The following is a 144,179-nucleotide window of genomic DNA, read 5'->3' as shown; positions in this document are numbered from 1 at the left end:
GTTGAAGTAATATTTTCCAATTATATTACGGAAACGTAAATGCAAATTTGGGGCTGCATCTGTCTTGTGCTAAAATATGGGAGGCAAATCTATATTATAAAAAACGTCTATAGCTTCAAAATTTAATTCTGTAATTATCACTGAAGTTGATGGAAAGCTTTAAAAATTAAACAAGGAGTGTGATTAGTGTATGTATTTGGGAGACAAGGAGAACAACAAACTTGATTGAACTAAAAACTCTTCTCATGTTGCCAATTTTAAAAAGTCGTGGACTTCTAATATGAATAATATGTAGATGTGAAAACAGAAACATGAAGTTCAGAAAGGTAAAATCAATACTTACAAAGTAGTTAGTTGATAAGGAAAATAATGAAAATACTGTAGTCTCCCTTATCCCAGGAGGATACATATTCCAAGACCCCCAGTGCATGCCTGAGACCGGGGATAGTACAAAACCATATTTATACACTGTTTTTTCCCTTACATACATATCTATGCTAAAGTTTAATTCATAAATTAGACACAGTAAGAGATTAACAATAGATTAACAATTAAAATAGAACAGTTATAACAATATACTGTAATAAAAATTACTGTAGATCTTAGCAACCTTAGCATATGAATTTCTTTCTTTCCTTATTAAGTTGAGAACTTTCACCTTTTCATGTAAAGGAAGCATTTTATGGCTTTTCTTTGGCGTATCCAAATTGCCAATATCACTACTCTTGTGATTTGGGCCATTACTAAGTGAAATAAGGATGCCTTGAACACAAGCACTGTGGTACTGAGACAGTTGATCTGATAACCTAGACAGGGTACTAGCTGACAAACAGGTGGGGAGCCTGTCCAGCATGGATCCAGTGGACAAAGGGATGAGTCATCTCCTGGGTGAGATGGAGCCGGACTGCGTGAGGTTTCATCACACTATTCAGAACTGTGCACAGTTTAAAATTTACAAAGTTTACTTAAGGAATTTTCCATTTAACATTTTCGAATGGCAGTGGACCTCAGGTAACTGAAACTGCGGAAAGTGAAACCAAAGACAAGGGGGATACTGTGCCTTAGATTCCAGTCGCATCGCAATCATTGCAGAACACGTGAGTAATCTAACCTTAGATTATGATTGGTGATGGTTTCCAGTATAACCATCATCTCTGTTTGGAAGGTGGTGGTTGCATCATTACCTGGGCCATTGCCGAGGGGAAAACCTTCAGAGGAGTGTAAACTAGAGAATTACCTGTTATGTGAAAAGATGATCTTTCTCATACATTTTAATAATTGTCCTTGAAATTTAATTTTGTTTGAGAAATTAGAAGAAACATAAAAAACAAAGTGCTCATGTAAAAAACAAATCTTTTTTTCTTTAAAATCTATTTTTTGCTGCAAATTCTTAGATTCCGTTGTATTCAAAAGGCCAAAGTATTGCTACCTGAAAGAGATGGCATTTCAGTCCCCGCAGGACGCCTCATAGAGTCATCTTTCCTGCCTTTGTGGCCTATTTGATGGCAAAGATAGTTTATTCCGGACTGATGATAAGTCACTCAATAGAGTTATTTCATCAGTTAAGAACCAAAAAGGAGAAAGAGGAAGAGAACGCAGGGTAGAATTCCGAAGTTTGGCACTAAAAAAATTACTAGTTAGATTAACACATTGTGACATCACACAGGATGACCTGTCTTCAGACTTATCTCAAACACAGGGCTTGGGTACTGGCACACGGGAGGAGGGGAGAGTAAGAATCACCTAATATTGCTGGTTGGTCTGGTCTGAGGTTCCGGGAGAACTGGAGCAGACTCACAGCCGGCCCCGAGAGAAGGCGGAATTCAGACTGCACCCAGCGTTCTCAGTGCTTCTTTCCATTGTGAGGTCCCTGCATGCTGATGTGGGCTAGAGTTTCTGAAGTGCAGCTTCAGTTTCCAAAGTGCTCATTGTTTTTTCTGACTGCAGGCTTCTGCTTGCTCATGGCTGAGTAAATGGAGGACAACATTGCTATGAAAGGAAATTCACCGGAACCTAAGAATCTTTCTTGTCAATGACTATTTTAAAACCATAGGCAAAGTTGCAAAACTTTATTATAGGATAAAGTATGGGTTTGGATAAAAAGATAACACTTAAAAAACGTTTAAACTCAGTATTTCCCTTTTATTTTCCTTTACGATGAGACAAAATTTTATTGTTACAAATATTGGTCTAAAGGATCAGTATTAATATTTCGAGATTTGTTTGATGATGAATAAAAGTGAAACAGGAAGTATTCACCCTTCTTTAAAAAGAAAATTTAGAAGTTTGTTAGTTTATCCCTTTATGAAATTGTTGTCCATTTCTCAGTGAAGGGTCTATGGCTTGTTTGATGTAAGCAACCTTTGTCATTGTTCAGGCAGATGTAAAACAAAGGGTTTTTTTTGCTTTTCATTTATCTTAATAGAAAATAAAATAAATGCTTTTGAAATAATTTTTTTAAAGAAAAAGGATTGATAGAAGAAATGGGTTTTTTTGGACACAAAGTTGCTGTCAATCTTTTATTTTTTATCTTAAAGTGCAAGTTCCAAATTCATTCTTTCTGTAGATGAAAAATGAATCTTGCTGGAAGACTAAGAAAAGATTTTAAATATGCAGGCTAAGTAATGACATTTCTATTAAGTTGGGTCTCTCCTTATTGGGAGCGATTGCCCATTGTCTTGACTCAGGAACAGCCGTTTCCTGAGTCCTCAATTCTTCCTCTCAGCTCTACTCCTCCTCTTGGAAATGTGCCTTCCAGTGTCTTGTAATGTAAAATAGACACTTTCAAAAGTTCTGAACTACACCACTAGTTTTTCCCCCCTTTTCTTTCTGATTTTTTACTCTGATTAAAGTAAAACAGACCAAAAAAACAACTAAAAGCAACTAAACAAACCGTATTAACAACTGAACTTTTGCACTATTCAAGAAGCCTTCCATTGGTGAATGGCTTGGAATGACCTATTTGCATTAGAATAATCCCTCTTTGGTTTTCTTGTATAACGTTAAAATCACAGTATTTCCTTAACGGAAGCCCAGACAGTGTATAGTTTGTAAAATTACCACAGTTTGTACAACTGAGTCTTTTCTTCTATGTGAATTGGTCTCTTAGAATAGCTTCTTAGAATAGGCAAAGAAAGGAGTCCCCCTCCCTTGCTCTGTGTCTTTGTGTGTGTGTGTGTGTGTGTGTGTGTGATTTTGTTTTGTTAACAGGCAAGTAAAGGCAGTCTGCCTGCTGCACGGTAGCATTGTTAGTGGAGCTCCGGAATTTACAGTGTGAGCGATGAATGCCTGGACCTGCTGTACATTTCATTAGCAGGGGATGGCAATTTAAGAAATCCTATAAAGGTGAGGCCAAACCCTTGAACACAGGGAATCTTCTTGATGCAAATTACATCAAGAAGAAACATTGAGGTAATATTATGTAAATATTGCTTGCAAGTATTTGTTGCAAAAATAAGTATTGAAGCAAATATTTGTTGTGTGCGTCAGCAGTTTATTTTCTTTAATTGTGGTAAAATATGAATAACATAATGTTTATTATTTTAACCGTTTGTCACCGTGCAATTGAATGGCATGAGATACATTTGTAATGTTGTGTATCCATCATCACTATCTATACCCAAAACTTTTCATTGTCTCGAATAGACACTCTGCACCCATCAAACAATTAAAATCTCCCCACCCAGCTTCTCATAACCTCGATTCTACTCTCTGTCTTTATAAATTTGCCTGTTCTAGGTACCTCATATAAGTAGAATCATATACTATTTGTCCTTCTGTGTCTAGCTAATTTTACTAAGCATAGCATTGTCAAGATCTACCCATGTTGTAGCAGATATCAAAATTTCATTTCCTTTATGGCTGAATAATATTCTACTGTATGTATATACCCCATTTTGTTTATCTCTTCATCTGTTGATGGGCCCTTGGACTGTTTCCCCTTTTTGGCTATTGTGAATAATGCTGCCGTGAACAGGAGTGCACAAATATCTGTTAGAGTCCCTGCTTTCAATTCTTTTGGATATGTACCTGGGAGTCCAATTGCTAGGTCATATGGTAGTTCTATGTCTAACATTTGGAGTAACTGCCAAGCTGTTTTCCACAGTGGCTGCACCATTGTTTAGAGTGAAAATATAGATTCTGAGTCAGGTCAAGTTCTAAAGTGCATTTTGCAATTTCCAAGAGTGCAATCATTTTAGTTCCTCAAAATATTTCTTATTCATCATGCTAATGGTAATGGAAATGTTCTGATTGTAGCTGAATCTCTGCTATTCAGGGAGATTCACTTAAATTTTTGTCCAGAAAAAAGTGATTTTAACCGGATTGTGCTATGGAGAACATTAGACAGAAATGCAGTGGTCCCTATCTAGGCAGTTTCCCTGGGCAGATTCTCTCCGTTTTTTCTGCTTTTGACATCTTGCTTCTCTCCTTGTCTCTGCTTCACTGGCAGATTAGTAACTTTTGGCAATTCTTCATTTTCTACAAAATCAAACTGGAACCCTGAGCGCAGTGTTTATTGCCCTGCTCAAATTCTCTGAACGATATTTCCTATTCTTATTTGTATCTCCACCCTTACATGTCTTCAAAGCTGACGGCAATCCCGAATTCTTGTTCGCACTTTTCAGTGTTCGGTCTTCCTATGACTTCTACCTGGAAGAGCCACCTATTCTCTGCTGACTCATTTCTCGAATCTCAGGTCTCACACTACCTCCTTGATAAAATCTTTTGTTCCAGTTATCTTCCATTTTCTCTCCCCATTCCCCCTTCCCTGAGTCTCAGGCTGCTGTGGCGGCTGCGTGGACAGCTCCCCAGGCCTGTGGGGAACCCTGGTGGAGGTCAGAGGTAGGAGGAGAGAGCATTTCGTGAGAGAATCTCGTCCCTGGCTCCCACCGTGAGTCACTTCTGGCCAGTTACATCCTCTGAGGGCAGCTCCCTGCGCCTCTGCAGGAGCCCCTCCATCCCTGTTTGCGTCTCAGCAGCACTTGTCCCTTTGAGCTCCTGTGGTAACAGCTCCTGCTGTGACGGCCCCAGGGGTCTGGGTTGTGGTTTCCCAACACCCACACTCTGTTTACAGAGCTCCCTCTGTCAATAAACCCTCTCGGAGTTCCTCTGTTTCCTCCTGGGACATTCACGACCACATCTTCCTTCATCACACTGGGGGAGGGAGCTCTCCTTCTCCAAGTCCCTAGAGTGGCTCGTCCCTCTTTTATGCAACTTAACATAGCACATATTTTCGTGATTTATGCATATATTTTATCTCCTATTCTCAGATTATAAATTTCCTATGAGAAGATATTGTGTTTTACTTGTTTTTACTTTTCTTGTGCTCTTTCTCTGAGAGAGTGGTTGTTTTTTATGACTATTGTAAAAGCCACACTAAGATGAATACCTTTGGTTTTAGGTAAAGGATTTTCACAGCCATTGCGGATCCCTCATGCCCACGGCGTACATTGGAGGATATACTTTAAAAGGTCATCTAATTTCAAAGAAAGAAAAATGTTGAAATATATTAAAAGCAAATTAAAATTATATTATTGAAATTAGCTGGAATGACCTTAATTAAATTGAGAACTTGAAAATTAATAGCTGCTTCTGTACGGAATCATTAATTTTGAAAGAGCTTGAAGTTGTGCTGTTTTAGGCCATAACAAATAGGCAATTAAACCCAAAGCAGCGTATTTCTTTTATGAAATATATTGGGTACACATAAATTGCAGATGGAAGTTTATGAAGCAACGTCTTGGAAACAACTCTGTTCAAACTGGGAATTTCAGGTTGTTTGTAAACTCTTATCCCTCCCCACTGTGTCATTCCTGTCAGTGCAGACATGTGGTGACATCAATCAGACAAACAACTCTTTCTTAAGCTAATATATCCCTTCACAGAGACTACTCTGTGTTGTCTACTCACTGTCACCAATCCCCACCTCCCATCTTCCCCTTAATGAAGTCGTTCCAATCAAGTGTTGTCCTCACCCCCTTCTCTGAGACAGCGCTCGTCAGAATCACCAGTGAGCATCATGGGAAATCTAGCCACCCATTCTCAGTCCTCCTCTGCTTTGACATCTCAAATGCATCTGACACGGCAGACCAGCCTTTCCTTCTTAAGATCTCTCCATGGTCTTCACTTGACCCTGGACACCCCTCTCCCTGCATTGTCCCCTGACATCACCAGTCACATCCGTGACCCCTTTGGGGCTGCCTTTCCTCTTCGTGCATGCTTTGTACAAGACTGCCTCAGGACTCCCCTTCCTCCTCTACAGCCTCTGCCTGTAAGACTTCATCTTGTCCAGAGGCTTAAAATACCAACTATACGCTGATGACATATATCTCCAGGCTGGGGCTTGTGTCTAAACCTGAGGCTAGTACAGACCTCAGCCTGTTCATCAGCTCTATCTGGAAGTCTAATAGGCATCCAAAACTGACTGTATTAGTCAGGGTTCTCCAGAGAAACAGACCCAATGGGATAGAAATAGATAGATATAAGAGGAGATTTATTTTAGGAATTGGCTCACATGATTGTGGAGGCGGAGAAGTCCCATAGTCTGCTGACTACAGTCTGGAGAGGCAGGAATGCTGGTGGTGTAACTCAGTCCAGGTCTGAAGGCTTGAGAACCAAGAGTGTTGATGGCCAAAGGCGGGAGAAGGTGGACATTTCAGCTTAAGCACAGAGCAAATTCACCCTTCCTTCATCTTGTTGTTCTATTCAAGCCCTCAGTGGATTGGATGATGCCCACCCACATTGGTGAGGGTGACCTTTACTCAGTCTATCAATTCTAGCGCTAATCTCTTCTGTAAACGTTCTCACAGACACACCTAGAAATAATGTTTTCCCAGCTTTCTGGGTATCCCTCAGCCCCGTCAAGTTGACACATAAAATTAACCACCATATTCATCAAGTACAACATGGCTCTCTTACTTTTTACTCCCTCCCACCCTACACTTACAACTCGCTGCGGGCAACCCCATCACCACTAATAGTATCATGATTATTCACCCAGTGGTTAGTCTAAATCTTAGCTTTCTTCCATGAGTCCTTCCTCTCTCTTTTCTTTATAAATATAAAAGAATTTTATATATTTACTTTAAATTTATTTTGTGTATAGGTAAATAGTAGATAACTTTCCTTCATACCTTTCTTTTATGCACTCGGTTCCATCCCCTAACAGATAACCACTGTTATTCATTTATGTGTACTTCCAGAGTTTTATATAATTATACAAGAAAATGCAAATATACTTAACTTTCTCCTTTTTTACCCAAAAGATAGCATATTAAACACACTCTTCTGAGTCTTGTTTTTTTAAAGTCAGGTTTATTGAAGTATAGTTTATATTCAGTAAAATGGACCATGAATATGTATGTAGTTCTATAAGTTTTGACAAATGCATACAATCATAAAAGCACTACCAAAATCAAGCTATAGAAGGGGCCATCACCGGTTATAAAAGTTCCTGCATGCCTTTTTGAAGTCAGTCCTCTCCCCTGGCAACCTGTCATCTGAGTTGTGTCTCGACGGTTTGCTCGCCTTGTTTGGAAGGGGAAGAAAGTGCGGTCACACGGTGTGCGGCCTCTGCGTCTGGCCTCTTTCACTTCGCAAATGCTGTAGCTCTTCATCCAGGTTGACCATGTATTGGCAGTTTGTTCTTGTTTACTGCTGAATAGCATTCCATCATATGGATGTTATGCCTTGTTTTTCTCACTTAATAAGTCTTTCCTTGTCAGTCTGTGGAAAGCTTTCTCATTGTTTCCACTGCTGTGAAGTAGTCTATTGGATGGATATGCCATAATTTTATCTATCTCCTGGAGTCGCACCCCAAGCCCTGTCTTCTCCCTGTCTCTCGTGGGTGCTGGCCCTGACCACTGCTCCCAGGCGGCCCTGAGTGTGCATCTCCCAGACTTCTTGCTAGAGGGAGTGTAGCTGAACAGGGACCCCAGCCGGCCTTTGAAATCCATTGCTGTGTTTGAGCAAGGCCAGGCCTCTTTAGGGCTGCTCTGTGCTAAGGACTATGTGAGGCAGAGATACTTAAGCGGTTGTTTCTGGGAGACATGAGATTCATTTTCAGCTGACTTTGGCTTAAGCCTGCCTTGAAGGCTTCGCCCAGCCCTCCTTAGACCGCTTGGCTGTCTAGGAGGCTTCCGCTCAGCCCGTTGCTGGGGTTGGCCTTGCATCGCCCTCTGACTGCTCTCCCAGCCTGTCCGACTTCCTCTGTATTGCCTTCCACATAGGCATTTCCACAGAAAAATCCTTGCCCGGTGTATCCCATCTTGGCATCTGCTTCTATAGACCCAGATCAACACAGCTCCCATTTCCACTGTAACTGCTCTATTCCGGGCTGTCATCGTCTCTCTCCTGGACCACTGCAATAGCATTTACCTAGTCTTCTGGCACGCACCCTGCTTTCTTGGGCAATCTATTTGTCACACAGATCATGATCTTCCAAAAATGTAAAATAGATTATGCCGTTTCCTGTATACAACTTCTAAAGTGTTGTCATTATATTTAAATTAAAATCCAAGCCTTAATGCCCCTACAGGATGGAATCTTGAACTTCCCTGCTACCTCATCCCTTCCCTGCATCATCCTGCTCGCCTCTCCGTGGGGCTCCAGCCATTCCTGACAGTGGACTTCTTCCTTCAGGTCTCTGAACGATCTGCTCCTTCTCACCATTCAGGTTGCCACTTAAATGTCACCTCCTTAGGGAAGACTTTCTTGATAAACCCCTCAGCCCCACCAGACATTCCATATCCTCTGACCATATTTTAATTCTTTCATAAATGATGCAACTCTCTGATTTATATTATTGATTATTTGTTTATTTGGTAATGATTCGTGCCCCCCTCCAGGAGGGTAGCCACATGTTCTGTATTATTTCTGCAACACCTAGAACATTGCCTGCACCTCACAGATGCTCAATAGTTATTTGTGTAATGAATGAATGGATGTGTTTTAAGGGCTAATAAAAATGACAAATTTGATGTGTCTGGTGTATACTGAGCAAGTTTTGATGAACATATGACTATTCTTTATACTGGCCGTGGTCCAAGATGAGAGCTGTGAGAACCTGAAGCAGCGCTTCTATATCCTGGAGGAGGCAACGTTTCACTGAACTACTGGACGTGCGGGATAGAAACATGCGCATTCGAATCTGAGCGACTTAGGAATTACATGTGAAATTTCATCCATGTTCTAAAATGTCAGCATTGATTTGCTCATGATCCTTTGGGTAGTAACAAATTTGGTGGTACATCCGTAAGCAGACGTGTAACTAAACACTTATAGATTGGGTATCCTGGTTGGGGGAACAAAGAGCAGTTATTTCTGAAATAAGACAGGAGACCAATAGGGCTGGGGGCAAATGTGTTAAAAATAAAATATCCTTCCAGAACTTTCCACACGTATTAAATATGAAGATAAAAATAAATCTATTTTTTAGTGGCCGTGTTGGTCTAATAGAATACCATATACAAATACATGCTTGTGAAATGCGTTTTTTCCCTTTTTAAAAAATGATCATGATGAGTAACATTTCTTTACAAGTGTCAGAGCACATCTGCTACAAAGCTGAGTGGGAACTCTGACTCCCACTGATGTAAACTTTAGGTGAATGAACTTACCCTCCTCAGTTCTTCTGTCTTGTTTTTTCTGTTTTGTTTTTTTTTGTGTGTTTTTGAGTCAGTAGAGTAGAAGCCTCAGGAATGATTGAGATTAAATAACTCATTGTAGCTTAACTCCTTTTTCCTGGGATTGCAAACATTTGTATTAGAACATTTCCGATCTGTTATATTATTACTCCAAAGTTTTTCTTCACTATTTAGCAATTTCCACAAATGATTTGCATTTAAATATGTTCACTAAAATTTATGGTTTTTGCAGAAGAATGTTCATCTCTAAAAAGCATCAGAAACTGCTAATCGTCCCAGGGTTCCTTTGGGGTTTTGAGGATGGGGAGCATTCGTGGCCTTATAATAAATAAAGTTAATTTGGTAAAATACAGCATATTTTATATTTTTCTAACAGATTAATGCATCCCAACGATGATGTAAAGAAAGTAATGATGAATTTGACTTTTTTGGAAAATTGTGTAATTTAATTGTATTCTTTCTTCAAATGATATGAAAAATCCATTTGTTGCCTTTCTTTTAGAAATGGAATGAAATTAAATCCAAAAAGCCATAAAAAATTAGATCTAGGAGTATCAAACATTATCTTTAAGGGCAGAGACCTGAATATTTTAGGGTTTCTTACCCCTTAAAAAGTATGAACAGTTTTGTTTTCTTATACGTCAGCAGCCGTGCTCATTGCGTTCTCACGGAACCTAGAATTATGTGTAGGTGCATACTTACTCTAAAATTGATAATATGAAAAAATATAAAATTATTTTTTAAAATGAACAAGTTGAAATTAAAGAGTTAAGAAGTGTGCTGTGATATGGATGCAGAATGCATTACTTTTTGAACTCTTTCTGAGGTCAATTATCTTATGATGCCTCAGAGTCTAAGATGGCTTTGACTGGGTTGAGTCAATGAAATATTTATGGATCAAAGGGTCCTGGGGATGCTTCCTATGGGAACGTGTGTAATAATGTAGTATTTATACAGAGCCGTCTTTGATGTACTCAAAGACTTTTACAGACATTATATACTTCTTCTGCACTGCCCGTGAAGCAGGTTGGGGGTAAGAAGGAATCTTGTTTACAAATGAGTAAAAGGAATACAGAGCAGGACTCCACTGAGCTTCACAGTGGGTTAATGACAGAGCAGGAACCCCCTGTCTGTTCAAAGGTGCAAGGAAAAAGATTCATTTCATCATGTCTACAGGGATTTTCCCCTCCAAACTTCTGATTTCCTTGGACACCCAATACCTTGTGCTTGACGATCTTCCAGTTCTAAAATTCCACCACTGAATCTAGAATTACAGGTTGCACGATTGAGGGAGGAAGGTCAGGCATGGGAGCAAGATAATCCTGGTTTTGAACCTTGGCCTTGTTGCTTACTTAGGGAGAGGAATCTGGGCAAATAAGTTAATTCACTTGAGCTTCAGTTTCTTTATCTATGAGACGAAAATTTAGTCTCTGCCTCATGCATTTGTATTGAGGACCAAGGAGATGATGTGACAAAGTTCTTGTTGCAGGGCCTGGCATATAGTAGGTCCTAAACAAACGATAGCGGTTAGAGTAATTCTTTGAAGGTGGCAGAGATAGAAAGCTTCTTCTTTCCTGCCTACCCTCCTTCACCAAGTTGGAATGACCTAGCCATTTGGTAGGTTTCTAATACAAATAGAGTTGGAAACTGTTCTTTCTTGTTTAAGTCAGATGTTTCAGATCGGTTTTCCTTTTCAGGCATAGTTATTATAGGGATGGCTTAATTAAATGCGATAACTTTGAATCCAGTGTGTGTTAATGAAATTTGCATGCAGATTGGAGGACCTCTGGACTCTTCAGTGTGGGGCTGGTAGCAGTAGCAACTTAGAGGTTAGTTTGCACGGCATCAGTGGCTGGAGTGAGGAGCCGTCCTAGGCCAGGCCATCCTGAGCAGCTTCGTCTCCCCTGGTGGAATAAGAGCTGGAGAAGCCCATGGAACACGGGGTGAGAGAGGAGTGGGGACTAGGTATGCTGACAAGATAATGAGGCACTCTCGATCTAAAAATATAATAAAAATCTTAGACTAATAATGCTGAAAGGGAAATCTGAGGTCCTGTCTTCCAGTGCCCTCCTGGAATACATCCATTGAGGGACATGTGTGATTTCTTTCTCTGGTCATGCACATTTACCCCAAAGACTGCCAGTGATATTTACATGCCACTTCATTAACAGAGGAATCAACGTATATGATCAAAGACTGAAGGAATACAGTCACATCCAGTATTTGTGATATAGAATTCATATCAACAATTCTAACTGATCACTGATTTAGAGTTATAGTCAGCGATGTAACTTTACAATAAGTAAACATTGTTAATTGAATTTGGTGTTTCTCGTGTCTTTGTACTTATGTTCACGTATATATTTAACAAGTAAATTTTTATATGAAAAATTTGTAATATCAATGACATTTTGGTTATCCCTTGTGTAATGAAGGATAGTTAAACAACACTTAATAAACACACATTGTAACATTTTATAATCAGCACCATGAATATTTACATATTTTACTAACAGATGAGTAAGAAAAAGTGATCTCTAAAGAGAAAATTAAAAAGTTGTCACAAAGTTCATGCACTAAATAGCTATCTTTTCAAGGTAAGAATTCATAATAGGGATCTTCTTAGAGATCATCATATTTCTTATGAGCAAATTACAGGGGAAGCAGTCCAGGACTCAGGTACAGGCAAATATGTGCTGAAAGACTGGCTCTCAAAAAAAAAAAATCCTGATTTGTATTCTAGCAAAAAAAATAAATAACTCCAACTTGTTGTGTTTGCCAATTTCCATTGTGTACATACTCCCCCCATGGCCCATTTCAGGTTGCCAATGTGACGTCACTGAAGGTGGAGAATGGAAGAGACGTGCACAGTCAGCTTTCAGGAGATCACACAGCAGCTCTCGCACACAACAGCAAGAATGGACCACATTGAGGGAGGAGCCAGAAACTCAATAAACACTGGCGAAAGGCCACAAATAGCTCAGCATTCTGGAGTTGTTTAACATGGGAGCAAATAGAGTTGTTCTCCTCAACACAGACACAGCGCGATCATTTATAAACATGCTGATACTCTGAACAAAAAACAAAGTCGGCATGATTGAGAACGCAACTCCAGAACAGGCTTCTGGCCAGGCCCATTATGGGTTAGTTGTGTGTCTTTGTGCTGGGCTTCATTTCTGTAAGGTGGGCGCACTCACTCTGTCTGCCTCAAATGGCTGTTGAGAAGTTAAATCAGTTCCTACAAGGGAAGCGTGGGGAAAGTGGGGGAGCTTTGTCCCTCGGGATGCACTGGTTGAAGTGCCAACCCCCAGCACCTCAGAATGTAGCCGTATTTGGAGATAAGGTCTTGAAGGAGGTGATTAAGTTAAAACCAGGCCGATGGGTAGGCCCTAATCTACTATGACTAGTGTCCTTACAAGCAGAGGAAGACAACAGGGGTGGGGCTGCACAGGGAGACCACCATGTGAAGAGGCAGCGAAGGGAGGCTCTCTGCATGCCAAGGAGAAGCCACAGGAGAAATCCCCTGCCGGCACCTGATCTTGGACTTCCAGCCTCCAGAACTGCGAGAAAATACGTTTCTGTTGTTTTCAGCACCCCGTCTGTGGTGTTTAGTTTATGGTAGCCCCAGCCGACTACTACACATAGCAAATGCGGGGCTTGGTGTTACTACTAGCACATTGTGTTTTGTTTACTTCAAGCATTGAAAGGAGTAAAGAAAGCAAAAGCGAGGAGAATAAAAACCAAAACAAAGCGGTTTAGGATGTAACTGGGGATAAAATTTAGCCGTGTCCCTTGACTTGTTTTTTGAGGATTTCTTATGAAAAATGTTCTGGTGTTATGCTTACTTTTTCGGAATAATTTAACTACTTTGTAGGTATCAGAGAAAAAAGTAGTGTACCCTAGCAATAAAAATGCCTTCTTAGAAGAAGGGGCCCGGGAATACTGTTGGAGATGGTATTACTGGCATATATCACGTGTGTAGATTGAAGGAGTTTGAGAGCAGATGTGCTGTGTTATAACAGCGATGTGTGTACACCGAAGGTTGGTTCCTTGGGAGGTTTTACGTTTTCAAGCAAACCTGTGCACTTAAAATGTCCTGAGAGGTCCCGGGTTAAAATATCACGTCTAATCCTGTCTTGCTTTGCAAAGTGTATTTATTGTGGATGGTTTTTGCTTCTATTTCCTTGCTTCGATATTAAGTAAACTATCACAGACTAAAAAGACTTCTGACCTCTTACGGGGTGAACTCCCGGGTCGAAGGCCATTTCTTCAAAGTCGAGATAAATAAGTCTAGTAACTCATGGGAAGAAAAAAAGAAAATCTGTCTCTCTCTTAGGTCTAGACGGGTCTTGCTGTGGTTCCCTTAAGCAAGTACTGACAGTGTCTGTGATGAAGAATGGAATTTCTCCCTTTGCAGTATCCTTCCCCACAGGGCATCCTCAAAGGAACACTGAAGTGTGAACTCTGCATGCAGACTGCAGAGAAACATATACGTGCAATCAAATCCAGCTATAAAAATGCACCACAGTCCACGCATAACATATTGGGCTTGTAGCCGTTTTGGTACTTTTTACGAGGGTCATTAAAAAGTGTCCATGAACTCTGACAAATGATGTAGATTTAAGATCAAACATTTGTGGTACAACTTTGGTACTTTTTAAGAGCTACCTTCCAGATAAACAAACAAACATAGATACAGAGAATAGATTGGTGGTTACCTGAGGGGAAGGGGATGCGGCAGAGTGAAAGGGGTAAAGGGGCACACGTGTAGGGTGACGCATGGAAACTAGACTATTGGTGGTGATCATGATGCAGTCTGCACAGAAGTGGAAACATAATGATGTACGCCTGAAATTTATATAATATGTAAAGCAAAGTGACATCAAGAAAAAAAGAAGAATAACTACCTTCAAAACAGGAAAAGAATTATGTAGATAAAGACCACCAGCTCCAGAGGTATCTAGGTGCTTCATGGCTCTTAAGAAAAATACCTCATTAAAATATAGATATTGGAAGCACGTCACTTTAGAGAAGTCAAATATTCAGTTCGGCGGGTGCTAAGACTTCTCAATATTTAAGGCGCAAAAGAATTACTGAGAGATCTTGTTGAAATGCAGATTCTGAGTCAGTAGGTCTGGGGGTCTAAGAGCCCTGGAGTCTGCATTTCTGAAGGCTCCTTGGTGCTGCTGCTACTGGTCTGAGGACCACACTCTAAGTGGCAGCATCTAGGCCAGTGAGTTTCTTAGGGCCAGGAGCTATTTTACTCCTCTTTGTATGTCCAGTGTATAGTCCAGCAAATATCGCTGATTAACTCACCAACAAAAGTTTGCAGGATGGATGGTGGATACACGTAAAGACGAAATGCAAAGCAGAGACAAATGCATTTGGTTTTTGCCCTATCCCTGAATCTCTTAGGATGCTAGATTTATAGAAACCTGAAGAGCTTCTACCATTCTCAAATTTTCTATGGGTAGAACAAGAACCAATGGTTAGAGGCAAAGGGGAGTTTTCTATCCAAAACAAGGAAGCACTTTCTAAGAATAACAACTTTCAAACTATGAATGGTCTGAGGTCGTAAATTTTCTGTCACTGGAAGTATTCAAGCACAGGCAGGACAACCATTTTTGAGTTTATTATAATGCAGATCTGCGACATTGGCTGATAAAACTAGAAGAAATTTAAGATTTCTTCCAATCCTAAAATCCCATGGGAATAAAGGGTGAAGCAGATGGAAGTTAGTGAGACAAAGGACAACTAGTTTAGACTATATAACCCTTCAGGCAGTAGTTTAAATTCTGGCAAGCTCCTTCTCTGAGCTTCAATTTGCTTCTTTGAAAAAAGAAGTGGCAGTAGCAACACCTGTTTTATAGTGCTGATTTGAGAATTAAGTGCAATTATTTATTTTTTTATTGAAGTATAATTGACATACAATATTATGTTAGTTTCAGATCTATAACATAGTGATTCGACATTTATATACATTACAAAATGATCACCACGATAAGTTTAGCTCCCATCTGTCACTGTAGAAAGTTATTACAATAGGGAATATAGTCAACAATATTGTAAGTGCAATTATTTTTTATGAAAGTGGCACATAATATAGGAGACACTCAATAAATCTCTGTTTCTTCAAGAGTTTTGTGCTGGTAAATGTTTAACGACTGGTTCCCCTTTCCTCGCCTAAGCCCTGGTTGTAGCGTTTGCTCCGATTTCCATGTAGAAAATATTCTAAATATTCCCATCGTGGTCAATTTCAAGCTGGCAAAGGTTTAATGGCCTGCTTGCAAAATTCCTGCAGGTGTACCAATTCACGCTTGTGAGCCACTGCAATGAGGCAGCTACGGCCCACCACTGCTTCCTTAGCTGGGACCTTTTGGGGTCCTGAAGCATGAAAGAAATGAGCATCTACTCCCATCCCATTACATACAACAGATAGACTCAGCATTTTAATAAGCTCTGCACATACTGGATGCGGAAGGAAGCCCAGGAGGAAGAAGACCTTGAATTGGAGACACGCTTACCTGTCGGCTGACCTAATAATGAGAAACGGCAGAAGGCGGACAGGACAAAGTTCCTAAAGTGAACTCATGAGCTCACAGATTGCTCCTGGGGAAAAAGAGGATTGAAAGACACTGTGAAACAGTAGGGCAATGGGGATTGAAACCAAGCAAAAAGTGGGCAGGTATATTAAAACAGATGGCTTTTTTTGTGTGTGTTTGCTCCTAAAATTTTCAAGGTTTAAAACTCTCATGTGTTTCTCAGATTAAAGTGCTATGTTCATGAACATAATTACTCAATAGTTCTTTGTTAAATGAATTTTGAATTTTAAAACCTCATTCTTCCAAATTAGCCATTAAATATATGAGCATTTCTATTTGAATTTAATTCCATTACCTGACAAGTCTTAGTTCTTCATAATAATGACAAAAGTGTGATTAGATCATTAAGTTCAATGCATCAGAACAATTTTCAAATGATAGGCTCTTCATGCATTTGTATTAAGAAATGGCCTCGTGCAAGACCAGGAATCAAATACATCTCCATCTTTGTTAAAAGAGTGGCATTTTCTGGCCAGGTCTGACTTGACATTCTCAAGTCGCGTGGATAGTTTCGTTCCTGCGTTTATAAAATAAGACAGTAACAGTTAGCAGGAGTATTGAGAAGTCCGTTGTTTAACAGCGAAAATAAAACAAAAAAAAGAAAGAAAAAGAAAAAAAATCTTATGATAAAAAACAGCACTCACCTGGCCTTAACATTTCAGCTCTAGTTTTTCAGATTAGTGACCTACTTTTACATGAAATAAGCATATACAACTATCAAGTCTCTCAGACTGATTTATTCAGAAGTTGGTTAAGAGCAATTGTTTTGCCCAATTTCTAACCACACACAAATGATAATACAGCTGTGAATTATATTTCAGTTTTCTCCACTTTGGGGTTATTTGTGAATCAGAACTTTTTGAAAGTACTGGCTGAATTAAATAATTGAAAGAAATTAATGACTTGTGTGGTAGCATTAATGCCTTGGATATTCATTACAGCATCTTTAAAAACATATACATAAGTTTAAGTTTCTTCTTCCCTGAAATTCTACATGCTGGTAAAAGAAGTGACATTCACAAATGGCAGTCTCAAATTGAGCCCCATTCTCTGTGGGCTGAGTCCTGCTTTGTCCTTTTAATCTGGACTGTCGGATGTCGCCAGAAGTTGAGGTAACTTTTTACTGTAATACCCAAGTAGGTTCTTTCAACTTGGGGTTTATAAGAAAAACAGAAGGATTAGTTGAGAAGAACTGAATTTATGCTCTAGGATAAACCACATAGAACTCCAGAGAGGTTTTTAAAAGCTAAATGATGTACAAATACTTGAAGAAAATTATACATAATTTATGGCGTAATTGCCTGGAGAATCTTGGGTTAACTAAAAACCTCTCTTCTCATCGCATGGGTATCGATGCAGCTCTTAAGAGAGAACTGGCCGGATTGTGCCCTCCATTGCTTCATTTCATTCATCCTCCTGGTATGTTTTCAGTTTGCATTGTCCATTTTTGAGATATCTCTGTGAGTGCCTCGCTGTCAAGGAAGGAACAGATAGATACTCTTGGTATTTGAGAAGTATCTTTCCTTCTGGACCGTGTGCCTCCAGGAACGGAGTTCTGTGGCTGTGAAGCAGCGTGACTTCCAGGGGTAAGGTTAGCAAAGACCACACAGCTCCTGCCACTTTGTCTTGGGACCCTCACTCCAGGAGGAAGTCGAGGCTTTTGAGGCCCTCTTGTGAATAGAACATGAAGTTTGCAAGGAAGTGACACTCATTGAGCTGCCCCAACCCCTAGCTGTTTGAGTCTTCCCTCCAACCTTGTGAAGAAAGACCCTAAGGATATCCAAGCCCGGGCTCCTTCGGACTGTCACCAGAGGAGACGTTAAGCCAGAACTGCCTTGCTGAGCCCCGCTGACTCCCAGATTAGAGGGCAAAATAAAGGACTGTTATTCTTTTAAGCAACTGTTGTTGTGTGGTTTGTTTTACTGCGATAGACAACCAAAAAGCCTGTGTCCTAGATGAGATGATGGGTCTGTTATATTTCAGCATCCAGCCTCTACCAAGAAGGGTCATTTGGAAGCTGATGTTTCAACAGTGAGGTTATGTTCCGGCCCACAGACCCCAACCCCGACAATCCACATGATCCTATTATCTGAGGCTGCTGTGGTGTATTTACAGAAATGGAAGGCAGTCTTTCACAGTGAAACTGCCAAAACTCCATCGATAGTTCACCTTGATAAAATAGGTCCTTGGTTTCTAGCAAGTAAGAGGGATTTGGGAAGATCACGTACTGAGGGCACTGAGGGGATTTCTGGAATTGGATGCTGCCACTTGATGACTGTTTGGCATCAAGGAGACGTAAGTTTGAAGATTATCAAAGCTTTTAGAGTTTGGACAAATAGTATCCCAGGTCCATGCTTCTCTTTTTTCTGGCTTCACACTGGTTTCTTCTGTGTGTCAAAGCAACACTACTTTCTGTCTTGTTTTCAATGATTAAAGTTCAGTCTTGAGATTCAGAAACTCTTTGCTACAACTATAAAACTTAATAAACTTAATTGCTTTGCTCTGTTATTCTATTCCTATTCCCTGATGCATAAAACGATCTAGACAAGTGGAGAGACGTGGACCTCAGGCTCCCTTTGAATGGAAATGCTTTCAAGAGTGGCTGTGAATATACTCTGCAGGATGCCTCTGAGGCTGTGTGTTCAAAGGCTACAAACTCATCTCATTTCAAGCTTCCACAAAGTGTCTTGCAATGATGTTCGGTCTCTGGGGCTTTGTTGTCTAACTTTTTTATATCTGCAAAGTATTGGTAATTCTTGTCGGTTTATGGCTGCTCTGTCAATATAAAACACCACACAAACCTTAGCTGGGATAGCTGTGCAAATATCACTGATGGCTACGTAAATGGAATTGTAATTTTACAAGGCTTACAAGGCTCTTGTTTGCACCTTCTTCTCATGTCTTGATTGATCACAACAAAACATATACTTCATCCCATGTGAGGATGAGCTTCTTATGTCTTGTATCTCACTGCCCTCCATCCCATGGTTGAGGGGATTCTCAAGATTCATAATTGCCACCAGAACGTTTTAAATTCAGATGCTGTGCTTTGCTTGGATATATAATGGTGGTAATATTTAAAGATCATTTAGTGAGCTCTTCTCTTTTGCCAGAGTGAATATAAGACCTGGGTCTACATCAGTCTAGACATCCTCTGCTTAGATGGAGGCGGGGATTTGTTACCAAAGGGATGGAGAGGGAAAGACTAAGGAGATACTTGGCTCTTGACGTTCAAAACTGAAGTATTTTGGGAAACAAGAGCCTTGTAAGTCTGGCTATTATCTTGAGAATGGATTTTCCGAAATCATTTATTTCCACATTTGCTGTATCAACAATTGGGCTTGGAGACCTTGGCTGCGAGCTTTTGGCTGTTTAGAAAAGCCAAGAAGGCTTTTTTTGGAGACAAGAAGGAAGGCATGATGTAAAAGAAAGAAAAGAAAGGCCTTTCTCCTCTTGCAGAAGGAGAGGAAGGAGAAGACGGGAGGCAAGCTGAGAGAGCAGATGTGGCCCCAATTTCTTCCCCTTCTCTTGGCTTTGGCCTGGAGTGGGGTGATGCATTGAAAAACAACCACCAAACCCTGCCATCCCTGGACTAACAGACCTCAAATCCCCCGGCCCTATTTCTTAATTTATTTTATGATTCTAATTATTTGTGCCTCCCACGGGTGCCTCATGAATGCATTTTGGTAATGATGATCTCATGATTAAGTATCGTATTTAAGCAGAAAGCTAATTAGGATCATTTCATAATGTAGTAACCATGATACAGTGATGACATATTAGGGAGTCTTCCAGAATAAATAAAATAGAGCTACTTCAGGTTCAACCTCTTCTGTACATTGGCACCTCAACTTCTGCCTTATTTATCCTGTAACCTGTTGTCCTATCTAAAAGAAACTTTATGCCAAAAAAAGGAGAGTAGTGTGAATTTTGTAAGTGGTTGTTACAAACTCCCCAGGCCACAGCAGGACGTAGGATTAAACTCAGAACAAACAATGAGGCCTTGCGGAAGAACAGTAACAGAGATGGGATAAGGGAGCAGACAGCAATGTTGAGGCACCGAGAGACCAGCAATTGTGGGAGGCCCCCAATCTCTAGTGTCCTGGAGGCGAGGTGAGGAGATGTTATCAAGGCTTGGTGACCTGGAGCTGGCGAGGAGGGCCCTGAGAGAGCTCCGGTGGCAGAGATGCAGGGGTTGCTAGGGACCTACAATCTTGAGCTTTACCCAGGCCCTGTGATCCTGGGAAACAGTGAAGGTTGAGGCATCTCCTATCCTTTCTGTTCTGGGGAATCGGCTTTCTGGAGGGAACCACCTTCCCCAGGTGACTAGGTAAGACTCAGGGATGTCTCCTTTGTCTGCCTAGGTTGAGGCCAGATGCAGAGCCTCCAAATTCCCATTCTTTGCCTCATAAATGAACCATTTGGTCCCCACTGATAAACGGGAACAAAATGCATGTTAATCAAACTTTGGTTAAGCTTCCCTCCTGCCCCAGGTGCCTGAACTTCGGGCCACCCTCAGCCTGAGCCAGCAGGCGGCCCCTCCTGAGAACAGGCTGGCCTGGAGTGAAACGTTCTCTGCTCTACATCAGATCGTGCCCCCTCTCACCCCACTCCCCACACCTGGGTCCTTCTAGCCTTGTTTAATCCTCTCCAGAAAAGGAAACCCCTTTTTGCCTATCTCTGGAGACACTTGCAGATCTTACCATCATGACATTGCCCCTTTCGCAATAGTCCCCTTACCCCCTCCTGCAGAAAGCCTTTTGAATAAAGGCTCTCCTTACTTAGTCTGAATTTTATTTTTATTTGATAAGACACAGCATCAAACAGGAAGGAAGTAGGGAAGAAATACTCTGATCTCTTTGCATTCCAGTTTCCCACGAGTGCCTCCCATTGCCTGCAGCCCACAGGAGGTCCCCAGGCCAAGCCTTTCAGAGACTTAGGACAGAGAATCAGAAGAAGGTGGTGGTGGGGGTGGCATGAGGGCTGGGGGTCACACCGGGAGAGGGAGGAACAGGTTGCTGACTTAGGGCTCCTTATTTTTATTTGGTTATACTAGAGCTGTGCCTCTGTCCTAGTCTATTCTCTTTTTCCATCCCTAGATCACTTGTTCTAGTTCACTCTCGATTTCTACACCCTGCGTTTGTCCTGACTGTCTTTCACAATTTTAACATTCGGAAATCACTGTTGTTAAGTTTGATGTATTTTATTTCAGATTCATATATATTTTTGTTGCATCTACACATATATTCAAACATATAACTTCTTAAGACAAATGGTTTCGTAGAGTGTATCTAATTTGACAGCTATCTTTTTTATACTTTACAATATGTCTTGGGTGTCATTCCATGTCAGCATATTTAATTATCCTTTATTGATAAAAATTTAGATAGTTCCTAATTTTTTCACCATTATAAAGCATGTTGCAAAGAACGACCATATTTTTCCATATATTTGTGTGAGTTTTTCAATTGGATAAATTCTTAGAAGTGAAATTGTTAGTTAAAGAATATGAACGTTAAACATTTTAATAGATGTTGCAATTTTTCCTCCCCAAAAATTAGCAAATTTTTGTACTCCCACTAGCAGCATATGACAGAACTTGTTTTCCCATATTCTTGCCAACACCGGGAATTATTAATCTTTTAACCACTGCCAATTTGATAGTTGAAAAATGGTATCTTATTGTTATTTGAAATTAATTATTTGTGAGTTTCATTAGGTTCTCAAATGATTAATGGCCACTTCTGTTTTGTCCTCTGTGAAATGACTCTTATATCCCTTGCCCACTGAAAAATAGATCGGGCATCCTTTCCCTATTGACTTGTAAGAAGGTTTCATAATATGAAGAAAATTAGCTGTTGTCAGATGTGTTGCAAACATTTTTCTCAGTTTTTGCCTTCACTTTTTAAAGTTCACTCATTTTTTGGTACAGAATTAATTTCCATTTTTAGATATAAATTTACGTAAGTTATATATAGTTATATAAATTATATACATATCTTTTAGTTTATAACCTTTGCATTGGGCTTAGAAAACTTTTACCATGCCAAAATTATAAAAATATTCAGACTTTTTTCCTTCCATCATCTTAATGGTTTACCTTTAAGTATTTGTTCCATGTGGATTTTATTTCGGTGTTAGAAAGTGAGCTAAAAATGCAGATTTATTCATTTATTTTTCAAATGACTAGTGAGCTCTGCAGCCAACATTGTAAAGAATAAATGTATTTCCTTGCATTCCTTTGCAATACCATTTTCATCGGATGCTATATTCGCATATGTAGTTATTTCTAGTCTAGAGTCTATTTTCTCCCATCACCATTTCTCTGCATCATAATTATCACACCATTTTAATTATTTTCTAGAATTCTGCTATTTTCTTTGTTCCTTAGAATTTTTCAAATTATTTGAATACATACCCTTCCAAATATCCTTTGGAATAATTTTATTAAATTCTTAAAAAATTATTTTAGAAATTTGATTATAATCATGCTTAATCCAAATATTAATTAATGGAGAACGTCTTTACAATACTGAGGACGTTCATTCATAAACAAATTATAACCTTTACATGGTACTCAGCGGAATTGTATCATGTGCTTCATATAGTCCCTTTTGCTTCCATGATACATTAGATTGGGGCTCTTTATACAAAACACTCAGACATGGCAGCAGAATTGAACTGGACTTGAAGATTTTGCTTCTACCAGTTTGAAATATTCTCCTTGTACTAGGCAGTTCCAAGATGATTTGGAAATGTTGACAATCCTCATACATGGGTCCACTCTTTGGTTCGACATATGTTTTGGTTTGTCTATGAGTGGTCCTTAGTACACTGCATGCCAAATCAAGCAGCACTTCTGGCCCAGATTCAGTCACATGGTTAACTATGTATATCTGGAAACATGAGTTTACCCTTTCTACCCACTCACAAAGGGAGGGTCTTGGAGGGACAAGCGGCTCTCTCGGCAGCTGGTGCCTCATGTCAATCTGACAGATTTGCTAGTTCTTCCCAATATAGACTGGAAAGTGGAGAGAAGTTGAAAATACAGGAAAGCGGAGAAAGGTGGGCATTTTCCTAGCGACCCAAGACTTAGCTGTTCTTTAATGTTCTTTAAATGTGGATTTGTAATTTTGTTTAAGTGCTGTGAATTACAGGAACATCAGACACATGTACATTAAAATGTAAGAGCGAATTTGCATTCCAAATTCAACTACATTTTGGATTATCCACTGTCTTTAAATATTTCCACGACTTCACTACACTTCCAGCTCCCTTCATTCCCAATTCCCTACCTATAATTCTACTTCATACACAAACAGATTAAAATATGTGCTCTTTCTTTGAAAAAAAAAATTGGCTGAAAAAAGGGTGAGTGGATAATTTTCCTTTTCAAGCTGCTCCTAAATTTCTACTGGATCACTCTTGTACATCTGTGCCAACCATTTACTAGTATACCGACATTGCACAATCCAGTGCCATTAAAAAAGGAAATTAATTTGAAAATTCATTATAAATTAGACATATTCTGTTCTGTCTTCCTTTAGTATGTGATGATATAACAGTTCATCTGCTCTTGCTAGGTTATTAAATTCCAAGCCAAAATATCTTGTGATGGGGGAAAAAAAGCTCATACAAAAAATGATAGATCACTTAAAGGGGTTTCCATACTTTCCTGAACCATAATTTTTATTTCATGCCAATATCTTTCTTTGCCAAAATACGCTCTGATTATGGAAGTAAATTTAGATAACCTTATGTTATAATTTTTGGAGGAGAGGAAATTCACAGAAAATTCAGTTTATGAATTAAGAATGACTTGCAACCCACAATATTAAAAAAATCAGCAAGCATACAAATGCCATTTTTCATATCACATGGGTACAATTGATTCTATAAAGATTAGCTCCAGATATTAGATCACTTCACCATTAAATATTCAAAATGTTTCTCTGAAAGATAAGGACTCGAAGAAAACAAAAGCCATACAAAATACCATTATTCAGCTAAAGCAAAGAAAAATTTCTTATTGTCATCAGACAGCGAAGGCGCCCATTTCCATTTTTCTGATATATGCCAATTTTTAGGTTTTTAAAATTTAAATCAGGATCCAAATAAAGTCTATCCATTGCTATTAGTTGATATGTCTTCCCATCTCTTTCTCTCTTTTTTAACTGAGGAATAATTTATATCCAGTGAAATGTACAAATCTTGAGCATGTGATTTGATCAGTTTTGACAAATATATTCCACCCACCTAATCAATAACCAACCAAGATATATAACATTTCCGTCCCTCCAGAAATTTCTCTCATACCCCCTTCCCATCCATCTCCATTCTTCCTAGGCACCATGGAAGAAAATGGGAAAAGGAAAGATTTTTCTTTCCCAAACAAAAAAGACTGGACAGAGTTCAGAGACGTATAGAAAAAAAGGACCTCAACTCTTACCTGACACAAACTTTCTACGCTTGGTGTTTGCATGGGGTATTTTCCCATCATTTTACTGTGTCTTTATGTTAAGGTGCCTCTTGCAGACAGCAAGTAGTTGGTTCTTGTTTGTGCGCCCCTCTCTCCAGTCTGAGAATTTCTGACTCAATTGAACTACTCAGTTCATTTACATTTCGTGTAATTATTGATATGGTTGGGTTTACGTCTATGTTGTGATTTATTTTCTAATTTTCCCCTCTGTTTTTGGTTTCCCTTTATTTCTCCCTGTCTTTTTATGGGCTAACTCGTTAACACCTCTACTGCTTTTTAAGCTATGTTTCTTTACCTTTATGGTAGTGGTTGCTCTGGGAATTGCAACATTCACTCTTAATTTATCACAATCTGCTTAGAATTAATATTGTAACATTTTTACAAAAAAAGTAAAATTCTTATAACTACAGAATTTCATTTACCCCTTCATCCTTTGCTCTGTTGTTGTCATATACCTTGCATTCAAATACATTAAAAAATCCCACAATACAATGTTAATATTTTTGCTTTCATATTCAATTATCTTTAGAATCAATAAGAGAAAAAAAGCAGTCTTTTATATTGATCCAAATATCTATCAGTTCTTGGTGCTTTTCATTCTTTTGTGTAGATTCAAATCTCTCTTTGGCCTGGAGAACTCCCTTTAGCACTTCAAGTCTGCTGTTGATAAATTTTTTCAGATTATGTTTATTTGAAAATATGTTTATTTTATCCTCATTTTTACAGATATTTCTGCAGGATATAGATTCTGAGGTGATAATTTTTCCCCAATACTTTGAAGATGTCATTCGATTATCCCAAGCTTCTATTTTTTTTTTTTTATGAAAAGTCAGCGGCCGTTTCTATCATTGCTCTTGTATAAGTTATGTGTCTTTTTTCCTCTGAGTGCTTTCAATATTTTCTCCCTATCTTTGGCATTCATCACTTTGATTATAATATGATTGGATGTGTATTGTGAGCTGAATTGTGTCCTCCCCAAATTCCTGTATTGAAGCCCTCAGCCCCAGTACCTCAGAATGTGCGTGTATTTGGAGATAGGGCATTTTAAGATGTGATTTAGTTAAAATGAGGGCATTGGGGTGGCCCTAATCCCATCTGACTAGTGTCCTTATAAGAAGAGGAAATTGGGACACAGAGAGACACCGTGCATGCACATGCCCAGAGGGGAGGCTGTGTGAGGACACAGTGGGAAGATGGCCCTCTGCAAAGGAAGGAGCGAGGCCTCAGAAGAAGCCAAACCTGCCGACGCCTCGGTCTCAGACTTCTCGCTTCCAGAACTGAGAAAGCAGATGTCTGTTATTTAAGCCACCAGTAGTGATGCCTTGCTATGGTAGCCCTCGCAGACCAATACACTGTGGCTTTCTTTATGTTCATTCTGCCTGGAGTTCACCAAGATTCTTGGATCTATAAATTGATGTTTTCCACTCACTCTGGGAGATTTGGCCTTTGAGTCTTCAGATCCTTTTCCTTCTCCGTTCTCTTTTCTCTTCCTGTTTGGGATCCAATTATGAATATGTTAGACTGCTTGATATTATGGCATATGTCACTGAGGCTCTGTTCATTTTTTCTTAGCCTATTTTTCTCTCTTTTTCCATTTAAATAATTTTTATTTATCTGTCTTCAAATTCACTAGCCATTTCTTCTGTCATCTCCAATCTGTTGCTAAACCCAACTCATGAGCCTGGGTATATTTACAAAGTGTGTTTTTGCAGCCTTTACTCTATGCTGTTTTACTAAAATATTGCATAAGTCTTTCTGTGCAGTAAAAAACCCTCCATTTTTATACAGTACTTTTTTTTAAGGAACTCTACCAGCTTCAACAAAATTCTAACGATTACAAATTCAAGTTTGGATTTGTTGTTTGCCTTTGTCACAGCATAGAGGAAAATATGTAATTTTTAATTACAGGCACGAAATAAATAAAATCAACAATATTTTTACAATCAGAATTGAAAAATATCTTTAGCAATCCCAAAGACACTGATTAACATCTAGACTAGCAACTTCTTCAGTCAATAAAAGTTGTTGAAGAAATGAATAATCTATCTGCATTTTCTGTATTCTAGTTATTTAATTAATATACATGTAATGTTATTAAAATATTATTTAACACCATTAAGCATTTCATTTGACCTCTCAAGCACATGTAAATTGAAGGACTCTTTGGAATGCAGCAAAATCATGCCAATAAGAAATGCTTATAAAACTTCTAAAAGAATCAGGCGCACAAATGTTCTTTGGTTAGGTTTATATGCAATGTCAATGCAATAGGGATTAAGGGTGAATAATTTATTGATTCACCTCAATCCAGTTAGCTTGTATAACACTAAACATCATATTTTCTAAAATTTATTTTCCTCCTCATTCTCTCTCCCCTTTCATACTTATATGTAGACCAAACATCAGACTGAAAGAATATATTCATTTATTTTCCTTCGAGATGTTTTGATAATGAATATAAACATCTCTCAAATAAGCTCGAATACTAACAAGAGCTGTTTTTCGCATTGCTGTGGTCACGTTCAGCAATGGTATCAAAGAGTAGGTAAACTTCTAAGTGTCCAGAAGTTTGACCATGTTTTTCAGAGGTTTGCGGTCTTATAGAATGGGTACTATGTTAGAGAATCTTGTTCTTCTGCATACCAGATAGGGCCAGGAATAGGAAAAGAATATCGGAAGTTTGTCCCCTGTGCATTACACAGTAGACATTCAGCTGGGTTTATAAATTCTCTTTTTAAAATGCAACAGTCCTAGGAAAGGTTAACCCTATTAGTCATTTACATCTTAAAATAGCTACTCTTAAAAAGTCTGTTTTCCTCCAAAATACCTTACTGCGTGCAATTTCCCTGAGCACAAAGGCAAACGGTTGAGGGGAGGGTCTTGCCAAGAATTGAGTTACTTGGAGCTTCTTGGAAGAGAAGCAAATCTGTGAGCTACAATGTTAGCCTCCATATAACCAGATAGAAATATGAAGACCTTGAGTATTTGGAGAAGAAGCAAAGACCTTGTGTAATGGGACAGGAGAAGTTTTTGCCCAGGGTCCTACTCTTTGTGAAAAATCATATTTTGTGTGCTTTTGAGACACACCGAAGATCTAAATAATTGAATGAATGTTGGAGTTTCCACTGATGTGTTTAGCTGTTTGGAGTTACCTATTCTTCAGAAAGCACTATGGAAAGATAGCTAGCAAAGAAAATGTTTGATTCCTACTCTGCAGGAACTTCTGTTATGCTGAAAAACTGAACTTGAGAGGTTTGCAGAAAGGTTTAACAAATTCAAAAATTTTTGATTTAGTTCCTTTTATGTGTAGGCACTGTTTTAGACTCTGGAGATGCATTGGCAAATAAAATAGACAAAAATTCCTACCTTTGTGGAACTCACATTCTAGTGGGTAAAGACAGACTATACATATAATAAACAGGTAAAGTGCAGAGTGTGATAGAAATTGTTATTTCTACATAGTGTGTTAGAAGCTATAGTATGTTAGGAATTGTTAAGTGCTATTAGAGAAAGAGCAGAGCAGGAATAACAGGAACAGGAGGTAGAAGTGGGGTTGTGTTATTACACGGGAGAAATGGGGGCTCACTGAGAAAGCGTCACGTAAGCTAAGACTTGAAGGAGGTAGGGAAACTGGTTATGTAGGTTTTGGGGATAAAGATGATTTCAGGCAAAGGGAACAGGCAACAAGAATGCTCCGAGGTAGAAGCAAGCCTGACCATTTTAGGAATAACAAGTTAGCTGATGGAGTGGAGAGGGATGAGTGGGAGAAGAATTAAAGAGATGTGTTTGAGGAATAATAAGGGGCTAGATTGGGTAGGGCCTTGTAGGTCGTGAAAGAGAATTTGCGGTTCACTCTGAATGAAATGGGAAACCCTAGGATGGTTGTAAGCAGAGGAGTCATGTGATCTGACATGTTTTAACAGAATCTCTCTGGCTGCTGCCTGGAGAACAGATTGTGAGAAGACAATGATTGGAAGCAGGGAGACGTGCTGTTGGGGGCCACTGCATAATCCCAATTAGAGATTATGGTACCCAAGGATTGTAGCAATGAAAGTAAAGAGAAGTGGTCACAGTTGGATATACTTTGAAGGTGAACCAACAGAATTTCATTTTGGATTAGATACAAGGTGTGAGAGGAATTGTGTAGTCCAGGATAATGCCAAGGTAGCTGGAGGGTGGAGTTGCCATGAACTGAGAGGGGAGGAGCAGGGGAGCAGGTTTGGAGGCCAATGTCAATATAAAATTAGGTTTTGTTTTTAATCATACATATGAGAAATCATTTGGAAACCATCTCATGAGAACCAAAAGTAAGGAAAATCTTGCCCTGTTTGGACAAGCAAATGCATCTTTGTTTAGGATATTATACCGTAATAAGCTTTCTTCTGATGTGTCATTGTGGTACAAGATCTTTTTAATGTGGTGTTCTATGAAACCTAAGAGTGACAGTGAGGTCTGTGTGGTAGGTTGAAGAAATGTTTATACGTCTTGGATTTATTTATTCTGAGAAAGTACTAAAACATATTGAAGGTTATTCACTTAGTGGTAATAATTTGGGAACTGAAAATTTAAGTTTCATTATTTCAACACTATTAATTTATAATCCCCATGAGGTCATAGGAATCTTTTGAGTTATATAATATCTGATAGAATTTTAAAACTCTATCAAATACTCTATTCTTATTTCTGTTTCCATGCTGGAAACAGAGCCTCAGAGCCCTAGATTTTCTGCCCAATTCCTATGACTCTCCTTACTCTTAATTTTTTTTGTTATCTTCCATCTCTTCCTACTCCATGATTTCTAATCTTCTATCCTTACCACTGAGAAGATTATATAGGCAGCTTTGGCTGTAAGCCATTTTTAATCTTCTGGAAAATGTAGGTTAATTTGAATAGGAAACGTATCTAACATCAAATGAATAGCAGGTTATTTTGGATTTATATATTCTTCTTATTTTTTTATGATTAAATTTCATTCTAAAATCAAGGAAACAGTGTCTAAACTATACATTTAAATAAATCTCTAACTGTGAAAATTTCACATTCCAAAAGATACTTAGGACATGGTACTGGATGGGGCAAAGGAGCTCAGCTATGAAGAGAAAGCAAGAGGGGGGTGTATTAGTTGTTTGCTACCAGTGCCATAACAAATGCCACAAACAAGGTGGCTTTAACGGTGGAAATTCATTTTCTTACAACTTTGGAGGCTAGAAGTCTAAGATCAAGACATCAACAGGGTTGGTTTCTTCCGAGACTTCTCTACTTGCCTTGTAGTTGTGCATCTTCTCCCTGTGTCTTCACATGGTCTTCCTTATGCGTGTATCTGTGTCCTAATCTCTTCTTAAAAGGACACCAGCCATATTGCTTTAGGGCCCACCCATATGCCCTCGTTTTACCTTAATTTTCTCCTTAAAGGCTCTATCTCCAATACAGTCACATTCTGAGATACTGGGCATTGGGACATCAACACATGAATTTTGAGGGGGGAAAAAACTCAATCCATAACAGGGGGAATGGACTTAAAACATTTTACCTGCCAAGAAAAAGAGCACTCTAAAAGGAAAACCCAAGGCTCCAAGGAGAAGCACAAGGTATTAGGGTGGTTAGGACATCCCCCCACCCCTCTCACACCTTGCAGTGAGATTCAAGAACCAGCAAATCAGGGCAATTAAGTCCATTCTTGAGGGACTTTTGCTGTGTTTAGAGATCAGAAAGCGTGAAAAGAAAGTTGTTAATAAATGAAACTAAGAGCTCAATAGTCCTTTGTTGTTGACAGTAACAAAAATTCATAATCAGTGAAAAACTCGTTTTCTGTTGGCAGTTTGGCATTACTCATGTAATACTTCCTTCAACATTATCCATTTACACATTGCCATTGTTTTTACTTTCCTGATGATTGAAGTATTTTGAGATTTTTAGGGTATAATGACACTATTTTAAGGAAAAATGGCTATTTTCTAAAACAAAAACTAAGAAGGATGACATTTTTACATTTCCGCACATCTCTTTAATGTCAAGATTTAATCAAAGACTACTGAGTTCTCATATCTGCTTCTCCTTCATTGATTGCAACCTGTTGTCTTGGTTGAAGGATATGAAGAAAATCCAGCCTCACACAGATCTGTTGTGGGAAAAGAAAATTACGGTTAGTGTACTTGGATGCTACACGAAAACTCAACAAGTGGTCATTACATAAAGATTAGTTACAATATTGACTATGACTCTGTATAAATAAACTTCCTGAGAAGTTATATCAAAATCTGTTGGTCTAGCTAGCACTTTGAATGTTTTTTTACCCATTTTTCAAGTAGCAGTTGTCTTCCATGAAAGAATACTGACTAGTTGAGTGCTTTTCTTGAGACGACCATCGTACCTGGGTAAGCAACAGAGGTGCTGTGTGCATATTTCTCATTTCGCTGCAGGGAATGTTAAAAAAGATGTGTAAGGAAAAGTTGAGACGAATCAAGTTAGTAGTTTGGACTGTTTGATGATGGACATCTTAAATGAAACAGGTAATTTCTTTTATTGTGAGTGCATGATGGTGAAGAACACATGTCTACTAGCTCACTTGGGTCCCACTGGCTTGATTCAAGCTAAGGTGACAGTATTTTTACCCACTGTTGATTTTGGTCCCTCAGCGCAAACATCAACACAATGTAAAAGGGAAGTAATATCTTTTTCTTTTTAATTACTTTTTCTCCCCAAATCCAGTACATAGTTGTATATTTTAGTTGTGGGTCCCTCTAGTTGTGACATGTGGGACGCTGCCTCAACATGGCCTGATGAGTGGTGCCATGTCCCTGCCCAGGATCCAAACTGGCGAAACCCTGGGCTGCCAAAGGAGGTAATATCTTAACATCATTACAAAAACAGTTTTGACCTCCTGGGTCCTCTGAAAGGATCTCCTGAAAGATGTCCATGAACTAAACTATTTAGTTACTGTTGACTTAAGGAACTCTTCTAAGTCCTGGAACATATATTGCATTATTGAATCCTCTAGACAAATCGAAGAGTCTTCTGCTCTTATGATTTCGTAGATGAGTAATCTGAGGCATGGAGAAGTTGATTCACTTCTCCAAGGTTGCACAACCAGTAACTGGTGCAGGAAGGATGGGACCCAGCCTGTCTAGCTCTAGCATATGTGGCTTTAGCTATTAACTGGCCTCATCTGCCTATCACTAATCCCCCATTACCTGATATTTAACTGTGTTTAATTATGATGATGCATTCTTCTTAACAAATATTATTCAGAATGATACCTATTCTTAAAGAAATGAGAAAGATATATTCACAGGTAGCCCTTAAATTGTACTTAGGTTTTCTATGCACGATTATTAAGTTTTTCTCTTTTAAACAGTTAACCATATTCTTCGTATTAATATATTTAGAGAGAACATGTGTTGAGCCATTTGCTTTGTGGTAAAACTACTTTTTGAATGTATTTGTAAGCAGATTCACACAAAGCCATGAAGAAAAGTTAAAATTGATGCCATATGATGATTTAGAATTCCTTAGTTCACATGGAATGAGAGCTTTTCACTAGGATGTGAAAGAAGAATACAGAAAATAAGAATACTGATGGAAAGGCCCCCTTCAGAGCATCCTTTCGGCAGCGAGTCAAGCAGACATCTCAGCAGTCAAGGTGACAACCAGACACACAGTCTCTTAATTACACATTTCTTTCTTTTTAAGGCTTAAAGTGTCTTTTTTCTTGGCAGTGGATAGTTCCTGAAATCAGAGCGCTCAAGCCCAGATCAAGAGTGTTAGCGGCTGTTCCTCCTGAATCATGGGCTCCGGGAGGATGGCTGGCGGCGGAGGTTCCGCTGCCGCCTTCATCGGAGGAGCTCCAGTGAGGTGCCCGCTAAGCCGCCAGCCCTGCAACCTAACGCATCAGCAACTGGGGGAGCTCCGAGGACTGAATGTGAGGCTTAGGCTGCCCACACTCTGGGAATAATAGCTGAAAATCCTTGTGAGTTGAATCAGCTCTCAGCCTACTTTAGGAAGCTCACTTGCCGCTTGATTGCCATGGAGGAGTCCTGTGCTGAGAGGGACCTTCACTTTGAAGATGCGAGTCATCCCTTTAAGTCAGTCACTAAGTTCTGGCAGCACTGAGCTTCTCAGCTCCCAGTGAGGACGTCCCCTACAGCTGCTTTCCCCCAGGTGCGGGTTCAGCTGCCACCTTATGCTGGGTAGGCAGCACAGAAGCAGGTGAATGCATGGCCTGCTTCCCTGGGTCTCCTCCTGTGTATTCCACTCACTGTGCTGTGCCCTTCAACAGTCTGACTGCTCCTCTTGGGGTCTGCACTGTCCTGGATGCCTGGGCTCTGGCTGCTGGGTCTTCTGCTTGCAGCGCCTACCATCATCCTTCAACTCCTTGGTTCGTGACTGCGTCACCCACTCTGCCCATTCGGATTATAATGCTGATGTGCGCTTAGCTTTTGTCCTGTCCCAGCCCTTCACTTGCCCATCTTGTCTTGCTGCGAACCAGACACTGATGTGACACTTAGCAAAGTACAATGTGGCAGCATTTCCTGTTAAAAAGCCCGAGGGTATAACGCCAGTGATTCTCATGTCATTAACATTGCTTTTGGTAGGGACAGAAAACAGTTTTACCCTTTTCGATTCTCCTGAGATAAGCATATATCAAGATGTGTCTGTTCTCAATCCAGCACACAGCACGCACGCACGCACACGACCACTTGTTCTGTCATTATAGGTAATTGCAACTCATCACATCCAATAGAATTCTGACGCGGTAATAATGTAGTTCCTTATATCTCCCCTTCCACAATTAAAGGATAAAAATAAAATGCATACAGGGGGCTTGCCCGGTGGCCGAGTGGTTAAGTTCACGCGCTCCACTGCAGGTGGCCCAGTGTTTCGTCAGTTCTAATCCTGGGCGCGGACATGGCACTGCTCATCAAACCACACTGAGGCAACGTCCCACATGCCATAACTAGAAGGACCCACAACGAAGAATATACAACTATGCACTTGGGGTCTTTGGGGAGAAAATGGAAAAAAATAAAATCTTTAAAAAAAATAATATAAAATGCATACAGTAGAAAAGAAAAGGACCTCTGATCAAAAAGATTTTATCCACGTTAGCCTTCTAAATAAGCCAAAGGACATAGTGTTGAAACACGATGGATCTTTCTTCATTGAATCAGGAGTCCTTTCAGTCTCTCTTTTTCTTTATGAAACAAATTCATTTTTGAATTTTATGGGATGTCAAACTTTCTCGAGTGGCGTGAGGAACAGCTAGAAGGTTTTGAGTAAGAGGTTTCAGGCCATGATTGACACAGCCCGGGCAGGGCAAGGCTTTCCTGACAAGCTGTAAATGTGGTGGTGAATTACAGTATACAGGTGCTTCTGAGGAAGGCTTGACTAGATAATTTGTGAACATCAGCCTATACATCAACTGCTTGCAAATGGCTCCAGGATTGGATGCAGAAGCATCTTTCCTCTGTGAGATGGGCTCCTTCCCTGAGCTCGGGAGAGGGTGTGTGTGTGGCTGTGACATGAATCATGGCGGCCAATGGGAGGGGGGATTATGGATTATGCTGATGAAAAGTGCAGCCATCACTCAAAGTAGCTTTGACAGAACCTTCCAATCAAGATTCCACTTCCTGGCCCTGGTGGATTAAGTTAAAAAAAAGGTGCTTGAATTCCATTGAGGAGCAAGCCACATCTTCATAAATAAACCTTGACAACAAAGGTGCTGGAAAATATATGCTCTTCAAATTTAACGAGTGTGAATCATGAACGAAATGTCTCTCTGTGAACTGCAGTGTCCTACTGACTGCTGGTTTTCTTTCTGTTAATAAGAGCTTATTTATTTTTACTCTCTCAAATTCAGGCATTTCTTGCCTCATCAAGACTTGAAATTAGACTGGGTTTCATATAAAAAAAGGGGAGAAAGTAACTTTATTAATAATATCAATCCATAATTATTTGTAAGAACTTCTTGTTTTAATCATTCACGTGACAATATAGGCAAAATTCCTTGTCCCTCCCTCCCACCACGTACTTAACTGTATTGGTTATTTCTGTCAATCCTTTGAAATTTGGGTCAGAACCTTTAAAGATACTTTTTATTTTTCTATTTCCACTGATGTTCAGCTTTAAATTAATCTTCTGTTATAGGTAAAAACTTATAATTATTTCTTTGTGATTTTCTTTTCATAATTGCTTTTCTTTTCCTGAAACCATACCTAGTGGGCTTTATAATAAGCAAAGGAATGTTTAATGTTATTAAAAAAATTCCAAAGGCATCCTATTAGCTGAACTTCGCTTCCTGCTCTCTTGAGACATACAATACTACATTTGTTCCTGGCAATATGTACGTTCCCTTATGATACATTAACATACAATACACGTGCAACTAATATTTTGTTTTCTTCTAAATAAAAGGACAAATCGTTACGTATTTTTACTTGGGTTACTTTTAAAAAGTTAACAAAAAACAAAAAAAACCCAACAAATTAAGTAGAAGTTTCTGCTGTGACAGAAAGTCAGGAAAATATGGTAAAACTGTTAATATATTAGAAAAAGTCATGTTTATATTGCTGATTATTTGCACAAGTTTTGAGTAAAATCTTAAGGAAAGAAAAAAAGAAATAAACAGTATATGGTAAAATCAAACTGCTAGACATATATGTAGTAATTTTTACTTCTTAGATTTTTATATTAAGAAAATGAAATAAGGTTCATAAATTTATTTGCTCTCTCTGCATGCATTATGCTTGATATGAAACAAGTCTGGAAAATAAACAATGAATATTTAAAATGAAACTTTACATATATCAGGGAACATCATTTATGAGGTTAGTATTGCTCCGTTATCAATTTTCTCTGAGCATTTATTAAAGAATATCTTTTGTTTTAATTTATCTGAGACAAAGCAGATTAGAGACATTTACAATGATGAGGAGGGAGCTTCAATTAACCTTCGGAGCTGAGATATTTCATGTGCACGAATTACAATGTAACAGGGTAATTACCTCATACCTTTTGTGAAGGAATTCTAATAAAGAAAGAAATTGATTTATACATAATGAAATGCAAGCTCTTCATTTCTTATCAAATTTTTATTATTAAAATGACTATAAACTCTTATTTTGAGACCAATGGAAAAAGTTTCCAACTTACACGTAATATGAAAAAATTCCATTATTGTAATTTATTGTAAAGTAAATTAATAGCCAAAATACAGTTGTAAAATAATGCTGTCTTAAAAGTCAGTATGTGCAGTGTGGTGCTGAACTCTACTTTATTTTCTGGAGAAGTTAGACATAAGGTCTAAAGTTTATTCAGATATATCTAATTCTAAACGTTATTTAATCAGTAGGAAGATATTTTCTCTACTTTTCCATTTAATAGATATAAATTTTTAATCTGTCATCCAAAATGATAATCCATAAGCTATTTTTAGTTTAGTAGGAAATATAGTTTAGTAGGAAAGTAGGAAATTCTTTCTTTCTGAAAGCAACTGATGAGAAAATAAAATGAATACTTTTAAGATTACTTGAAAGTTTGAAAACCTCAGAAGTTGTTTTGAATTTATGAAAAATATAACTTATCTATAATAGTTAAAATTACTCTCGTGTTTCTTTCCTTTTCTTCTTAAGCTCAGTGAAGAGCCAATTAATGTCAGTAGTGATAGCTGTGTTTGCAACATGGCCTCTTGTCTTCTTGGAGCCAATGTGGAATGAACGCTGCTCTAAATCAGGGCTGTGAAAGAAAAGAGGTTTGCACATCTTTGCTCTCTCCTCATAGATTTCTTTCTACCTCCACAAGCTGCAAGAAAGGTGTGAAGAGAAAGGATATTGTTTATACCAGATAACTTCAGAGCAAGCAGGAGAAGCTGAAAATAGCAGCTGAAAAAAATTGTGACAGGTTTCCCTTAATAAAAGATATTTAAAAATAAAATTTGTTCATCAGATCTTTATCCTACACATATTAATTAAAGCAGAACTTTTCTTTGTGTTTACTTAATGCTAACAAAGCATAGTGTGCGCACACACATGTATGTGTTCTGCATCTAAAATATGTAATAATCTAAAGATATAGCAATCTATTTTAATAATTGTAACAATGGAAATATATTGTTTTTCAGCTCAACTTCTGTTTTCCAAGGGCTATCGTGCACCATATAGTTCATACATACAATGCTGAGTATTAAAATAACTGAAAAAGTCAGTAAGATTTTTTTCCTTCCAGTTTTCATTTGGCAATTTGGCATTGTATGAGTACAGCCTCAATGTGAGATTCTGAAAATAATGCTAGGGGTAAAATTCTATCTGGTGAAGGTTTTCCACACTGTCTCTTCAAGTTTGCACTGCAATTCAGACTTTGCATGGACTTGAGCAAAAGAACAAAATGCAGTAAGACATGTCATGTGATGATCAACGGCATCTGCAAAGGCGTGAAGGGGGATTCCTCCTTCACTGCTCCACTGGGAAACCCAGCAGGCCATGCTCACCAAACACCTCCTTCTCACTAAATCCACTCATGTTTTCAGGTCTGAAGTTGCTGATATTCACAGTAACATTTGAAGATGCTGATTCTCTCTCTCTCTCTGCCTCTGTCTCTTGGATGCCAAGATTCTGTTTTTCTTCTTTCCTCTCTGGGCACTCTTTTTCAGTCACCTTTGTTCATTTCTCTTCCGTTGCACATCTCTTGAATGCTGGGAGTTATCTGAGGTTTCCTCCATTCTCCAGCCACCTTTTCCCCCTAGACAATTTATTTGCCTCATTGAGCATATTTATACAAACACCTCCCAACTCTAAGCCTTTGGTTTAGACTTCTTTTTTGACTTCCAGGCTATTATGTTCAAGCATTAACTGAACATCTTCACTTGGATGCATTCCTCAACGTGGCATTCTTGATACTTCCTCCTCTCCCTCTGCTCACACATTGTTGGTCACTTCTTCATGTTGGTTCTCTCTCCTAAACAATTCTTGAATTAGTCCTTGGCTTTCCACTCCTCTAGACCACCTGTTAGCAAACTATGACCTGCAGGTCAAATCTGGCCCACTCTTGTTCTTGTGAATAAAGTTTTATTGGAGCACAGACATACCCATTTGTTATGTGTTGTCTATGGCTGTTTTGATGCTACAGCTGTCAAGTTGAGTTTTGGTGATGGAGATCATATGGTCCACAGAGCTTAAAATACTTGCTATCTGGGCTTTTATAGAAAATGTTTGCTGAACCCTGCCACGGGGAATCTAACACACAGGTCACCATAGCAATTCATCCTAACTATCCCAACTTACTCCTAAAGGGCCTTCCTGCTTGCTACCCTAAATCGAATTCTCCAAATACAATGAAAATCTTTACGTATAATACAATTATCATATTGCTTATTAGCTCTTCAGTGACTCCCCCTTGCCTTTGGGAAAAAATCTCACTCCTTGACCTGGTTAATAGAACCTTTCAGGGGCTGGCCTTATCTCCCTCCTTAGCTCCTTTTCTCATGACTCCCATCATTCTGAAAATACAAACTTTCAAGTCTTCGCATGTGCCATGTGATCATCCGTGCCACGTGACTTCTTCCTCTGGACTGCAGCACATGTTCTCCCTTATGTCTGAGCGCAGCCCCTGGACCAGCTGTTAACCCTCCGGGAACCTCCTGCGGCCCCTGGAGGCTGAGCTGGCCTCTCGTTTTGTTTGGACAGCACCTGCGTTTCTCCTGTAGGCTTCTTCACTCCGAATGGAAGATGCCTATTTACCACCTGTGATGGCGAATTTTGTGTGTCAACTTAGCTAGGCCACAAAACTCACATATTTGGTCAAATGGTGGTCTAGATATGCTGTGAAGATAAATTTTAGATGAGATTAACATTTAAATCAACAGACTTTGAGTAAAGCAAATTATCTTCCATAACGCGAATGGACCTCATCTAATTAGTTGAAGTCCTTAAGAGAAAAGACCGAGATTCCCCTGCGGAGGAAAGAATTCCGCCTTCACGTTGTCTTCACACTCAAACTGCAGCCTCGACTCTTCCCTGGGTCTCCAGCTTGCTGGTCTGCCCTGCAGACTTTGGACCGGCCAGCTTCCACAATTGCATGAGCCAGTTCCTTAAAATCAATCTCTATCTACGTGTCCACTATCTCTTCATCCATCTATCCATCTACCCACACCCTATTGGCTCTGTTTCTCTGCAGAACCCTGACTAATACACCACTCCATATATTTCATACAGGAGACAGGGAATATCCATTGTCCATGATTATTGCATCAGAGGCTAGCATGGTGCCTGGAATATAGTAAATATATTTTAAATCAGAATAAAGAACTGGCAGATTACCTCGTGTAGAAATGTAATAAAACAGGAAACAGACAGGAGAGGAAAAAGTGGATGCAGTGAGAGAAAAATGGGTTTGCATATAATCTCAGGGAGACTCAAGACACGTCTCTGCTTAGGCAAACAGAGGTCCCTGAGTGGTCTACAGATTCTTGGTGACACAGGAGCCCCACCAATGCCATTTTTCTGAGACACAGTATGAGTGCTGGTAGCATAGCAGTGAGAAAGCATGGATGAAAATCTTTCTACCTCTCAAAATATCATAAATCAGAGAAACAGACCCATAAGATGCGGGTTCTGCTCGCTGCTCACACCAATCCCTGGTGGAGTGTTTTGTTGTTGTAGTTATTGTTGTTAATGAAAATTATCCATCTAACCCTGCAGGAGGAACACTTGTTTTGTAGGTCACCTGTTCCCAGGAGCACTGGCAGGGGACTGTGCCGACAGTGGCAGTATTCCACGGAACTAACCACCTGGGGGACTTGGTGTGAAATCACTGACACGAATGTTGACAAACCTTCCACTCCATGATGGGAATTCCAATCACCAATGGTCTCTAAAAACATGCTCATAATTTATAAACATTTTTTTCCTTTTTTTTCCAACGTCTGCTAAAATCTGAGCTGGATGGATACCATTAACCGCTATTTTCCACTCAAGATTTAGCCAGGGGCTTCCCCATAAGAGTTGTGTTCTCTGGGGCACCACACCCTGGACATTATTCTTTCAGATTCTTTACTAATCTTATTTATTCACTTAATTTATTTAATAAACCCTTATACATAGTATCATGTACAAGCACTGTGCCAAGTACTTTAGTAATAATTAATTAAGCGATAGTACTTACTACTCAACAACACCATGAGGTAAGCAGGACTATTATCCACATGGTGCAAAAGATGAAACTGAGGCATGCAAAACTCAGGTAAGTTGTCCAGGTTCATGCAGTGGTAAGAAGGAGAAACAGTATTCATCCCACGGTGAGGACCAAGAGTCCATGCTCTAAGTGACTTTTTATGCCGTCCGTTCTTTGTTCCATGTTGCTCTATGCCTTCATTTTAGCCAGAATGTGACTGATTGTCCTCCTAGGCTTTTCCCAGGTGGACTTCATAACCCTCTGCTCCACGCCCAGGAGCCTCAAGCCTAGCCATCTCATTTCTAGGTTTTCTCATTTAGACCTTGTCCTGGTTTGCTAGCTAGCTGGCCATACTCCAAGACAGAAAGGATGGTTAAGCTGAAAGTACTCAGCCATATCAAAAAAAAAGAAGTTATTTTTAAGAGAGAGGAAAAAATAAACAGAACTTATTTTTCGTATCTGAGCCAAATTGTTGGATGAAATGGGATTCATTTAGAAGTGTAACCGCTTGACAAGTCTCATGGAGTTAGTTGTTTTCAGCTTCAAGGAAGAGAGACACAACCTGGGTAGCTCAGTGAATGAGTGTTTAGTGTAATAAAGACAGAAAAGAGACCTCAGCAGCCTCAGGGCCCGCCTGCGGAAAACCAGACGATGGTTCACCGCTCTCCCGGGCAGTGCCCTGACCCCTGGCAGTGGCTGTGGTGCCCCAGTGACCACCGGTGTCCTGCCAGGCTCATGCCTCAGACCCTCCAACCACATGCTTTCCCTGCTCCACCAGCAGGCCCTCCACTGACTCCTGGGTCCTCTCCATTCTCTCTGCCTCCTGCTTTCTCTTTCCTGATGACTTTTACTCCCCCAGGTTTCAAACTGAATGTTAAATTTGCTTCTATTAGTAGAATGGGACTATGAGTCATTCTTTTTTTTCTACTTCTCTTAATATTCTAAATTTTATCAGGGGAGCATATATTGTCATGTATTATACTTAAAAATAATTGTTGGAACACACCAGAGATTATTCCTTATACTATATGGTCCTTTTTTTTTTACATCAGACCCCATCTATATGACAGTCCCCAAGTATTTTAAAAACTGATAATAGATTATAGATTTCGTGGTTACGTTTTTAACACTTGTAACTGAAAACAGGGGAATCTGGCTAGCTTCACGCAGTCAAGCCTTACTTACCTCTCTTGTCCCTAGAGTTAATTGTTTTCCTTCCAAGTTCCTATGCCTCCCAGGAGGCAAGCCAGAGGAAGAACAGACTGACTGAGGCAGGCCCCTCTGTGACAGTGACGGGGCCCACAGGTGGTCACGAGTTTGAGCTTTGCAAACCCAGAGCTCTGGGGCACTGAAGGTGCTCTGAAGAGCTGTGCTGTTGGTGTCAGCCTCTGCCACTGCCTTCAAGGACCCATGATTTCCTTACCCATTATAGCAAGGGAGTGCTGCAGGCAATGCAGTTTTTAAATTTTAATTATAAAACAAATTACCCACAGAAACATTTTCTTGCTCCTGACATTTTCTTAATGTCAGTATTGGGATGCATTGTGTATTTGTTGGTGTGCATGCTCTGTCTGACTTACTAAAATGAGGATGGGGTTTGTTTACTGTCGTGTGCCTGGCACAGGTAAGCACCCAAGAAACCTTTGTGGGGTGAACCGACCAGTGAATGGAGGCAGGGATCACATCCACGTGCATTCTCTACGACGTGATTTCAGTTCTGGTATCACAGCGGGGTGTGTGTGTGGTGGGGGGCGGGGAGGTGAAAATAGCTCGCTCTTTTTCTGTGTAAAGGCCGTACATAAGCAGATCCATAGTGTGCCTGGGGCAGCACAGTTTCACAGTGAGGGGCAGTTAGGGGAAAAAGGGATCTGAAAAGTCTCCTGAGATGGCGGGGGCAATAATGAAGAAAAAACACTGAACCTGAGATGAAAGTATTTCAGTGGCTTTCGTTTTTATTCATCCATAGAAACATTCATACTGTATATGGCATTGCTGTGGGGCAAAGAACTTAACTGCAGTTTTTACCACAGTTCAGTACTCTACTCTTGCGGTAAATGTGAAGAAATAATTTTCATTTCAAGGACAAATTGATCATGGACCTAAGATCATTTGAGGGAGCAGCTGTATTTTTCTGGTAAAGGCCTGTTACTAATTATACATGGTAACATGATTTTTTAAGTGTAATTTAAAAAGATGAAAGAGAGGTGTTCTGATGGCTTTTCTTTCTCTCTCATATCCCCCTCACCCATCATTGCCCTATTAAGCAAAGTGTTCTGAAGACCACGTACAACCAACTGTGTTTTATTTTGCAACCTACAATTTGGGAGTTAATTAAGAAGATATACTGTTAATTAATTTTCTGAGCACTTCTTATTCAGTACACAGGCAAACTGTCAAGTTCATTTTAAGGAAATATTTTTATTTCACCTATTCGTATTTATTAGGCACTTCATTGATTTCATACTGTATTTTGGGGAATGGTGAAATATGATAACTAGTTCTGCAAGATTTCTTGAAGGCAGCAAAGTGGATTAAGCCAAACTGATGAAAAAAAAAAAGACAAGTTGTATGATACTAATTTTAATATGTGTACATAGAAAGAATAGACTTTCAAAAGAGAAATTTAATGCCAGTTAAGTAATGTCATAGAAAATAGGTGCTAGCAACTTTCTATAGTCTAAAATTTATTTAGAGTACAGTGTCCAAACCTTGTATGAGTGAGCACACATGCATGTGTGCAATAAGAAGGCTTCTCAAATATTGATAACTCTTAAATAAGTGATCTGGCCATGGTGAATTGGTTCCTGCAATATGGATGGCTTGTTTATGGTTTCTGCTTTTCACTAATGTGGTAGGAGGAATAATGGCTCCTAAAAGATGTTCATGTCATACTCCCTGGAGTGTGCATGTTGGGTTACATGGCAAAGGAGAATTAAGGTGGCAGATGGAATTAAGGTTGCTAATCAGCTGATCTGGAGATGGAGAGATTATTCTAGATTATCCTGGATTATCCAATTGGGTCCAATGTAATCACAAGGGTCCTTCTAAGCAGAAGAGGGAGTCAGAAGAGAGAGAGAGTCAGTGTAATGTATTGTGAAGATTTTATTGGCCATGCTGGCTTAAAGATGGAAGGGAGCCTCGAACCAAGGCATGTGGGCAGCTGCTACACACTGGAAAGGCAAGAAAACAAATTTTCCCTTAGACCTTCCAGAAAGGAACACAGTCAGTCCTGTCCAGTGAGACGTGTGTCAGACAACTGACCTACAGACACAGGTTTTCTCTTTCAACAAGTATATGAGGTACGGATCATGATTTTTATTGTACAAATGAAGAACTCAAGACTCAGAGATTTTATGTTGCTTGTCTGAGTACTCAGAGCTAGCGTCAGAGCCACACTTGAACTCAGGTTTGTCTGACTTGCAAAGTCTGTCCTCTCTTCTCTGGACTACGATACAGAGCAGCATTCTTAGTCTACCAGGTTCATAAAACACCACTGGAAGTATTTGACACACTTGGGTCTTTCTTTGAGACCAGTAAGCAGGTTTATTTTCTTATTGTTATTTATTTTTTAAGTTCTCTGTTCATACAGTACTTAAATAAACTAGTTCTATTGCTGCTCCAAACAAAGAGGTATGATATTTCAGTGGAGGATCCTCATATATTAAGGAGAGCAAGATGGTTGCACTCTATTAACCACCAGGGTTTCTCTGTGAACTTTCTCTGAAGTTTCCTAAGTAGAATTAGTTGTTCATTCATTTATGGTGGATAATATATTTTCATACTCCTGAGAGAGCTTTGACTAGACACATGTGTCTCTCTCCATCTGGAGTCCTAATTCTTTGAGGAGCTGGAGCAAGTCTTTCTTATTATTATGTACTAGTACCTGGTACATGTATTACGAAGCATAATTATGATAGAGCCTCTGGGAGGTATCCTTTGCTTGCAAGCACCAGAAACCTACCCTGAAGGACACAGGAAAAAGAATTTGAAGGAAAGATCTTGAGTGGCTGCTGGAATCAAAGGAAGAGGTAGACGACCAGGCTCTGGGAAGACAACAACCAGAGCAATTTGTTGATCTTCATGCAAAGGCTCTTTGTCCCTCTTGGTTTGGCCCCTTGATAACTAAGCTCCAGCTCCCTTCTTGCCCCGGGGTCTTTGCTCAATCTTCAAATGCTCAGGAGAATATGACTAGTCCAGCCTAGGTCACAAGCCACCTCTGGGACTATTGGCTCTACCATGTGGAAGGCAGAAGAGACAGTTTCCCAAAAGAAAGTGGGGGGCACCGGAAGAAATGGCCAGAAATTCTGGATAGGCCAAAGTTACACATGTGCTTTGCAAAAATGCTTTGAGGTACGAGAAACATGGGTTCAAATCCTACGCAGCCCATGTACTAGTCTTGTGACTTTAATCTATTTGAAGCCAGCCCTGGTGGTCCAGTAGTGAAGATTCAGCATTCTCACTGCCAAGGCTAAGGTTTGTTTTTCTGTCAGGGAACCATGCTACCCATCTGTCAGTTGTCGTACTGCGGCGGCTGTGTGTTGCTGTGATGCTGAAAGATGTGCTATCGGGATTTCAAATAACAGCAGGATCACCTGTGGTGGATAGGGTTCAGAGGAGCTTCCAGACTAAGACAGTCTAGGAAGAAGGACCTGGCCACCCACTTCTGAAAAAATCGGCCATGAAAACCCTGTGAGTACTAGCAGAGCAGTGTCCGATATAGTGCCGGAAGGTGGGAGGATGCAGCAAAAAGACCAGCCAGGGTTCCGCTCTGCTGTACACAGGCTTCTTCAGAGTTGGAATCGATTCAATTGTCCTAATAATAAAATCTATATGAAATTACATCTTCACCTCTAAAATTATAATAGTTTCTTTCTTATAGAGTTGTGAGGATTAAATAAGATAATACATACATATGTCTTTTTTTTGTAAGAGAGAAGTGTCATACGTCAAAACTTGGGGAATCATGTCCTCGATGATGAATTGAGACAGATGATTTCTCTTCATTCCCTTCACTGCAGTGAGTGGCCAGAGGAGAAAGTTTTCAGTTGGTGTAAATAGCCAGGGTAGCCCAGTGGGGACTGGGAAGAGGTTTTCTAGTAGCCTCAGGTGGCCTGGGATTTCAGAAGGACACAAAGGTCTGTTGGTGGGCAAAAGATCGGATAGCATTGCTAACTTGAGGGCTGGTAAATCTGCCCACAGATAAAATTGAGTTTGATGGTATTTGCCTTTCATCAGTCTCTTTAGTCACTCAAATTTGCTAGCTAAACACTGACCGGTTTCAACCTGCTTAATTTATGAAAATTGATAAGATCACACACCATTATTCAATGGCTTCAGTAGTATAATTTTCTTTTCCCATATTCATTCGAGTTGTTTGAATACCATGTTATTCTTGTCCTCCTCTTCCTTTTCATTTTTTTCTATTGCATTGTCGAAAAACCAAAGCCAAAGCTTTTAGTTAGCTGATCTTATTCTGTAGCGTTGACAGTCTCATAAGGTTAGAATTGTTTTCTTACAAAAGCAAACATTTGAAACCACAGATATAGAGCTAAGAATGTTCGACTGAGCAGGTGACTTCAAAGATGAATAACTACATACACTTCTAGAGTTTGTCAGGTTTTATGAAGTGAAGTGGAAGCTTTTCATAAAAAAGAGTTCTTTAAAATGTTTTTTCTTTTCCTTGATAGGATCGGTTTTGCATATCAAAGAGCTTGATTTCAAATAAGCACAAATACACATGTACACAATCACTTGTGTTTTATTTCCTTCATTCTTTTTGAAGGCACAAATATTTTATGAATCACAAAAGATCAATTCTCTGTGCTCCTGAACTGGACCAAGGCATTTCAATGAAGGGCTCATGTAAAGAGGCAGAGGTGTTCAGCTCAACACCTCACCTCATTCACTATCTTCATTCTGTCGAAGCTTTTGCACCCAGGCAACAAACTGAACATGTTTTAAAATCTATCTTCTTAATTACAGGAATGTCAGAGTGGGTACTTACTACAAAAGAAATAAAGCATTATTATCATTATAATTTTGCTAAAATATATAGATGTCTTTGCTGAGCTACAAGGATGAGACTCATTATCTCCATCATGAAAACAAACACCCAGGCCAGCCCCAGTGGCCTAACGGTTGACTTCTGAGTGCTTCACTTTGGTGGCCTGAGTTCAGTTCCCAGGTGTGGACCTACACCATGCTGTGGCAGTGGCTCACATACAAAATAGAGGAAGATTGGCAATGGATGTTAGCTTAGGGTGAATCTTCCTCAGCAGAAAAAAACCCCAAGAAAACAAAAACCTCCACTTGAATGACAGAGGCAGTGAGAAGATATTGTTGATGATCTCTCTGCTGCTGATGGCAGCCTCCATTTGTCCCATACCAATTATTAGGAACAGTGTGATATCCTGAGACTTATAATAAATATGGTAAAGGTGATACTTCTGTAGTTAATACGCATCTCACAGGGCTCCTCCAGCCACATGCTAGGCAAATATAAAGAAATCTTTGTTCCATGACAGAGTTAACTTTTTCCTCTGACAACTTCAACTAACAGAAGCAACAGGAATGTGGCAGCAGAAAATTTATAGTTGAGACATGAAAGCAAAGTTAAGACATACTTGGGTACGGCAAGAATCTGCTCTGCTTCAGTAAAGGAAACAGCAGTTCTAGGAGTACCAGCAGGGTTTGTCTCGAGAATCAAAAAATGATTTTGCTACGGGTACAGTTGTGATATTTGCATCCATCACTATGAAAAGGTCACTCAGATTCAATGCAGTTTCCATCTCTCCTTAGAATGTATGATGCTCAAGGTTGGCAGTTGCCTGGTCAGTGTCTGAAAAAAGTTGGCACATTGCTACAAATTGCATATTTCTTACCAAAGTACTTAAATAGAGCTAAGGAAAGTTTAATTGTAAGTAAAGAGAAAAAGCCACATTGGGAACATCTTTTTCCAAGAAAATGTCAAAAGCTAATTCGCTTAATTAAAAGTCTGAATTACAGCACCTAACTTTTTTAATTGAATGAGAATATTATAATAATTAAAGACAAACAATGTTTCTGAGCAATTTAGGATTAACATTAAACTTAGAAATTCAATATCCCACAGTGGAGTTGATCTATGTTTCTATATGTTTAGAATCTATGTCCTATCTTTTTCGGGGTCTTTTCATTAGCAGATTTTATAGGCTGTGGCTATGTGTGTAGCAAATGACCTGAACTCCATTCTCACAGTTTATAGTTATGTGCTGTCATCCTAAAAGCAATTCTGTATGGTGTTCTGTAGGACATGTTAGGAATCTCTTAAATTCTTATTTAGGAGAGGAAACTTCGAGGTGATATGGCTATTCCCATTAACAGTCTAGATTCTCTGTTACTTAAAATTCTTTCTGGGAAGTCATTTAGTAGAATGATAGGCATTTAAAAGGAAATATATATATATTTAAAACTAATTAATAGAATGGCCAGGATTTGCTTGCAAGGGGAGTTCTATCCCACGTGCTACCATTAGCTGTGTGAAGATAGGCGGGGGAGGGCTTATCCACCACCACCAGTTTCTTTCTAGTTGACTTTGGAAACTAAAGTGCTAAATGCCATCCATTTGGATGGTGAATATGACAGACTTTACGATTCTCTCATGCCCTTGCCATTGAGACATTGTGTAAATTGATCACGTTCACAATTTTAAAGGAAAAGCCTTTCAGATAAGCTCCAGCATAGAGATGTGGTGATGGCAAGTGGGACGAACCCTCACTTGCAAATCACCTGGCTCTTGCAGCCCCATGTTTTTCCAATTGTAAATGGGGAAAATGACCCCCATTTTGCTTCATGGGGTTGCCAGGTAGATGTACGTATACTCATGAAAGGAAAATGCTAGGTCAATAAAAGGGGCATGCATTCAGCCCCCAAGTGTACCAACACAGCCAGTTTCTCCTGTTGGCCTGGATGAGAGGTGTATTAAACTGCAGTCTCTCAGCCAGATTTCAGCTGTCTGACAACATCCTCATTAAGAGTGACAAGTCAAGCTGGTGAGGCCCAACTTCTACACTTGGTGGAGAGGTGCAGGAAGAACAGGTCCAAATGAAGCTTTCCAAGCAGGAAAGCACAAAACATGGGGCGGGAAGGAATTGGTTTCTCAGGGACTTTTAGGGGTAATCTTGTTAAGAAACACAGGCAGATTATTTAAATGCCTCTTAAGCAGCAGTTCCCCCCTCTTGATATTTTCAAGGCCAGTAATCTGGTCTTTGTTTTATTTCGGGCCTGCCAGCCTGACTAGTGATAGGGTTGGCATGCAGCTGATACTGGCAACGTGCTCACTGTCATCAGATGCCAGCTTAACTGGATGCTGGACAGAAAAGCCAGAATCCTGTGCTTTGAATGCCAGCTCTGATTTGTATGAAACCAGCAGGTAATTTTCTTTGTTTGGAGGGATAATTTTTTTTTTTTCCTTTTCATGATTCACAATTAATTTCCTGGTTGGAAATAATCTCTGGAAATACTGTGTCTATTATACACTGGTACATAAGATACCAGGTACATAGGAGGCATTCAATAAAAAATGCATTTCATCCAGATTATTTTTGTGTGTGTATGTGAGATATCACTCATGTGGCTTCTGGCCAATTTATTTCCCGAAAAATTGAGGCTGGAAGGCCTTATTGCAAGGGTTAACACTTTTCTTAGTACGCCAGTGAAATCAGAAAAGCTGTCGAGATGTTCAGTTATGACCTGAAAGTTTTTTTCTAGATGTACTCTAATTTAGTGCCTAACCCCCATGATGCATGGCAATGAGCATAAACTTGTATAATAAATTGCAAATAATACTCTCTTTTCAGATAGGAATGATAATCAAAGGCATGGATTTGGCGTTAAACAGGTTGACATGATTCACTGAGGTTTTGGCTTATGACTGCTTGCTTCTTAAGTAGCTAGTTAGCTGAAAAACCTCAAATTATTCATCTTTTTTTCTTTTTTTTCACCCTTCCAGAGAAACCTCAGGCTGTAAGACCTGCTGAGTGTATAAAGCCATTCTCGAGATACACGGTCCTTTCCTCCGAAGAAGCCATGGTATTGGGGTGGTGATTGTGGAATGTGGATTGCAGTCGGTTATGCTAACATTTCATCTAATCCCTTCAAAATTAAATAAATTAAATGCTAATAAAACTCTTTTACTGAGGTGTCTACCAACCCCGTGAAGGTCTCAGGGGGGTACCTCCAGCTGCCTTTGGGGCTCCAATAGAGTGCAAGATTATTTTCTCAAGTTTCAAGCTTAAATAAACTGAAGATTTTGTTGGTTCTGGGTTGACGTCGGGGGTGGTTGTGTGAGGATTAACGGAGCCATTTTGAAAACCATTGCTAATCAGGCTAAAATGAATCACGCATTTATAGGAATGTTGACCATCACGGGTACCTCACTGTGTTTGTACGTGTAGCATACGCAGCCTACTTAGCGTCTTTTGCGAACTTATTTAAGTCAGTAGTAATTCCTTGTTAAATATCCAAATCTTTGGGGAATGAAGCTATAATCCAAAATAAACTAACTTTGGAAGGTCATGTGTATCTGACTATTATGGACTCTCATGAAATGGGTAGCAAGGTGATTCGAATTTCTATTTGACAACAGCTCACTATAAAGTAATGGTTCCCTAGTGACCAAGCTTATTTTAAACAAAAGCATCTGCGTTATTTTCTGACTGTTTGAAGGATTCTTTTCTTTGAAATATTGGAAGCAAAATTGGTTTGGAGAAAACATGAGTGTTTACTAAATAATAAAAAGAGGATATTAGAAAAGATTTGTGTATTTACGAATTTGTTACTTGTTTGTTATATTTTTCAAGGCACCATCAAAATTTTGTAAATGTTGTTACATGCAAAAAACTAACCCCAGTAATAAAATTGTGTAGAAACAGCTCCTTTATATAAGTGCTTCTTTAAGAATACAGTTTTGGACAGTACTTTCTAGAAAATTATATTTCTGTGGCCAGAAATGGATATAAATGTCCAGAAAATGAAATCCTTTGCTTGCCAATACTTCTGATCACTTGACAGTATGATAGGTTGGTTGATCACAGAAAATGTGTAATACATTTAGTTGCACAGGCTGCGTCTGTATTTTTACCATAATATGTGATTTTGTAAGAAAGTTGGGGCTAAGTGGACGGGGTAATTACACCCACCAGCTCTGTCCCACTCTGACTAAGGTTGTCTTCCTTACGGAAAGCATGTGTTACAGACTACCCTGAGTCTTCATTATGGCAGCTGTTACCCTGGTAAATAGTCAAATATGTTATCTTTGTCCATGATTCTGTGTATTTGAAAGACAATTTTTGTTAATGGCTGAAGTAGTCGGATTCTACACAATTCTTAGGTTATTGGTAGTTTTACACTGAACAGATTTGACTGTAGCAGAAACTGCTATTCAGCATTCTGGGTTAGAAGCAAGAAGGGGCTGACATAGTCAATCCTATTTAAAAAGGGTAAGAGCAATACAAATAAACTCTAGAGCAGTTTCATCAGTTGGCTGCCTATAAATGGTTCGTATGCCTTATGTTTTCAGTTGGAGATTCATGGATAAACCGCACACGTTTGTTTAAAACTTTGGGGGTAAGGCAGAGTGGAATTTTGCTCAAGATAAAACTTGTACTTTGATCTGTGGGATAGGAATATGTAAAGTCTTCTCCCCGATAATCTGCTTTTGTAGACATTCAGGAATTTGATGGGGAAAATCAAATGAATCTTTGTTCATTGAAGAGACATGGTAACATGCAGCCAAACATAGCAGAAAGCCCTAGGTGAGAGATGTTTCACGGCTTTGGTATGTATCATGACAACCTTGGTATTTTTGAAAACGTGAGTCGTGGTGCAGAAGTACCTCTGGAGAACCTTAAAGAAAACAAAACTATATGGAAAAAACATCCTCTAGTCACATAGCTGTTGAGTTGCTATTGTGACTTCAAATTATCTGTTGGGTGTAGAGTTCTTGATAATATTGTTAATTTCAACGTGTTATTTCCACGTGACCAAACAGGAGGCACCCTTAATTTTAAAATTACTTTTGTAGTTATTCATAAATGTTTGGGCAAGATTTAAATTGAACAGCATTTTAGTCATTTATGGCCATTTTCATGTTTCCAAGAATAAGGGAATCCAATCTCTCAAATTGTATAGAAGCATTGACGTGGGATAAGGAATTAAATAAATCTCATCCTCCCTAGGACTCTATAACGCAAAACGGGTATTGACCACGTTTAGTGTTTTCACTCATGTTCAGAGAGGACAATGATGACAGAGCTTATCTCTGGATTTACCACAAATGTGATTTTGACACCTGGCTTTTCATTCTGGTTTCCAGGCACACCTGATCCTTTAGTGAACGACTTTGGCTGTGCTTTTTCACGGAACATTCCTATTCAGTTCTTTGCCACTTTATGAGGATTGGTGCCTGAACACAGTCTGTTCATATCACTGACAGTTGAATGGGTTTAATCTTGACTATTCATGAATTCAGAGGGTCATAAAAATCTTAGTTTTTAAAGGGTGGTTGAAGGTAATTTTAGACCAAACTCCCTCAGCAGGAGCTCTCAGATGAGGGTGAGATGGAGCAGGTCTGAACGCAAGCATGCTCCGGAGAAGTGCTGCTGAATACCAGCAAAACACCACGGTTGAGTAAAAGGCCTCACAATACAAGCTGTTGAGAGGTGAGCAGCCCAATAACAAAGATGGCCAATGGGACCTCAATGAGGGGCCAGAAAGAGCAGCCTTGATTTCAGCATTTTGGGGACAGCACATGAAATAGGATCAGTTTGCCTTTAAGTCCAGCATCTTTGGTCCTGGATGGCTTTGAAAGAGTGAGACCAATGTCTTTCTGATCACACATTGGAATATTTAAAAAATATCACCTTGCATCTGACAGTAAATGCTAGAGCATTTCCAGTGATGGAGAACTTAACTACCTTAAAGGTTAATATTTTGATTATTTTTTTAAAAATACAATGACAAGCATGTCTTTTAATAATATTCATTTTGAGCCACTTATTATTTTTGTCAAATTATTATAGCCTGATGAGAAAGTCCTGTTGCTTCAGAAAGTACCAACTTATCCAATAGTGTTACATCCACACATGTGATTTATTAATATGTGTATGTTTAAATTTATGACGATAATTAAGAATTCTTGAATTTAAAAAATCACGTCTTCTCTATTTGGCCTGAAAATGTTTGCTGTTTGAAACTGTTTTGAAGGATTTCAAGATCTAGAGAAAAAAAGGGCCCAAATAGCTGAGAATGAAGGAATCCAAATGACTGTTTTAAATAGAAACTTTCTAAGTGGATGTGGAAGAAACTGTGATGTTTAAACATTCCACACACAGACTATTATTTGTGTTTTAATGATAAGCAACAGGTGAAAGTAGGAAACCAATCAGGAAAGATTTGATAGTAATCACAGTCTGTGAATGGGGGTGTGGCTGGAAAGAACAAAATGCTTAATAGCTGACAAAAACGACCAAGCCATGTGGAGCTACAGCCGCTATCTGTAAGATCTACTATTTACAAATTTGCTATCACCAGGAAAAAAATAATTCAAAGACAGCTAAAGAGAAACAAACAAAACACTTCTCTTTTTCAGTTGTCTTTTTTCCCCCTTCAATTGCCTAATTTGTTAATCTTTACACTTGTCACAAGATTTCTATTGATATTTAATCTTTGGATACCCCAGCTCACGAGGTTGAGTCAGTGCCCTTTAAGCTATGTGGAGCAGGTGTAGACTTGAGAGTCCCAAGTTGCTTATTTGGCCGCACTTTGGTGAAGGGAAAGGCCATCATTACTTCCCTAGATGTCCCAGTTCTTTGGCTTCCACGAGTCCATCAGACAGAAGGTCAGTGTGAGAACTCAGCGTGATGTGTTATGGTGGGTGTCGTTGGGAGGAGTCCTTGTGGCACTGACAAAGGTTACTCCCAACTGGGCTTCCCTTTGTGTCTCTGTGGGAGCTGGGGTCTCCTGAGTGGAAGCAGGAGTGCAGTGAGCTCTGTAGGGCATCTGGTCCCATGTTCCAGCCAGACCTCCTTGAGGGACTTCTCCCTGCCAGCTTCAAGGTGTTCCCACTGCCTCCTGTCTGGCTCCATATTTCTCCTTTTCTCCTCTCTCCCTGGGCCACTATCAATTATCTAGTCTTAGAAACTGGAGAAAAAGGCTCTTCAAGTGTGTCTCTGAATCTTTCTATCTGGAGCATCTTTCGCAGACCTAGTATCTGCTTCCACAGTGGATGACCCGCCTGTCAGTGAGAAGGGGTGAGGAGAGGGAAGAGTCCTTCAGAATATTGCTGAGAGCGTTGGTGTGTGGGTGTGAGGGGGAGAATGAGCAGTGAGGCCTGTCACATAGGACCCCGTCACATACGCTTTTATAGAAAATCTCTCTCTCTCAAATATGAACCCACACTCACATATCCAAATGATTGCCATTTTTTATGTCAAGATGACAGTATGTCTACTAATGTGTGGAAATGCATCCGGAAAAACTGAAGTGTGTCAGGCATCTCTTTTAACAGTATACGTTTGCAGATGGCTAGTTGGTGTGTGCCTGTAACCATTCTGTTTGGTGGAACTTCGTAGTGTCAACACTTCCTTTGAATTGTTAGGCTGTTTTGGAAGCTGTATTAACTCATTCACACGCGTGATCAGTAAAAATAATACAATTAAACAAGCTGAGCACTTACTATATGCCAGACTCTACAGAAAGTTCTTTTCATGGATAAATCCTCACAATGGCCCTGTGCTGTTTTCATTTTATAGAGGAAAAACTCAGGCACAGAGAGGAAAAGAATCTAGTCCCAGATCATACAGGTTTTTAGGTGGTATGGTTGGGATTTGTAGCCCAGAAGTTTGACTGTGAAGTTTACAGTTCTCTCACTGAACGTTGTGCGGCCTGTCACTAGTTTGTCGTTGGGCATCCCAAACGGCCTCATGTAATTGATACTACCCAATTAGAGTGGAAATTGATGGTTTAGTCTGCTCAGCATCTCTCTTTTCTTGAGAATTATCTCCCTTTTTTTGAAGAACTCCCATTTTTTTCTTACTAAACCTGCATGGCTACTGAGAAACTTTCATGATAGTTTTACATAGAGCCCCATCTTATCGCCCTCCCCTCTTCCACTATGGTGGGGAACCTGGCATAGCTGGGTCAGACGGAGTGCTTCCCTGGAGATTTTGGAGCTGGGAATGAGAATGAGTATTCATTCTTTCTCCCCTAGGCTGAAAGGAGAACAGGTACAACTTCAAAGGTAATTGGTGTCACGTTTTCTGCCTTGTGGACCAGAGGAGTGAGGTAGGCCAATGTGATGTGAGAGAAAGATTGGGAACTGCAGCAGAGGAACAGAACGGCAGAAAGGGAGAGACTAGACTTGCATTTCACACTGTTATTCCCATTGTTCTGAAGACCTGAGTGTGCTCCTCTCCTGGATTTCTGTGAGACAGTCTTATATGCTTTAACAAATGTTCTGTTTGACTAAATTAGATTGAGACGGCTTCTGTTACTTTCAATCAAAAGAGTTCTAGCTAACGGAAGAAATATAAAATTATGGCAATATATTTATTCACTCACTGAATGTATATTCAGAGATGTCCACTCTTCAGTACCAGGTGCTATTTGGTGTTGGGTATACTGTGGTGAACAAATGGACAAGGTCTCTGCTCTCATGGACTTTACATTCATGCCCAGAGAGCCCAAACAAACAAATAAATAAATAAAAAGAGAACATTCCAGAGGAACAATAAATAAATCAAACAGAGTGCGATGACGAACCATGGATGGGTAAGACTGGGGATGGTTGCGTGGTCTGGGATGGTTTCTCTGAGGAGAGGAATTGGGGACTGAGGTTTGCATGACCAGAAGGGAGTGAGTGGCACTGCAAGGTCAGGGTTCTAGAATGTTCTGTGCAAAGGAACATAAAATGCAAAGTGTCCGAGTGGGAATGAGTTTGCCACATCCGAGGGACAGATGGGTCTGGAGAGTCACGGATAAGGGATTGTAGTGGTAGGCTGATGTCAAGCCCTGGTGTCCCTTGTGTCTGCAAAGGAAGGTAAACCGAGAAGGCCAATTCTTCCTCAGAGAGAAAGACAGGCTAAATTAAACCAACCAAGCAACCCTTAGAAGCTTTCTCAGCGCTGGCTTATGTGACGGGATCATGGAGTGAAAAAGATAAATAGCATGTGGCCCTGAAAAGGCCTCTTTTCTACATGCGAAAGAAAAATTAAGGGCAAAGTAAGGCGACATAGATCATGGGAATACCAACTGGTATTCTACTTCTTTTCTATAAAGAGAAGAATGGCCTTTAAACAGTTGTTACCACCTTGAAACCATGTCGTATTTTTTAATGGAACGGAAGCTGCCTCCTGGAGCCCATCCTCCTCATCCTAACTTCATCTTCAGGACCCACATAGGTTGTTACACGACATAGAGAAGAAGGTCTCAAATTTTAGTGCAGCAGAATCAGGTTAAAACACAGATTACTGGGCCCCATCTCCAAAGTTTTTGCTTCAGTAGGTCTGGGGTGGGGACTGAGACTCTGCATGTCTCCCAAGTTGCTAAGTCATGCAGCTACTGCTGGTCCAGGGACCACTGATGTTGATCACGCTTGATGAGACTCATGTCGGAATCACCTGGGGGACCTGGCCTGGATGAAAGAGTGCCTGATGATGTATTACTTGCTAGTAACTGAACTATTCCAAATGCAACTCCTGATAGATTTAGTAATGCCAGCCAGTGTTACGTTCAATAGCATCTTGAGTGGAAATGAATTATGACGAGCTCAAAAGCTCTGTTCTTTGGAGAGTAGCTGTGTAGTGGGAGAAGGCAGTGATGGGAATTTCTCCAATATTGTTCTTTGGAGAAAATGAGTCAAATTTTAAGGAGCATCAATTTGACACAATTCAAAGCTTCGACTTCACTAAATCATAACTATATTTTCCTTTTTAGGTCTGGAAATTATATACATTCTGATCTTAACCAAACAACTAAACTTATAAACGTATTTTTCTTTTCCCTCCACAACGGCAGTCTTTTGATCACTTTGTTTCTGTAAGAAGCTGTGTGAAGTATTTTTCATGAATAGTTATAATTATGTAGACACCACTGAGAATTTTTTGTACTAAGTAAAATAAATTTTACTCTAAGGACTTAAAAAATACTTGGCAAGCATACTAAATACTTTCATGTGTCATACTATAATAGCATATAGTTTTAAATTTGCAATTAATTCATAGGTGACAAGAAAGCTATTCAGATTGCGTATTTCCCATTTTAATGGATTTATATTTAATATGAGTAAGTGACATGCACTGTGAATGAAAAAGCAAGTTTTCCTTATATATGATAATAGATGCATCTTGCGCTGAAGAAGCATTAAGAAAAAAGGAAACAAAGGCCTAAACAGTATATCTGACATTCTCTATTCGGATTAAGAGTACAGGATCACTTTCCAGTGTATGTTATATTTTTATTAGGCAATATATGAATATATGCATAATTTACTAAAAGGATATATTTAGCTGCTCACCTAGTTATTCTACTAAATAGTCTACTAAATTCTTAGATAGTGTTTCATCTCCAGGCTCTAGTTTCGCCATCTCATGTACATTGTTGAATTAAATAACTTACTTACTGAATTAAATTAGAGAAGGAAACGACTCACCTTAGGGGATGTCTCTTTCTGAGTTGCCTCAGCCTCCCGTGGAGGTCCCACATGTCTATGCTTATGTGTCGTCTGCTGCCACTGACCTGTGCCATCCGCTTGGTGTTACACACGTGGGGGTCACCTTTCTATTCCATAGTTGAGGCAGCTGGGCATAGTGTTTTGGGTGTTTGTTTTATAAATAGTTTTGGCGTGGGTTCAGCCTGATTCTTCCACCTGTCCCATTGCTCGTGTCATGTATAGATGCAGCCCTGGCGCTTCTGGTCTGTTGGTGGCCGACTTCCTGCGGTGGTCCGTTTTTCACAAAGTGGACTAATCAGTGGACTTCACATTTTTTTCCTTATTGGTTAATTAATACACATCAGGACATTTTCTTTATTCATTATTATCATATCCTCAGGCAGCTTTCGTTACAACGTGGGCAACTTGTTAATAAAGGGTACACTTTTTAATTTTTTGTTGGGCATGAACAAGCTCCTTATTTTCATATGGTGTCTTGTAGTCTTATTGCTTAAAAGAGTTGCCCAATTCTCCTTTCTCAAGAGCCAGTATCTTCATGTCTCACCCCAATCTTAATCTAGGTATGTCTTGTTTTATGTCAATATAGGATGAAAAAGCTAATTTTGATTTACAAGTTAGAGGCCAGAGAAATCTATCCTGTTAAATTCATTTTTTACCAAAACTTATAACTATCTTTCCACTCTCTTACTTTCTCAGCACTGTTAAAGCCCCATCTTCTCTTACGCTTGGCTAGTTGTTGCTCTTTGCCTTATTTTAGTTAAAAAATAAGTAGAGTGAAAGAAAGAAAGAAAACCAAGGAAAGCAAATTGACTGAGTGTCATATTACTTGGGCCTATTTAAAGATCTGGTGCTAAATTTCCCTTGAAAAGCTTTTCCGGATTGAATTCTAATTTCAGCTCATATTTCTTACCTAAAACTCCACAATGATACAATGTCGATGTTGCTCTTTTGCTTTATTTCTACATGAACTTATCTAATACAGGGAATAACATTAGCAAAACTTTCAAATCAATAGACCTTTATGTACATGCAATAGTTCATGTTTCTTATAATGCATTATTGTAAATAAAAATTTATTTTTGACAGACGTAAAATCCTAAACATAAGCTAAGTGTTGCCTGGATAGGGAATATTGAGGTTTAATTGAAGTCTATTTTCTGGTTTATAGACTTAAACTCTTTCCTTCGTTCTGGGCGAGGCTTTGAAAGCATCTAAATAAAATCCTAGTTTGCAACTTATTTATATTTTTGTATTTGTCGTAAATCTCCAAGCAGGGAAGTAAGCAGGTTTGAATTCATTTAGTTGAATTTTTAGTTCTATGAGAAGCATTTAGTTAAAAAATAATTTTTTTCTGAGTATTAAAGATTGATTTGATTCTCTCATATTGGTCCAAAGCACATGGTGAAAATGGGGGACTCATATCTGAGATAGTGCCCTGTAGGTTAGAGATTATTCTGTCGCATTCTTGACATTGAAAGTTTGAGACTTTCCCAACTTTGAATATATGTTACCACGGAATTCTTCACTATAGCAAGTTTTATTCATCATATTTATTAGCAGCTGGTTATAGTTGGAGAAAAACAAATAAAATTTGGTTTTTATCAAAAGTAATTAGAAAAATAAAGTTACAAAGGGAAATAATTTTAACTTTTCACTTCTAATAATGTAATTTTTAGGCTTATGAAAGATCTATAGTTATTTTCCCCTAAATAATTCTCATTTGTTGAATCTACTCATTCAAAATAGGAAAAGGAGATCTTGCTTTTTCCTTCTCTTCTCTTCTCTTGAGACAGAAGATCTTTATAGGATTCCTCAACGTGGCATTTCAGAATATATAAGATCTATAACGTTCCTTTGTAATGTACTGTGAGTCATTGCAGAGCTTAAGCCACACAACGTAGCTGGCACCTTGGATGGTTCACTGTCACCAGCAAAGTCATTAATATGCCTCTAGACCATGCTTAAAGACTGATTTTCTACTACAATTGACTTAGTTTCTAGATTTTAATCAAATATGCTATCCTTTTAGAGTCCATTGTTTAAAAAAAAAAATCAATGCATACTGTTCAATTCTATAGAATTGCTTCCCACTGAAATCGAAATCTATTTTGAGGTACAGAAATATTTGCTAAACCTTGATATCATAGCCCTGACCACTGCCTCCCCTTTCATACATAACAATAATAACTATACAGTAAACATAATTTAATGCAAAGGCCAAACTTTAAGTTATAATGAACTCATGGAAAATTTTCTATGTCTTTGTGTAGTAAAACATATTGATAATGATTAATATATTATGATATCAAAAGGTTGAAACATCCTCCCGGATAACTAATCAGATGAAACAAATTTTTGAGTGCTTACTGTCCCTTTAAATGAAATGGGACTTTGACAGAGCACATGTTCTGTAAGTTCTGTGGTCACACTATTAAAGACAATTGGGGGCAAACTGTGTGGAATGCATTGTGTACAGTGGAAAGTAGAATAGCACCTCTTTTAAATTGCAGAGCAGTTAGAACATGTTATTCCAGTCAAATCATCTCATTTTACTTGGCAGCTTCTTAGAAGTTGAAATACGTTTCTGTAGTTTATTAAACCAAATGAGTTGCTAGAATGTTAGACTCAGAGATGGTGGACAGATAGCAAGTCCCAAGGTGTGTACTTTTCTCGTTCCTGTGGACGTGTCATGTCAGAATCTTAATACTGTCTATCATATGGGGGAGTGGTCAAATGATTTTCCTCCCCATCAAATGTAATTTCTGTAAAACTGTGTTAATTGAAGCATACAGCTGAAAACGTAGGTTTTTCCCACCCTCTCCCTGCCACGCTAAATTCCTAGATACATATTAACTTTGCACTTGGTGCCAACACTGTCGAAAACAAATGCATCAGCAAAGTTAGCTGATGGAGCGCTATGTGGGTGGTATTTTTTTTTTTCCTTTTAAGAAGTTTCTTGAATTCTGGGACAAATGTATACTTTTCCCCAGCTCAATTCTTGGCTTCACTTTATAATTTTCCTCAGGTTTGCATATCACTCTGTTTAACGGTGGGCTTTTCTTGGTCTCTTATGCGGTAAGTTCAGCGCTTTAGGGCAAGGTGGAGCAGCGCTCAGTTTGTATGAATCTTCATGATTTTTAATGGGCTAGACTGGTGAATAGTCATAAGACTTAGTAAAACAACTGGCAGGAAAAATTGGGATTTCTCAGGGAGATTAATGACCATTAGGACTTTTCTTGGGATAGTCTTGCCACTGTGCCTCTGGTCTTAATCAAAACCAAGTGAAAACTTTGAGCCCAAGTCTAGAATCAGTGTTGGTGCCTTTATAATGTGGTTGGAAAAATTTTTCTGTAGTTTTGCTTCTCTGCTACTTCTAAAGATTGATTTGTTAGTTCATTCATTCATTTAATAGACATACTTACAATGTGTCAGGCATAGGGATACAATGCAAAACACAACCCAGAATTGTCCTCTAGCATCTCACAGCTCAAAAGGAGTGACAGAAGTGTAAACACATAGCCATCACAGTGGTGGTTCCAGTGGGGAAGATCAGCTTTGCTTGGAGAGAAGAGAGGTCTTTAGAGAGTGGGAGGTTTTTAAAGGATCAATAGGAGTTTCCTATGTTGATTGAGCAGGAGAGTGCATTTCAAACAGAGAGCAGTCTTTGAAAATGGATAAAAGCAGGACACAGCCTGATGTGCTCACAGACTGTTCACTGCCTGATGTGGAGTGAGTGTGGCTTGCAGGGGTCAGGGAGCATGTGAGGTGGACAGTGGGAGATGAAGCCAGAGTTAGATAGAGAGGCCTGATCATCACAAGCCTGCACACTAGGCTAAGCTGTTGGAGTGGTGGAACCACTGACAGGTATTAAAACAGATTGCGACGTGGTGATATTTACAGTTTTGAAAAATCACTCAAGTAGCAGAGAGGAGAGTGAACAAGAGGAGGCTGGAGGCAGGGAGGGAAGTTGAGGGGAAAATGAAATGACCCAAGAGAAAGATGAGGCTACAGCACAGCTGCCTGTACAACTTGCTGCTCCGGTGGCATAGCATCCTTGCTTGAAAAGTGGAAGTCGGAACCATGACTCACAGGAGGTAGTGAGCCTGGAATGTTTGGAGCCCTAGGAAGGCTGAGAAGAAGCCCTTCTCTTCTCTGGAGTGGACACAACCTTGGGCAAAGCAAGATTGAAAAGGCCGTGTTGAATTATTAACACCATTTGGATTGGTCAGTCAAGCTTAGCCATATCGTGCATCAAGTTTCTGACAGGGGAGATCTTAGAAAGAAGAACAGTGATCTGGAATGCACAAAGGGTAATGAATAATTAGGGGAACATGACATTAATAAGTTTCATTAGGTTAGTGGATTTGAAAGGACATTGTGAACTGTAAAGCGGCATACATATATGAGAGGTTGCCGTTGTCTTCCATAGGCCAGTAGAATCCAGGCGTTAGCCTCAGTCACACGAGGGACAGATATACAGCCATAGAACTGAAACCCGAACAAAGTCATAAGCTCATAAATGCATCATTGCAAAGCATCTGTCTCACCAACAATAAGGCGTAAGCTTTACTTCCAAGTATGAAGAACGTCATACAAGCATCCTTGAAGAGTTTGGTAAATTTTCAGTAAACTCAACCAGCTTTTCTGGAACCCCTGCTATGTCTTACGTGGAGAATCAGTAGTCAATAAGACCCAGTCCTTGTCTGCCCTGAGCCTTACTCTATTGGAGGAAACTGCAAGTTAGTGGGAATTTCAACTACTACATAATCCAAGGGGAAAGCATGGTGTGGGCTGAGTGCAGGGTACCTGAGGAGCACGTAGCCAGTCTTAAGCGTCAAGGAAGGAAGTCACATCTAAGCTGATACCTGAGGAGAGGCAAGAATTAGCCAAGTAAAAGGTGTTGTCCATTTGGAGCAGAGGAGAGATCTGTGTAAGACTTGGAGGAGCAAGAGAATGTTTCCGTGTTGGGAGTGCTGCACTCGAGGATGAGACTATCAGAAGGAGCTGAAGAGGTAAAGGGAGGACCAGTACCTGGAGGTCTTGCAGGACTTGTTAGAAAGGTTTTGAAAGGTCACTCTGCAATGCAGAACACTGTTTGGAGGAAGCCCAGACTGCACAAAGAAAAAGTGACTTAAGAGCTGACACTATCTTGTGCAAGTGACAGTGGAAACGGATACAAGGTGGTTGAATGGAGAGATATTTAGGAGGTAGCACTGGCAAGACTTGGTGACTGATTGGACGTGGGCGCTGAGAGTGAGGGAGGGGCCAAGGGAGATATGCTAGTTTGGGCTGTGCAGCTGGGTGCAACAATACACAAGTAACCAGAGCGCATCTGTTAATTTACTAAAAAGCCACTGTTTTTATTACATTTTGTTTTACACTTTCATAGGAGATTATTTATTTGTGTTATACAGATGATAACATAAAATACCCTAACTTGTTCTTGAGGAAGAAAGAAAAATATGTATGAGCAGTGGCACAGGACGACAGAAACACAGCAGTCCCATTCACAGGGGGGAATGCACGGGAGGAAGAGCAGGTTTGGCAGAGAGGATGAAGGGGTCGATTGTTGAGTTGGAGGTGCCAGGGAGACAGAGGAATGGTCTCTGGTACGTAGTGTGTGGAATCGGGGACCAGGGAGAGAGAGAGAAGTGGGACGGAGGGAGAGATCCAGACTGAATCTATAATGGGGGATTATTGAGCCCATCTGATCAGAAAAGTTTGATCTCATGTTCAGATCATCAAAACAATACTGATGGTTAATATAGGAAATTCCAAACCAAAAGGGGATAGTATAAAGACTTTAGGGAGTTAAGGCATGCATTTTGAAGACTGAAACTTATATGACTAAACTTCAGGCTGTTTGGATCCTCTGATGCTATAAAACTAACCATTTGAAGCTCTTAAAGAATTGACTCATTGGATGCCATTAGCTTATGTTATTTGACTTTCCCATTAGACCTTGTCTCCCTGGCAAACCTTTATTTCTTTTTAAGTTTCTGTAGCATTGTGATGCCATGGTGATAAATCGCAAATGTCTGTAAGGGGTCGATATTTGCTTTTGCATTAGAAAAAAATATTTGAGTGTTTTAAACTTGCTGATCTTGCGAAAGGAGTTTTCTCATATTGCCCCATAAATGGTCCATTGTCAGTGGAAGGTTTCCTTTTTCTGATGGAAAAAATCTCAATATATTCGAAAATACACTATTTTCTCTGTACACTTGATTTTTTTTACGCCTGAAAAATATTATGCAATTACACTAAAATGGTGCCAAAACTTTTCACAATTGTATATTTTAATTATCATTTTATAATCTAAAATGTATTTCAGTCATTTGAATTACAAAATAATATATGCTTATTTAGTGACTTCACAAGGTATAAGGTTGAAGGCATACAATGAAGCAAATAGTCTCTCCTCTTCCAGCATTAACCCTTTGTGGTAACAAGGTAAACAATTGTTGTTGTGCACTCTTCCATCCTTTGTGTCTTAAATTATGTATGAATATGTCCAAATATATGTTTTTGTCTGTTTTACAAAACAGGATCATTTTGTATATGATATTTTAAAATTTGCTATTTCTCCCTGAACAATTTTATCATGGATTCCTTCCAAGTAAGTGTGTATAGATCTTTCTTAATCTTTGAGTGCTCAAACAGCATGCCAGAAATACGCATCATAATTTAAACAATAAAACCCTATTGGTGGATCCACAGGTTGTTTCTCATTTGCAGTCATTACCGATAATACTGGAGCAAGCAAAATTATTCATGTAAATTCACGAGCTGATACTTCTGTTTTTGTAGCATAAAATAAGCGAATGAATAAGAAAAAGATGAACGATGTAACATACGTATAGGAACAAGATAGGATAGGATTGGTTCTGCAAAGGAAATGCAAATGACCACTATGTATGTGAAGACACTGGAGTCAGTAGTCAGGGAAATGTAAACACACACACAAACAAAAACCAGAACAACAAAAAACCAAAACACAAGTTTTCACCAATTGTATTGGCAAAGGCTAAAAATATTCATAGCATCCAGTGGCGGCAAAAGTGTGGGAAAAAGGTGTTTTTACTCATTATAGTAGGACTGTAAATTATCTTACATTTCTGAGAAAGTATTTGTCAGTATTTAATAAAATTAAATATGCACAAACACTTTGACTCAACAATCCTACTCCTGGAAATGAAATGGGATATTTTGAGAGAATACCTAGAAATATTTGGGAAATGGGAGATATGGTGAAATATTCCCAACTATTTTTATTGACAAAAGAAAAAATCAAATCTACGTTGTAATTGCAGGGCAAGGGAAGAAGAGCAAAGAGCAGCTAGTCTGTATGTTAACGTGGGTCGTGCCCTGCTAACATTTCTTCATGATATTTAATGACTCCTTTTGGAAAAAAAAAAAGATATGTACTGGTGTTTTCTAATCTGCTCCAAATGCATGCATGGAGGGCGTAAATAATTTTTAAACCAACCAATTAAGTCTTCCTTCAGGTTAAGAGACAAGTGAATACTGTTCAGTTGCTCATGAAAATGCTGCATATGAGGCTTCATTGTGATGGTGGGGAGCCATGGGGACTGAAGAAAGGGCTGGTCTTTTATGCCCTGTGGCTCTGAATTTATTTGTAACTTGAGACTTAAATGAGATTTTAAATACACCAGAGGATACTGCTTGATGTTATCGAGAAGTGGCAAGTTGGTGGTGGGTTGGGAGCTCAGAGCATCGTGGGCATTTGGAAAGGCCTGGCTGGGAGGGGTCCTCACTTAGGGATGTGCTCAAGCAGACACACCAGTGCTTGGGGGCTGCAGGCTGCAGGGAATAAAATGAAGTCCAGTCAGGAAGGCTGAATACCCTCTTAGGACAGTACATGAGTGGCACAGGAGGTGGTCTTGGCAGACATCAGTTTGAGAAAGGACCAGGAAAAGTGAGCATCAAAGCAGGTGTTCTGGACAGAACCATCGGTAACGTGTGTGCCAAGATTCAGGCAGAGTTGAGTGGTCAATCTCTGGAGAGTCCCTCTAGGTCTCTGTTTCAGCCCCTTCCAGCTGATTACTCACTTTTTTGTGGACTGGGTCCAGTTCTCTCAATTTTACAACCTCAGGACTCCTCCACCTCCCATTTTCTCTTGGAGCTCTAAACCAGCAAATCCCCAAATGGGGAAGTTAGACATGAAAGGAAGAGGTTTTTTGTGTTTGTTTTGTTTTGTTTTTTCCTGAGGAAGATTCACCCTGAGCTAACACCTGTGCCAATCTTCCTCTATATTGTATGTGGGTTGCCACCAGAGCATGCCAACTGATGAATGGTGTAGGTCTGTGCCCGGGAACAGAACCCGGACCTTGGAAGCAGAGCTTGACAAGCTTAACCATTAGGACACTGGGCCTACCTCCAGGAAGAGGTTTTTAAGGTTAGAATTTCTCCCACAAAGTTTGAAATGAGGTCCATTTGCATTCCAAAGTACTTAGGATTTAAAAATTTAATTACCTCAATTTTTTTAGATCATGGTCTCATAGAGGCCAACAGGAGAGCGAGACAGCCTCTCAATTTCCAGGACATAAGCAGATTCAGTGGGGTGTGCCCTTGTCTCTCTTTCTCTGTTTTTTCCTCTGGACGTTAGCCCTACCACGGAACTTAGAAGTGGAACTCCAAAGTTGTGCCATATTCATGTAATTTCTATAGTAAGAGCAAGAGGTGTTTGGTGTAGATTTAGTGTCAGCAATAACACAAATCTCTCCCATAGCACCCGTGAGCAGAACTAGTTGATGATATAGAGAATTTATGACCTGGGAGATCATTTAGTTCACATAAAATTAGAAAACCCAAGCATTGCTTTGGGATTTTGGAAAACTCTACTGTTCAATTCCCAAAGTTGAAATATTTGAAATATAGAAAGTGTCGCTTCACAAAAAAACAATGGATTAATTTATACCCTTGAGTTAGAGCCAGGAGAAAGAATACTGAAAACAGAGAAGTCACTCTTGGAGGATATGCAAACTTGGTTTCTTGCTTCTGGAATATTCACATGCCCACCTGAATTTATAAGGCAACTTAGTCATCTTTAGATGTCACCATTGTTTAGCCTGCAATAGTGATATGTAATAATGGTAGATATCATTAACTGAGGGTTTACCACCCTATGCTGGTGGATATACCTTGAAGCCACTTTGATTTTCTCTAGTCTCACTATAATATTATCAGGTGGTATAATTCCTCTGTTCCAGAGGAGAATACAGAGAGGTTATATAACTTGTTCAAGGTCATACAGCTGGTAGGTAGAAGGACTGGATTCAGACCCAGGAGTCTGTATGGTTTCAAAGCCTGAGCTCTTTCCAGAATACTATGACATCTCCCCAGAAATTGTTAGCAGAGTGAAGCTTTGATGAGTGGCTTACTTGGAGAAGGTTTACTAACTAAAACATGTCCAAACAAGAGTGAACAAGATGGTAGTCATCTGGAAACCAGGACATAAGAGGAAAAGTTGAAATTACTGAAGTTAATTAAGTCAGTGATAGAGCCACTTAATAAAATAGTTTGGGGCTGGCCGCATGGCTGAGTGGTTCTTTGTGTGCTCCGCTTTGGCGGTCTGGGGTTTTGCTGGTTCTGATCCTGGGCACAGACATGGGCACAGCTGATCAGGCCATGCTGAGGCAGCGTTCCACATGCCACAACCAGAGGCACTCACAACTAGAATATACAACTATGTACTACCGGGGGGGGGGGGCGGTTTGCGGGGAGAAGAAAAAGAATTTAAAAAAAAGAATAAAATAGTTTTCTTCAAATACCTTGAGAGCTGTGCATAAGGGTGGACAGAGTCTGGGAGTCAAAGGGTAATAGATGAAGGTTGAACCTCCTTTGACCCACGGAGGTCAGAGCTTTCTGAGAGTGCTTGCCCAGCAAGGGCATGGGGAGTAAGTTGATCCTTGGGAGTGACAGAGATGTTTGCTTTTCAAGGTTATTGAAGAGTAAAATGCTGTATTAGGTAGAAGGTTCGGCTGGATGATCTCTGATATGTATTTCAATTCTGAGATTACATAAGTGTCAGTTTAAAACACTTTGTTGTAAGTTTACCAATTCCCTCTCTGTGATGGGGGAAGACCAGATAATGTGAAAACACCGAGTGCCCGACAATAGAAAAGTCTTCAAGACACTGTGCCTATTTGACAATTTCAGTCAAGATTGGCTTATATTTACATTTTCCATCATAGAAGAAAGTGAAAATTCCAGTAATTGATTTTCCTAGAAATTCTGTTTCTGAATTTGAAGAAAACTATAGCTCAGTTTTTGTAGATCTAATGTTATTTTTAATGATTTGAGAGCTCTTCTGAGTATACGTTTAACAGGTTACAAAGAATCTGATGGTAGGTCGTCCAGAATGGTAATGGGTACAATTGGATTGAGACGGGATATCAGAAAGGACTCAAAATATGGGTAGTTTATGGCAGACAAGAAGAATTTTCTCCATCAACTCTGAATGCCAGTAAAGTATACATGAATCAGTAGCGTTGGTATATTAAGATACTGTGTTTGGATATATGTTAGAAAACTGCATTATAACTATTTTTTGAATGAACGTATGCTCACAACATTTTAAAAGGCTAAAAGAATGATGCCCTGGAAAATATTTAAAAAGTCTTGGCAAGAAATCAGGTTTAATTAAACAGCGGGGACTCCATAATTTCGAGGCATAATTTTATTAGGCTAAGAAAACTAGCCAGGGCCCTTCTCTGGGAGAGCTGGTGACGGTGGGGACATGTTAGCTCTCATAACACTTACCTTTCATTCATTAACTTAACAACTACTTTTAGCTGATATGACTTGATTCATCAACTCTAGGTACACATGTAGTCACTTACCCTTTTTATGGCTACTCTCTTGAGCGCCCAGTGCCTCCCCGGTACTGAAGTTTCCAGAGAAAAGGATCATTCTTGTTTCCAGATGTCAGTGACTACCATTTCTCTTTTTCTGACATAGAGTGTCCTTTTGGGGGTTGGCCTGTCCCCCAGGGCACTCCTGTCCATCACTGCAGGGAAACCATTGCTGGTCCAGGTTCCTGCACCGGCAAGGTGAGATCCCTCGGTGAGACTCCAAAGATAACTATGCGATGCTGACCTTTTGTGTTGAATCAGAGCCACTATCATAGAGAAACATGGGGATTTTACTCTACACTCTCATTGCCTTTCTCTGCTAATGAATCATGATTGAGGCCATCCTGGTCCACCTTAGCTCACACTAACTTCAGTTATCAAAGAGTAGGTGTAGAGATGGCCCTGGACCCATTCTGTAAAGTGATCACTCTTCCCTGGTCAGTTTTGTCACCAAATGATGTATAGCTTGATTAGTTAATGAGAGATCTGCTATGCCCTATTCCTTTGCCTATACTTAAATACATAATACAAAAAATATACATACTTGCATATGATGTTCATATAGGATGGTATCTTTCAAGTGTACTTTTAGGAAATAAAAAGATATTCTTCAAGATAACTGTATGTCTCTATACATAGAACATAGAAGAGATTGGCATAAATTTAAGCAGCTCCTTCAAAGGGTATCCCACTTAATTTTAGTCTTAAATATTGTACTCGTCTGGAGGCAATAATAATGTCATTGAACATTTATTACGTCCTCTTATCTTATAGGCTCTATAGTAAGTATTTCACATATGTTAAAGCTTTACAACTATCTGCTGTAGATACTACTATCCCTACTTTACAGATGGGAAACTAGGTTAAAAGCCACAGCTAGTTTCAGGGTCTGGAATTGAAACAAGGCTGTGAGACTTCCTTTCTGTGCCTTTAACCACTGTGCGGGATAGACCGTTAGTCCCTTTCATGCCCCCATTACCCCACCGGTGAGCTTTTAATGTGGATGGTCTCACAGATAGTTTTAATTTGATGAAAGGACATACAGAGACCTTTGAGAGTCCTCATGTTTCTGGAAGTGCCTTTCTGTTGATTCCACACATGGAAGACAACATGGCCATGTAAAACATTGACGGGTCACAGCCTCTTTCCAGAACTTCAGCTATTGTCTCGGGCATTTGTTGTCAAGAAGTCCAAGAAGACTTTGGTACTTTTTGCTTTGCAGGTGTGTTCCCTCTGCCTCATGCTTGCAGGAAACTTTTTTGCTTTTGTCCTTAATTAGTTTGGGATTTTTGACGAGATGCGGTTAGGCGCAATGAGGCCCTTCCCGGTGCGTGCCTGCAGCGCGCTGAACTTCCAACCTGTTGTTGCAGATCTTTTTAGCTCACGGAATCTTTCCTCTGGATTCTCCTTTCCTTTTCATTTTTTTAAGACTCTGGAATACTAATTGTCTCTATGTTATATCTCTGTTCTTGCTCTTGCAGGGCTATTTTCCTCTCTCTGGTGTGTTCATGTCTTTGTCACTTTCCTCTTCATCCTGAGCAAGCTTTTCAAGTTTGTCTTCCATGACACTGACTTAATTTTCTTCGGTGTGAATTCTGCTCTTCTCCTATATGGATTTTTTTTTTAAAGATTTTATTCTTTTCCTTTTTCTCCCCAAAGCCCCCCAGTACATAGTTGTATATTCTTCGTTGTGGGTCCTTCTAGTTGTGGCATGTGGGACGCTGCCTCAGCGTGGCTTGATGAGCAGTGCCATGTCCGCGCCCAGGATTCCAACCAACGAAACACTGGGCCGCCTGCAGCGGAGCGTGTGAACTTAACCACTCGGCCACGGGGCCAGCCCCTCCTATATGGAGTTTTAATCTAATATGTTACTCTTAATTTGCTTGAAGTTTTCTCTTTTCTCATTTACTTTTCTCTTCTCTTCCTCCTGTTGTTTTAACCTCACTTTGTTCCCTCTGTATAATTTTCTGCGCTGTATTCTACCGGCAGCCACTGGCAGACTGCTGTGAAAAGACAGTGATGGTGGAGATAGGGAGCGGTGCTCAGTCCCTTCAAAAATACCCCGTCTCGACGAGAGGGAGAGCCACATCACATACCTACCCTTAATATTTTGGGGGTTCAGGAGGAGACAAAAAAATGGAAGCCCACATATCACATGTCTAAATTTTTAAGAGTTATAATTCAGACTTAACAAAATGTTAAATAAAAGATGTTTTTTTCTCCTATCTTGACAAATACACCTCCATAATGCCCAAACTGAAAAACAGGTCTAAAGTTGTGGTTTTCATATGACTCAATTCTGGAAAAATGTGACTGAATTTCATGATTATTACACATCTGGCTATTCCACGGATAGGTGTTCCAGAGCTATTGGATGAGTATAATATGAAGGTATATGTAATTCATAAATTTATTAAGTATTCCATAAAATTTTTCTTGCCTTAAATTAATCAAAATCACTAGTTGTTTTTGTAATAAATATTTTCACAAAATTTTTCATCTTCTGAGAGTAATGACATAAAGGATTAAAACATAATTGCACACAGAATGTTCAATATCTGTGTATATTGAGTAAAATATAAACATTGCAAAATAAGAAAAACTTCAATTTAGATTTTTGAAAGTCATTCTTTCTAAAAATTCAAAATTATCCATTAAATACAAAGCATAAATTACATGATGAATATAAAAATTGTTAATACAATTATTTAAATAAAAATGAACTTTTAAAATTTGATTTTTGGAAAACTTACATTTAATTTTTCAAAAATCTACACCTATATACCACAACTCATAAACTGTTGAATATTGTGTGATATTCTTCAGCCACTGTGTTCAAGCGTAGTGAGCAGAAGATGAACAAGCAAGCGGATGCCTGTCTCCATCAGAACACAACACTTCGTTATATGAGAATCTATTGCATTCAGCCACCATTGCAGAGGAAGAAATCCGCATGTTATTCATTTGCGTTTTCTTTATCTAAGTGCTCTGCTGCCCCGTTCCTCCTGGTACCTCCAAGCTTTGCCCATCTTGGATGAGAACAGAGGCATACCTTGCAAACACCACAGCATTCAAACCACGTTGACTTCTGTTTCAAGGACATAGGGCAAGAGCTGTTTCTAGGCAGCTGGAATGATGAGGTTCATGGGCAAATTCCCAGTAAGGAGCCGCCCCTGTGTTAACGCGTGAAGTATTTTAGTGTGTGTGTTTGTGAAATGCGGGCCCAGGGCAGGCTCCCAGGGAGACGCCACTCCTGTTCTCCTTGACTGCTGGATAACTGGGTCTCTGAATTAGGCAGCAGCCATCAGCGGAGTGAGGAGGCATCTTGCCCCCTTTTGGGAGGGTTTCTGTGCTCCCGCTATCATCACCATGCTCAAGGAAGGAGATTATAACCCTGCAGAAGAAACAAACATTTGACAGAAACACAGGGAATAGGCCTTGAACATTTGTTACATTGTTAATTTAGGAACAGAAATTCTTTAAAAGCACAATGCTGTGTTTTTTCCATCAAAAATATGAAAACTAATTTGTAACATCTTCAGCGATGATGGCTACAGATCTAATGTCTCATATATACTCTTCCAGAATGAAGATTCACAAAAGCTTCCCATTCTGACTGTCTCATATTTAAATAACTTTATTATTGCCAGTCACCGACCTTCAGACGTTGCTTTAACTATGAGCAATAGCCGTAAGTTACTCTGTGGATGTATTAAATAGCGGTCAGGGAACTAAAAGAGTCAGCCTGCCAAGCTTGTTAGCCTCCAACATGAGCCGGTGTAAGTTTGGGGAGAATATTTCTATTTCGAGGATGGTGACTAATGTGAAATGATCACAACTTCTAACTGGTGTTGGTTTTAAGTGTGGTTTTATTTTGCAGTTTACAGGTTCTTACCCATATATGGTATATGCTTAAGTCACTTTTAATTCATTTCTGATGGAAGTGTTGTTTCCCGCAAATAATTTCAGACAATTATTTTCTTAAGCGATAACCTTCACTGTGCAGAATATGCCATCTTATCATTGACTATGGCCCAAACATCCACTGCAAAGAGAAAACAAGGATAGCACAGTCAGGGGCCGGCCCGGTGGCACAGTGGTTAAGTTCAAAAGCTCCACTCAGGCGGCCTGGGGTTTGCCAGTTCGGATCCCAGGTGTGGAACTACGCACCACTTATCAAGCCATGCTGTGGCAGGCATCCCACATATAAAGTGAGGGAAGATGGACACAGATGTTAGCTCAGCAGCAATCTTCCTCAAGCAAAAGGAGGAAGATTGGCTACAGATGTTAGCTCAGGGCCAGTCTTCCTCACCACAAAAGAGAATAGCGTGGTCAATTATCAGTCAATTGCAAGGTTTTATTAATAAGGAAGCAGTCAGCAAAACGCTTAAAAATTCGAGAACATCATTTTATAAACCATCCATATTAGATCTTCAAAAATAAAGTACTTAATATTCTTTTTTCATAGCAAGAAAATGCCTCAGAACTTTGTTAAGTGATCAATACTATTCAACTTTATTCCTCCTCATTTTTTTTCCTCTACTTATTAAACATCTTAGAATTTGAAAAAGATACTTGTGATTTTAATAGTGAGAGAAAGAAGACTGAGATAGATGTGATCAGACTAATAAATATTAAAAAACCTTCATTTTGAAGTAAAGCAAATTCTGCTATTTTCCTTGAGCACTTAATGGATGAAATGATTTGACGGTCGAATTAGGCTTGCATAATTCATGAAATGGACTCTGATTGGTTTTCATTTGGGGAAATTGATCTAATTTTTATTGTTTTCACTTAGATTATGATTTAGGACTTTTCTGAGATAAATCATCCTCATGTTTAATTCTTTCTGCTTGAGATGACTACTTCACACAGTTTTTTTTTGTTTTTTGGTATCACTTTCTTTTTCAAGGAGTGTGCTGTATAATCACCGAACTCCTCTATAATTACATGGCAAAGACTATGTAAATACATAATTATGTTCATGCAGATTACTTGATAATTATACTTCCAGTTACCAAGTAATGAACAGAATAATCATCGTGCAACTTGCAGCTCTTAGATTTTCAGCTTGGTCTTTGTTTTAAAATGGGAGAGAACTAGATAATTACTCTATGGTTACATGGCACTTACATTGTCAACAGTCACGTATTTACGTAGCTATTAAATGGTTATTTTTTACCTTGCAAAATAAAGTGGTACTGCCTTTTAAAGAAGTCCTTTCCTCCTCTTTTCAATAGGAATTCCGTGTCTCATGCTGCTGAATTGCAACGTTGAGCTCCTCTTTTGTGTGTGCTTTAAGACGTGGGGCGGCGCAGAACCAGAACTGGAAAACTCTCTGAACTTACCTTTGCAGGGATGAAAGTAAAAAGAGAAAAAAAAACCCATGTGTCAAGTTTTATCAGTGAAACACATAGTTATTAATCCTAAATCTAGACGACTCATTCCCTAGACAACGATGCTGTGTTCTTTGCTTGTTTAGCTTGTTCACATGGCCATCTGTCCATGGTTCCCTCCGTCTGGAGCGTGCGTCCTTCATTATCTCAAGAACCTGCTCTGTCGCCGCTCTTCGGGCGCGTCATTCCTACACCCTTTGTATACGTCCGATGCTTCTTCCTCTAACCCTGCGTACATACTTTTAGGGTAGCACTGCTTTCCTTTTATTGTACTAAGTCTTTACTTCATGATCTGAATTAAAAAAACCTGCGAAAGCTCCTGAGGCCAACCGCTCTTCATCTTATCTCCAGATCTAGCACAGAGCATAGGTACAAATAGTTTATGAATACGTTTTTAATGAATAAATTAATTAAAGGATAGATGTATAGATGGATAGAAAAAAAGAGATGTATAATATAGTAGTTATACATAACTCATTCATTAATGAATTCCTAAATCATTATCTTTTGCTATTCCATTGGTCTAGCCCTGCATGCATTCAATGATGAACATTTTTGACACTTTCAGTATAGTTTCCTTAAAAGGTTTTTGCTTTTCTCATAGTATGCTTTGTCTTTGACTTGGGGAGATTAATGAAGTTTCGGATAAAAACATATGGCATTGGATCCATGCATTCATATCGTTGATCTAACATTTACTTAACATACGTTACATCCAGTCCACTGTGATCAGCTCAGGGATGATCCAAACATAAATAAGCTACTCTTCCATCTTCAGTAACTGAACTCCCCATTCATGGGGAAGGGAGAACATCCATTTTAAAATGCACCATAATATAAAGTAGAAGAACTATAATTCACCAGCTATAATACAAAGCAACACAACCATGAATACTGCTGTCCTTACGATTTCAAGTAACTGTACGTTTCACTGGTTACTTTTATTTTTCCAGAGTAAATTGGTCCGTGTCTGCTCAAATAAATTAGCTTTTCATTTTGCACGACCCATAAGTTGAGAATTTATAATTAATTTTTACTAATTCCAAAAATTATAAAACATACTATTGTATTTCTGTGCTAGCAAGCATTAAGTGAAAATAGCCATTTCTTTTTCATTCTTCAGGGAATGTGAACTTCTTTTAAGAAAAGCACTCTACAGTTTTTAAAGTATAATTTTATAATATGCTAATTTGATGACCATTTGGGATTTGTATGAACCTTACTAGAATCTTTTCACTGAAATTTTAAACATAAATTCATTAATGGCATCTATAGATGTCAAATGGTTTATTATTTCATACTTAACGTTATCAAACTGAAAATAAACTAAAGCCCAGAATTTGGGCATGAATCAAAAGATAGAAGAAAAATTGCAAATAGACATAAGAATTTGGTATATAAAGGTTGCATTTAAATAATTAGGTAAAAATAGTCACTTGGAAAAGACTACAACTAGACCTCCTCATCACTTATTGTAGCAATGTAAGTGAAATATATCCCAGATATTGAATGTAAAAAGGGAAATATAAAAGGGCTGAAAGAAAACATGTGAAGAAACTAATTTGAGTGAAAAAGTCCTATTAACTATGACCATAAGAGAAACATGGATACACTTGATAATATGAATATTAAAAATTTATTCATAACATAAAAGGAATTAATTTTGCAATATGCAAAAGCCTTATAACTTAATAAAAAGATTATCAATATGGAGGGCAAAATAAGTTAACAGATAGTTCACAGAGAAAAAAACCACACACTCCAAAAACCTATCAAAGCTGCAAAAAGATGCTTTAGAGCCAGCCACAGTGAAAGAAATATGAACTGAACCAACTGGATAGGATAACACACTTTATTGACAAGGGTGTGCAGAATCCAGTCATTCCTGAGCGCTGTTTTTGGAGTAGATTACGATTGGAATGATTCTCACAGCATGCCAGGCTCAGGTAGAGAGACTTTGTACATGGCATCTAATTTCCAAGGAGAGGAAGCAGCTAGTTCCCTCAAAAGCTTCAGTCGGGAACAGTAACTGGTGTTGTCCCACCATAGTCAATTGGTTAAAGCAGTGAGAGCACTAGCTCGGGTTCAAGAGGATGGAGAAACAGACTCCATCTGTGCGTGGGACAGTCGTGAACAATTTGCAGCCATCTTTGGTCGTCTTTCTCTCTCTCTTGACATACGTATGTGTGTTTATATTAGTTCTATTTAACAACTTTACCAGTGACTGCCTCTGAGCGAAGACACTGTGAGACTAGAGATTTGGAATTAGAGGGACACCACTTTCACTATATATATATATGTATATATTTTATAATATGCATGGTTTATATTGTTAATTTTTTTAAAAGTTCAATCTATATGTGCTGATACGGAAAGATCTCCAAGATGTACTATGAAGTTAAAAAAAAAGTAAAATGCAGAACAGTGTGTATAGAATTCTTGTATTTATTAAGATATGGATGCTGACACCTCATCTGTGTGTGTGAGCTGCATAACTGTGTAACACTCTGTGAACACACACACTGACAAGCAAAGGGCTAAGCAAAGTTGTGTGGGGAAATAGGTAGAAGACAGCGCAAAGCATTCTCAGTTGAAAGTATCTTGGACATGTAGGCAGTGGGTCAAGTCCTCACCATGTGGATTTTTACTATCTTCATCAAAACTCTTGTCACGCTGTAAAAGATCAGTGACCCTTTATCTTTTCGCGGTATGTTGCTATGCGCACTCCATGGAGGTTGATAAGAGCTCAGAACCCGGGCTGCCTCAGAGCCACAGCTCATTTAGAACACAGGATATAACTCACAGATACGCTTGGCCACTTGCTACAAAAATGATAAGCCTCTTATCTCCATTGCTGGGAATTTAAACTTCTGTCTTAAAGTTAATTCTACTGTCTGCTTCTGGTTTAAGAAGTGAATTCAGGTCTTTAAGAGATTCTTGAGAAATCCAGGTTGTAAAATCCAATAATGAGTAGGGCATTCTCATCCCGGTGAATCTATGTCTGCAGACTACAAAGCGGCCACGAGGACAATCTGATTTGCTGAATGAATTTTCAGCTCCTCTTTGCCTTCACCGCTGGTGGTCCCAGATGCTGAGGTGGTATCTTTGAGAGGTACTTTGTTTTAGATCAAAGGCTAAAGATGGGTGTGTTATTCGTACCTTTAGTCATAAAGCTCTGGTGCTTCTGCAGGACCAGTGGGAATCCTCTAAGCGCTTAGGTTCAGCCTAAGGAAAGAACAAAAAATCTCAAAATTTGGCACCTGTTCCTTGCATTTTCTTCCACTGAGTGACCCAGCAGTTCTGTGGTGACTTAGAGATTCCAAGATGCAGTCCCTGTCCCTCACACTGTCGTTTAGCACCACTTTTGTCTCTTCCTCTTCCGTTGTGGCTCTTGCCTACGGTAGCTCTAAAATTATCGCTCATGTGGAACCTCCCAGTCCTGGGGAAGGAGAGGACCAGCTCATTCCTCTGAAGAGCTAAGGGCAGAAGACACAGGGATTGTTAGAGCTTCTCCCACACAAATCGCATGAGATGGAATATATATTTGATAGTTCCAGGAAATTCTTTCTTTTGCCTATTCAGATGCTTTGAACCGCTGAACTGTCCAATAAATACTGATGGGTGAGATATGAAATATTCTAATATGCTGCAGAACTATAGTAAGGTGGGACGATCCTACAATGTCAATGCCAAAATTCTTAGCCAGGGCTCTATCACAGGCCACAGTGAGCCCGTAAGTCTCCTACGAGTATGTTCAAAGTGTGTGTTTGTGACTACGTGCAATTTTTTTACAGAGAGGATCTCTAACTCTCATTAATTTTGTAAAGGGGACAGTTGCCCCACAATAGGTTAAGAGCATTCTGCTGAAGAATTTAATGCTTTATGATTATTTTTGATCAAATGAAATAAACACAGTGTCCTCTACACATATAAATTACTAGTACTTAGCTAGAAAGTGCTGTGTGTGTGTGTGCATGCACGCTGCTGGTACAAAAGCATTATTTTCTTTTTGTGTGAAATTCAGTTTTGTGCAGTGAGTGCAATGACTTGTTGTAGGAACTATTTAGTGCTGGTGCTTAACTGACCAACCACATCTAATGGAACTCGGACAGGAGAAAATTTGTTCTGTCACTTCTAGGAGCAGCTTGAATATAAAACACAGGATTCTTCTTAGCTGGGCACATTACTTATGGCCGTTGTCTCCATTTGTTTTTTTATATTTTTCAAGCTTTTCAAGTATTTGTTTCAGAAATGTATGCCTTCAAGCTTAAGAATAACAAAGTCTTTCCCTGGTACTTGAACTAGTTGACACTATTGTATTGAGTGCTCTTGGAGAAAAGAAGTGACCACTCTACACACAACGATTTTAATGCCAGAAGAATCTCAAAGGTGAATCAGTCAGGTTAGACTAGGTTATGGTGTGCTAACAAATAAACACCAGTGCATAGTGGCTTAAAGCAACAGCGATGTTTCTCTTCTTTTTATCACTCATTCTACACGTCCATTCTGAGTCCTCAGGGACCCTACTCCACATCATTTCCCTTCAGGGACGCAGGGTGATGGAGGCTCCTGGAACCACCCAGAACATTGCTCATCTCTGCAGTAGTGGAACGAGAACCAGCAAATTGCACGCTGGCTCTTAAAGATTTCTTCCTCAAAATGACACAGGTCACATGTGCTCACACTGTTGGCATAAGTTAGCCATGTGGCCATTACCTAACTGTAGGAGACTGGGAAGTACACGTGTGTCCTGAGGGGGACAACTGGAATATTGCTGAGCAGTGCAGGGACTGCCACAGCAGAGGAAGCATTATTTTGTTTATTCTACAAATGGGATCAGAGAATTTGAGTAACATGAGAAAGATTAATAGCTGGAATTTGGGCAACATTCTGCATAATGAAGATGTTGCTATTGAGAAATGATCATTGGAAAATATGACAATACTATCAAACATTGATTTAATAACTTAGAGCATATTTGTTTGGTCATTAAATGGTTCAGATTTCCAGTGTAGCAATGAGTTCATGGGTTCCAGAGTATGTTGTAAGGTGCCTCAGGACAGATGAACGATGACTTTTTTTCCTCTTTGGTCCCCCGCTAGCCCTGCCATCTTCGGCAGTCACTCAACCTCACCGAGTCTGAGTCTGCTGTCTTCTCTCAGGTGAGGTTGCTGGGTTTGCAAAGGTCTCTTTCTACACTGACAATCTCTGTACTAAGTTGAATGCTTGGCTGCCACTCAGCTCTGACTTCTAATTCTCCTTTTTCTGTTTTGATAGAGAAACCTGATAACCAGTGAGTACATTAGTAATTTAAGTTTATTTGCAATTCTAGCATCCCTCTTTAGAACTGCAGTTTTTATAGCCCTATAATATCTCAAATAACCTAAAGTAGTCTCAAAAGTTTTTCCACTCCTCACAATAATCCTCCCTGTGATTTTTATATATGCGATCCAAAATTAAGCTGCTGTTTTTGGAAAGTATTTAAGGTCCTTATTGAAAAGTTGTCTTCTGTTCAAGAGGCACTTTCTGAAAGTCTTTTTACGTGGAGGCACCATGCAGGGAGTCACAGGGCTGCAAAGACACAGAGGCCACTTTCGCCTCTTAAGGGCCTTAGTTTATCCTAGAGAAACTAAGAAAAAGTTTTAGAGTTATTGATTACATAGGAGAATAAAATATTGCCAAAATATTGAGCTTTTTGACCAAATGTTTATAGATTTAATATAGAACGAAAGTAAATCTGAAATAAACTTAGATGTATATATATCTTCAGTTTTCACGGAAAATGCTTTCAAGGAATAGTTTAAACAGCTATATTATAGAAGCAAAATAAACTAGAGATAACACATCAGATCAAAAATTGTTATGCATTTGGATTATATTTAAGTAAAAATCTAAGAGGAGTGCGATACAGAATTATTTTTGTCTTTCCCACATTCCTCTCCACCAAGAAGTTCTATTAAGTGAGTACTGCCTGCTGGTTGATTTCCTATTTCATTTGGAGTAAACAGTGAGGCTCTTCTGCTGTTCCATTTCCCTGCACTAAAGTGTCCACAGAAGAGCCCCATCCTCAGCCCTCGTTGCTCAGAGAGGGGTCAAGTGATCAAGAGCCTCACGATGGCCTGCCGGACGGTCCTGACGCAGTGTGACCCATTTTATCTCAGAGGAAAGAGCCTTCATGAGCAATGGTATGCAGCCAAGGGGGAGCTCTGCATGTCCTGGGGAAATGCAACGGGAATAACACTGCATCGGACAGGCTGTCTTCAAAACGTGGTGGGCCTGGATGTGCAAGTTCCTAAAAGCTGATCGGAATTTTTATTTTCAAGATCATATTGGAAGGAATTTGGGGACGTTTTTTGCATTTTACATTTCTAAACAATTGTTCAAAGAAATTACATAATAAAATGATTCATCCAGACAAGCACATTCAGATCAGAATTAAATAAGGCTAAAGGGGGTAAAGAAGTAAAAGTCCTTTGTGTACTTTTAAACACTACACAGCGGGGTATTATCTTATTACGGTTTGATATACAGTTTTGGTTTCATATCTCTTTAGAGGAGATACTATTTGGCTAGAAGCAAAATGAATCTTCTTCTATGTATACAAAGGGCTCTTCAAGAGACTCACATCCCCCAGAGCAAGAAAGTGTAATGTCCAAGCCAGAAATGTCTTTTCAGAGCTGGCTCACAAAGGAATTTTGTCCGGATTGTGATGAGCACATTTAGGTTCTGCACATGTCTTGTCATCCTATTACTACTGTCTGTCTTTGCAGAGAACACCACTGTTCATTAAGTAGTTTCCTGTTTGCGGTTTGTTTCATTTGAGCTTCATGACTATATCTAAAGATAGATGGGGCTGGCAGTATTATCCCCATTTTACAGATGAGTAAATCAAGACTCCGAGAAGCTAAATGATCAACCAAATCTCACTGATATTACCTGGCTGGTAAGCAGGTCACATCCCATTTTTCTAAATTCACAGCTCGCACTCTCTCTAGTAAATAATTGCCAGACTGTAAGCTTCATGAGGGCAAAGATCAGGTCCGTGTTGTTCTCCTGTTTTTCTGTGACTTAGCATTGCAATCACCCAGAGGGCATGCCGTGTAAATGTTCATTGACTGATTGCTTATGTCTGATTGTCACTTCCCTTAATTCCATAGAATTAACTATCTGGGGGAAGAAGAAGCATCATTGTTAGGGAAGTCCTTATCTTTAGGGTAACTTGTAACTTCTCTAAAAAGGTGCTGGCACTTGAATAAAGGGCACAGTCTTTCACTCCGTCGTTTTTTTATCATCAAGTTATTCAGTTGAAAGTGGTCTTTTATACTCCAAAGGCCAGGAAATAAAAGTATCTCATCTGTCAATGAGACATATGAAACTGAGCATGAGGTTCAGTTAACATTTACCACTTCAAAACGTTTCTGAAAAAAATAAATCAACAATTATATTTAAAGATGGGAAACAGCTTAACTTTAAGAAAAAAAAATTACAAGCATCTGGCAGGAGTTTGGATTCATTCTCCCTCTCTCGACCTGTCTGTTTCAGCCCTCCCTGGAGGCCACCGTACTGCCCCAGCCGGAGCACTTGATCCTTTACGAACTATGGCAGGTATTGTCTACACTTTACAGTGAGCCGGAATTGAGACTAGGTGTGGCTGGGATAAGCTAAGCCTTTCCTGTGAACAGGAAGGAAGAAGAACCTCAGTGGCTGAGAATATGGGGAAACGATCTCACGGGGGCCTGGTTCCTGACTCTGGAAAGTGAAATGAGGGTTTATCAGAGAGACCAACAGCCCAGACTGTTGAGGGGAAGCAGAACAGATGGCCTGCCTTCTAACTGGAGTTTACTCACTGAGGTCCTGCACTGGGGTTTCCCGACGTCCTTGAGAGAGAAGTGAATGTTCTGAGGGCTGGGAGGCGGCAGGGGGGTGTTAGATGCAGGCGCATGAAGCTAACATCTCTGAGGGCCAGGGAGAAGGCTAAAAGTGGAGCTCTGTCCATATTCAGTTTGGGACTCCGTGCCTATCAGAATAAAATTGGCTGTTTGGTAGTGAGGAAGAGAGGGAGGGCTTGAGCCGAGCTCCGTCAGTGCTCATGCAGGTGGCTCGTATCCAGGAGGCCCATGGTCCTCGGGGAAATTGTGGAGAGTAGCTGATGATGCTGGCGGAGAGCTTTCTGGGGACATTGCTATGGTCACGGTGTATGGGCTGGCCAGGCCAGTGATAGAATGACGTTCTCAAGCACACTTGAGTCTCTCAACAGTGCCAGTGAGCCTCAGCGGGGCTGAGTCAGTGGGTGCTCCATCTGGTTCTGGTCCAGCCCACAAAAAGCCTGACCAGGAGCTCACCAGCTGCTGGGGTCCTCAGCACACGAGGGCAGGCTGAGCACGTCGGACACTAGCGACATTGCTGTTGCAGTGGCTAGAGAGATCCAGAGAAGGTCATGCATGGCATCTTTCACGGTGGCCACAAACAGCTGCCTTGTTGGGAGCAGCAGAGGGGTGACACTTTAAAGAATTGACCTTCTGCTTGAAAGGGACTGTGTGAACCACGAGGAGCTGGAACTGGAAGCAGATAAGATGCTGTTAATTGGCAGGTTTGTTCTCTGCCCCTCGGTGGAGTGGGAGAGTGCAAGGAAGATGAGGTGAATTATGGAAAAACACGAAAATCTCACTTTCTTTGTACATTTGAGTGTGTTAAATACGTTTGCGTCGCACTATGTGTTCCCTTTTGAAACTGGAAATTTAGGTGGAGGATTTTGTTTTAAACCTTGAAAATATTCACCTTACTCCTGTAAGATCTCAGAGAATTATTAACCCGTTTTATAGATTGTACAAATGGATGAAAGAGCAATTGGAGTTTGGAGGTTCACTCACTTTTCTAAGGTTTCTGAAGAAAACATGGTTCAAACATGAATTACCTATGCTGAATGTATGGGAGCCAACGTACATACTATATGCGGTTATACTTTTGTCTGCATATCTATAAGTTAACATATATGTTAAAAGTATTAGATAGGAAGATACAGCCCTAGAGCAGGACCGAGGGAGTTTCTCACCAAGTGTACAGCTTTGCTGCCCCGACTCTGTTCCCAGAATGCCCCCTGTGACTGAAGGTTACATACATGACTGTTTTGTTCTTTGCCTCTTCTCTGCAGTACATGCTGGATGATTAAGAAATGAATGAATTCCAATTAAGTTAATCAAGACACATCTGCTAAAAGAATTACAATTCCCAAGACAAAAGAAACATTATTGATTTGCAATGTCTTCTTAAAACACTACGACACATTAGATGAAAAACAAATAAATATCCAGTACTTGTGAGGAAGGAATTATGTGTTTGAGGGATTTTCAATTGATAGCAATAAATAATATCACCTTCTTGAACCAATAGTTACAGTTTGCGAATGGAACTTTGTTGATACCAGCTTAATGTAAGTTTAGCATTGCTAAGAAGGTCACAGCTTAAAATAGGGAATAATTCTGCTTCTACCAATCAAGCTGGTTCTTAGGTTGATGTATCCTGATCAACAAGGTTAGATGAATTCATACTATTCCATTGATTTAGGCTTCCTGTTAAAAGTAGTCAAATTCCATCAAATGCCTTTCATCAGAAGCCCACTTTATTCATATGGGCGTGACCTTTCTTTTCACTATACCTTCCAGGAGAAGGAGAAATAAAGAAATATGAGTTGCCTTATCTATTTTGCCCTGGTGTGATTGCTCCCCATTGCGGTGAGCTGGAGTGCTCCCCTCCCCCCTACACGCCAGTGTACACTTCCCGTTACACAGAAGTTCGGCCAGGCAGGGGCGGTGAAAGTGAAAGTGTGCAGATTAGTAAAGGATTTTTAAAAGCACAAGAGAGGAGTTATTAATCCTTTGAAAGTGTGAGCCTTTCTGATACGGCAGCCCGACTCCTGGGGGAGATCGCACGGGTTCTGTGTACTTGATAAAGAGAGTGTAAAGTAAAAGGCAATGAACTTAATGACTCAGAAATTATTATTAGAGGAAATTAATACCATCTTTAGGAGATTTGTGTCACTTAGCATAGCATTTGAAAGAAGTCAAGATTCCTTTATATCAAGCTGCCTTTCATTTTAAGTATAAACACGTGCGTTTGCATTCTATCACATGAAGATTAAAGATTTGGCTTTGAATTAGAAAGGCTATTTAGTGTTGGAACAGGAGTTGATGAGGCAATTGTGGGCTGGGTTTCCAAGAGGTGTGTGCATTCTTTAGTTCTCTTCTCACCAACTATTTTACATTTTGGGTATAATTTTTAATATTTTCAAAGATCGTTTCAGTATTGGACTCGTTTAGCAGAGAAAAAGTTTCACTTTACATGGCTCCTCCAACACAGCACAACACGACACAAGTAAATCATTGTGCAGAAAGCTCACCTATCCCCTCCACTCATTGTCATCTCCTCTGTTGGGAGAGGATGGTGAGAAGGCAGGACGTGCAGGAGTTGAGATATGATTTCCCTCAGCAAGTCTTCCACTCGTAAATTCCGTTCTTCGCGGGTCCTATGGATGGCCACTTCCACTTTTATCGGGAGCTAAGAAATAGAGAGTAACTGCTTCAAGTTCATCTATGCTAGAGATGGAGGCCACAGTCCTGCTGTGATTTTCCAACAAGTGCTCATCAGCCATGGCTGGTAAGTCCTTCTCAGCAAACAACCTTCCTTACGCATAGAATCATAGAATTTTAGAGCTAGAAGAACCTAAAAATTACTTAGTTGAAACCCTTCATTGTATAAAGGAGACTCAACCAAGAGAGATTAAGTGAGTTAATCAAAGCCACACAGCTGTTTAGTGAGAAACCAGGTTTTTCTCATTATAACATCAAGGTTTGGAGTTTTTTTTTTTTTTTGGAAACATATCCTTACTCAAGTTTTAATTAACCTTTTCCAACAGGGTAATTGAAATTATTTTTAAAAGGTAAAGTTATATTGGGTAACATTTTTCTATTCTGGAAAATGACCTTGCCTTCTTTCTTTTGGAAGAGACATTGGGAATCTGGGGAAAGGAGTCGATGAGAAGCAGAGTCGGTCAGAGTTCTGACAGTCTTTCCAGGAGACCTGAAAGACCCAAGGGCTTTGAAATCCACAACCTCCTCCATTTCCCGGAGGCCCTATTCTGAAGGGAGATTAATAAACCCCCAGCGATTCTTCATCCTCTTTTTATTCTCAGATGGAGGAGACCCGAAAGACCAGTGAGAGGATATTGGGTCTGTGTGTTATACAAATTAATTTCTTCTTCATGGAATTTTGTAGATTCTAGGAGCGAACCCACGTGGAATAGAACCAAGTTTCTTGCTAAGGGATCTGAAGAGTGTCTTTGTCATAACAAAATTAAGCCAACATATAATTGTCATTTGCTTTATTCTTATGGAAATTGAACATTAGCATGTGTATAATTGATCTGAAGTCCAGACACATCAAAGACATGAATCTATGTATCTATGGGCTTTTAATCTAATTATAAGGAGCTACATATGTTCTTACTCAAAACTTGTTTTTGCATTTTAAATTTTTTTTAAAGGAAAGGAAATGTCTTTTATTCCATGCCCCCGCCCCTGGCTTTTAAAAATCTCCTTCCTTTTTCCCTCAAATGACCGGAGCTGCAGTCATCAGACTCTCTAGGGCCCTTGAACTGAACACTTATTCTTTTAAAAATCATCAACACAGGATCTGTTGCCAAGTGGAGAAGCCAATTCTTCTCTCCATGCTCGAGGAAGTGTTTTCTTTGTAGCCCTGTTGGCATGGAGGTGACGGGCCTGGAACTCGATATTGAAATGGCAGCGAGAGAGCTGCCATTAGATACAGTTTACTGCAGAATTAAAACAAACAGATCCAGAAATTGCCTTCAGGATATTCAAACATAAGCACATGAAAAACTGTATATGTGATTACGTGGGTATCTCTTACTCGAGATCAATAGAAACTAAGTCTATTTGTTTTATTATCACAAAGTACACGTAAATTTGCTATTATACCAATAATTTTACCAAAGTAGGAAAGTAAAAGAAATTAGAACAAAAATTCATTGTAAATGATCTGTAAAAAGTGCATGTATTTATCAGACCTGTATCTATAGCTAGATATTTGGCTCCTAATTCTTATGACAATTACAGAATAAATAAGAATCTTTATTTAAAGAAACCTGATCATAGAGGCAGGTGTAAATGTATAAAAAAGGGGCTACAGAGATTTCAAAGTCACCGTGAAATTTTTGGGATCCTTTCACGCATTTGATACTTGTGTGTAATTCTGTGTCTTATGTATAATATAGAGAAGGTATATGTTTTTAATATTACATATTAGTATTTGAAAAAATTAATATACTATAAAGTACAGCAAAATGTTCTTGCATGGGTATAATTCTGTGAAAGGTGGACACATTTGGTTTTTCTAACCTGGTTTTACTAGATATTGCTAAGGATTTCTAAGAGGAATGAGTTAGTATCCTCTCTTTCGATATTGATGCTGAAAGCCATTGTCATTTGAAAAGGGAGGGCTCATCAAGTTAAGATGGGTTGCTGGAATTACAGATGTAAGTGTTTTAGGTTGTGATACATGGACATCACAAAGTGCTTATTGCTCTGGCATCTGGGTAGTTTTGTGTATGTATACTTGTGTGCGTGTGTGTGTGTGCCTGTGAATGTGTGGTTGAAGAAAAAAATCTTTCCTTCTGGGACCATATGCCAAAACAATTTAAATAATAGCTTATATAAGAAAACTTTGCATATTTAAGACCCAATTTTAAAAAATCTATCTTTGATCCCAGACTGGATCACACTGTATATAGATATTTTAAGGTTTTTTTTTTTTTTTTAGCAAACTATCTATTAAATTTTAAAGCAATTGCTAAAAAATAAAGTCTGTATATCCAACTGTCTCTTGACAGTTCTTTCATGACAAACATAAAATGTCTAAAATAGAGCACTTGATTTTCGCCTCAAATCTGCCCCTCCTCTAATCTTCCTCATCTCAGCAAATGACATCAAAATTCACTGATTTGGGGGCCAGCCTGGTGACATAGCGGTTAAGTTCGTGTGCTTGCTTTAACAGCTGGGGTTCGCCAGTTTAGATCCTGAGCACGGACCTATGCCTTGCTTATCTAGCCATGCTGTGGCAGGCATCCCACATATAAAGTAGAGGAAGATGGGCACAGATGTTAGCTCAGGGCCAATCTTCCTTGGCACAAAGAGGAGGATTGGCAGTGGATGTTAGCTCAGGGCTAATCTTCCACCCACACACACACAAATTCACTGAGTTGTTCCTATGCGTTTTTAATTTAAATTTGGTATTTGCGTGTGAAGAGGAGTTGCCTGATGCACAGTCACTGGAAGGTCGCCATACATGGTCCCAGCTGTAAGTTGGGATTTCTTTTAAGCACTAGGACTGCATCGTGAATTGAAGTACCCTAGCTCTGAAGAAACAAAACTAAACGGATGAATCATACGATCTGATTAGAGTCAACCCCACTGCTATAGTTTCCTATTGAGAACACACACAAAAACTGCATTCATTAAGAATGTCTTATTTTTGGTAGAATCAATTTAAAAGTTTAAAAATAAAATGAGTAGAAAATAATCCAAGCAATCTATAAGTCTATGAGCAGGTATGGCTTATACAATATATATGTATATACATACATGAGGAATTCAGAGGAAATGAAAGAATATGGTGAACTGAGAGTCATTCTTTAAAGATTGGCATCTGAGCTAACATCTGTTGCCAATCCTTTCTTTTTTCATTTTTCTTCTTCTTCTTCTCCTCCTCACAGCCCCCCAGTAGGTACATAGCTGTATATTCTAGTTGTAGGTCCCTCTTGTTGTGCCACGTGGGATGCCACCTCAGCATGACCTGACTAGTCGTGCCATGTCGGCGCTCAGGATCTGAACCAGTGAAACCCTGGGCCACCAAAGCAGAGCACATGAACTTAACCACTCAGCCACAGGGCCAGCCCCTCATTCTTTAAAAAGCATGTTGAGAACTGGTTAACAAGTTGCGTGCATTTGGTATGCTTACCTATTGGGCACAGTTGTGACTATTTCTTGATTCTTTCCCTCGACACATGTTTATTGAGTGCCCAGTGTATGGTCGGCACTGGGCTAGGTGCTGAGAATAAAGGTTGGATCAGGCACATCCTTGCCCTCCTAGACTTCATGCAGGTCTTGTGATACGACCATTTTCTGAATCATTTCCTGCTTTCCAGAAGTAACTATTTCTTGTTGCTCCCAGGAAGACCACCTCATATGTGTGGTTGCAATTTCATATCACCATCTGCCAAACTCAGAGCGGCCACACTGGAATCCGGCTCCATCCTAGCAGCAGTTGTACAAGCCCTTGTCTTGTAAATTAGCTGCCTCTTGTGCAAGATCTCTGGGCCTGATCTTGTGTTGTGACCTGACTGGTAGGTGTCTAGGTGTTCTACTTTTCTTTGCTACCCACCAGGGCTTCTTAGAATTTGGGTTTATTGTTGTTCTCAATTCTTCCTGCATGAGCCTTCAAGCCATGGAGTGGGGAGGAACAAGCTTTCACCCCAAGGCCAGAAAACCAAGCCTTGAGCTAAGTGGTGACGGTGAGCTGTGTGGCCCTGAGGCCTCAGCCCTCACCTTGACAGGTTTCGGTTTTCATTTCTGTACAAAAAATTTAAGGAATTTTAGGGATCCCTAGTTTTCTTTTGGCTCTCATTTCTCTTCTCTCTCCAAACAACAACAAATGGAGTTAGAACCCTATGAATCTCAGATGGTCTGTGGAGCCCAGAAGCTTGATGTTTGTTCTCATGGCTGCCTGGCAGGTAGGAACACATGTCACACACCCATGATGAGGATAGTGTTGATATTTTCACCAGAATCCTTCCCCACCTCACACTTTTTGGGCAATGAGATGTCCTGCTTGAGTTCATCATGGAAAGTTGGAGTAAGAAGGGACCTTAGCAATGAACCATTCACTCCATTGTTTGATAGATGAGGAGCTGGAGGTCTGGAGGGATTGAGGCAGGAGCAGCTCACTCTCCTGACTGCCAATGCAGCTATGATGCTGCCCCTCTCAATTTAAACTGATAGCCTAGGATTGTTAAAAAGTAAAGTTATTGATGAAAATACTTTAAAAAATGGTATTGCTCTCTGTTTTGTTTCTTAGATTACAAAGTAAACCTTGCCTATTTTTGAAAACTCAGGGATATGTCATTATGAACTGGATGCAATAGTTAATTGCACAGTCTCTGGAGACAGAGCTGGGTTCAAGTCATGGCTGATTAGCTTTGTGATGTGGGGCACATCTGTTAACCTCTCTCTTCCTTAGCATCCTTGCCTACAAAATGGAGGTGATGATCATTGGTACCAACTCATTGGGAGTGTGTGAGAATTCAATGAGATAACGTGTGTGTAAAACACTCAGCAGGCTGTTTGACATGTAGTAAGTGTAGGATCACTTCAGATATTAATATTATGGTTACTTCTATTTTAATTTGGCTATGATTTGGAACTTCTCTGCCTCTTGAGAACTTAGTTAGAATTTTTAACAGCCAGTGTAAGCTCAAGGGTTTTCCCATAATTTCTGTTAAATTCCAACTGCACGTTCCCTCCTCAGGTTCCTCTGTTTCCATTCCCCTGTTGACGTATCCCATCCTGTTTGGCTTGAATTTACCTTCTGTGCGTTCACAGTGCGCCAAGCGTTTTGTAAAGGTGTCCCTTTGCTGAAGGCGTGGCGGCTCCCGAGGGAGGGGTTACATCACACTCTGCAGGGCTCCTGACTTCTTAGTCCTTCCCTACTCGTGTTCTGCTGCTTCCTAACCCAGTGCCGGCGTGTACCTTACCTGCTTCACCTAGCTCTTGGATGGGTAATTTATTCCCTCTGAACTGACAGTTTTTCTGTTGAAGAATAGACCAAACTGGCAGGACTTCCTTCCTTAGTCCCCCTGGGACGTTGGTGAATAAATGTTCCCTACTGTTCCTTCAGCCCTGTTATTGACCTACACGAAGGTACTAATAGCATGATGCCTTCAGTATCTGCCTCTGCTCCAAAGGAAGTCACCTTGTTTCTGTTTCAGGAGTTTTCTTTGTGCTCTGCCGTTATCAGGCCAGATTACTTCTTGTGGATGTGAGTGTGCCCTCCCTAGGTATCACATCCCTCTGTCTAACATGACGCTTTCAACCTTTGGTGCGCTAACAGCCCAAAGCCAAAGGCATTGGACGTGTGTGTGAAGCCGCCGCGTGGGGCCTTCCGCGCTCTCCTGCAGAAGAAAGTGAGCAAGCTGCTGCGCGTGGGCTTCAGGCAGCTCTTGGTCCCCGACAGAGTGTTTTCCTTTAATTCCTCTTTTTCCATATCACTCTAGATAGTCAGGATTGACAGGTTGATGTGGTGTTAAATGTATGTAGCATTCTTTGTCTGGCATTGTTGGAAAATGAGGTATTCTCCATAAATGCATTTTCCAGATAATGGAAGCTTATCACTCTAGATAATGAAACTTTTAAACATTTTAGTAATATTTGGTGGAATGCTAAAACATAATATGCTTCGAAATCTGAAAAGTATGATTAATTCGTACATGAGAAGGTGGAATAACAATGATTAAGAGCACAGACTGGAGTCCAGCTGTCTGGGTTTTCATCCTGCTCTCCGCTGAGGGGAGATCCCACCCTTTGCCTGGCCATACCTCCTATTTTGCGTTTGGTGATGAATGTGTCCCTCCATGGAAGCACTTAGCACAGTGCCAGGCACATTGTAAGAGCACAATGACTACCAGCTCTTGTTACTCTTATTGCTACAGTTAAGATTTTCATTTTTATAAATCAATGAGAAAAAAATAAAGGCCACTGGGCAGAACGAAAGAGCAAGTAATTCAGAAAAGAAAGAAAAAGTGATAATCCTTTGAAAATATATCCAAACCTCACAATAATCAAATATTCACCTTAAACAAAGAAGCTATGTAATGTTCTACCATTACACTAAGAGCTTCTGAAGGAGCTGAGCACAGACAAGCTCTCAGCTGCACAGGCGCAGGCAGGCAACTAGTGCAATATTACCAGGGGTGAATTTGGCAGCATTTACAAATTCTGCATTTCAACCTGCAGTTCAAACTCTAGAAAATTATTCTAAAAGTGTTCCTGTACAACTATCAAAGGTATGTGTAAAATATTCTAACTGCCAGATTGTTTGTAATAACAAAATACTTGACGTTGTTAGAATATTCTGAGAAAGGCATTGGTTAAATCCATTTAGGCATAACTATGCATTGGAGTATTATGCAACAACACAAAGCAGTAAATGTGCATAGACAGAATGTGTATTTGTCCATAATATATTAAATGAAAAAAAGCAAACTGGAGGAAAAGCAATTTTATGTACAAAAGAGAAGTCTGGGAGGATTTGACCCAGCTGTTAGCAGGGGTCACGCTTGGCCCTGGGCTTCAGCGCTGAGAAGGAGGGTGCTGCATTTCACTGTATGTAGCTTTGTATTTGATTTTTTAAAAAATACATGTGTTTATTCATTTTCTAATTATAAAATTTATATTTTATTAGAAATAAACCTCCATGCTTTATTGACTTTAAAGAGCTTATATATTTTAAGAATTGGTCATTCCTGGTATGAAGTGATTGATACTGTAAAGTATAGAACTCTTTATGATTTTTTAAATTTTTTTATGAGGAAGATTGGCCCTGAGCTAACATCTGTGTCCATCTTCCTCTATTTTATGAGTAGGACATCTGCCACAGCGTGGCCTGATAAGTGGTATGTATGTCCATGCCCAGGACCCGAACTGTGAACCCTGGGCTGCCGAAGTGGAGAGTGCGAATGTTACCACTATCCACCAGGCCGACCCCTAGAACTCTCTGTTTTTCACCTGAGGTTGGTGCTTTCTCAAAGCTTCAGCATCCTACAAGCTAGTTACTGTGGTGAGATAAACTTGGGGATACCACATTTATCTAAGTATTTGGGAAAGTATCTATCACAATTAAATGAAGTGTTCAAAAATCAAAATCAATATTATTATGATGATGTGTTATAGAGCATATTGTAGGAACTCTTTCGCTTGGTTACCTGTATCTGTCTTGCTAATAGATAGCATGATTTCTAAATAAATTTCCTCATCCAGTAAGCTCTGTCTTCACTCTTTAGTTTTACTCAGCTAGATCATGTTGACTCAAGTCACAGCTATTCAGGAATGGTAGCAAGTGCTGTTGGTTCTTTCAGATGGTTCTAGATATTTGGACTGGATGTGAACCCTGTATCATTGAGAGATTTTTTCACTGGCACTTTTAACACTTGAAGAAGTTGGGCAGGGGAGCAGGTCACTGTCACAAGTAGGATGAGTCAAGGGTTCATGTTGATCATGGCCAGTGGAGTGTGAATCAGCTCTGTGCATTTGGCTCTGAAAAGTGCTTCTTCATGTTTAGGGTAGTTTTGGAATTAAAAAAAATGTGTGCCAACAATACAGAATCAATTTACTTCATTAGTAAATAAAGAAATTCAATAGGTCACAAAAGAGCATAACTCTTGGCTGTTAAGATCTCTGTACCACAGTTTTGTCTTCTTTAGGAATCTGTAAGATAGCCTTGACAATAGCGTTTGTTATATTTTAACTCTGAAGAGACACGTTCAGACTACTGAAGATATGGAATATATTGCTGTAATGAGATGCTTGAGTACATACTTGACATCATAGAAAAGATCATAAAGAAAGGTTTTGGTTTCATCTTCACTTGAAAGATCTGTGTGAGCCCCTTGAATGCGGATTGCCAACCTAATTAATAGCAGAGTTTCTTGTTTATTTATTCATATAATCGAAGGTAAAGAAGAACTGTATATTGAGTGGTTATATTGTTTCAGTTTTTGTTGTTTTCTCCAGCACTAAGATTTATTTTTGGATCACTATCAGTTCCTTGTGAATAGTAAATATTACAGTCATATGTCACTTAACAATGGGGATATATTCTGAGAAATGCATTGTTAGGCAATTTCATCATTGTGCAAACATCATAGAGTGTGTTTACACAAACCTACATGGTATAACCTGCTACACACCTAGGCTATGTGACTTATGGGACCACCATTGTATATGCAGTCCATTTACCGAAATGTCATTATGTGGCACAGGACTGTATATAGATTGGCATTTAGTCAAGGACTTTTATTCTTGAAAAATGATTTTCCTTATACACTTACACTTGGGGTTCATTTGTGATAATCACAGCATATTTTTTCCAATTTATACCATGGATCACAAGTAGTCATTAGCTAAATGAAATATCTTCTCTTGTACTATCAGCACTCGACGCCAAAAAAGAATAAAAGTTTTGAGCACGTTTTCTTCACGTCTTTGCTACACCTAGGCCATGACCTGATTCATAGTCTACGCATCAGTGATTCACCCAATTGTGAAGCAAAGCGCAGGCAATCACTTCATGGGGAATAATTGCTCTTTTGCCTTGAATGTTATTGACACAATGTGACTTTCAACAATATCATCTAATTGAGCAAATAATCAGTAGTTGCCTGCTTTTTCTCCGAGCATATTTGTCATTAATTTTGTTACTGATTCTTCCTGTCTCTATTCAATTGCATGTTTTTTTTTTTCTCAGTTTTGTGATAAAAGTGAAAATTTTGAAGGATTTTTATAATTTTTATGTGTTTTCTGCTGTTAGCAAATTAGTCAGTGTCACATAGACAAGTATTATTTTATACTGGTTCTGCAAAACCTAGATTGGCTTACCCAAGATATCACCTGAATGTTTTTCTTTTGAAAAATAGCAAGAAGAGTTTCAGTGATTTCATGCCTTTATTTGAAATGTTTCTTAGTAGATAACATACCAAGTAGCAAGGTGGGAAAATAGATGATTCCACAGAAATTCCCACTATTTTCTCTCCCTTTTTACAGCCGTTGTTATAAAATCTCACCTATAAATTCTTTTGTCCTAGCATATCCAAATTTATATTTCATATTCCCACTGGAATCTATTCACCTTTTATGCTTATGATCTTATTCTTAGTTATAGAATTTATGTTTCTACTTATATTATTATTTGCAAATTCTAGCTTAAGACAGTGATATTTAATAAATATATTTCCAAAGCAGAAATTAATTGCAAATCTGAAAAAATAGAAAATGTTTTATGCAAATAAGATGTTAGGTGAGATGATATGCTCCATAATAACTCAACATTAGTTGAGATGATCTAAGCAAAACCATTTTTGTAGTGTGTGTGTGCATGCGTGTGCATGCATGTGTGTATATGTGTGTGTAACCTTTAAAAACATACTGATTCTGAATGACTTGAAAGGATTCTGAATGACTTGAAAGGATTCTGAGAGAATCATGATCGTTTTTCCATTTGGGTTTGGGCAGTGTGTGTGTATAAAATTGGCTTTTCCTCTGCATCTGACAAACAATCTGCAGCCATTTCGTGGGCTGAGGTGGTCTGTCGTCACCAGGCCAAAAGCGGCTGTCAATGCACAAATTTCTGTCTGCTACCAGCTGTCATTTTTCAGTTGATCACTCTCCACCTTGATTCCTCTACTTCTAATCTTCTATTCTTTATCACTTGGTAAAAACTCAAGAGAAAGTTAGATATCTGAACTCAAATCTTGTTTTATACAATAAAAGAGAGTAGGTTATTTACTAAAACATATACACATTCTCATGACACGTCTACCGCAAGTGCTTTGTGACCACCGTTTTTCCTAACAACTTAACGGTGACTCCCTGATTTAGTCTCAGTTGCGTTTGCTGAATATCTGAATTTCTGAGTTTGAGTGTTACCCCTAATTGTGAAAGCATACATAACTGACATCCAACTATTGTTCTGCTCAACCTACAATTCATTCTTTCCTTCATTCAAGTGTTTACTTGTTAAACAAGTATACTGCCTATCCTTGCTTTCCAAGTGTTAGCTCATTTAATTCCCAGAATAAACCTATGAAGTAGGTACTATTATTACGACCATTTTACAGATGAGGAAACTCATGTATGAAGATATTAACTAACTTGCCCAAGTTCATACAACTATTAGGTAGAGGAGCAAAAATGTGAACCCAGACACTCTGGCTACAGAGTATGTGTTTTGAACCATTACTTCATGTGGTATTCATTCAATAGACTTTTTTGGGGGGTACATATGATGGAAAAAGTTGCACAAGAAAGGAGGGAGGTTAGATGAATGCATCAGTAAGTAAAATCCATTGGTAGAGGCATAAGATATGAATTGTAATAAATATTTTTTTTTTTTTTTTTTTTTTATTAATGTTATGATAGATTACAACCTTGTGAGATTTCAGTTGTACATTTTTGTTAGTCATGTTGTGGGTACACCACTTCCCCCTCCGTACCCTCCCCCCACCCCCCCTTTTCCCTGGTAACCACCAATCAGATCTCCTTCTCAATATACTAATTTCCACCTATGAGTGGAGTCATATAGAGTTCGTCTTTCTCTGACTGACTTATTTCGCTTAACATAATACCCTCGAGGTCCATCCACATTGTTGTGAATGGGCCAATTTCGTCTTTTTTTATGGCTGAGTAGTATTCCATTGTGTATATATACCACATCTTCTTTATCCAATCATTAGTTTCTGGGCATGTAGGCTGGTTCCACGTCTTGGCTATTGTAAATAATGCTGCAATGAACATAGGGGTGCAACGGACTCTTGAGATATCTGATATCAGGTTCTTAGGATAGATACCCAGTAATGGGATGGCTGGGTCATAGGGTATTTCTATTTTTAACTTTTTGAGAAATCTCCATACTGTTTTCCATAGTGGCTGTACCAGTTTGCATTCCCACCAACAGTGTATGAGGGTTCCTCTTTCTCCACAACCTCTCCAACATTTGTCGTTCTTGGTTTTGGATGTTTTTGCCAATCTAACGGGGGTAAGGTGATATCTTAGTGTAGTTTTGATTTGCATTTCCCTGATGATTAGCGATGATGAACATCTTTTCATGTGTCTATCGGCCATATTCATATCTTCTTTTGAGAAATGTCTGTTCATGTCCTCTGCCCATTTTTTGATCGGGTTGTTTGTTTTTTTGTTGTTAAGCAGTGTGAGTTCTTTGTATATTATGGAGATTAACCCTTTGTCGGATAAGTGGCTTGTAAATATTTTTTCCCAATTAGTGAGCTGTTTTTTTGTTTCAATCCTGTTTTCCCTTGCCTTGAAGAAGCTCTTTAGTCTGATGAAGTCCCATTTGTTTATTCTTTCTATTGTTTCCCTCAACTGAGGAGTTGCAGTGTCCGAAAAGATTCTTTTGAAACTGATGTCAAAGAGTGTACTGCCTATATTCTCTTCCAAAAGACTTATTGTCTCAGGCCTAATCTTTAGGTCTTTGATCCATTTTGAGTTTATTTTGGTGTGTGGTGAAAAAGAATGGTCAATTTTCAATCTTTTGCATGTGGCTGTCCAGTTTTCCCAGCACCATTTGTTGAAGAGACTTTCTTTTCTCCATTGTAGGCCCTCTGCTCCTTTGTCGAAGATTAGCTGTCCATAGATGTGTGGTTTTATCTCTGGGCTTTCAATTCTGTTCCATTGATCTGTGGACCTGTTTTTGTCCCAGTACCATGCTGTTTTGATCACTGTAGCTTTGTAGTATGTTTTGAAATCGGGGATTGTGATTCCGCCGGCTTTGTTTTTCTTGCTCAGGATTGCTTTAGCAATTCGCGGTCTTTTGTTGCCCCATATGAATTTTAGGATTGTTTGTTCAATTTCTGTGAAAAATGTTCTTGGGATTCTGATTGGGATAGCATTGAATCTGTATATTGCTTTAGGTAGTATGGACATTTTAACTATGTTTATTCTTCCAATCCATGTGCAAGGGATGTCTTTCCATCTCTTTATGTCATCGCCTATTTCTTTCAAGAAAGTCTTGTAGTTTTCATTGTATAGATCCTTCACTTCCTTGGTTAAGTTTATCCCAAGGTATTTTATTCTTTTCGTTGCGATTGTGAATGGGATAGAGTTCTTGAGTTCTTTTTCTGTTAGTTTATTGTTAGTGTATAGAAATGCTACTGATTTATGCACGTTAATTTTATACCCTGCTACTTTGCTGTAGTTGTTGATTATTTCTAATAGTTTTTCTGTGGATTCTTTGGGGTTTTCTATGTATAAGATCATGTCGTCTGCAAACAACGAGAGTTTTACTTCTTCGTTACCTATTTGGATTCCTTTTATTTCTTTTTCCTGCCGAATTGCTCTGGCCAGCACCTCCAGAACTATGTTGAATAGGAGTGGTGAAAGTGGGCACCCTTGTCTTGTTCCTGTCCTCAGAGGGATGGCTTTCAGCTTTTGTCCATTGAGTATGATGTTGGCTGTGGGTCTATCATATATGGCCTTTATTATGTTGAGGTACTTTCCTTCTATACCCATTTTACTGAGGGTTTTTATCATAAATGGGTGTTGGATCTTGTCGAATGCTTTCTCTGCATCTATTGAGATGATCATGTGGTTTTTGGTTTTCATTTTGTTAATGTAGTGTATCACGTTGATTGACTTGCGGATGTTGAACCATCCCTGTGTCCCTGGTATAAATCCCACTTGATCATGGTGTATAATCTTTTTGATGTATTGCTGTAATCGGTTTGCCAAAATTTTGTTGAGGATTTTTGCATCTATGTTCATCAGTGATATCGGCCTGTAGTTCTCCTTCTTTGTGTTGTCCTTGTCAGGTGTGGGGATCAGAGTGATGTTGGCTTCATAGAATGTGTTAGGGAGTTCTCCATCTTTCTCAATTTTCTGGAACAGTTTGAGGAGAATAGGTATTAAGTCTTCTTTGAATGTTTGGTAGAATTCTCCGGAGAAGCCGTCTGGTCCTGGACTCTTGTTTTTGGGGAGGTTTTTGATTACCGTTTCTATTTCCTTACTTGTGATTGGTCTATTCAGATTCTCCATTTCTTCCTGATTCAGTTTGGGGAGATTGTAGGAGTCTAGGAATTTGTCCATTTCTTCCAGGTTGTTCAATTTGTTGGCATATAGTTTTTCATAGTATTCTCTTATGATCTCTTGTATTTCATTGGTATCTGTTGTGATTTCTCCTCTGTCATTCCTGATTTTATTAATTTGTGATTTCTCTCTTCTTTTCTTGGTGAGTCTGGCTAGGGGTTTGTCAATTTTGTTAATTCTTTCGAAGAACCAACTCTTTGTTTCATTGATCCTTTCTATTGTCTTTTTTGTTTCAATATCGTTTATTTCTGCTCTTATTTTTATTATTTCCCTCCTTCTACTGACTCTGGGCCTTGTTTGTTCTTCTTTTTCTAGTTTGAATTGTAATAAATATTTACATAAGTGACTGGAGGAATTTGGAGTGGGAAGGGAGCATTGAATGGAAGGACTAGGGAAAATTGTTGGTGGAGGAGATGCTCATTCTGAATAAACTATAGAAGTTGGACTGAATTTCAACAAGGATTGGTATTTAGGGAACAAGTATTGGAGAGACTAGCCTCCAGGCAAAGGAAACTACATAAGCAGAGCCACAGATCTTGAAGTTATAAGCCAAGACCGTACCGGGGAAAGCAAGTATGCGGTTCTGTTGACATCATGGTACACACGATGGTAGCTAGGATGGAAAGGGAGGTCGTTTTGGACCAGAGCCTGAAATTCTAGACTAGAGATCTAAGGCCCGAATTTGTAAACATATTTAAGTACACTTTACTATCTCTTTTTACCTTAGTTCCCTTTCAGGAAGAAGTAAGTGATGTCTGGGTTCCAAAATGGAAGCAAGCTATTCTACGTGTCCAGGGAGAAGGAGGGTGTGTGATGCAGGCTGATGGCCACTTGAGGTGAATGTAGGGGGTCAGGGGCCGTGGAGAGCCCTGGGCTGGGAAAAGGAGAAGAGACCTGGGAAAGGAAACTTGTCCAGTGGGGGTTTTTTCAAAGAAAATCCTGCACTGTGTAAAATGATCCCTCACTTTGACCCCAATAATCTCAGTGAACCTACAGAAAGTTCTGAGCTGCCTGGTGTGATGCTGTTTCTGGAAAGCTGGGGAAAGGGCACAGATTGCATGCATTGGTGTCTGTGAGGGGCAGTTTCCAGTCCACGGATTTAATGTCTTACGAAAAGGTGATGGTAAAGCCAAGAGACACTGTTAGGATGCATAATGGATGATCTTATTTCCTCTATTTTTCATTAATAAAATAATTACCTGCTTATAGGCTATCAGCCAACACATACAATAACAGTTCCTAAACTAACAAACAGGAAATCTGTTCTTGGCTGATAATGTGCCCCTGCTGTTCCATTCAACCTGTAAAACATCGTACCTGCATCTCGGGATCTGGGGCATCACCATATATGCCTTTATTCCCAGTATTTGAATCAGCCTTATAATGATTTTAAAAAGCCTCTTTTTCAAAACATTCAAAAATTCAACTTCGGCATTATTAAATTAACAAAATTTCTCTTTTGGTGAGAGTCCTCCCTGGGAATATATGTGTGTATATGTAAGTGGGTATCCGTGCATGCGCGTGTGTTTATAAATTGCAGGAATCTTCTGAAAGAAGCCATTAGGAAAAAAATAACCGATGTAACTTATAGAATAAGTCTTTGACTATAGTAAAATATCATCAATTAAAATCTCAAAAGATAATTTTTAATTTTATTTTTATTTACTTATTTTTTTGAAGAAGATTAGCCCTGAGCTAACATCTGCTGCCAATCCTCCTCTTTTTGCTGAGGAAGACTGGCCCTGAGCTAGCATCCGTGCCCATCTTCCTCTCCTTCTTACATGTGGGACGCCTGCCACAGCGTGGCTTGACGAGCAGTGCTTATGTCAGCACCTGGGCCGCTGAAGCGGAATGTCAGAACTTAACTGCTGTGCCACTGGCCAGGCCCTCAAAAGATAATTTTAATTTTACTAGTTTGATTATTTTTTGCATGAAAATCAAATCAAGTAATCAGTTTCATTTCACTTAGTTTTGAAATGATGCTATCAAATGATTAGAAGCAAATATCTTAAGTATGGCATTGGGTACATGCACCAGGAATTCAGAGGAGAAGTCTGGGCTAGAGATATGAAGTTGGTTGTCCTTGGTATCTAAATAGTATTTTGAACCAAGTGAATGGATTAGATCACTCAAAAAGAATGTCCTATATAATCAGCAGACAACTCCATCCACAAGATGCCTTAATAAGTTAGATTGAACAAATCTCTTAACGTCAAGTGGGATTAGCTTAAAAAAATATCTATCTTTAAGGAAATATTACTGCTGTTAACTTCAAAATTTATGATTTTCATCACAACTAAATAAAAATCTTTAGAGAACATTGAATAGTTTGCTAAATGCTTAGCAACATTCTGAAAGTGGCTAATATTTACAGTGACTCTTAAAAGATTGCATTTGGTGTTCACAATAAGCGACAGATAGACAAAAACTCACTCATTCTCATTTTGAAAAACACAGTACCAAAATAAATAATAATATAAATGCTGTTTGAATTCTCAGGTCAGTCCTATAATTGAATTTTAACCTTCTAAATGTTTACATATCATGAAGCATTTGTGCCATTATTTATAGATGTGGAGAAAATGAAGCTCAGAGAGGTTGAATAATTTGCCTACAAATGCAATGATATATGTGAAAGTGCTTTATAGATAACAAAGCCCTATTTGAAGGTATTATTCTTATTGTCACTTTGAATGTGTATTATGGCATCTCCCTAAAGCCACTTGTGAAAAGTCCTACTGATCATTCATATGGAAACATCCTTTTGTGGTAGACAGCAGGTCACCTGCGGACTGTTCAGTGTAAACCGTGTATTTGTATAGAGCTCTTTGTAGTAAGTGAAAGAAAAGATCACTTGTCTGAAGGACCCTTGGATCCTACTGAGCGGTAAATGAGAAACAAGGTGAGACCTTGCTGTTCTGAGAACAGCATGTGGGAGAAGAAAACACAGGGCTGAGTTGGAAGTGAGGCGTGTGAAGATTCTGGAGTAGGATGCACGGTGTCGTTCAATTCTTTTCAACTCCTTTCTTGCTTCCATACTGTTCTCCTGTGGACACTCGCAGTGGTAGCCTGGCTCATTATATCCCAGGGCACTCAACTCTGCCATTGTGCTGGGAGTGGCTGGTGGTCACTGATGTTGGAGAACTATCCTGATCTGGGTGTCTGAAGAGGGGGTTCCAGCAGACATTTGATGTGCCAATGAGCATGAGTCTCCCTCCTTTTTGAGTCTCTGCCACATCATCGGTCAAGTTAGAAATGCCTTTAGATTGGAATTCAAGTTAGCCACCTGGCCCAGAATGTGGGAAAGATAAGCATGCATTCTTCCTGAACTAGGGAAAGGGGTCTGAGCTTTGTATAAATGTAGGCAGGGAGCCCAGAGAGAGGCCAGCTTAGTCTGAGGGTAGAAATAAAGTAAAAATAAAAATAGACATTTTTCAAGGGACAAGGTCAAGAAGAGGCTGGATTTTAACGACTGAATAGATATATCCAGAGCTGAGGAAACTCTGAGAAAAATTTGTACCCTGAGAAGTCCTTAACCCATGGCGTACTTGATTTTCTGCATTCAGATTGTGGCAAAGCCTCAGGACTAAGAACGGATTTGAGAGGGATTTGGGTGTTATTTCTGTAGGTCCCCGCAAGGCATTGTAGGACACCCACTGGGTGATGGCAGGAAGTGAAGAAAGCCTGAGATTTGGTCAAACCACTGAGAAATTCTCGTGTCTGTGGAGGCTAACTCACTCCCCTGGCTACGTTGGTTTGGAGGCAGTGAAATCTAATGAAAATCACATCTGAGTGTCTAATCCTGGATCCGCTGCCAGGACTGGGAGGGACCTCGCTAGAGCCATCCTCTATTACCCTTCAATTTTCTAATCTAAATGGGAGTAATATCCATTCCTTCTTACCTGTGAACATGTTGTGTAGATTAACATGATGGAGTTTGAAAGGTGCTATTTAAATATAATATGTTATTAAAGTATTATCATTCTAGTTGCTGGCGATTATCTAGAAAGCTTTAAATCACCTGGTTATTTCCGGGATTCAATTTTCATTGTCGGTTGCTATTTCTCCTTTCAAAGACATAACATTTCTTTCTCACATGCATAGACTTTAGAGTTTTGAGTTTGGATTCACGAACACAAGTTTATTTCACTTGCAGGCAATCAGAATTATGGTAGCAGGGTTTTTAGATAGAGGTTGCTGTAATAATTTGAATGTGGGCAAGTGGGGCATCTTTAGAATGAGTTTTTACCTTGTCTGCAAATTTTTATTTTGGGGAGATAAAGTGAAAAATTTGGTCAAGACCAATTAAAGTATCACATCTTCATTTAGCTATAGATACAATGAAATATGAAAATCCAGAGATTACCGGCATAGCAATTCCATATGCCTGGCATGTGTCTCCATAGATTCTACCCATTAGTCTATTTATTTCCCATCTTTTAAAACTATATGCCCTTCCCTAGAAGGCTGTCTTGTCTTTGCTGTTGTCTTTACAGACATTTCTCGTTCAACACCTCTGACTCAAATTTTTTTTCTTTGCCGCAAAAGCATATCTATTCTGGGTAGAAACTCTTATAGTCCGGGCCATGTAGAGTGCTTTGTAGTTCATGTGAAGTCAATGTTGCTTTTTCTAAACCTCTTTTGCCTTTTGACCCCTATATAATCAATACTGGATTGTTTTTACTTAAACTTATTGAGTGGTTGAAAGAAATGTGATTGAATGTCTGTTTACTTCCTGAACAAAGATATTTCTAACTCGTTACACAGGTCAATGGTTAGTGGAATATGGGGTAGGGGATCGAGTCTGGGGATACAAAATGAGCACAGCCTTTCCTGTGAGTTTTAGAAAATATTTTTAATATTAAATTTTTTAGAATAGTCTTAAGACTTTCCCTTAATTTTACTACATTTACATACTTGACAAAGAGTCAAAAGACCCATTCACATGTTTATAACTTATACTTCAATATTTATAGCTGCTTTTTCTACAAATATCAGTGTATATCTCTTCAAAAGTCAGGCTATTTCCCCGTCCTGGGATCTTTAATAAACCTTGAAACTCTAGTCACCTTCTTTTCATTGGTGGTAACTTGGTGTCTTGACAGCAGATGGATATAAGACTACAATTTAGTATATTTGGGAGAGTTCTGTCTTAAAAGTGTTACTTTTATGATTCTCCTGCTGTGTCCATGTACTTGTTGATAATTTACAACAAATGGATTTATTTAAAAAGCAATAGACTTAAAAACTGATTCCTTTTAATTCTTGTAGACTTTGCTTTTTTCATTTTTAACACGCTGTGTTCTTTTCTTTAGTAGAATTCTCACTCTGTTAATAACTTTACATATAAATCACTCAGAGAAAACTTTCCAATATAAGTTTTCAATTAAAAATTACTCTGGTCTCATGTGCTAATTAAAATAAAAGGTAAAAACGGGTCATTTTTTAGTACACATCAAGGCTGCAGTTATTTATACAATGCCTGAGCCACACAATGACCTGTACAAAGAAAGCAAATGGTGATGGATTGTGCGATTCTGACTTCCTTTGCTGCTGAGCACTGTCCAATCCCTCCCTTTTCTTATCTGCTGGGTGAGGCCTTCCTGACGGAGGTGCACACTCTGTCTCATGCGGAATTGTGGGTATGTATATTAAGTAGTGTGATTTCCCTGCTCTGCTTCTTACACGAACAATGGGAACTTCGTTATCTCTCTCTGAGTCTATTATGCCATTCAAGTTCTTACCATGCCAATGTTTTCAGTTCCCACTGTGAGCAGAAAAGAAGAAAACTGAGAATTACAGCTATTGTTGAAAGGTTTAAAATGGTTTATAGAGATTAATTTGAAATGACACTGCAGAGCTCAACAATTCATGATGGCTATTTTCATTTATTTGACAATTTTGCATGCTTCTTGCACGAAAAGGCTTCTTTGGGAAATGACCCTGTTTTATTGATTACTATTCTAAATGAAATAAATGTCAAAGCAAATGATGAGTGGACCCTAAGTAACGTGTAAATTACTGTGAATGATACATTTTCCATAAATAATTACTGCCTAATAATCAAGAAATGCAAACTAATAAATGATGCAACATGCAATCAGTAAATACTTTCCCATTATTGCTTTGCAAACTATTTTTCCTTTCCACATGGAAATACCATGTCAATGAATTAACACTCAGTATTTGGTTTAATTGGCTCGCTCACTTACCAACTGTTGCTCATAAATTAGGATTCATGGAACATTTCTAAAAATCTGTCAAACTCTCCATTTTTAGTAGGCAAGAATTTGTTGAGGCAAACCTGAATGCTCAGTTTACTATGTGAGTTGAGACACTGCAAAGCTGGTGTAGTGTCATACCAGCTGCTGTGGGCTGCTATTTATTAGAAAATTGTTAGGGTATGTGTGATTCTAAAACTGTCTTTTCTCTTTTTAAAATATACTGTTATTTAAAAAAGAAGTAGTTTATACCCTCAGTGTGAACACTTTGTCATCTTAATGTGTGACAACCTATAAAATAACTAAACCGCCACCATTTCTCTTCCCTGTCCTTGAATCTCACCTCTCTCCTTTCTCATCTACATTCTCTATTCAAAATAAGGCTTCCAAAATAGCTTAGTTATTCCACTATTTTGATCACAATATCACTTCAAACTGTAATGTTTCATTTGTTCCTTCTATCTGAAATTGTAAGATCTAAATAAAGAGCTAAAAAAACGAGGCCAGTCACCTGATTGTTTTTTTCCACTTGATGCCAAATATCCAGATGCCTGGTGTTAGATACACAATTTGAACGAGTGACTCGATTTTTCATTTTATCTGGACGTTGGCATTGGAGTGGGAGAGGGAACATGACCCCCTTGCTCGTTGTTCTTAGAGCCCTCATCTCATTCAAGCAAATGACCTCATCCTTTTCTTGGCCTCCTGTCTCTTCCTTTCCATCTGTTTGATCTATTTTAATATTTTTCTGAAATTACTGAGTGATCAATCAGTTAACAGATTCTGATCACTTATTCAGCCCCTGCGGAATATATAGCACTGTAGAAATCTGTGAGTTGAGGGAATCTTGACCTGGTGGAGTTTATGTTTCTAGGACATGATTATCAAAACATCCAATCCATGATTATCAATAACATGATAATGTTACATATTTACACATGCAAAATGTGTAATTTGAGCTGAATATATAAACACGGACACGGAAGATGTTTTTAAGATATTTTTTAAAGTTGCAAATTATAGTTACTGTTGGTCAAAGGTGGCTGAGCAGTTAGTTAAAGTGAAACTGAATTTTCGCCCCTGAAAGTTGGAAATAATTATGGTTATTCAGAGAAAGAAAAAGACAAAGAGGCCTGAAGTATTTTTAATCCTTGCCCTTGCTATAGTATAAAAGCCTTCAAATCCTATGAAACTTACTTATTGTACTAATTGCCGAGTCCGATACTGTAGGAGTCATCCACTGGTTCGCTTGGTGTCTGTGGTCTTGGGACGGGATGGAGTTATCAGTGCTGTTTTCCTTCCACTGTTATTAGATGTCCAGAAAAAAGAATGTTTTTATGTTGTTGGCTATCTGCTCTGGGAATCTTAAAACATCAGAATGCAGTGAAATATACAGTTCTGGGGAAGCAATTCTCAGGGTGCCAGGTTGCTAGGTTTTAACGCAATACTTCATGACGCCCCTTCCCTACTTCCTCCCTCCCTCCATTCCATTCATTTATTTCACAAATGAAGTAGAGCAGAACTCAGCTACTCAGACTCATCACTGAGCACCACCCATATCTCTCCCTCCCACAGCCTATTTTCACCATCAATTTCAGTAGGAAAAAAGCATTGAAAAGTCATCAATTGGGTATTTATTGCAAATGAGAGAAATTTGGAGAAAATTTTATTCTCTAAGTTAAATAGAGTGCTCATTTTACCCTGCCTAATGTGTATGTCTTAAGTCTGAAAAATGTGTCTTATCTGTCTGTGGTACTCTTGCAATTTGAAAACATTTTATGGATCAGTGTTTCCTCAAAGGACTTAGCAAGTTATTTTTAGCTGTCAGTAGCAATCTGTATTGTAATGCCTTAGATATAGTGACCTCAGCTCTTTCCTAACCTTTCTGATGATAGCGGTAGGAGCTGTTTGACACTGAAAGACATTGCTGGGTAGGGAGTGGGATCTTCCTTTGGGACCTCAGCGGTCAGCTGCATGTCACCTCGCCTCAGCCAGAAGAAGGAAAATTTCTTGGATGAATCAAAGGGGAGTCTCGTCGTTGGAGGTGGGTCTATTTAGGAAGGTGGAATTCAATCTGAATTACACTTATGTACAATCCGTCTTCTCCATCTGGGACCTTTTGGGCATTTATTTCTTGGGCAAAGCATAAAGAGAACGGAAAATGCGAATCTATTCTAATCTCATTTAATTGCGACTTTGCAAATCCAGCCCTGTGAACCTAAATGCCTTAGCAGAGACGCTACAAGTGGCTCAGCGCACGTTATTCTAATTGCTGACAGACCAAGTCTGCTACAGAATGACTCAAATGAAGACCCCACAACATCCTCCTGACTCTGTTTCTTTGCCAACGTCTCATCCAAAAAGCAGTGGCAATCCCTTGAAGAGCTGCTTACACTGGCGGTTTTACCAGCGTTCAGAAAACAGAAAGAATTAATGTACTTGGTTTAAGTTTTATGTATAATTCAAGTGAAGTGCATTAATTCTTTCTGTATATATGTATTTGAAATATATAGTTCATATGAAATATACGAAAAAATAAATCACATATTTGAAATGAGTGAGTAGACCTAATTATTCTTATTTTAAAAAAAAGAGTAAAAAGCACATTTTAAAGAAATGGATATATTTTTTTTTTTCCAAAGAATCAAGTGTGCAAATTTCTTCCTCTAAAATGGGAGAAACAAATTCCCCAAATTAAATATGTATTATCTGATACTGTGCAATATGAAGTCAGCTTATTCCTTGGGGAAAATGATATGTTTTAAGACAATAATTTTGATCCCTTAGATTTGATCACATGGGACCACAGGACAACTGTTCAATTTTGTCCCATCCTTGTTACATTTTTCCTTCAAAGTGGTGGATTAAGGTACAAATGGAAGCACACAGAACAGTTAAATAAAAAAACACCTGAGGGTTAACAGACCTCCGAGGCAGCGATCGCCTCTATAGTTAAGTTCCTTTGTCTTTCTTCTGGCCTTTCTTCTAACCGCAGTGTGCGAAGGCGTAAAGCATCCTTGACAGGACAGAAATGAAAAGCTTCACAAAATGAATGGGTCTGAAGGAAGACTCAAAGGGGCTTTTCAATAGCAAAGGGTGATTGGTCCAACAGTAGAAAATGCTGTTTTCCTTCAGTTACAAGACAGAGAAGGGACGATAATCTTCTTTGTTTTAAAAAATGGTGAAATTTACCTTTTAGTTAAAGAAAAATGATGCATGCAATTTTTAAAAATTCCAGCCTTTATGTTTTATGGCAGAGTAAATACATTTATAATTCAGAGAATATCTTTTCCTATTCAGAGGGGTCAGTATATGAGACCTTGAAGTCTGAATTAGGTGAAAGTGGAAAATTTATTTCTTTATTGCTTCTTTCTTCTGATCTTCATTTTTCCCTAAAAATGCAAGTGGATTCAGGGGGGTTATTGCTTAAAGAAGGCATAAATAAACTCTCCGAAAGAGATACCCATAGTTTGATGTCATCTAGAAGCTTGTGGCCTTCTAGTACTTTTGCATGGGTTCATGCCACAAGGAATTATTACCGGGGTATGTTTTTTATTATTGTGGTAATGATTGTCGCTGTCCCATATTTACTTAATTTTCTATTGCTATATGTGTGTATTTTATGTATATAGTAGTAAGTAACAAATTACTTGATAAGTAATAATGAAGGTCAAAAAATTTAAGTATGGAGAGTTGTTTGTTGGAATATATATATATTACATATATATTTGGATTATATTTACATAGATTTTATATGTAATATATTACATATCTCTATAATATACGTGTTCCAACCAGCAACTTTCTATACACTTAAAAGTTTTGACCTTCATTATTACTTTCCATTGAATTTTCCCGGTACTAGATAATGCAGCTAATTAATATTTACTTCCTTTTTCTGCTGGAGGAAATCCTAACAACTTTCAGACTCACCAGGAAAGCCCCAGTTTAGTGCTGATGGTTAATGAACCCTCCTGTGCACCTGGTTTTATGGCTGGGAAGAAATCATTTCTCTCGAGGGTCCCATTTCCGTAAACCTCCTTTAAACTAGTAAGAAGATAGTATATAAGCAAAACTCAGGTTACTCCAAATATTTGGTCTAGAATTTGCTTTTGAAATCCAGTGGATATTAGAAGTAAGGGTTTGAAATCCCCTGGGTACAATAGGTTACTATTAAATTTGTGAATGTTTTAAAAGGATTTAATTCAGATAAAAATCCTTACATTTCAATTTTTATCACAGAGTTAACCCTGAAAGGCTAACTAAATTACATGACAATTTCCTTAACCATTTTTCCTTGAAAAAAATTGTGCTTTTTTTTTTTTTTTTTTTAAATCATGTTTAACAATGATAACATCTTCTATTTGGAGTAGGGATTTAAGGAAGTGCTATTTTGGAATTACTATGGAGCTTTCTTCTCTCAATTTGATTAAAAAGTGCTTCTTTCAGTGGCTTACCAAGCTCAGCTAGAGGAGTACTAGGAAGAATCTAGCTCTTGGCCCTGCATGTCCCAGAAACTAATTCTTCTGTTTAAAAGGTAGTTTTGTGGTCTTTGGTTCAAATTAATGTCCCATAGGTAGGGGTTTACATTTGGTTTATTTTTGGTTAAATATAACTCTTGAGTTTGAAATACAAAATATTTCCTGAGAAAAGCTTGTAAAATCTTTTGGGCAGTCTTAACAGTGCTGTTCAAGGGAATCAGAAACATATGGGTTCAAAGTTCTGTGAAAACACATGGTTATATGTCTTTGGGAGGACAATTTGGGGTTTTATTGAACCCCAAAGTTGAAATAGGTGGCTTCAGGAAAGAGTTTCAGATGGGAGCGTGCTCTCTGTAGGGCTGTGTTTGCTCTTCCCTTGCAAAAGCCCTCATCAGAAAGGTCTGGTGAATATTTCTCTATTTGGGGAAAAAGCATGGTGTGAATTTATCTTTCATGCCACAAGTGGTCTTGATGACTGCCACAAAAATTTTAGTTTAACCAACATTGTGCCCTATCTTTCCGATGGTGAAATATTTCCTACCACCTCAAGCCGCTTGATTTTCAGGGAACCCCACTGCTGTTGAAATGAAAGATGTGATTTGCTCACTGAACTCCAGTTTCCTATTCTGTCTTGTAAGGAATGAGCTGGGCCTGACCACACTGGCTGGTCTGGGTCCAGGGATGGGTGAGAATAATGTTTCAGACTTAAAAAGGTTGTTTCAATCCATTTTACTGTCAAACCAGCAAATAAGCAGTGCAGAGACAAAGAAGATCATGGACAAAAGTGAGTGTGTACAACCGTATGATGTTATTTCCCCCCTTAGTTTTTTAAGAAGGTGAAGTTTGTGGTTTCCGTGTTTTCAAGGAGTGAAAATTTCCAGGGCAGAGAAACCAGAGCTTGCTGCTTGTTATAGAGTTACTTAATTTGAGGAGGGGAAGGAAGCAGAGACCATATCAGTAATCAATGATCCGCTCTATTCCTACATGTGAAAATTCTTGCTCCACCATAGTGAATTATTTCCTATTTTATTTCGTCCCGTGTTGGGAGCCTACTCCAGGTCCCTGTGTAGCAGATCCATCCTTGGCCTTCTGGAGGTTGTATTAGATTTCTAGAAAATAAAAATAAGATCTGTTCCAGATTTAAATCCCTGATATATCAAACCTGAAATTATCTCGTGGTATGTCCACTGAGAGCCTCTTAGTCAAAAATCATGACATCCGCTTCGATGGAACCAGAAAAACATGTTCCAGGAGCAAATGACATTAAATTTCTAAAGAAGCTGGCAAAATGTGACTCATTTAATTCTGAGCATATTCTTAACTGGAGTGCTTCATTTGAAGGATAGCAACACTTAGTTGATTTGGCATGGTAGAAGAACAGAGGTGCTCCATGGAAGAAATTTTCCAGATACTGGAAAAAATGCTCAAATATCAATACCTTGGTATTTTAACTATTTTTGGAAAATATTTTTTTCTGAACGTATTTCATGATTCCCTGACGTCTTTATAGATGGAGAACAATTTGATCTCCTCAGCAGTCTCAGGGTCACTATTACAAATACAGGAAAAATCTAAATATCTGTTAAAATTATTCAGTTATCTCGTTAGCCTGATGACACGTATATTACTGTCCCAACTTTTAGAGGAAGGTAGAAGAACGGAGGCTCAGAGAGGTCAGGTTGTACCTGATTGTATTTTAGCTCAGGACTGTCTGGCTCCAAAACCTATGTTCACTGCTCTGTTCTAGTCATGCTTCTTCCTAGTACTAAGAAATAAAAATGTGGAACAAGAGGGGCCGGCCTGGTGGCTCAGCGGTTAGGTTCGCAGGTTCCGCTTCTCGGCGGCCCGGGGTTCGCTGGTTCGGATCCCGGGTGCGGACATGGCACTGCTTGGCAGCCATGCTGTGGTAGGCGTCCCAGGTATAAACTAGAGGAAGATGGGCACGGATGTTAGCTCAGAGCCAGGCTTCCTCAGCAAAAAGAGGAGGACTGGCAGTAGTTAGCTGAAGGCTAGCTAATCTTCCTCAAAAAAAAAAAAAAAAAAAGTGGAACAGGAAACAACAACTCAAACTGAGTGCTTCTTTGTGGCCAGGATACAGCAATTCAACCTGAGATTTTCTTTGGAGCTTGAGCCAGACCTCTTCTGTCCATTTTTTGAGTAGGGTGACTCATTAGGAAGGATGGGAATATTTCTTTTCCTGTCCAGGCAGGGGAAACCAGAATCTATGTTTCTAAGGGTTGGGGCTCTGTTGTGATGAGACATCAAATTCTTCTTGACTGTCATTAAATACAAATAAACGAAAATATTTTGTTTAAGGGCTCCCCTCTTCAAGGGTCCGCAGAGAGAAAGCAGAAAGTTAGAGGCAAGGACAGGGACTGGGGTGTTATGGGCAGATATGAACGATGGCGGTGCTGGCCTGGGGACTTGTGTTCGTCAGCTCTGGCTGCCATAACAGAATACCACAGACAACGTGGCTTAAACAATGGAAATGTATTTCCTCACGGTTCTGGAGGCTGGAATTCCAAGGTCAGGTGCCAGCACCGGCAGGTTCTAGTTCAGCCTCTCTCCTTGGCTTGCAGATGGCCGCCATCTCCCTGTGTCTTCACATGGCTCTTTCTCCATGTGTGAGCATTCCTGGAGTCTCTTTCTCTTCTTTTGAAGTCTCTAGTCCTTTTGGATTAGGAGCCCATTGTTATTACTTCATTTCACCTTAGTTACCTTCTTAAAGACCTTATCTACTAGTCACATTGAGGGTTAGGGCTTCAGCGTATGGATTGGGGGGCAAGGGGGACCCAATTTAGTCCATAACAGAACTGCTCTAGGAAGTCTGGGACTCCGGTGAAAGAAGGGTCGCATAGTCTTTCTCCAGCACAGAAAGTGTTAGGGCCAATAGGACCACCATAAAGGGTAAGGTTCAAATGGCCAGCAGTTGTCAGAGATGAAAGAAGCATAGTCAACAGCGAATCCAGACATTCCTTGAAATAGCTAGCTCTCAACTGAATGAATAGGTGCAACCCCCATGGCACTCAATAGCCTGGGCTTTGGATCGGTGGATCCTAGAGGTGATCACCCACTGAGTCCCTGTGTGTCAGACCATTCAGCCACCTTGGCCAGATGCTTCTTTGCAGGACCCCAAAGAAATTATGGTGGAGAAGACTTTCTGTACCTATACCTTGGAACCATATGACACACTATACTACATCTTCAGCTGGGGAAAGGGGGAGTGGCTTTCCAGAGGTTGTATTTCTAGTAACTTTAACATATAGAATATTGTCACAAATGTAGAAGTTAGTGAAAATCTGAGAGTATACTGGAACATTGTAGTACTTTCAGGGGCTACTGAGGTGTGTGGAACCAATTACCTCTAAAATATATGTCCATAAATGACTGTCATTTGAAAGATCTGCTAGAAACTGTTACTGCATCCTCCTGCTTCTGTTATATTGCCTTGTTCTACGCAAAATTGCTCCCATTAAATTCAGAGATAGTTCACCTTTTTGTGGAGTAAAGCAGGTGGATTTAAGTACTGGAAGATTTTTTCATTCAGGTTTTTTAATGTAACATTGGGCACTGAATTGCAACATTTGCTAGAAGCTTGATCTAGTTTTTCTTTAACCATTTAGAAGTTAGTCAAAATTTTCTCTTTGAAAAGTACGTTTTAAGTCATACATGTTTTAAAGTACGTTTTGTAATAGCTGTTTGGGTTGAGGATGTATCGTATTTGCATATATACCGCTCTACCATCAATTCATTTCACACACTGGTCAATCATAAGTAAATATGTCCGCCCAACTGGAGGGGGGCGCGGAGGGGGGAGGCGTTAGGTAAGTCTAAACTCTTTCTTCTGATTGCATATCACCTCTGTTGAACTGGAATGGGCTCAGACTTTAGTGTCTAACATTGAACCATTGTCTCCAATGTCTGTTTTTTTTTTCTTTTTTGAAAATCTCTGAAGCTTTTTGTATAAAAAATTGCTTATTTTCCTAAGACTATTTCACAGAAGTTATATAAAAAATTGGAATAGAGAGAATCTAGCGCTGTAAAAGTGAATGAAAGTGATACACACACCATTTTTATGGTAGTAGCTCTCACCACATAATTTTCTTGCCAGATTCAACAACACGTCCCTTTTCTCTGTGAAACCCATTGACAGTCATTGTTGCTGTGCCAATTTCTCCTCAATGGTCATGAGCCTCTCCCTTGTCGGCCCCTGTTACACGTCAGTCCTCCCCTTCCAGCTAGTTCTGCCGCACCTAGAATGAGCTGTTTGCCCCCACCCCAAACTTAGTGAAGCTAATTGTATTAGATTTAAGATTAAACAGTCTAATTAAATAGAACATAAAATGATGAAAAACAAGTGCAGAAAGGAAGAGTGTGGCTGCCATGAAAACTAAGTCTAATGCTTTGCAATCACTCAGTAAAAGCTCGTCACTAAAAGTAATTGCTGCCAATTAATTGCAGACAAGTCAACTGAAGGAGAAGAGTCACAAAAATCTGGAAAGATTCTGCACTCAGATGCTTTCACAACTATCTTTGTGATCTCACTTCACTTTAAAGAAATAAAAACCTGGAAATCACAAGTGATGTGTTAAAGGGAGCTCTAAGTGAGAAAGACGACATTGAACTCCAAGTAGAGGACGCGTCTTCTGAGTGAGTCTTGGCCTTACATTCGTTCACTGGTGAAGATCATCCATTTGCATAGTTTTAGTTCAAATGTCTAGAACAGGCTTGTGTCATTTCACCTTACTCTTCTTTAACCAACATTTCCATCAAGTGCATGTGCCAATCACACCAGCTAGGAGTGATCCTGCTGTACAAAACAGACACATATTGTTTAATCAGGATGGATAGTTTTTGTGTTAGAGGATAGGAATAAAATTCAAAATGATATTGCTAATGTGGAATTTTTGCCTAAAATTTAATAAGGTTGCAAAAGATAATTGTGTAATTTCAGGATAAGAAAAACTGACCTCCAGTCACTGCATGTGACAATTTGCCAGGGAAATGGGACCCTGGATAAAGAATGAGTTATGAGCAAAGAGGATCAAAAGTGCATGTAGCTTTGGGGAACAGGGAGGTTTCATCAGTGGGGTAGATCGTATGGGCTGTAGCTGAGATAACACATAGATTATTCTGTAGGAAATGGGAAGTCATAAGAGACTTCCAGAGTGAATTTACAACAGGGCAGATTTCAGTTCAGCTTTAGGTTGCATGTATCACCCAGGAAAAGTGTTGGAGAATGCGAGTGGGCTTTCTTATGAGGCGCTAAATAATTAAAGTAAATCCAGGTCAGAATTTCTTAACCCGGAACCGGCCCTGTGGCCAAGTGGTTAAGTTCACACACTCCGCTTCGGCGGCCCAGGGTTTCGCTGGTTCGAATCCTGGGCGAGGACATGGCACCGCTCATTAGGCCATGTTGAGGCAGCGTCTCACATACCACAACTAGAAGGACCCACAACTGAAAAATTATACAACTATGTATTGGGGGGATTTGGGGAGAAAAAGCAGGAAAAAAAAAAGATTGGCAACAGTTGTTAGCTCAGGTGCCAATCTTTAAAACAAAAAAGAATTTCTTAACCCATTTCTGTGCTGTGGATTCCTTTTGGCAAACCCTTCTCAAAGTAATGTTCTTAAATGCATAAAGTAAAATACATAACGTTTCAAAGAAGACAAATCATATGTAAAAATAATTATGAAAATAATGAAAAAACCACACATTTTTGACACAGTAGTCCGTACGTTTCATTACAAATACATGAATGAGCAAGATGTAATAGCGGGTCTCTTCACTGAGCACAGTGAGGATTTCGAGAGATCGGCTAAGAATATAGGAGTAACTTCAGTTAGCGACAAAGCGCCGGGTACAGCAGCTGCTTCTATGGTTTGCTGCTTACTTTCATCAGTGAAGGAAGTGAAAAAGAAGGTACAATTTTATTTTTTTCCCTACCAAGTTCATGGATTTTCTGAGTTCCATGCTTGAATAGAAGACATTCAGGCTCATATGATTCTATGATATATCATGAAGTTTTGAGTGACAGTGACTAATTAGAAGCAATCAGAAGATCCAATGATATAGAGAGGGTGACTAAGATATATTTTTCCATGAGGTTTTCAGAGCATTTCAGGAGAGAGGATTTATGAGACGTCTTTTTTTTCCTGAACCATACATTTCTAAAAGGTTGAAAATTTTACAATAAGCATGCATTATTAAAAGAAGAAAAATAATATGAAAAATAAAATTCAAAAAAATCTTGCATTTTGTAATAGAAAATAAAAGAAGGAAGGAAAAGACAAAAGACACAACCTGTCTTTCCGTCAATAGGAAAATGCTAACTATAGTGGTTCCCTCCTCTAGAACACTGAATATGTTTGATAAGGTTCTATTTTTGTAGGCTTAAAAAACAGAACTTTAATGATGCATACATATTCATTGAGCTCTGCATTCGAGAAGTTTGTTCTTCATTGTATGTAGGTTATACTTCAATAAAAAAAGTTAAATACAAACAATCAAACCCTGAGGGGGAAAAATAATGAGAGAAGAGTAACAAGGATGGCAGGAGGTCTGGGAATTGGTGTCACATATGAAACGACAGGAAGAACTAGAGAAATTTAATTAGAAGGGGAGAAGAATTAGGGGTTATAGGGTAGTTTATGGAAATAATTGAAAGGTTGTCCTGCAAAATAAGTTGAAAAAATTAAAAGCAAAGGGCCAGGCAAACATTGCAACTCAAGGATGCAAGGTAAGGATGACAATTTATGCTAACTTGGTTTTCTCCCAAAGTAATCAATCATTCAGTGGAATTATTCGAGGAAAGACTAGAAGCTAGGAGTCACAGGTTTCTGATGATCCCCTTAGATGGAGAGCATCACTAAGCTCCTTTCTAGTTTTTGCAGTCTCGGAGTCTTTGGTGATTGGTGTGGACTGCTAGAATATTAAGATTATTTAGAGCTCTATTTCTTGAAAAGCCCCAATGTACTGTCTGTATCTGAACCTCAGATTCATCTGTATGAAAGAGCATTCTAGTAACACACCCTCTGACTCCCAGACTTGTGAAGAAAGTCAACAATAGATGTCTAGATATTACAAGCCTTGCACACAGCAATCTCTAAACAAATATGTGCGAAAGATTGAATATGAAATGTCTCTAAAATCTGAAGAAATTCAATGAACAGATTTGTAGTCATCATCTTGGGTTCGGGAATTGCCAAATAGTTGCACATAAAATTTTAATAATTAATAAAAATCCAGTATTACAATCAGCACATCATAAAGTGAATTGTAACTGAAGACTGAAAAGTTTGCTTCAATTTTAGCATCAGCAATGAATTCCCAAATACGTAGAGTGTACATCCAATTATGTGAGTAGTGCTTAGGTTGGTTTGACTGACGTGAGCTATTTATCATTGGTTATATTGTATGAGACCCAGGATAAGTATATGCATTAAATACTTGGTCAAACCTTGAATTTATTATCTCCTAAGGTTGAAAAACTGGTTCAAGTTTTTGATGATTTGATTATAGGTCTAGGCATAATTGTGATTTATTTGGGCTAGACATTGATAGAAAACAATATAAAAATTTGAAATTCTACTAATGTTAGTATTATTTCCTTATCCATTTGTCTCCTTAAGTGATAACTTAGTATTATTTCAGTAGCAGTACTTTGTTGTTAGTGCCCTGGAGTCAACCCCTAGTGACCTAGAGACCATGCTGATTCTTTCTACACCATTCTCTCACCTTCTATGAAACAATGCTCCACTGTAGGGTTTTCATGGCCAGTCTTTTCAGAAGTGGATGGCCAGGTCCTTCTTCTTAGTCTGTGTTAGACTGGAAGCTCCACTGAAACCCATCCACCACGGGTAACCCTGCTCATATTTGAAATACCAGTGGCATAGCTTTCAGCATCACAGCAACGTGCAACCACCACAGTATGACAACTGACAGATGGGTGGTGTAGTTCCCTGACCTCCAAACGAACTGGGGCTACAGTGGTGAGACCTCCGGATCATAACCACTAGACCACCAGGGCACCACTAAGCAGTGCACTTAGACTATATCAAATGCACATCGAAGAGTAATGCCACAATGCCAAGATTCAGAATGACTCAGATGTAAAACCATCAGGGATTTGGGCAAGATGAAAAGACAAGACTTTTGATGCGACCTGATGTAGCTGAGTAACTCACAAAGTCACAAGTCAGTTTCTGACTATAAAAGAGACATCTGATCACATTGTCATGCTCCATGTTTAATGGAGTGTTGCAAGGACTTTGACACAAACCGTTACCCACTACTTGCTTATTCAAGACAGAAACCTACTGGAAAATTGAGTGAAATTATCCATACTTTAACAGCTTTGAGCAGATTGCATTATGATCAAAATTTCTAAAGCGCACCCTTCTGAAGACGTAGATATTAAATATTATTGAGTTCTGTTATAGTAATCTTCATGTTGTACAAGATTGTTTCTGTCCTCAGAATATGAAGTAATATTGTGCAATTGTGGGAGAATTTAATACCTACAGTTGGATCTGTGCTTTGTCAGTAGCTGTGCTATTTGGAAGGACACTGTTAACCCAGAAAGCTGGTTAGTTTTCTTTTCTCAACAGTCCTGTTTTATTTCCAAATTTCCAGCACTTGTTCTTAATTTGGATTCCTTGGACAGAGTTACATGGTAAACCAAACATGAGCTGTCTTGTGTTTTAGGCTAATTGAAAGAAAGTTTTTCAAATAAGACACAACAACTCGGAAACTCAGTGAATAGTTCAGGTACTTATTTTTTCAGTCAGTTGTTAACATTATATGGGAATGTGCTTTGCCCATGGCTATTTGTGCCACTGAAAATAAACTAGAGCTATGTTGAAAATTGTCTTTTTAGGCCCTGTGAGGTCATAATGACCAATTAAAATGGAAGAAATCACCAACAAATATTAGTGGGAAATTAAAAAAAAATTAAATGTTTTCCAAAGACTCTTTTAGCCAAAAGAATGACATAAAAGGCTTACTGACAAATGTCTTATATTTGTTGTTATCCTTTAATTAATGAATATAATATATAACAACAGATTTCAATAAAGCTTTCCTGTTTTTCTTATTAAATATTTCAAACTTGCACATTTTTATTTGCTTTAAAGTATTTCTGAAGAACAGTTTTTCAAAAATGAGCCAATTTAATAGCTAAGAACTGCTCATGATCTAAAGTTTAATCACTAATATCATGATCTCTGTCCCAGAACAATCCTTTGATTCTAGTTTCTTTATCAGTTGAAAGTCTGGCACACAGCGTAAGATAAAATTAATTTTTTCATAATACAATCTAGTGGCATCAAGATGGGGCCTAAGGTTAATCATATCAGTCAAATACCCAACTTGAGAAAAATTCCACTGGAAAGCTCTTCAAATATCAGCAATGACATTTGAAGTAATTGCAAAGCTCAAGCACCAATTTAAATGAAAGGCTACCCCCCTCTGCTATGTTCTCTTTTCACTAGTGGAATATTACGATGTTAAAAGCATCAAAGTACTATAAGGTGAATTAATAATGTGGTATTTTATTGATTGCCTATATATTCATTGGAGAATTCTATTTTCAGCCTAGAGATTTTATGTAAAGACCATTTTGAAACACACAGTGGCAAAGTACTGAAAGCTATTGCTTTAAAAAAGAATGTTGCTTAAAGGGCAGTAAATTCTGAAGGGCCCTCAGGTTTTGTTTGAGCCGTATATTCTGCTTCTAAAATTATAGTCATAACAAAATTCCTCAGACAATGCCACCTAATGAGCCTTCAAATGGTCATTAAAGCCATATTGTGACTTCGTTATCAATCCAGGGGATTAAAAATAGACAACTATCTCGTACTCAATATATTTTAGTGGACTAAACGGGAATGAATAGGAAGAAACTAATTGAAATACGACACACCGGCAACAAGTTAGGACTTTTCATATGAAACAACTTGATAGGTGTTTAATAGAGGTGACATTTTACAAAGCCATGGCAAAATAAACTATTTTTATATTTTTAATATGTTAATAGGCTCTGGTTGGGATTGTGTAGAATTCTGTGCATTGACTAATGAGACCAGGATGAATATAAAGAAAAGGCTAGAACAGACGATCCCAGTTGCAGAAATTGTACAACAAATTAGGTGGAAAGAAACGTGAGATGCATTTCTTTAAGGCTGTTGTTGTGCGGAATGTGCTGGGTAAATATATACCTGTCACCATAGCTGTATCTTACATTCCGATCGTAACTGGAGGCTGGGAAAACATCCTCTTAAATTAAGGTTTGCCGGCTGGACTCACCTTATTCTTGGTTCTTGATTGGTTTTCAGTTCCAAGTGTTGAAATGCTAATATGGGGACTATACTTTTATATTACAAATATTTGTTTTGTTTCCTCACTATGAAAGGAGTATATGTTGAGAATACAATAGCTTAAAAACAGAGGAAGGCAAAAAGAAAATTCAGTGCAACCATAAACCTACCACCAGCAGTTTCATCTTGCTGCAAGTCATTATTTTATACAAAATTATACAATTATTTTATATGAAATAATTCTTTTAAGAGTGTATTTTGATTTCAGTTGACTAAAAAAGTGTTGCCTCTCTAGGACTTTACTGGGGGCAGTGAAGGGACTTCAATACAGGAGTTGGCATCCTGCTTCTTCACCCTTCTCGCCAAGGTGACCAGCTGTGTGATGAATCTTCTAGAAACTCCCGGGCTGACCCTAGAAGGGTGTTTGTTTCATATCAGGAACACTTGTGCCTCAGTTAAGATGCTCTCAAGTGCAAGTGATAATGCCTGACTAAGAGAAGTGTAGACAAAGAGGATGTCTTTTTCCTCACATAACGAGAAGGCCAGTCCCCTCTAGTGGGATGGCTTTAGGTCTCTGGGGTCACTTCTCTTTCAGTCTTCTCCTGATTGTCTTAAAATGGCAGATGCTAACACATCATGCACACAGCCCTATCTAAAGGCAGGAAGACAATGTGGTGTCGGGGCAGGGTGTTCCTGGGTTGGGACAGCACCCCACCTCCTAACAGGGCTCTTTTTATTGGGGAGGAATATCTTTCCAGGAAGGTCCCCAGGGGACATCTCCTTAATTGGTCAGAATGAGCTAGTGTGCCTGGTCCTAAACCAGTCACTGGCTGAGTGAAAAAGCATTAGCACGATTGGCTTAAATTACTTAGATCACTTTTCCTTCATGCCTTGGGGATGGGAGAGGGGCCAACTTGGGTTTCTGTAAACTGAGGATAAAAGGGCAAGGGGATGTCTATAGAAAATGGATAGCACCTGCCACAGCTTTTCCTTTCAGCTCAGCAAATGGCGATCAGAATCTTGTCACGGTTCTTGTCCCCATCACTTTCCCTAACCGTAAACCTCACATTTCTCTTTCCAGTTTGATTTTTCTTTAACAAATTAGAAAGACCTTCTGAAACTTAAAACAATAAAACTACCTTATCTGATTTTTTTCATGGCTCCACATTTTATACTGTCCTATTTACTATTTTAAAAAACGAAAAAAAGAATGAGCGAATGCAAGGCCAAATGGAACTTCTAGTTTCAGAAAGGATTTAAGGTATTTTACAAATCCATATGTATTTAATAAAATAAACAAAAAATTAAAATGACAGACAATGGAAACTTAAAGGTTGAAAAGCAAAGTACTGTCAGAAATAAAAACTGTAAGGTCAGAACCCAAAAGGTAGGCCATAGATTCCTGTCTATTTACTTGCAGTGTGCCATAAATTTTGCTCTAAATTTCTCTGAAATCAGTGCATAGAGGATTGTCCTATTAGTTATTAGATACATAGTACACAAATGTAAATAATTAATAGCTTGATATTGAGATTGGTAAGATTTCTCCGATGAATTCTCGCTGAGAGCACACTGTGTATAATGAATTTCATCCTTGGGAACATTGTTAGAAAGACCATTATTGTAAATCTCCTAATATTAGAGTTACAACAACTGCCAAACACTGATCCTTTCAAAAGAGAAACAATGAGACCAGTACAGGTGTCCATTGGGACCACCCCTGGCAACCATGACCCATGGCCGCCCTTCCAGTATCAGTGGGTGCCGTCACTTGAAAGGAAACATGCCTAGTCAGTTCTTTCGGCTGACCCCACAATAGATATTTCAACTCTTTAGAATTCTCTTTAAATTCTCTCACTCTTCACCCACCTTGTCATTTTTGGCAAATAGCCTCATCTCTAACTTCGAGTGTAAAACTAAAATTACTTGGCAGAAACTCCTTCCACATGCATTCCTCTTCCTTTCTCATTGCCCTATTCATCCTTTCTTGCATCTTTCTCTCCTGTCACAACATGAATGGGCCTTAGGTCCCCCTTCACTTCTTTAAAGGAACTTGGCTAAGAGGAGAAGGACAGGCTTTGCTATGCTTGTCATCTTCAATTCCTCACCTCCCTTTCTCTGCTCCCTCTTTCATCTCATGGTTTTTGCCTCTAACTCTCCGCAGAAAATACAGGAAAGCCCACCCTCATAGCTCAGGGGCCACTTTTTAAGCCTCAACCCTCAGGGTCCCTCTCTGTCACTTAATATTCTTGGTTACTCCTTCTTTAGAACGCATCCACTCTTTGTCTTCTGTAACTCCACACCCTCTGCTTGGCCTCTTTCTTCCCTGATCATGTCTTCTGGTTTTTCTCCCTTGGATTTCTTCTGCCTGCCCCTTGTGTGTGGTGTTCAACAGTAAGGGGAAATCCTGTCTGGTGGTCAGAGCGCAGACTGAGTCCAGATCTCGTGGGTTTGGTTCCTCACTGGGCCATTTACTATCTGTGTTACCTTGGGCAGAATACTTCACCTATCTGGGCCTCAGTTTCTTCGACTGTAACAAAGATGATAGCAATGTATTCATCTCATATGCTTGTTGTGAGGATTAAGCAAATTAAAATACATGAAGCACACAGAGCTCTAGGTAGCTATTAATTTGAGAACAAAACAAAAACTGAGTTTCCCTTCTTAATTCTGTTTTCTTTATTGCTAGTCTTTCTAGTTGAACTAATTTTCTCCAGTGGCTTCTATCAACCATATGCTGATACACTGGGCCACCTCACTCCAGCCCACACCCCCTCCTGAGCAATAGAGTCAAGGCGACGAATGGACATCTTCACTCACCTCAGACTCAGTCATCCAAAATGAACTCATCACCTCCCTCACCAGAACTGTCACTCTTCTTTTATTTTCTTTCTTGGCAAAAGGTGTCCAAACGCGCAAGCTGGGATCCTGGGAGTAATTTTTCATTTTCTCTCTTCCTCGCGTCCAATTAGTCATCAAGTCCTGTCAAATTCACTGACATGATAGCTCTTGTATTTCTCGACTTCCCTCCATTCCTTTGGCTCCTCCCTAAATCGAGAGACTCATTAAATCATGCCTGGATTACTGGATCAGATTCTCATTAGTCTTCTGGCCCATGATCTTATTCCCCTGTAGTTTACTATCCGTGGAGCTACTGGAGGGATTTGACTTGACTGAAGAGCTGATCAGGTTACTTCTCTTTTTAAAGTGATTCATGGATTCCTGATAGTCTTCAGGATAAAGTCCGAAGCCTTCAGCAAGGCACAGCTGATCCTTCATAACCTGCATCCTCCTGCTCCTACGGCTTCAGTTTTTGACACTTCTTTGCTTGAAATGTGCAGTTCAACCACATTGTTGTACATATGGAATCAATAGGTTCTAATCCCACTGAATTTTTATTAAGAGAATGTTTTCTCTAGCTGATACAGTAAACCAAGTTATTGCTTGTCTAAGTGTTTATGTAGCACAGTTGAACTGTTTACGGTTTATTTTGCATTTTTTGTTTAATTGAAATAATCTCATTAGGAAAATTGTCTTGTAAATTAATTTTATACTTGATATTTGATTTATTAATCAGACACTTCTATATCAGAAAACTTAATACGTTATTTCACAAAATTAAAATTTCTAATTCAATTTTCTTCCACTGTAAGGTTTACATTGTACCTGGCATTTCTACCAAGTCTGTTTATTTCTTGGTAAAATTTTGGAGATTAAAATTTTACCGTGTCTCAGTTTAGCCCTTAAGTTTTTATTTTCTTCGTATAATTTTCAGTATTATTTATTATGAATTGGATGAAAAACTTATTCCATGTATCTTCATTTAGTTCGGGGACTATAATAAACAATTCTCTCAGATATTCCAAGATCGTCCAGATCCAGAATGATCAGATGATCTGTTGGGTTGATAATCAATTTCTTTTGTATACATCCTACCATTTTGTCCACCACATGCTTACAGTCCACGTTTTGGCAGAACACAGAGCAAGCAACAGGGCTAACATGGCAGCCTCAAAATATCAAAATAATGTGGTCAAAATGGTGGATTGGAATGGGAGGGTACAAATTGTCCTTTTTCTGTATTTGCTGTTCCACAGATGTGTCATGTTCCTGCTGTCACAGGTGGTTCTCTCTCTGGAATGCCTCTGGGCTAACAGGATTCACTCAATTGTGAGTGAACAAAACCAAATTCAAATAATCCTAAGAAAAATGTACATTTATTTGCTACTGTGAGAGTTTTTCTCAGCATCTGTGGAGAAAATCTTAAGATGTTTATGATTGGCCCAGTTTGGGTCATGTGCTCCTGTGTCCGGGAGGATGGGGCATTGTGACGGACATTTCTTGTGTTACCCGCTCACCTCTGTGGGAGAGGGCAGGAGGTGGGAGGGATGGCTGGAGGGGGTGGTAGAGCAGCTCTCCAAGCAAGGAAAGGTGCTGTCTCCAGAAAGAGAAGACCGGATGCTGGAGATACAGCAACGCTTTGCTGCACCTTCTGTTTGCCTCTCCTATTTGCTCCCAAAACACGTTACACATTTTCTCATAGCTTCTATAACAAAATATTGTAATTCTTTTTAAATCTGAACATCTCTCCCACTGGGTGGGACCCTCTTTAAAGTGGGGAAAATTTCTAGTTTGCTTTTGTGCCCCCCTGTTTACTTGATGCTCGACAAAGAGCAAGTGATAAATAATATCTGTGAAGAGAGTGAATGAAATAGGGATAGTTTGGGAATTCCCTGTTTCATATTAGTTCATATCTGACCGATGAAACGCTGTTCTTAATCAACCAACTCCACTTTGGAGAGTTTTTTCAACTCAGACTCAGCTGGCCCATTTGCATTTAATTTTAAAGATTACCACTGATGCTGAAATGACGTAAGATAACAGGAAGAAAAATTAAAAGCTAAAGAAAAGCCCCACTTTTGGTAATTTTTGAGCCTTCAACAGAAAGTAACCAAAAACCATGCTGCAATGAAGAGAACAGAATGGCAATTATTTTTCTTTCCAGTCGCTTGAGATATTATGAGCCATGGGAACACAATCTTTTTGAAAGATAGCCTAGTAAAATGTTAAATTTGGAGAATGAATGGGGATAAGTTATCACCAGGGTTGATAAAATGCAATGACTATCAGCCATTTTAGACAGAGATAACATTTTTGCAACCATTTTAAGTCATTTCCACACATAAGGTGAAGCTGCCTATGGAAATCATGGACAAAGAAATAAACCTGCCACTGCACAAGATTTACAACACTGCCAGGCTATGAACTCAAAGGTCACTCCTGAATTAAGTTACCTTTGTATGACTTTCTGTTCTGGGTGTGAAAATACACAGGATGGTGAAATCCATTAAACTCCAGCTGACAGCAAGAGGGGTTCGTTGATTCAAGAGTGGGAGAAGGTTTGCTTTTCTACAAAAACCTCGTGGGAATTCAATGGCAGAGTTTGGTTCTCAGAGCCAAATAGAGCATTAAAATAGAAGGCGGCTGTGGGAATAAAACCAGGGACTAGAACCTCTGCCTAAAAATAGTCATTGCCTGAACAGGCCGTGTGGTAGCCAAGGAGAAACCACATTTGTCACAGTGCATGAGGACTTTGTGATAATTACATGGTGACAGGAACTGGCAAACCACTCCCAGCATACATTGGAGAGAGACTCAAGATAAACACAACGTAATGGCAGCTGGTGCCACTGGCACAGGTAGCAAATGAGCAACCAGTCAAAGCTGGCGTGGTGTTGCCGTGAGGCTGAAGGCTGCGTAGAGCAGAGTCAGAGTCCCTCATCCCCGGGAGGAATTCAGCGTTCCTTGAAGCCAGAGCTTTGGTAATAGCAGGAATACTCCAGTCTCTCCCCAAAGTGGAATGAGATGATGCTGCCTCCACAGTTTAACGTTTTAAGAGACGTGTTTAACTAGTAGGTTACTAAATAAGGGACTCAAGAGGCTCCTGTTGTCACTGCTAAGAAGACTGATCCAGAATGGGAGGCCCCAATCCTCCCTTTCTCATGGGCAGACCTCGTTCTCCACAGGATGCCACTGACCCCAGGCAATGGCAAATGGCAGTGCTCATTCACATGTGTTCTGGGGAGCAGCTTGACACTGACTCCTCAGGAAAAAAAGAACAAGAGCCAAAACAGCCATCAAAAACCCCTCTTGTGACCAGCATTTTCCAGAAAGAGGGTGGGATTTTCAGCTGGAGTGGATGGAAGGGATGTGCATGTGGGTGCTGGATCAACCTGAAAACAGGAGGACCAGATTAGGACGGAAGGCTCGTCTGGGGACATCTTCTTGTGAAGATCCAAGTCTCCATGCGCAGTCCCCTTTTGTCGTAAAAGGAAAAGTTCAACTGAGGCAGAACTTCAACCTTATTACCTAGCCAAATTGAGACTGCCTTCAGGAACCAGTCTTGGGTGTGCACCATGGTCCTGGGCAGGCCTTTTGGAGGCAAGGCGGCAGGCGACAGGGAGATAGTGCAGATCCACATCCTGGAAGGAGACCAAGGAGATGTAGAAGAGGAAATTCTTCTGGTTATTAGATATTTTGTAAGTTAGCTAAGGCTACATTTAGAGTAAACTTTCTATGCAGGTATTCCTTTCACCTAGTGGACTTAGTTGTATTGGAGAAAGTAGAAGAAATAAGAAGAATAAAGCAGAGTCTCTGATATTTTCTGCTGTCTGAGTTGCTCCATTGGGAAGATCTCTTCCTCCCACCAGTCTTCTGAGGCTGTCCCATGGTCACAGGCCTGGTCGGCATCCCCCACCTGCTCTGGATCCCTTCTCTCCTACTTTGTGAAAGACCTCGTCTGAGCCATATCCAGCAACTTTACCACCTCTGGGCTCCTCTGCATTCTTCTGCTCAACATTCGGAGAAGCTTAATCATCTCTCACTTGCAAAATTCTCTGCATGGCTCTATTTTCCTTTTCAACTATGGCTTAGATGTTGCTGACAATTCCTCTCCTGACAATTGTCTTTGTATGCGTGTGTGTGTGTGGCCATGGTGCTGGTGGTGGTGCATTTTGAAATCTCAGAGATAATCCTTGACTTTCTGCTCATTGTAAAGATGTTGACCACATAGAAGCACATGCACCCTTCATCTTCCAACATCAGGTCCACTCCATATCCATTGTTGGCAATACTCGGTATTAGTTATCAGCCATTTTATTGATTTATTTTAGATTTATCATTCATTTTAATTTTTATCAATCAGATGGAAGAAAATAGTTGTTTCATTGCTGTTTTCATATGTATTTACCTGATAGTTCGTAAGCATATTTTTATAGGCTTGTTATTATTTGCATTTTTTTCTGTGAATTGCCTTTTCATATTCCTTGTCTATTTTTTGTATTGAGTTCTCTTCCTTTTTTTATTGACTTAGAGCAACTCTCTACATATTATGGATATTAACTCTTTGTGTTTTTCATATACATGTATTTCCAGCTATCTTTTGCTGGGTAGCAAACTACCCTCAATCTTAGAGGCTTAAATCGACAAGGTGTTATTATCTCATATGATTCTGTGAGTTGACTGGGCTCAGCTGTGAGGTTTTCTTGCTTAGTGTCTTTCATGTAGGTACAGCCAAATAGCAACTGGGACTGGAGTCACCTAAGGCTTGGCTGGGCTGATCATCTAAGAGGGCTCCCTCACATGGTAGCAGTTCGGTTATCTGTCCCTGGGAGCTCTCCTGGGGGCTCAGTTGGGGCTGTTAGCTGGAGTGTCTACACATGGGTTGACCATGTTGTTTGGGCTCTCGCAGTGTGGTGGCTTATTGCTAAATGCAAGTGTTCCAAGAGACAGGATGTAGAACAGCCAGTCTCTTAAATCCTGGTCATGGAAGGTGCCACAGCATGTCTTCCGCTGTAATCTATTGTTCAAAGAAGTCAGAGAGCCCACCCAGTTTCATGAAAGCAGATAGGAACAATATAAAAAAATTGTGACCCTCTTTTATCCACTACAGTCCACTCTCTTAGTACAACTATTTACATATTTCTTACGTTCAAAATTCACACTGACCCCTGTCATTTCCTAACACTCCCCTTCCCATCACTTCTTAACACTCCCCTTCCCGCCTAAAGTTGCATTCATACCATGCTAGCCTCAAGTTCAAGGTTTAGGGTTTTATCATCTAAATCAGGCCCAGGTGTGCAAGAGGCTCCTTGGGTGTGGGCCCTCTCTATTTGAATACCCGTGAACTAAAGTGACAAGTTGTCTACCCACACACACTAGACATACAATGTTGGACAGCCATAGAAAAACCACAAGTGACATTCCCATTCAAGAGTGAGCAAAATGGGAGGCACATGGCAGTCATTTGTCCATAGCAATTATGAAATCCAGCTGGGCACATATTGCCAATTCTTTGAATTGTTCTGTTTCCTGGGAATGATTCTCCATGGTTTTTGGCTTTGAGCCTTGGTTTCTTGTTTCCTTCTTCAAGTCATTTTTCTTTTTGCATAGACTGTTCACATCTGAATGTTTCCTCTACCTTCTTTCTGCCCATTGCAATTTGGGGAAGGGGTTAGCCAAAGGCCCATTCCATTTTGTATTATTCCCAACTCCCTCAGTCCAAGCTGATATAATTCTTTTAAAAACTTCAGAGATTCCTTGTGTATCACATTATAATATAGTTCATTAGGCAAAAGCCATACTCACATTTTTCCAATATAGGCTCTTTATTTGAGCCAAGAGTCAGTGTGCTGTGGGACAACACCCTTAAAATCTCAAAAGCCTGTTTACTTAGTTGGAAAGGACTTTGAGGCATGCACTTAAGATTCTTACAATACCTATTGTTTAAAAGAGAAGATCTAAGATTAATGACCTTAGATTATGTGAGGTCCTCCTAGGAATGTGCATAGGACAGTCTGAGGGCTCATCAAAAGGCTGTATAGCCACACTGTTAAAGTCATTACCTCAAGGCCATGCTTTACTGATAGTGCTCTGAATTTAATATTTGTCCCAGGGCCATTTCTTATTTTTTTGAGTTTTTGCTATCTGGAGCACCTCAAAATGAGAAATAGTTTAATTTTCTATCTCAGCAAGTATTGTCTTCAATTTGCTTTTTTGAAATTCAACTTGAAAACTGAAGTTTTTTTTTAAATAGCTCAGCTCTCTATCTTTTTCATACATGACAGAAAAAATAGTTGGCACATTCAAAATTCTGACTAGAAATATGCTTAGTTAAATGTATCGGTGCATTAGATGTCGTTTCTGTTTCCTACAACACCACTGGTGACGGTGTTATCAAACTTCCTGCTTCTATACCTTTTCTCCTACCTCCAATTGAATTGTTTCCACTCTCTTCAAGCCTTTACCAACAGGCTCGTCAAGGTTCGTCTACCTTTCTCTAAAATTTTCCTTTAAACTCTTTCTTCTTGTCTACCATTGGGTCCCAAAGCCAGTGTCACATATTTTAGAATGCTATGGAAGCACCCTACCTATATTACCAAATTATGTTCCAGTTATCTATTCTTGCTTTGAGAAAAACACGCTAAAATTTAACACGCTTAAGACCACAAGTTACTATTATCTTTCACAATTCTGCGGGCCACCCGGGCTCAGCTGGGCATCAATCACTTAGGATGACCGTGGTCAGCGTCTGGGATTGGGATTATCTGAAGACTTGGCTGGGCTGGATATCCGGGATGGCATAATCCCATGGTTGTCTGTTGATATTGGCTGTGAACTCTTTTAGGGCTGTTGGCTAAGGGATCTATAAGTGGCTTCTCCATGTGACTTGGATTCTCACAGCATACTAAAATACAGGAAGTAGAAGCTGCCATTCTTTTAGAAATTGGCTAGCCTCGCTTCCAGAGTATTCTATTTTTCAAAGTGGTAACAGAACCCACCTAGATTCAAGCGAAGGCATTATAGAATTTACATTTCAATGAGAGAAGTGTAACGAATTGTGGTCATCTTTAATCTGCCACATATGTTCATAATACTTCATCTCAGACCATGCATTGCAAACTTTGCTTTTTTGAATGGCTTCAGGATTTTGTGTTTTGCACAGGAAGCCATCTCATACTCTGAGATTCTAAAGAAAAAGGCTCCTGTAACTTTCACTGCTACATGGATTCTATTTTTTCACTCCTTACTTCTTTAATCCATTTGAAATTTATTTTTGTGTATGGTTGGAGGTAGAAATCCAACTTTAGTTTTTGCCAAATAAGTAGTGAATTATCCAATACCACTTGCAACCAATCAATTTTTAAAATGTTTTGATGTTCATATTATAAAATCCTTTGTATACAGAAGTCAGTTTCTCATTCATCTATTCTGTTCCATTGACTTCTTAGTCCTGTGCAAGTAATACATTGTTTTAACTTACATTAAATTATATTTTGCATTATATTATATTATTATATATTATATATATATTATTATATAATATATATTATATATATTACATATATATAATATATATTACATATATATTATACATTACATATATAACATATATATAATATATATTACATATATATTATACATTACATATATAACATATATATAATATATATTACATATATATTATACATTACATTATATTTAGTTGATTTTAAATAAATCTCTCCTTTCCAGTGGTCTTTATCAAAAGCTATTCTTCCAGATAAATTTTAGAATTAGTTGTCAAAATTTGTAAGAAGAAAATGATAAAAAAATTTAAAAATTGTGATTATTAGATTTACATTGAATTTTATAAATTAATTTATGAAGAAAATTGCTTTTACATTTTTTTCTTTGTTTGCTTTGGTAATATTTTATTTGGCAATTGTTTCCTCTCTGGTCTTAAGTTAATGAAATTTTCTTCTATTTTGTTTTTTGAATAATTTTCTTCCCTCAGCTCTCTTCACTTTTTTCTTTTAGAATGCCTCTTAGCTATCTGGTAAACTAATGGATTTATCGTGTTTGTCTTTAAATCTTTCTCAAAAATAATTACACAATTTTTATGTGTTTTGGAAGAGTCACTGAGTTTCCTGTCCTTCTGTTTATTTATTTCACTCATCTGTGTTTGTCTGCTTCTGAGATCATTTAAAATCTTTTAATTTCTTGGGACGTTGATAGACTTTTTCTTGTAGTAGTCTGTTTAAAGTAGTTGCATTTGATTTATCTTTCCAAATCTAAGAATAATAACTGTACTTATTTTGAAGTGTTTCGTTGCTTTTTAATTAACATTGCTTCTGGAATTATTTGGAACGTATGTGATAGACAAACCGTTCCTGTTCTTGATATTTAAGAATCTATTGGAAATCAATACGAAGAAGACAAAATTTCAGAGGCAAAATAGGCAAAGACATGAATAGGCAAATCATCCCAGAAGAAACACACAGAGCTAAGAAATCAACATAGGAAGGAATGCCCAAATCAAATGAGGAATTTAGGCAAATCTAAACAATGAAACATCTTTTTTCATATAGGTGGGCAAAAATGACAGCAGGAAGACCAGATACTGTGAGGGTCTGTGTGATCAGGCTGGTCTCTGCGCAGCTGGTGGCAATGTGTATTTTAGCACCAGTTTTTCAGAGGACTATTTGACAATATCAGTATATAAAATGTAATGCCCTTTAACTCATTAATCCCACTTCTAGGATTTTATCTCAGAGAAATAATCTGATGAGTTCCAAAACAGATATGCACAGGATTATGTAATGTCAACCTGCTAGTTGCAAGAAAGAACGAAAGAGAGAGAAAGAAAGAGAGAGAGAAAGAACTTAAAACCCAATAATAGGGATTTGGTTAAATACATTTTAGTCTATCAATAAAAGAAAGATGAAATAAAGCAACATATATTGACCTGGAAAGGTGTGTATAATATTTTGTAACAGAATCCTGGTGATAATCCCCTTTTAAAAATATATACATATATGAATAAGAAATGTGGATTTCTATAAAACATACTGATTATGGTGGTTATTTCTGAGAGTTGAGATTAAGGAGGAACTTTTACTTCCTATTTTAAGCACTTCTATTTTATGTTGTTTGATATATTTGTCAATAAACGTTTGTTATTTTATAGTCAGCAAAGCAATAATCTATTTCCGTTAAACACAATACGTACTTACTGCAAAAATATTCAGGAAGTACCTGCAGTATAAAGAAGTGAAAAATGACCCGTAATTCTCAACACTGGCATATCCTGTCTTTACAGCTTTGCGCTTGCCTCATTTATTCTGATGCATACACACAGGCACACACAGATCTATTTACTAGAAGGACACATACCAAACACACCCCCACCCACACACACTGACTTTTTTTTTAACCTGGATTTTTCTTAGGAGTATTCCCTGTACAGCTTTCCATGTTGGTAAAAGCGTATTTGTATCTCTATAAACACAACACATCATCATCATCCTGATATTTCATTGTATATCATAACTATTACGCTCCTTTATTTGTGCACTTCTTATCTTCTTCTGTTGTACCCTGTTTGCCTGTGTTAGTCTCCTTGCCTCAGTGCAAGTCAACTTGCCTCATTCATCCCTGTCTCCTTCCCACGTCCTGAGTGCAGCGTCTGACACATAATGGATTTCTCACATTTCTTGTTGAGTGAATGAGTGAATGAGCAAGTGAATGAGTGACTCAATCAATCAAAGGCCATTTCAACCAACACACTGAGCCTCAGTCATCATGTGCCTTTGGGAAGATCATACATTTCTCTGCGGTTAGTTGTCCATCTGGAAACTGAGAGTAATAAATGCCACATCACAGGAAGTTTAAAAGGATGAAAGAGATAATATTTATAAAATACTTAACTTCTTTAGAAGGAAAATCCCCGCCAAGCCCAATGTGTATACTATTATCATTGATTCTCCCAAACCCATCAATCACACACAGGATTCTCTGGCTCACGTTTTCTCTCAGCAGCTGTGTTTCTAACAGTCTTTCCGTTCAAGTATTCCAGGAAGTTTGGATGAATACTATTCTGTGTGAACGTCACACCTTCTTTAAAATCGCAGAGTGTTCTGCACTAATTAAAAAGGTGACATTTTTTAATCTTCCCAACATCTCCCTGAGATAGGGGAGGCAAGCTATTATTACTCTAATTTTGCAGTTAGGGAAACAGACACAGAGACACTCCTCACTCAGCAGTAGATGGAAGATGATAATGAGGCAGAACTTGAATTTGAATCTTTCAGTTTCCATCTTTAAGCTGATGAGCTCACAATAAAACCACACCTTAGAATGAAACTAACTTTTTCTAGTCTGTGGGAAAAGAGACTTTTTTCTTTTTCCCAAAACGATATTAAGTTTTCGAAATAAAATATTGACTATGAAGCTGTTCTGACAGTAATTTGCATCAATGAAATTGCCAGATTATACTGCCCTTTATGGAAAGCATGTGGTGGAAGGTGAAGAGGACCGGCCATTCCCTTACTTCGGTGTTTCTAGCTTGGAGTGAAATCTCAAAACAAATATGGTGCTTGTGTTTCATATATGAGACTGAGACATACGTGTTTGACATGCCAAAATGGGAGCACTCTTCTACTACATTGGCAAATAATTTTGCCTTCTTTTTCTCAGTGATTAAAACAAATTGCCTGTTAAAAATAGACTAATGAAGTACGGCTGATTTCTCTATTAGTTATACAAATATTTATTGAGTACCCATGATGTGCCAGACCCTCTGGATGCTGGAGCTACTGAGGTGAACAAGAAAAGCAAGGTCCCCTTTCTCCCGGAACCCACATTGCAGTAGGAGTGACAGTGAGCAAATAGCCAATAGGATAATTAAAAGCAATCGAAAATTCGTATAGTGACAAGTACCACGAAGAAAATAAAGCAGAGTAAAAGTTTGGAGAGAGATGCAGGAAATGGCAGAATAAAGAGTCTGGGAATGGCTCGCCAAAGAGGGGCTGTTGGAGTAGAGACCTGAATCTTAGAGCCACCATTAAGACCCTGGGAAGAATATTAGGAGCAGAGGGAACAAGAAACAGAAGGGCCCCATTTTCCCTGCCTGAAGGGCTTGTCTTTTCTTTCTGCATCTTTCAAGGTCAGCCCCATGGGCCATTAGCCTTCTCCTGTTGGGCTCTTTTGGCAAGTCTTGCCAATTACTGAATGCAGTAACAGGCTGTGCGCTGCTCTGCCCTGGGAGCTCCTCAGGGCAGGGCTTGGAGCACGTTCCCTGTGTCCGTGGCACCTAGCAGAGAGCCTGACACAGAAGCTGCTCGATAAAGCTTCATACAATACTCAGAACACAGACTCCTATTTTTTGGCCTGAGTCTTGTACATCCTTGCTGACTCTGAAACCGCTATGTGCCCATAAAAGGCTTGATAAGAGATTAGCTGTCTGGCTGTTGGAATTGAGCATTCCGATGCTTCCATAGTTCTTCTTATCTTGTTTTATTTGCCCAGTGTCTGTTTGGCACCAAGTCGAGGACAGGACACAGGCAACACCTTACCAAAACAATGATTTCTTCCTGAAACGTCACTGATTTCTGCAACACGCTCTTGGCACCATGTGGGGACATTTCATCCCTGGGAGGTAGATAAATTATGTTTTATGCTCTCAGGACACATCCCTCCCTTTCTGGGTCTCAGACACCTCAAAAAATATGAGAACTAAACCACAGTTGTCTCTTTTTGCACCAAACACCAGTTGCTGAACCACAAAGCCAGCCAGTTCTCTTGGAAGGCTGTTTCTAATTTCTGCATCTCCCTTTACCATCCTGGTTTTGTTTGGAGAGTAAAGAAAGTTTCTAAATATTTGGAACCCCGGGGTTCTTTGTGGCATTCTTGGGTCTTCTCTCCTTTCACTGAAACAAAACAACCCACAACTGTTTTCATGTCTAACCTTTCTGTTTTACATATATGCAGTAGGATGGGGCATAATTCAACGATTCGGTCCTCTCCCAGCTTGTCACATTCTTTCTGATGTGAAAGGTTTAGAACTGCCACAAGAAACATTCATTTGGAAAACTGAGTCACCCAGATGTGTTATCTCAAAACGTGGGAAAAGGTGCTGGCCTCATGTTCTAGTTAGACGAGGTGCAATCAGGAGCTCACCCGTCTGCCTCCTACGTCCCTAATGAGGGATTCCTGGTAAACCATAATTAAATCATGGCTTTGAGGCACTACCGTGTGACTCTCACAAATGGGCCCACTCTTTTTGTCAAAGTCATATCCAAACAACTTTTTGATCCCACCTGCAAACCACACCTGTTTTGCTCTGGCTGGGCAGCGTGCTGAGTGTTGTGGAGCCTTTTCTCCTTGTGCCACCCCCACCCTGTACCGGGAACACATACACCTGTTGCCCTAGCCCATGTCCCCTGGCTTTGATCTTTAGGCACTGTGGAAACCGCCGGCTGTGACAGAGTTTTGGTTAGGCCTCACTGCCTTGGAATGCAAGTCTCGAGGGTTCTGCCCTTGGAAATTTGATAATGAGGTAGTACACGTTCCAGGAGGGCAGGCTGGCATGTCGCGATGTTTCAAAGATGCTATTCCAAAACTCCATGCTTCTAGGGAACTTGCCAGTGGTCATGAGCAGCCCATAACTCTAGAGGTCAAAGAATCTTCCAGTGGATAGTGTGAACTCATTCCCACACCCAGAATCATTACTCTCTGGATACAGTTGCATTTTGCAAAGACAGTGGCTGTGCTGTTCCTCCCCTCAGGGTTCTGAATCAGTAGGCTTACCTCCCTCTTTGCAAGCAGGTGGGAAATCTATGTAAAAGTGAGGCTTCAGGCAATGTAAGGGACGAGGAATATTTTTGCAAAAAGAAAAATAACACAGTTGATCCTTACTTAAATTGAATCTCTCGCAGCATATAAGGTGAAAGCTTTTTCAAAAGGGCCACCTAAAATGTAAGAGTCGTTTGCCAAAAGCCACATCTGACTCAAATAAGCAATCTGTTGCATATAGCCGGTGCATGTAAAACAAAATCCAAACGCAAGTATGCATGCTTTTATGTTCTTCAATGACAGCAATCCGTATCTTATTTGTGTATATCTTTGATGTCTATTATGTTATGTCGTCTGAAGTGATTGCATTGCTTTTATTTAATAAAAATTTTTAAAGTTGTTTTAAGTCTCTGAATGGAAAGACATACACACGAAAAGCTGAGTTCTTATTTGCTGCATCTCAGCTTTTATGTTGGAAGCAGCTTATGTTGAAGTTCTTAGTCTAAACAATTTACAGTTTTCCGGATTAAGATCATGTGGGAGAAAGATGAAAATCTTAAAAGCAGCATTACACAAATGCTCCTGCTACTCGTGGGTAAATTAGACATTTGTGGCCTTAACTGCCGGGTACGATGGGAATTTTCTGAAGTGGGTAGAAGGCGAGAATGTTTGGGAGAGTTACTGGAGGCAGGAAGATTAAATCTATCCCCAAACCAAAATGTCACACAGGCAAACACACCCCTGCACTAAAGCAAGGAGCGAGCACACAGCTTTTGAGTTGTTTGGGGGAAAACACACTCGTTTACTGTCCATCCGCTGATAGGAATGGTTGGAAGGGCCTGGGCTGCTGACCGTGCAGTTCCCCGTGAATCTGACTATTATTTCAGGTTTCTATCTTTTCCTCTTTGGTAGGAAGATATTAAAAATAAGTCTCTGGCAAAAAGTACAGAAAAACACAGAGTCTCTGAAACTGCAACTGGTACAAATTCCTGGCCAACAACCTGAATTTCTGGTGCTTGTCGTCAATGAGTGGTTTGCAGAATTTACTCTCCTAAAGGATAAGAAAACATTGGACTGTTCTAGAACATTTCAGGAATATCTTAGATGACTAGAAATGTACAAACTCTTAAGAGGTGACTGCCGGTTCGGTGCTGGAAGAAGTCCATATGAACTTGGAGAACCAGGGATTTCTCACACATAGAAAAGTTACCCTTTGCTACGCAGAAAAAGTTTTTTTTTTTAGGACAATTATAGTTTGCATATTTATTTCTGGTAGGATTTACAGGTTATACTATCCTGGTGCCTTAGCTCAAAAAGCTAATTATTTTGTTTTCTCGTTTTCTACATATCATATCTGTCTGGCATGTGTTCATTTCCACAGTAAGATAAGTTAACAGCTAAGAATAAAAAGGTAGATCTCACTCATTTGGGGTATGGAAGACCAAAAAGAAACACAGTGAACTTTTTCCCCCACCAAAACATTTCATAGGTCAGAGATTTATTTGGGGGCGTGGGTGGGTGGGAACATAAAGACACCTGCAGAATTCAAATACTTTAATTTGCCAAGGATTAATTCAAATCAAGGTAGTAAAAGGTGAAAGATTGATGTGATCTGAAAAGAAACCAGAGTATAAAGGGTTAAAAAAAAAGTAGTAGTTCTTGCTTAATGCAGCAAATAAGAGATATATTTATTTGTTATTTTGCTTTCTGTTATGCCCAGACTTATCTAAAAACCTTCATCCCTTACCTTCAGCATTTCCTAACAGCTCTCACTCTTCAGTCTTACTGCTCCAATCCTTTTCTTTTTTCCTACCACCATCCAGCATGCTTTTGTTACAAACCAAATCTGATTATGTTCTGCTTTTTAAAGGAGAAAATCTTCACTGACTCCCCTATGGCCTTCAGGAATGTCCAAAATGCTTGGCTCTGCAAACCCCGCTGTGCGGCCTCCCACCCTTCCCTCCTGAGGGTTCTGACCGAGAAGATCTATTCTTCCACAGTATCAAACCACTGAGGGAAACCTACGCCCTCTCCTGTATCTAAGACTGCTTCCTCCTTCTGGAACAACCTTCTCCAAACCTTTGTTAACTCCTAACCATCCTCAGGACTCAGCCCAGATATTCTCATCACCCTCCTCCCACCCTGACCCTCCCTTCCTCCCTGAGGCGCCTTACCCAATTTTCCCTGCCCGGGCTGACAGCCCTCACTGGGTGCTTGATGCCCGGGGCCTGACGCGTCAGCACACAGCACAGTGCTGTAGTGCCAGTGTCTTGCCGGAGTCCTACACCAGAGTGAACCCTGCAGGCAGGCCATCGGGATTTTACTCTTCATGTCGCCAGCATTTAGCACTGACCTGGCACACAGTAGGTACTCAGGAAACACTTGCTGAATAGATACATGACATTTATATAGAAAATTTGTATGGAGACGTGGACTTCATCTTTTCAAAAATTAGTAATTTTGATAGTTGAACATATAAATTTTTGTCATACACTGATTTTTATTTTCTCTTTTAAGGCAATAAACTGGGTGTTTAGGAAAAGCAAAGCCAATTCTGAACCTGCTACTGGTTCAGAATTGGCTTTGACCTGTTACTGATCTTGCAGAGAGAACACCATGGAACTTTGGGGCTTGATTGGGCTACCTGGGAGGGAACAGAATGTCCTCAAAGAATCAAATCTTTTAACTGACCTGAGCAAGTGCTCGACTGTTGACGTTGGAGTAGAAAGGAAGATTCCACCCTCAGTGCCCGATGGGGAGCTTGGGCTCTGGACCCTGAGTGTTTGGCGTCAAAAGCTGCTTCTGTCCTTTTCCAGCCCCAGCAGGTTACCCAACGACTTAGTGCCCAAGTTTCCTCATTCGTCAATGGCACTAATGACAGTACCCACCCCACAGGGCTGCTGTGAGACCTAAGTGTGCTAGTCCACATAAAGCACTTTAGCCCTGATGCACAGTAAACACTCAGCAAATGTTGGGTGTCATTGTCATTGCCGTTGTCACTTTGCTAAATAGTGAGTCACTAATCTTTACCCCTTTTCGACATGGCTCTCGCTTTGAGGGTACAGACACGGCTCCTCTTGATTCTCCAGTGCCATCTCCCTGTGCTAGCACTGACTCCCGCTTAGAACGTCGTCACTGTCTGACTGCCTGCCTGCACGTCAGCTGTCACTGTCACCTGTCTGGCGTGACTTGGGGCATGTAAACTTTCTGGGTGGTGTGGAGTAAAGGGTAGATGGGAAGAGCCTGAAATCAGGCCAGGTGTCTCTTTTTGGCTTCATGTTTAAACACATTCCTGCTCTGCTCAGGAGCAAACACAGAGCTCATCCGTTCAGAGGAAGAGAAAAAGCCCGATTTGTGTCATTGAGCTGTTTCATACACAAACATGTAACCAGCCTGGAGAACTTGTAAAATCTGCAGAATTAGATTGACATGAGTTTCTTGTATCATTTTCTCAAGGGTGTATTAATGGCACTAAGTAGTTCTCAGGAGGGAAATTCCCAAAGGGGATTTCAGATGACACTCTCTGGATGAACCACATTTTTACACAGAAAGCGGCCCTGTAACGCACTCACCACAGGGAATCTTTGTATATTGTGGAATTATTAGTTGCTGCACCATATGGAGGCAAAGAATAAAACAGATTCAAGTTTTTATTTGAAGACGCTTGTTTGTAACAAATTTCCATAGTAATAAAAGTTTAGAAAAACTAGTATTATGGTTTCAATTGTGAAAGACAACTTTGGTTTTAAAATTTAGAGAAGACAACTAATTCCAGTGAAATAATTTTCTGGAGGTTTTTTTTTAGAAACGGTCCCTTACTGGAACATCATGAAGACGTACCCACTGGTCTTGTAAAACCATGAACTCTGCTGTACGACATTGCCTGATAACAGATAAAGCACTTTTTTTTTTTTTTGCATTTTCCCTTAAAGCCAAGAAGAAAGTCAGCAAAATCATTGAACTTAACTTTGCCAAAAATTTTCTTTTGGAGATTAATTAGTAAAATGAGAACATCACACACTCAAAATCCATGCCAGCTTAACCATAAGCTGCTGCTGGGAGGTCAGCAGTAGGACTGCTGAGTGGGAAGGCGGGAAGGCAGGAAGGGGCAGGGTCTGGGGCAAATGAGCCAGTCTAGCTGTAGGTTGTCCCCTGGGATGAGGGAGCCAATGTGGACTCCATCCGCGTTAGGTTGGATTGCCAAGAAGATCCAGCAATGTGTGAGGGGGTGGCAGCTGGGCGCTCCATCAGGCATAGCAGGGCACTGGGTTCCGAACTCTGTTGGCTTTGAAGCCAGACTCCAGCAACAGCAGGTGGTGCAGAGAACCAAGGACCCCACCCAAGTGGGCTGTGGGATGCCAGGCAAGGCAGCATTTGCTACTGAGTGATTGGAGACTTGCTTGTTAAAATACTAAAATATTTGTATAGTGGTAAGTTATTTACTAACCACTAGATGAGCCCCTCCTCCAGTGCCCCCCAGCCTTCCTGCCCCTTCCTGAGAACCCTCAGACTTCTCCAAGGCACAGGAGGAACTCCAGGACCTTCTCCACTTTGGTGCCTGTGTCCCTTCCGATCCGTCAAGCCCATTCCAAACCAGTTATTAATTAACTTGGAATCTACTAATATGTATTCTGACCGATAATTCCATAACATATATTTTTCAGTAAATGCTCCGTGGTGTTGCTTAGTGTGGTTACCCAAACTCTCTGCTTATTTGCTAGCCATAAAAAAAAATGCATTGCAATGTAATTCCCATTTCTTTGATTACTAGTGTATTGAAACTTTGTTTACATATGCTTATCATCCATTTGCATTTCCTCCTTTGTAACTTTCCTGCTAGTAATTTTGCCTATTTTTGTGTTGGAGGTCTTAGTGTTCTTCTTATAATGTATAGGTACTCTTTAAAAATTCCAGCTATTAACCCATTTTGCGTATATTTATCGTGAATGTGGTTCCTAGTTTGTCTTTTAATTTTGATAGTGATCTTTTTCCTGAAGTTTATTTTAAAATGTTAAACTTTTCAATTTCTACAATTGCTTTTGAGTTTAGAAAGTTTCCGTTCTGTACATTAGAGGTCAGAAAATGTATTAAATTATGTCTTCTAGATTTTTTTTGTTGTTGTTTATATGCCATATACATGAGACTCTTCAATCTATCTGTAATTCATCTTGCTGTAAGATGAGAAATAAGGAACTCAACGTTCTTTGTTTTCAAATAGCCTGTTCCTGCATTTTCATTGACTTTGGTGCTGCCTTTATTTTACACGGATTTTGGCTTATATGTCTGTTTTAACACTTTTTGGAATAAGAAAGGCTGTCCTATGTTAGTATTTTTTTTCTTTTTTTTTTTTTTTTGTTAGTATTTTTTTTTTTTTCTTTTAAACATTATTTGGTGTCTTCAGCTAATGAGCAAAGATGATGCCTTTAGCTTCTTTGTGAAAAGTTGCTGGGTCTGTGTCTTTGCTCTGAGTGGAGGAGCCAGAGCAAAGCTCCAGGGGCAGGCGGAGTGTCCTCATCTGGCTGGGCCACAGTGCAGCTACTCGCTGCTCGAAAACACGACAACATGCCAGGACACTGTGGTGTGGCCTTTTGAATTGGGACTGGAATACTTTCTCAGAGAAAACGAAGTGAGAAATTTATTCATCAGCTCTGACTCCACAGACGTTTGGATAGGACACGGTTTAATCCAGACTATCAAGTTGTGCTTTCATAAAATAAGTTTACAAAATAAAAAAAAAGGAGTATGAATTTTCAAGGATTTGTTTTCACTGAATTTATAGGAGAAAGACCCTCTGAGTGAAAGGGATTCTTGGGTCAAAAAAGAAGTTTAATTACTTCTTCAAGCTCTAATGACAGTACTTTTCTGTCATTTTAAAAATAATTTGGTTGAACTTTCCTTTTTGCCTCACTAGCAAAGAGCAGGGAGCAGGGACGGGCCAGCACAGAAACCAGCTTCACTTTGTTTCACCTTCGACCCCTAAGTAGTTCCATGGTAAACACACCTAAGCTTATCAAATTTCCGCATTGGCATCATTGCCTGTTGGTGTTGTACCAACCCCAAAGAAGGTATTTTCAATTACTTACCTTTTAACATGTCCTTTGACATTGAAACGTCTACATAATAATTTACCTTTCTCTTCTGTCTTATAACACTGGCTTTCCGGTGGAGACCAAGCTGATGAGCAAACTTAGAGGTATACATAATGGAAGAACATGTAAATTTAGTGCATATACATATTAAGGAGAAGATTTTATAATAAATACCGCTAGAACTTTATTATAATAACAATTGCTATTACAATAGTGTGAATCTATAAGAGTATGTCTTACTAGGTAATTGGTGTTTATTATTAGAAGAAGATCTAGCATTCTTAGTGCAGAAAACTTACAATAAGAAGTACATTTTATGTTGAAACTAATATAATGTTACATGTGAATTATATCTTAGTAAAAAAAGAAATGCATTTTATAGTTTCTTTTGTGGGAGAAGAATTCATAATATTATAGCTTGTATCACCTGCAACTTATTTCCTACTTTGTTCACGTGAGGTTTCAGGAAAAAAAAAAGGAAGCAAAATTTAAATTTCGAACTTTATTTTAGGATTGATTGTAAACTGTGTTATGCTGTCAATGTGTCAGAGATTTTTTTGTACTATGTTTTTTATTAGCCTATCATTTTTAAAGAAACATTAAGCAAATAGCATTCAGAACTAATACATAAATCTGTCAGTATTTTCAAAAGTGCTATAGTGTTTCAAAGAGGAAAGCATTGTTCCTTACCTTGCCCAATATAGCAAGGAAAGTAGGGCAGGCTGATTTAAGGCAAGATTCCGAAGCTGCACCGTCATGTCACTAAAGCTTAAAAGCCTTTAATTTACATTTTCAGAAAAAAATTATAGAATTAAATACCTTTGAACCAGCAAGACTATTCATTACAGGAAGTTATTATTTTGATCAGGCTGTTGGTTTCTGGAGTCTCTTGGCAACAATACAAAAATAGCTTTCCCTTGTTAAGAAAGAACAATCTGCAAAAACAAATTAGAAATGTGTTAAGGACAAAATAAACACACATTTTATTTTTTAAACTTGGGGGCCACTGAATTTCACAGACTTCTGGAATCTGGGGAGCTCCACCCAACTGCGACACATTTTATTGCTCTGTTATAGGTCTGGCATGAGAGGAATAATTTTCCAAATGTTGGAACAATGTGGATTCGCATTTTTCCAGAAGGAAAAAAAAACCTATCTTACATATTAAATTCCAAATAGAGAAACAGTGTTTGTATCACTCTTCCCATTTTATGATGGAATTTGAGAACTAAGGGAAAAATTATATATATGAAAATGGCATATCTAAGTGTGGTTGAAACCTACATCTGGTGAAAGGATTTTTAAATCAGTGTAGAAAAGTCAATTCACAGAGCTAAGCTCCCACGTTGTGAAATCCCACTTAGAACAGTCACTTGAGGCCAGTCACCTGGGATTTGTTGAAATAACTCCTGTCTAGGTCTTGCTGTTACATATTATACACGCATTGCTGGCTGCTAAAGAGAGCTTGGTATAACTCTGGCTGAGAAATAGTTCTTGGAATACTTGCTTAGTCTAGTAGTTCCTTTTAGGTGTTTGGAAATTAATATTGACTTAATTGCCATTGTAACCAACACACTATTTGGGTGGGGTGGGGAAAGACTGATTCACTAGACTTTTTAAAAAAGTATGAAATTGCAATTTTTCACGAGTAAACAAAAGGATGGTATAAACAACTTGCAATGGAAAGTGATGTTCCATGTTTTCCCCCTACTCTACGAAATGGGCAGAGAAAAAATGCAGAGCTGTTCAAAAGACTTGTATGAACAAAGTTACTCAGTTGGAATTGAATCGTGGCTTAGGCACGTGGGTAAAGCTGTCTAGGTCTTGCTCTCCTAAATTGAAGGCGTGGTGCTGGAGCGAAATGGAGGAAGCTGAGGCCGAGGGGTTGAGTGACTCCTTCAGTTTTACCTGGGGCTTCGGTCACTTCATTCCACCAAGATGCGCCGAGCAGGCACGTGTTTGCATTTGTGAGAATCAAGGCCAGTGAGAACAGAGCCTGCGCATTTGGAACAGTCCTTGCCTCTTTTGCTCAGACACAAGTAGTCGTGTTCCTTTTTATTAGAGCTAGCACGTTCACACCCAGATGACACTGTGTTTTCCCTGGCTGTCCGCTCCCCTTCCTGATGTCTGCATTTCTGCTTGTCCACTGCTGTCCTTTGCACTCGCCTTTCCCTCTCCTTGGTCCCCACCCTCCCTGGTGCTGACTATCCCTCCCTCCATGTCCCCTTCCCACAGCTGGTCTCCCAGCCTACTGCAGTACCTGCCTGGGGAGGAGGCTTTCCTCTTTCTCCTCGCTCAGTGGAAGCTTCCCCAGGGGTCTCCGCAGCAGCCACCAGCCAGCTCGGACCAGGACTGCACTTCCAGGCTCTCTGATGCAGCGGACAGGTTGCAGAGTGGAGTGGCAACTGAAGGAAGGGGAGGTTCAGTGAGATTTGTGACTTCTGTCTCTGGAGAGGCAGGCAAAGCTGATACCACAGTGTTGAGAACTAAAGCATCTCCAGAGACCATGTGGTACAGCCCTGGGCTCTCAGGGGTAAGGTATCATGCCCCCCCGAGAGACGCCTGAGGTCTTGAGTGGTTAAGTGATCTGCCCCAAATCTCACAGCTAACAAACGGTGGAGGGCCCTGTGCACGCACGTGGATGTGACAGAGAAACTACAACTTGGCTAGCTTCCTTCTAGAACTGACTTTTTCTTCCAATTGGAGAAATTGGTAAAATACAGGAAAGTACAAAGAATGTAATGTAACAATCAACTAGACTCTCATCACACACATTTAAAACTGTTATGCCTTTTGCAATATTTGCTGCCTGTTTCTTTTTAAAATCTCTATTATTTCATGTGTTCATGCTCTTGGGGAAAAAGATGGGCAAAATAAAGAAGTAATGCATTAATTCTCTTAAGAAAAAGGCAGAAAAGAGAAAGACAGTACACCCTGTAGATAGCACGAGCGCCCCTGCCGCAGCTTCATTCCCCTCCTTTCTTCTGCAGAAACGAAATCACAACAATCTTGAGTCTGATGAGAATCCTTCCAATGTGACCTACATGTCAGGAGCCACAACCGGTATGCAATCTTGTTTTACATGTGCTTCCAGATCATAGTTTATGGATCATCTTGGCATGCGCTTTCTTTACTAACAACATATGCTGAGATGTGCCGCTCACATGTTTATTTTGTGAATTATAACCATCACACAGTAATACATTGTGTGCACATACAGTATTTTATCTAGTTAGTCCCCTCCAAATGTTCGTTTATGATTTGGTCACCTCCATTTCTCTTCCAAACCATATCCCAGTAAACATCCTTGGACCTGCCTCCCTGCGCGTGCAGGTGTGTTTTCCCAGAGATGAGATTGCACGTGTTTGTTGGTCACGCACATTTTCACTTGCCCTCAATATTGCCAAATTGCTGTCCAAAGTGGCTGCAATGAATATATTCCTGCCAACTTGAATGGGGGATTCTGTTTCTGTAAATCCTTCCCATACTCAATGGTCTTAGTCTTTTTAATTTTTATACAGCCTATTGAAATATAGTGCATCATTTTACTGTGCAAGCTGAAAATCAGACATTAGGTGGGTGTTCTCAACACTTCAATTTGTGTGTGGCAATGTAATTGTGATGAGACCCTAGCAGAGGGTATGGCTTGACTCCACCAAAACCGTGGTTAACGCCTCGGGCCTGGAAATCTATCTTCCACTTGTGCCATCGTTGCACATCTTTTGAGGCGCATTGATGATTTAGCTATTGTATGTGAAAGACAGTGACATAGACTGATTAGCCTCATATAAAAAGGCATTTGGCAAATAAAATTCTATGTAGCCCATATTTAACTGCTTTCTAACAAGTCAACTGCTTGATTACACAGATAAAAAAATTAAACTCCAGAAAGATTAAATGGCTTAACTAAGATCTCACGGGAAGTCTTCTTTCGGGAAAATATATTTCAAAAGGTTGAATAATTGGCTAAGAAACACTGACATAAAAGCGAATGACCCTTTCGGGTCCCCATCGAGTGGGGTCTCCTCCTGATTCTGCGCACTACCTCTGCCTCTCAGCAGCTCCCATTTCTGCCCGGGATTTTCACGTGCACGAGGACAGAGCCCGGCTTATGGAAGATACTAAACAAATATTAGCTGAATTAATGAATAACTCAAAAAGGGGAACATATCAAAATGTCTGTGGTGTGCACACGTGTGTTTGAAACATGTCCCCAGAAAATAAAAATATTCTGTCTCCCAGGGAAGCGTATTCCCATCCTTTCCCTCCACTTGTTCCCCTCTTTGCCTCTCCAGTCCCTACAAGAGGATCTTAGTTGTAGACTGGCCCAAATAAGGAGGGGAGTTTGGATTAAAAGTGTGGTACTGGATAAACAGATTTTACGGAAAGATTTTATACGATAGAAACAGGGAACATGAGGTATAAACATCATTAGGGATACAGGTGGATAGACTATTTAAATTTTGTGACAGATATCATCACTAACATGTACAATATATCATGGGACAAATTATATTCGTTTTTATATAAATTGTGATAAAGACAAAAGAGCATTGTCTTTTTTAATGACTTACCAATGTAACAAAATCTATAACATTAAGCAACAGTTAGTCTAAAAGTTGGCTGCATGCATAAAACTAAAAAGAAGTCATTTG

General features: G+C 39.3%; 1 long non-coding RNA gene across 1 annotated transcript in view; it reads right to left on the bottom strand.

Annotated features, from left to right (window-relative positions):
* Positions 1-1,639, bottom strand: part of LOC111768633 (uncharacterized) — a 4,756-nt gene extending 3,117 nt beyond the window's left edge. Inside the window, exon 1 of the long non-coding RNA XR_002801103.2 lies at positions 1,430-1,639. This is a non-coding gene — a long non-coding RNA (uncharacterized lncRNA). The remainder of the gene's footprint in view (positions 1-1,429) is intronic.
* Between the last annotated feature and the right edge of the window lie 142,540 nt (positions 1,640-144,179).

The sequence above is a fragment of the Equus caballus genome, chromosome 17 (assembly GCF_041296265.1).
Source record: "Equus caballus isolate H_3958 breed thoroughbred chromosome 17, TB-T2T, whole genome shotgun sequence".
NCBI lineage: Eukaryota > Metazoa > Chordata > Mammalia > Perissodactyla > Equidae > Equus > Equus caballus.
Note: the sequence above shows the minus strand (reverse complement) of the source record. Positions and strands in the feature narration are given on the sequence as shown.